General features: G+C 40.8%; 1 protein-coding gene across 2 annotated transcripts; it reads left to right on the plus strand.

Moving 5' to 3' along the window:
• Positions 1-8,565: 8,565 nt before the first annotated feature.
• On the plus strand, positions 8,566-119,084 carry Nup93 (nucleoporin 93). 2 transcript variants are annotated; one of them, XM_042689958.1, is made up of 22 exons: positions 8,566-8,663; positions 26,600-26,792; positions 35,297-35,414; positions 76,282-76,344; positions 82,079-82,207; positions 96,917-96,991; positions 98,943-99,032; positions 100,374-100,513; positions 104,818-104,950; positions 106,215-106,372; positions 107,901-108,066; positions 108,444-108,537; positions 109,300-109,491; positions 110,099-110,225; positions 110,325-110,397; positions 110,567-110,611; positions 112,020-112,136; positions 112,880-112,998; positions 113,918-114,035; positions 114,673-114,756; positions 115,981-116,109; positions 118,807-119,084. In XM_042689958.1, the coding sequence occupies exons 2-22, from the start codon at positions 26,614-26,616 to the stop codon at positions 118,915-118,917; spliced, it is 2,460 nt and encodes an 819-aa protein (XP_042545892.1). In that variant the 5' UTR covers positions 8,566-8,663; positions 26,600-26,613; the 3' UTR covers positions 118,918-119,084. The 2 variants fall into 2 exon arrangements, with proteins under 2 accessions (XP_042545892.1, XP_042545893.1); XM_042689959.1 differs by lacking the exons at positions 8,566-8,663; positions 26,600-26,792; positions 35,297-35,414 and adding an exon at positions 61,058-61,126.
• The last annotated feature ends 8,502 nt before the right edge of the window (positions 119,085-127,586 follow it).

Consider the following 127,586-nt stretch of genomic DNA (forward strand, 5'->3'; position numbering starts at 1 on the left):
TGCCTAGGCCCTGAGTTCAAGCTCCAGGACTGGCAAACAAACAAACAACAAAAAAAAGGAAATTAAAAACAGGATTACACCTTACTTCACCCAACAAATCAAAGCCCAGTCTGGCCTTCTAGGAACTCTGTCTTATAGTAATAGATTCCTTACTTGCTCAAAAACAAGCTAAATAGTTAAAAATTGCCCTGGATATGTCACTGGATGCTGGTGGAGGTTTGTGAAGTTTCCTTTTAAAAGTAGGTACTCTTTATTTAGGGTTTTTGACTTTGATCTTAGAATAAGAATTTCTGGATGAGTCATGATGGTAAAAAAAAAAAAACTTGGTGGAGCTTTATTAAGTATGTAAGCAAGCAGGCAAGCAGACAAACAGACAAAAAGCAGACAAACAGACAAGCAGAAAAACAGGGGCACACACACTCTAAGAAAGTGTAAGTGCTCTCAAAGGGAGGGAAGGTAACATCTATAGTAGGATCCTCTCATGGGCAACACAGTAGGACCTATGGACACTCTTGATGGCCACTGACTACATTATCTAAATAGTAGTTCCATTCAAAATTAGGATGGTCAGCTATGGGATGTGACCTGCATAGAGTGTAACTTGACAAATTGCATCTCTGGTGTAAATAAGAGACAAGATCTGTTAATCCTATACCAGCCACCCTTCATTATGATTCCTACTAATCTTATGAGTCCTTGGAATGACGATAAAGGTTTACAAGTTGTTAAATACATAAAGAGTATCATCTTTATAATGACAATAAAAAAATAAAGGAAATACATAAACAGCTAAGCCAGAGAGCTTCACTCATTATCTTAGGCATAGTATCCTTCCTTATGCTTATAGCTCCTTTTGCTACCTCTGCTGCACCCTTAAATAATAACATTCATACCAACCATGCCATTAATCTAGTGGCTTATATTTCTCAAACCTTCAAGATGCAGGTTTATTTTAATGATACCTGGCTAAATAATAGGTTAAAATTTTGGAACAAACTGTACACCAATTAGGAAATGAATTGGCCACTCTAAGGTATAAGCAGGACTTCCTCTGTCATGAAGGTCTAAAATCTGTCTATTGATCAGCCTCCCTTGTAATAGAATAATTGAGCCAAAATACAAGCTCATTTGTAAGGAATATGGTCAGGTTTAGAGACAACCCTGGATCTACAGAGATTTAGACAGGATGTCACTCAATTACGAAAAATACTGGGGAAGAAATCCTCTTTAAAGGTCTTTAACCTTCTCCATTTCTCTTTTTTTTTTTGCCGGTCGTGGGGCTTGAACTCTGGGCCTGGGCGCTGTCCCTCAGTTCTTCAGCTCAAGGCGAGTGCTCTACTGCTTGAGCCACAGCACCACTTCCAGTTTTCTAGTGGTTTATTGGAGATAAGAGTCTCTCTCATGGACTTTCCTGCCCGGGCTGGCTTTGAACCGAGATCCTCAGATTTCAGCCTCCTGAGTAGCTAGGATTACAGGCATGAGCCACCAGCGCCCGGCACTTCTCCATTTCTTAAGCACTCTACTTGGTATTTAACTTGGATTAAGAATTCAACCACATCATCTTCCCCTGGAACAACAGCAGCTTTAAATAAAGAAATAGGGCGAGATGTTGGGAGCCAGAGACATGAGTTCCTTGAGCAAGTTTGGAACCATGCCACCTCTGCCCAATGAGCTAAGGCGGCAACAGCTGATTGGTTAGAAGGCACAGTTTTCTTAGCCTTTGAGCTGAAACAATGAGCTTGCTTTAGCTGCAAGAATATGTTTTTCTGTAAATTGCTAAACTGCCAGCATTTGCTGCGAGCTACCTGTCAAGTTCAACATGCTCTCTTCCTTGCCTTTTCTCTGTGCAAGTGTCTGTATAAATAATTGCGCTGAACCAAGGCAGGGGCTGCTTCAGCTCTTGAAATCTCTGGGTGCTATCAGCTTTCTCTAGTGTGTGTGTGTGTGTGTGTGTGTGTGTGTGTGTGTGTGTGTGTGTGTGTACCCAACCCATTTTTTTTTTTTTTTGTCAATTGTGGGGCTTGAACTCAGAGATGAAGCACTATCTCTGATCTCTTTTGCTCAAGGCTAGCACTCTACCACTTTGGGCCACAGCTCCACTTCAGGTTTTCTGGTGGTTAATAGGAGATAAGAGTCTCACAGATTTTCCTGCCTGGGCTGGCTTTGAATTGGGATCCTCAGATTGCAGCCTCCTAAATAGCTAGGAGTACAGGCATGAGCTACCAGCATCCAGCTCTTCCCAACCCAATGTTAAGTCTAATGAGAAGTAATTTCTAGCATAAAATACACAAATCCCAACTGAACAACTCAATAAATATTTGTATATATTGTGGCATTCTTTACCAAACAGTATTTCTGCAATCTCCCAAAAGTTCTCTGTGCCTTTTCCTGGTCAACACTTCCAAATAGCAATTATTCTTGTTGGATGCTGGTGGCTCATACATATAAACCTAGCTTCTCAGGAGGAAGCCAGCCAGAGCAGGAAAGTCCATAAAACTCTTATCTCCAATTAACCACCAAAAAGTCAGCAGTAGAGGTGTGGCTCAAGTGGTAGTGTCAGCCTTGAGTATAAAGCTAAGGGGGAGTGCTCAGGCTCAATTTAAGCCCTAGTACCTTAAAAAAAAAAGTATTGCCCCTTTCACCATAAATTAGCTTTTTCTGTTCTTAAACTTCATATCAGTAGAATCTAATAGTACTTATTCGTGTATGTATGGCTTCCAGTTCACATAGTGTTGTTTTTTTTTTTTTGGGGGGGGGGGTCTGGTCATGGGGCCTGAACTCTGGGCCTGGGCGCTGTCCCTCAGCTCTTCAGCTCAAGGATAGCTCTACCACTTGAGCCGCAGCACCACTTCTGGCTTTTTCTGTTTATGTGGTGCTGAGGAATCGAACCCAGGGCCTCAGGCATGCAAGGTAAGCGCTCTACCACTGAGCCACCTTCCCAGCCCCACATAGTGGTTTTTGAAGTCCATTTATATTGATGCTGTAGGTAGCAGTCTGTTGCCTTTTGACTGCTGAGTAGTATAGTCCATTGCATGGCAGTGCTGTAGGGTACTTATCAATTTATCCACTGTTGATAGACACCTGGGTTGTGTCAAGTTTGCAGTTAATATGAATAAAGCCACTGTATACCTTATATACGTGCTTTTGTGTAAAGCTGTTCTCATATCTTTTGGGCAGCTACTCGTAGAAGGCTGAGGCAAGAGGACCGTGAATTCAAGGATAGCCTGCCTTGCATAGACAGTCTCAACACTCTCCACACACACATGCACGCACATGCACACACTCAGAAATTATTATTTTAAAGTGGTTGTATAATTTTCTATTTCTTCCAGAATAGCATGAGAACTCTAATTCATCTCTTCATCTACGCTATATCATCTTTAGACTGTGGCGCCCTCTATTGGTAGGAGACATTACTGTTACCATTAGGGATAAAATGGTGTGTTGGGATTAATGTAAATCATGGAGTCTTGTTTGACTCATAATTCTATGTGGAGCTCAACTGCAACCTTGGGTAAACTACCTTATCTTAGTCTCATTTCTACAATCTGTAAAAAAAAAAGTCAGTAGTACCTCTCAAAGAAAGAATATTTGAAGCTGGGTGTTGGTGGCTTACACCTCTAATCCTAGCTACTTGGGAAGCTGAGATCTGAGGAACATGGTTCAAAGTCAGCTTGGCTTGAGACTCTTGTCTCTAATAAACTACTCAGAAAATGCCAGAAGTGGTGCTGTGGCTCAAAGTGATAGAGTGCTAGCCTTGAACAAAAAAAGCTCAGTGACAGGCCTTCAGGTCAAGGTACAAGAACAGCAAAATAATAATAATAAATAAATAATTGAGAGCCCTTATTGTGGACAGTTGGTGTTCATTTGATGACTGCTGTGGTCTTGCTTATATATATATTTTTTGGGGGGGGTCTGAAATTTAATACATTCCAGTTGGCAGGAATATATATACTATATATATAACATATATATATATATTCAAAAACATTTATTTATTTATTTATTCTGGTACTAGTACCAAGGCTTGAACTTAGGGTCTGGGAGCTATATCTGGGCTTTTTGTTCAAGGCTAGTTTTCTACCATTCGAGCCACAGCTCCACTTCCAGCTTTTTGGTGGTTAATTGGAGATAAGTATCTCACAAACTTTCCTGCCTGGGCTGACTTCAAACCATGATCCTCATATCTCAATCTTCTGAGTAGCAAGGATTACAGGTGTGAGCCACAGTGCTTGGATGAAAATATCTTAGGTATCTCATACCTCTCAGGAGGGCTGGTAGAGCCTGAAGATGATCTTTTTTGCAGGATAGAAGCTATTTTCTTTGATGAGAAGCATCTTCTCTGTTCTCAAATAAGATCCACACCAGTGACAGCAGAGCAGAGAAATGAAAAGACCCCAGTCCTTGGAAAGCTGCTGTATGAACTAACTTCATGTAGTTTATCTTCCTGATGGACTTTAGTTGAGGTGAACAACTAACTTTCCTTATTATTTAGATTGATTGATTACTTGCAGCTCAATCATCCTGACGTATATTTTAGTGTTCCAGAAATCCTCCACAGGACACACAGTCTCTTGATAGACCCCATTAATCAACAGGGACTGGTCACCCAGCAAAAGTCTATTTGTTGTCCTTGATGAGGTCAAGCCACTTTTTGTGCAGCTGAAATTAAACCAATCCAAAGGGCAAAAGAAGAAGTTTCCTTTTTGAGCTTTTACTGACTTGTAAAAACTATTACTGATCACTCAGTTATAGATGACAAAGCTTTATGTAATTTGCTACCACCCACTAAGAAATCATCTCTGGAAACAGCAGCTCAGGATAGGTGGCAATTGGTGGTGCTGATTCTGCGCTCTCCCTCTCTCTCTTCCCTCTCTCCCCTGTGTGTGTGTGTGTGTGTGTGTGTGTGTGTGTGTGTGTGTGTGTGTGTGTGTGTGTGTGTGTGCCATTTCTGGGGCACAAGGCCCCTACACTCAGGGTCTGGATGTTGTTCCTGAGTTGTTTTGCTCCAGGCTAGCTCTCTACCTCTTGAGTCACACCTCCATTACTGGCTTTTTGTGTGTGTAATTAATTGGAGATAAGTGTCTCATGAACTTTCCTTCCTGAGCTAGCTTTGTACCATGAGCCTCGGATCTCAGCCTCCTAAGTAGTCAGGATTATAGGCATGAACTCCCAGCACCCAGCTTCTGTTCATTGTTTAAGAAATATTTCTTTCCAGGCACACACACACACACACACACACACACACACACACCACACACATACACACACACACACACACACACACACACACACACACACACTCCTAGTTCCAGCAGGAATGTCCATGAAACTCTTATCTCCAATTTGCCAGCAAAAAGCCAAAAGTGGCTGGGCACTGATGGCTCAAACCTCTAATCCTAGGTATTTAGGAGGCTAAGATCTGAAGACTGCAGTTCAAAGCCATCCTGAGCAGAACAGCCTGAGAGACTCTTATCTCCAATTAACCACCAGAATCTGGAAGTGGAGCTGTGGCTCAAAGTGGTAGGTTGCTAGCTTTGAGCAAAAAGAGCTCAGGAATAGTGCCCAGGCTCTGAGTTCAAGCTCTATGACCACCATCAACAACAACAAAAAAGCACACCATGGAGCTGTGGTTCAAGTATTAGAATACTTGTCTTGAGCAAAAAAAAAACTAAGGGACAGCGCCCAGGTTCTGAATTCAAGCCTCAATATTGGCACACACACATACACACACACACACACACACACACACACACACACACACACACACACACACACACAATAAATAAAAGAAAAAAAAGGAAAGATTTCTTGCTTTCCTCCCATTTGTCATATACATGCAGGCTGTTGTGAGGAACATCAAGATAGTAAAACGAAGTTCCAGACTGCCAACAGCTGGAAGAAGGGAAGTGGTCTGGATTCCGGTCACAAACATATTTCATATTCTACAGTGAAAGCAATATATATTACTCTTTATCGTAGTGTAATGAATAATATATGTGTTGCAAAGTGAACAGTTCTTAAATGTGCGGCTCAATGAATTTTTAAAAAGTAAATACACCCATGCACTTAGCAGCCAGATTAAGAAACAGAACATTATCAGATCTCAGAAACTTCCTTCATTCTCCTTCCCACTTCAAAGTAAGCCCTATTCTGCCATCTTTGACCACACATTAGCAACCCACTTTGCTTGATTTGCACTCTATGTGAATGGATGCATCTTTTGTGTCTGGCTCATTCATGTTGTTTGTGGCTGTGTAGTTTATTCTTTTTGTTTCTGCAGCACTTTGTTATGTGACCACAACATAATTTATTTATCCCTTCTTCTGTTAATGGGCTTTTGATGGTTTCCACTTTCCGGCATGTATCAAGGAGTGAAATTGCTGAACTTATATATACATTTTATTTATTTATTCTGTCCTGGGGCTTGAACTCAGGATCTGAGTGCTGTCCCTGAGTCTCTCTCTTTGTGCTCAAGGCTAGTGCTCTACCACTTAAGGCCAGCACCACTGCTGGCCTTTTCTTAGTAGTTTATTGGAGATATGAGTCTCACAGACTTTCCTGCACAATTGGCTTCAAATGGTGATCCTTGGATCTTAGTCTCCTGAGAAGCTAGGATTATAGGTTCAGTTTTAAAAGACAAAGATCCTGATTTTTTTTTTATTTTTTTTTTATTTTTTTTTTATTTTTTTATTGTAAAGCTACTATACAGAGGGTTACAGTTACATGAGTGAGGTTATGAGTACACTTCCTCTTGAACATTGTTACCCCCTCCATTGTTTTCCCCCTACCATCCCCTCCCTCCCTCCCTTCCCCGAGGTTCTTTTTTTTTTTTTTTTGATTGTGATTAAATGATTACATAATTTCAAAGTCACAAGTTCATTCTAACTTCCCTGGAGCAAATTGTCTACCACAGTCTGTAATATATAACAGTGTTCACATGTTATATACCATATTTGTGATCAGCAGCATGAGGATATTTAGTAGTGGTTCAACCAGATGAGCGGGAGTTCTTTGTTTCTTAAGTCCTGTTAGTTTTGTCGTAAAAGATCCTGATTTTTAAAATTGGACAATGTTCATGAGCATTTATTTTAAAAAATCCTGTCTTTTCACAAAGGGAAAGCAAGGCTACCATATAAAACATTATTCAGATGAAAGACACCGTATTATCTTTGTGGCTATTATATTTTCTAACCACTGCAGGACCTAGATACATAGCTTGATCTAGATACAGCAGGATCTACATATTAGCTTGAGGACGTGCATCGTTAATTAGCATTGATCTTTATTTAGTGAGAGCCTACAGTAAAATGGTATGATGTGTTAAAAACAAAGCTTAAGCCAGGTGTTGGTGACTCAAGACTGTAATCCTAGCTCTCAGGAGGCTGAGATCTAAGGATAGTAATTCAAAGTCAGCCGAGGCAGGAAAGTCCATGAGACTCTTTTTTTTTTTTTTTTTTTGCCAGTCCTGGGCTTGAACTCTGGGCCTGGGCGCTGTCCCTCAGCTCTTCAGCTCAAGGCTAGTACTCTACCACTTGAGCCACAGCGCCACTTCTGGCTTTTTCTGCTTATGTGGTGCTGAGGAATTGAACCCATGAAACTCTTATCTTCTATTAACCACTAGAAAACCGCTATAGCTCCAAGTGGTAGAGCACCAGCTTTGAGTAAAAGTTCTGGGGCAGTGCCCAGACCCTGAGCTCAAGCCTGACAGTCCCTACCCCCCCCCCCCCCCAAAAAAATGCTTAGGGCTGGGGATGTAGCTCAATAATGCACAGAGCCCTGGTTCAAGCTCCAGTGCCCCCCTCCCCGCCTCCAAACTAGGTGCTGTTAATTGAATGTTGTGTCCCTCTAAAACTTCAAGTTGAAATTTTAACCCCAAGGAGATTGCACTATTAGGTGGAGCCTTTGTTAGGTGTTTAGGTAGTAATGTTTAGTAAGTTTCATGAATGGATTAGTGACTGTATATAAGAAACACTGCATTGCTACCTTGCCCCATCTGACAGGTGGCTTTTTCCCCCCCCTGGTCCTGGGTCCTGAACTCTGGGCCTGGGCACTGTCCCTCAGTTCTTCAGCTCAAGGCCAGTGCTCTACCCCTTGAGCCACAGCACCACTTCCGGCTTTTTCTGTTTATGCGGTGCTGAGGAATCGAACCCAGGGCCTCATGCATGTAAGGCAAGCCACTGAGCCACCTTCCCAGCCCTGACAGGTGGCTTTACAGCAAGAGACACATATTTATAAATCAGATGGAGTTCAGGCAGGCATCTTGCTTGTCCTAGACGCCACCGTGTCTCCAAACGCCTAGGATAGGACCTGACACTAGAATGGCGCCCAGTCAAGGGCCAAGAGCTCTCTCTGGCGCCCAGACTGATGGAATCGTTTTCTCTGGGCACCGCGGACTCTAACCACGTGGGAGGGATGAGGGCGCGGGCAGTGACGGCTCAGCTTCAGGCCCGCCCCCGCCCCACAGCCCCGCCCCACAGCCCCGCCCTTGTTCTTGTCTTCTCTCTCGGGTGTCCATAAAGTTTATCTGGCGGCGCGCCGCGCGGAGGCTTCTGGGAGCGGCCACCTCGGCCAATCAGGAAGCGCAGGCGAGCGGCGCGAGAAGCGGCGGCGGCGGTGATCTCCAGCCAGGACCTGGGCGGCGGGGACGACTGTAGTACCAGGTAAGAGTGTGTGCAGCGGTGGAGCGGTCGTTCCGACCGCAGGTCTTCCTTGAACCCGGGAGCCCGGCTCTGGGCGGAGCCCCGTCCCCATGCTCGGAGCCGTGCCGCCCTCACTTCGGTTCTCCTCACGGCCGCCGGGCGCGCCTGACGCCGGTGACACTGCGCCTTGCGGAACCGCCTCCACCGCAGTGTCTAGCCGCGCCCGCCCGGGCGCGCCGCGCGCCAGCCCGCTCGCGGAATGCGGGACCTGGGGTTCCCCACTTTCCTGCCGGAGCCCCAGGCCGCGCGGCGCCGCGTGCGCTCTCCCAGCGCCCCGGCTCCGCGAGCCCACCCGGCCCCCGTGCTCCCGGGAAGGGTCTCCGACCTGCCTCGCCGCGCCCGCCCGGCTCGCACGCCCCTCGCTGCCCCACGCCGTGTGGGCGAGCCGTTAGCGAGGGCAGTCTTCGTGGTGACGGGAGGCGATGACCCCGATAGCCTCGGTCAACCCTCGTGTGTCTTCAGCACTGGCATCTAAGAGGATGTTAATGATTGGAACGCGGGGTGGCTCTCTGGGCTGCAAAGGCGACGCCCAACTAGACTGGGTACCGTTGTTTTTTTTTTTTTTTAAATAACAGGGCGGATCCTACGGGTCCTATGTCGGTTTTTGGGTGACCCGCTGCTGAGGATTTGCCAGGCTGCTGGCGGAAGGAGGACTTTAAATTTTTGTTTTGTGGGGCCAAGACTTTTTTGTCTTTTGAGTACAAGCAAAGGTCATTTTCTGTATTTTTTCTGGGGGAGCACTGTTACCTCCCCCCCAAGACTATACCAATGACAAGAACATCTATTTTATATTTATATTTAGGTGCTGAAGCTTTTTCTTGTGGCTGTTATTAGGTATACACTAGTGTTTTGGGTATTTTCGTTATTTTTACCAATGGTAAAATACCATGTTTTAAATGCCTCTTTACTAAACAACGTCATGTTTGCATCTCCAGTTTGAGCCTCCCTGACTTTTATTCAGCTGCCTGCTAAACAACTACATCTCAAACTGAGCATAGAGCTAGTAACTTACTCCCCATTTCCTTCCTCAAGCCTCTCTTTATGCCATTCTTTTCTCCTCTCAGTAATACAAGAGTGGCCAGTAACCTGCGAGTCATCTTTGCCTGCCTTTTTTCAGCCCTCCCTCCCTCATGCCCCCAATCCAATGCTTGTGGCCATTACCTCTCACATGAATTACCGAAACAGCTTCCATCTGATCTCCCTACTTCTGCCCTGGCCCTACCCTATTTATTTATTTTTAACATAGTAGGTTAAAGGGATGATCAGTTAATGTCACCTTAAGAAATCCTCCAGAGCCAGAAATGGTGGCAAGCCCAGTATTTAGGAGTTGAGACAGGCCAGCCTCAACTACATAGTGAGACCTTGTCTTGAGAAGAAAACTAAAACCAAAAAACTCCCCAGTCTTCCTAAAGCCCTCCAGTGGGCCCTCATTTTATTAACAGTAATGGACAAAACTCCTTATAGTGAGCTATAGGGCTTTACATGGTCTGACCAGCTGTTATTTTCACTCAGTTTTTGCTGCCCTTCCCCATCCACTGTCAGACATGTTTTGGTCTCAGTTTAGTATCAGGCAGAAACCAGGAGTCACTTGGCTCCTCTTTTACGTGCTGAACTTTTCAAGCCTTTTTCCAAAGTCACAGTCTCATGTCTTTCTCCCAATCACCTCATTAGTGATCACCTCATTGGTCTTCCAGCAAATTCTTACCGTGACCAGAGATCTTTGTGAAATACTCCTCTGCCTTAAGTCTAGCAGGGTCACTTTCCATTCTTCATAGGAGGGAGTACTCATGCTTTGACACACCTGTACAGGTACCCTTCACAGAACAGACACTGTCACATCCCACCGTCACACCAAAAGTGGGCCAGGCTCATATATCTGTTTTAAGAATTAAGTTTAGGGGCTGGGAAGGTGGCTCAGTGGTAGAGCGCTTGCCTTGCATGCCTGAGGCTCTGGGTTCGATTCCTCAGCACCACATAAGCAAAAAGAAAAAAGCTGGAAGTGGTGCTGTGGCTCAAGTGGTAGAGCACTAGCCTTGAGCTGAAGAGCTGAGGGACAGTGCGCAGGCCCAGAGTTCAGGCCCCACGACTGGACCCCCCCCCCCCCAAAAAAAAAAAAAGAATTAAGTTTAGGGCAAGGAATGTGGCTTAGTGGAAGAGTGCTTGCCTAGCATGCATGAGGCCTTGGGTTCAATTCCTTAGTACCATATAAACACAAAAAATAAAATTATAAAATTAAATTTAGTGTAGACATGAATTTGTAATATAGAAACGAAGAGGATAAAAGATGTTAAAGACAATGCCTGGGTTTTAGGCTTGAGCAACTGTATGTTTGAGGTGCCATTTTCTGAGATGAAGACAGAAAAGGCAGGTTTGGATTCCAGGGAGCTACCATAAGGATGGTATTAGATTGTACCAGTAAAGCTGATGGCAGGCACTTGCACATAGCAAGAGCACAGGAGTGGGTTATCCCCATTGTCACCAATCTGAATGTTTCCTACTGCCAGGTGGTGAATAAATGAATGGAGTTGAAAGAAGCTAGAGGATGGGCAATTTTTATAGAAGGGATATTGAGGAAAACCATTTGATAAGTGTATTACTCCCTTTTTTACTACTGTACCCAAGGTTTACTGGTTTCTAAAGAAGAGGGAATAGGTTAATTTAGTTCAATTTTGGAGGCTGAAAGTCCAGGCTTAAGCAGCCACATTGATAGGACCTCTGGTGAGGAATCATGGCAGATGACATCATCCCTGGAGCTATGGCAAGTCAGGAAGCCAGAAAATAGACTGGGGCTTCCCATTCTTTCTCCCTCTCTCCCTTTTCTCTTCTTCTCTCCCTCTCTTCCCCCCTCCCCTCTCTCTCCTCTCTTTCTTCTCTTTCCCCTCACTCCCCCTCCTCTTCCTCTCCCTTTTCTCTGTCCCTACTCAACTCTCTGTCTCTAGTCTCACCACTCTCCTCCCTCTCTCTCTTCCCCTTCTTTCCCCCCTTTCTTCCTCTCTCCTCCTTCCCTCCCTCCCTGTCTCTCCCTCTCCCCCCGCCTTCTTTTCTCTGACTCTCATCTCTGTCTGTCTCTTGTTTTGGGTTTGAACCCAGGGCTTCACACTTGTTTGCCCTTGCTTGGTGCTCTGCTACTTAAACCATGCATCTAGCTTGACTTTTTGCTGGTTATTTTTGGAGCTGGAGTTGGGTGGACTTTTTTGCCTGGTCTGGCTTCAAACTGCTATTCTCAAGATCTCAGCCTATTGAATAGCCAGGATTACAGGTGTGAGCCATTGGTGCCCAGCTAGCTTTACCTCTAAAAGGCCCCCCTGCTTCTTAACATTGCCACATTGGGGACCATGATTTCAACACATGAAACTTTGGGGGACACATTTAAGCCATATCCAAACCATAGCAGTAGTAAACTTGAATTGGTAATAATAGGTACTATTTATTTATTGGTTACTATGTGGCAGGTGAAGGAGGTACAGTTATTTTTCCTTTTCACAGATGAGACCCAGAAGGAGTAATTACCCTGTCCAAAGTTACCCATTTAAAGTGTGGAGGAGCTGGTTGGAACTCAGGCAGGCAGTGCAGTGGAAGGTTTGTTTGGTCTTTCTGTTTGGGAAAAACTTTGAGCAAGGGCACAAAGCAGGGCAAGTATAAGGATGTCAGGACAGAGTAAGCCAGGTGGTTGGTTTTATTTTGGGATATAGAAAGTTAAAAGCAGTATCTCATCTTGACAGTGAGTGAGATTCGGTTTTGGTTTTAAGCAAGCACATCATAAGAAAAATAATAGGAGAATAATTGAAATGAAACAGAAAGTAGGTTGATTTGGGGTAGAAGAGACTAGGGAGCAGATTAGGCTGTAGCATCACACAACAGTTGGGCTTAAAGAATGGAGATGTGGTATTATGTGGTAGTGGGACAGATGGAAGATCAGTTATAAGGACTGAAAGACTTAAATATCCCCTGTATCTAATTCCTTTCAGATGGTAGGGGTGTGGATGGTCAGAAATATGTTCTCTTCGTTGAATTTGGTTTCAGCTTTTGTTAGGCATACCAATAGTTTTGGTAACAAGGAATCTTCCTACCTCCTTATTTCTTCCTCCCTCCAAATGTGTATTTGGTTTCTGAGTCTTCGGAGAGAGATCCTTGTGAGTCAGTTATCTGAGGTCACATATAGGTGGTGAAGGAGAAAGATAAGCTAGAACCTGAGAGAGAAGCCACGGTGGTGGTAATGGAGGAGTGGGAAGTAGCTACTGGTGGTGGTGGTGGTAGAAGACGTCACTTTAGGACACAGTGGGCGTGATGTTGATGTGCTTGAGAGGAAATGCACAGATGGGGCCTGGAAACTTCAGATTGAAATTTGAGTGCTAGGAGGTCGGGTTGGATTTAGGTAGGGTTGGATTTAAGTCGTTACCATTGAGAATTCAGGGACAATGATGAGGCAAATGTTCTGAGTAGGGAATTTAGAGCAGTTTTAAAATAGCAAGCTATTAAAGGTTATATAAGATCACATAGATCACATGAGATCACTCATGGAAAAGAATTCAGACTGATGGTATAAAATGAAAAGCAAAGGTCTCATTGCTTTATGGAAATAATGGTAAATTGTTTCATGATAAAAGATGTAAAACTTGTTAACCTGAAGTGTGTAGATTCAGTGGATTTTTAACCTATTTATTTACTCCTGTGACCATTATGTAAGTTGAAACATAGATGATTTTGAGTGCCCTGCCATTTTTGTCAGTTTAGGCTACTACAATAAAATGCTATGGATTGCGTGGCTTAAACAATAGAAATTTATTATCTTCATAGTTTGGAGGCTGGAGATCTGAGCAAAGTTAGGTTCTGATGAGGAATGTCTACTGAGTTTCTGCCATTTTGTGCTCACATGGCCTATTGGTCATATGCACGAGGAGGATTGGGTGGAGGAATGCAAGTCCTCTGGAGTCTCTTTTTACAAGGACACTAACTGGCCTGAGGATCTCACCCTTATCACTTCATCCAGACCTCTTCCCCAAGTCCCAAAGGCTTCATCTCTGAGTTATCATCTTACTAGGTTAGAGCATTAAAGAATTTTGAGAGAATCCAGTTCAGTCATAGTACCCAGATAGTTATGTTGTGCTCCCTCCCAAACAATACTTCCCTTGTATTCCAAAGGGATTACCAACATTCTTACTGCTAGTGCTAGAGATTAATTCCCCCCCCCCCCCCACCTTTTTTTTTTGGTGCCAGTCTTGGGGTGTGAACTCAGAGCCTGGGTGTTGTCCCTGAGCTTTTTTTGCTCAGGGCACTCCATTACTTGAGCCACAGCTTTACTTCTTCTTTTTTTTTTTTTTGGTTTCATATGTATGTTTTTCATATCTGGTTTCTTTAATTCACTATTACACTTACAAAGTTCACCTATGTTGTTCCATAGAACTGTGGTTTGATCTTTTCCATTCCTGTGTGGTATGTATATACCACAATTAAAAAAAAAAAACCTCAAACAGAATAATTTTGTATATACAGTGGTTTTAAATTATTTTGAAGAGGAAGGCCTAGACTTTTATTACACCCTAATAAAACACTAGTGCTTTTCTTTTTTTTTTTTAAATTTTATTTTATTTTATTTGAGAACATACTGTACAGAGGGGTTACAATTACATGGGCAGGAAAATGCATACATTTCTTACCAAGCATTGCAGCCTCCTCCTTTGTTTACCCTTCACCTCCCTTCCCACCCTCCCCCCTCCCCCCCACCCAATCATACCCCCCCTACCCCCCCCCACCGACATTGTAAAGCTGGTTTTGACATGACATTTTGTACTTCTCATTGTTGCAACAAGTCCACCTGAATCCTTAAACTACTTGTTTGTCCCCGTCTCCTCCACATGTTATACTGACATCAAATATAGTGAAAGCGGGGGTTACACTGTGGGGGAGGGACATACAAAGCAACAAAGAAATAATATTATAAATGCGTTAGAAGCACATGCATGAAAAGAAACAAAAACATTAAAATACATATTTGAGGGTTCGTTTTCCTAACATCACATTCTCTGACTTTTTCCGCTTGACTCATACCTATACTAGATATTGCAAATAAGGGAAACCATGGGACCTATGTTTCTTTGGGCCTGGCTTACTTCACTTAATATAATTTTTTCCAAGCCTTTCCATTTCCTAACAAATGGGGCAATGTCATTCTTTCTGATGGAGGCATAGAATTCCATTGTGTATATATACCACATCTTCTTGATCCATTCATCTACTGAGGGGCATCTGGGTTGGTTCCATATCTTAGCTATGGTAAATAATGCTGCAATAAACATAGTTGTGCTGGTAGCTTTAGTGTGGCCTTGTTTGTAAACATTTGGGTAAATGCCCAAAAGTGGGATTGCTGGGTCATAGGGGAGCTCTATGTGAAGTCTTTTGAGGAACCTCCATACTGCTTTCCAAAGTGGTTGAACAAGTTTACATTCCCATCAACAATGAAGTAAGGTTCCTTTCTGTCCACATCCCCTCCAGCATCTGTTGTTGTTAGAGTTCTTGATTTTTGCCGTTCTAACTGGAGTGAGGTGATATCTCAATGTTGTTTTGATTTGCATTTCTTTTATGGCTAGGGATGTTGAACATTTCTTCATGTGTCTACTAGTGCTTTTCTTACGTTAAACAAAGCCAGGCATCTGTGGCCCATACCTGTAATCCTAGCTCAGGATCTCAGGAGGCTGAGATCTGAGGATCATGGTTCGAAAACAGCCCAGGCAGGAAACTCCATGAAACTCTTATTTCCATTTAACTGCCAGAAAACCAGAAGTAGCCCTGTGGCTCAAAGTGGTAGAGCACTAGCCTTGAGTGAAAGAGGTCAGTGACAGTGCCTAGACCCTCAGTTCAAGCCCTATGATTGACAAAAAAAACCACCCAAATATATTTTCAGCAGGGGCCAGGTATCACTAATCTTGTTGTGGTTCTCAGGACAAGGAGCTTTCCTTGGTTTAAAGCAGGGTTTCTTTCTGGGAGTACTAGTATTTTGGGTCAAATGATTCTTTGTTGATACTATACTTTGGATTATAGGATGTTTAGCAGAATGCTTGGCCTCTGTCTTCTATGTGCTAATAGTGTCACCTTCCTCCAAGTTGTAACATCCAAAAATGTCCACAGATGTTTCTATATGACCCCTAGGGGGCAAAGTCACCCTCAGTTGAGAACAAGTAGTTTAGAGAGAAGAGCCTGAGCTAAAGACCTCCTGTATTCTACATCTGTAATCTACCTTTTCTTGGTCATCTTCCTCTGTTAGTGCCAGTGGTTAAAAAAAAAAAGCCAATGTCATTCTCAAGGTTCTCATGCAATTTGTCATCTTTGAAATGTGGTTGCTACTTCTGAGGAAGCATTCAGTCTGTTTCAAGTCTTGAGTAAAAGAATGGGGCATAGGGCTGGGAATGTGGCATAGTGGTAGAGTGCTTGCCTAGCATGCATGAAACTCTGGGTTTGATTCCTTAGTACCACACAAATAAGAAAAGCTGGAAGTAGTACTGTGGCTAAGGGACAGTGCCCAGGCCCTGAGATCAAGCCCTAGGACAGACTAGAGAGAGAGAGAGAGCGCGAGGGGGGGGGAGGGAGGAAGGGGGCATAGCTCAAGAGACCATGAGTTCAATCCCTAGTACCGTGGGAAAAAAAGAGAAAAAGAAGAAAGAATAAAATTAGTCTGTATTTGTTGATATTTCCTAGTAGACAGACCATGAGAAATCACTGAGACAACTCACATCTCACCAGCAGTGAAACATATCTAAAGAGGGTCCAGTCCCATGGGGAGAGAGTTTGAGGCAGGTAGACTTCATAGCCCTTATTTTATAGATGGCCCTTCTTTCAGCATGGGTAGCCAAGAAAGTTCTTTATGAAGTTAATTTATGTTTTTATGTGTTATTAGACTACTTTTTGCTCACTGGAGATGAATTAATATAAGTGATACTTTATATATCAGGAAAGCTGACACCCAGCATACACTCTTGAGTCATCCAGGGCAGTACTGCTACTAAATCTGCTACTAAAAAGGTCTTCAGATCTTTCTTTTGTGTCTAGATTATTTTAGTTCATTGGTTTTCCCAGAAGTCTATCTTTTGAATAATGATCAGGTCTAACTCTCTTACTGAATCTCATAAAAATTACCTAGTGACCAAATTCTTATGTCTTTTTCTTCTTTCCTTCAGAGGTATCTGAAACAATAGCATCTGTGAGGCTGTAACTTTTTTTTTTGTTATGTGGTACAGAGTAGCAGGATAATGTTACCTGGCCATATCCAAAGAAGAGGGGAGAAGGCAACAATATAGGTTGAATATGCCTAATTCAAAATACAAAGTTCTCTAAAATCCAAAACTTTGTAAATGCCCACATGGAGCCATAATGGAACCTAGCCAATGCCATGAAACTGTTTTTCACAAACAGATTTAAAAAAAAAAAACCTACATAGAAATACCTTCAGGGTTTGTGTATAAACTCATCTAAAACAGATGAGTTTCATAGGTAAAGTATTGAAACTAATTGTGTTTTTGATTTGGGTTCCTTGCACAAGATATTTCATTAGATATATGTAAATATTCTAAAATCTGAAAAACTGGTCTCAAGAATTTTGCATAATACATATTCAACCTATCTTAATTTTTTTTCATTTTTTTGGTGGTGGTCTTGGACTTGAATTCAGGGCCTATGTGCCATCCCTAAGCTTTTTTTGCTCAATTCTAATGCTCCTACCTCTTGAGCCACAGCTCCACTTCCAGCTTTTTTGATTGTTAATTGTAGATAAGAGTCTCATGGATTTTCCTGCTTGGGATGGTTTCAAACCACAATCTCAGCCTCGTGGGTAGCTAGGATTACATTAAGGTGAGAGCCACTGGAATCTAGCTGTCATTAATCTTTGATCCTATGTTGCACTTTTATGTCCTAATTCTTTAATAACCTGATTAATGGGAAGGTTTGAAGGCAAGATTTCGGCTTGATATTAAAAGCTGAATTTCTTCTGAATCACATCTTTATAGTGGAAATTTGGATTTTATATTAGAAACCATGTTTGGTAGTGGTAATATACATTAAAATCATAATCATCTTTCAGAAGTTCTTACTCAGTGATTTGATTAAATAATTACAATTTAGTGTTGAATATTTACTTGAAGATATTTTTGAAGCAGAGATGTTTATAATTAAATTATAAAATGTTGCCATGTTGGTAACATGGCAACATTTTATATCAACATAATTCAGTAATTTATGAAATACTTTGTATATCAATAAATAATCTTTTGAAATAAATAGGTTTAGATGTTATGTCAATGATAAAAGAATCTACTGTTTGCTAGTGAGTGAACAATCTGTAGTCAAGCCATGTGTTTGTATTCAAAGTTCAGTCACTGCTGCTTCCCCTGCTTCCGCTTCTGCTCCTGCTTCCTTTTCCTTCTCCTTTTCTTCTTTTGTGTCCATACTGGGGCTTCAACTCAGGGCCTCATGCTCTTGCTCAGCTTTTCTCCTCACTGGCTGGCACTTTACCACTTAAGTCATGCTTCTACTTCTAGGTTTTTGCTAGTTAATAGCTATGAGTCTTACAGTTTTGTCTGCTCAGGCTGACTTCACACCTGGATCCTCAGATCTCAGCCTCCTCAGTAGCTAGAGATAGGTGTGAGCTATTAGTCTTAGCTCCAAAGTCTAGTTTTCTATTTACTTTGTTTTAATTTTGTTGTTGTTGTTGGTCATGGGGCTTGAACTCTAGGTCTGGGTGCTTTCCCTCAGCTCTTCTGCTCAAGGCGAGTGCTCTACCACTTGAGCCACAGTGCCACTTCCGGTTTTCTGGTGTGTTATTGGAGATAAGAGTCTCACGGACTTTCCTGTCCAGGCTGGCTTTGAACCGAGATCCTCAGATCTCAGCCTCCTGAGTAGCTAGGATTACAGGTGTGAGCCACTGGCGCCCGGCTTGTTTTGAAATTTTTAAAAAAGATATTTTACTGTTATTAAATTAGAAAGTAAACCAAAAAAGGAGGAACATTGTTAGTCATTGGTTTTGAAAAAAAGCAGTAACAGTTATAATTTCCAGTGTATATGTATGAAATCTCTCCTATTGACAACACCAAATACATACATACATACACACATATATATCTCTGAGTTAACTACTTTTGTTAGGTTCCATGACCTTTGTAGTTGCAAGAGACAGTATTTGGGTATGTGGTAATACAGGAACTCTTCAGTGAGTGATAGTATAGTTTGCCATGACCTTTGTAGTTGCAAGAGACAGTATTTGGGTATGTGGTAATACAGGAACTCTTCAGTGAGTGATAGTATAATTTGATTTCACAGATGCTTCTCAGTTTACAACAAGGCCATGTCCCAATAAACCCATCATAAGTTGAAAATATCCTGTCAGAAACTCCCTACGTACATCAACTGAGCAAGTGGTGCAGCTTAGCAACAAGGCATACTGCACACTGTAGGGTTCCTGTGACCCCAGCACTCACTGGGAGTTTTTTCTTTTCTTTCTTTATTTCTTTTTTTTTTTTTTTGGTTGGTCATGGGGCTTGAACTCACAGCCTGGGTGCTGTCCCTCAGCTCTTCAGCTCAAGGCTAGTGCTCTGCCACTTGAGCCACAGCACCACTTCTGGTTTTCTGGTAGTTTATTGAGATTAGAGTCTCACAGACTTTCCTGCCCAGGCTGGCTTTGAATCACAGTCCTCATATCTCAGCCTCCTGAGTAGCTAGGATTATAGGCATGAGCCACCAGCTCCTGGCTTACTGGGAGTTTTGGATCACTGTCCTGTCAGCATCTCCAAAGTATATCATATCTTGGGAGCACAGGAAAGATCAAAATTCAAAATGTGATTTCTACTGAAAGTTTAACGATCTTGCACCATTGTAAAGTTGAAAAATTATCAAACCATTGTCAATGGGGAAACTATCCTATTGTAAATCTGCAGGGGAAAGTAGCTGATATCATCTCCCCATACAAGTCACTGGGTTGAGACAGATTGCTTTAACACTGAAGAATAGACAGAAAGATGACTGTGCCTTTATTTTTTTTGTCTTTGCCTTTTGTATTTTTTTGATAACTGGCTGTTTGGATTGTAGATGTAAGGAAAGAGGAACTTTCATATGGTTTTAATATGTTATGTTGTACTTTAAGAGGGCAAGTGAGTTTCCTACAGCATTTGGTACATTAGGTCAGACCGTTTATTCAGGTCAGAGTTCATTGGATGCAAAGTAGATTTTTTTCCTCCTTTATACATTTCAAATAAGCAGTTTAAAAGAAGGAAGGAGAATTGCAGTAGCCCTAAGGCTTCTAGCACACCAAGCAAATGCTGTTAGGATAATTTTGTCAGGTATAGCTTGTAAGCTCAGACACCCTATTCTAGGGGTTGGAAAGCTATGGCTCACTGATATGTAAACTAGGAAAGGTTTTGTATCTTTAAGTCATTGAAAAAAAAATCCAAAGGAGAATAAAACTTCATGATGTGAAAACTTAGGAAATTCAAATTTTAATGTCCATTATTAAAATTTTATAGGAGCATAGATATTGCTTATTGTTTACATATTATCATCTGTGGCTGTTTTCAAGCTGCATGGTAGAGTTGAATAGTTGTGACAGAGACTGACCCACAAAACCTAAAATAGTCACTATTCTAACCCTTTACAGAAAATGTTTACCTGCCCTGGGAGACCAGAAACTTGGCAAGAGTTTGGCAGATAGATCTGAGATGGATGGCTCAGAGACCTTTCGAATTTCCCATCGCTTCCTGTCATCCTTGAGGCTCTGAGGCTTTGATCTTCTGAACTGTATCTTGGGAGTCACATGGGCTTGAGTCAGGAGAATTAGTGGCAGCTGTTTCTGGGACAGCCCAGTCGCCTTAAAGAATACCGGAAAAGAGATGTGTAGACACTTTATGTATGAAAACTATAAGAGAATAAGATTCAGATCACCTGTGGAAAAAACTGAGTGAGAATGGTTTAGAAATGCTCAGCAAATTGAATATTTAAGTATCTACTCTTTCTGGCTTGATTATTTAACAGTTATGTTGAGAATGTGGAAAAGTTCATGTTTTTTATAACCAGGACCTACATGTTAATAACAAGTGATCTGAAATTATTTGACACATCTTTGTTTTGCCTTTATAATGAGTTTGTTTCACCTTCTATGCAGTTTGGGGATTATATTCTCCTATTTAAGAATGTTGACATGCCATTGAACAAGTGAATGCAGACCAGAATGAGGAAACAGCATTCTGCCCAGTCCTTGGGTTAGCTTTAGGTACAAGCTGTCTTCTCTAAGAATTTTTAAAATTAATTTTTTAAATTAAATTTCCTTAGCATTCTGTCAATGTGGTGAAGAGCTCTAAAACACCAGGCTGGCATGTCCTACTATGTATAGCCTCTGAAAAACAGTAGATCATTAACTTTTGTTTTGGGAAGGATAGTTTTATTGAAGGATGATGCACAATAGAAAAACACACAGATCTTAAGTCTAGATTGATGTATTTTCTCAAGGTAAACATATTGTTGACTAGCATTCATTAAAAAAAACCCTGAACATTGATAGCCCCCTAGAAGCTTCCATTATGCTCCTCTGCTCCCCATCAAGTGTAACTAGTCCTGCTTCTAACAACAGTAATACATGTACCCTTCATTTTAAGACTCAGTTTTTCTGGAGGTTGTGGAGTCTCTGTGGGACTCAGCAAGGACTTCTGCCAAGTGGCGCATGGAGAACAAATTGATGTTCAGGGTTCTAGTACTTTGTGATGCTCTTTGAACCAAGCACTTTTCAATGTTGCCAAAGGTGTCTCAAAATCATCCCTAATACTAAGAAACCACAAGCTCTTAGTCTGCCCTTGCTAAATAGATTTTTTTTCTTTTTTCAATGGAGGGACACGTTATTCTTAAATTTATGAAATCAACCATTAATCAAAAACTTCTAATAAAATAGGATGACTACTTCAAAGTATAGGTGGTAGAGGGTATGGCTTACATAGCCTCAGCCCTGAGTTCAAGCCCCAGTACTACAGAGCTGAGGGGAGATTTATTTTGCCAGTACTGGGACACTATCCCAAGGGGATAGTGCTCTACTTCTTTAGCCACAGCTCCACTTCTGGCTTTTTTGGTGACTTGGAGATCAGAGTCTCACAGACTTTCCTGCCCAGGCTGGCTCTAAACCACAATCCTCAAATCTCAACCTCCTGAGTAGTTAGCATTACAGGTGTGAGTTACTAGCACTTGGCAAGGTCGTTTTTTGTTTGTTTGTTTTGTTTTAAATTATTTTGTGCTGGTAGAATTGTAATGTAGGACAAACCTAGTTTTTTTTCCCAAACATGGTACCTTTCTCCTCTCTCAGGCAGACATGGATTAAGCTTTGCTTTGTATTCCTATCTTAAAATTACACAGCAATTTTTTTTCTATATGTATCTGTATTTTTTTGGCTTGGGATTTTGTTTACATGAAAGCTTGGCTATTTCTTGTAAAATAACACTGGTTTTTATTTGTCTTTCTAGAGAGAAAGCACTAGTCTGGGCCATGTGTGATCTGAATTTATGCCATTTAACCACTGTCACTGCCTTATGCTTTGCAGCCTCAGAAATGTTAAAAATCAGTGGGTAATCTAAAAGGAATGTTTATGCTCAGGTCTCTGCTTGCTAGTGGGGCTGAATGGCAGGGGAAGGCAGGAAGCCTTCGAGGACAGACTCCTAACAAATGCAAGTGTAGAACCTCTCCATTCAACACATGAGCATCTACAATGTGTTGGGCATTGTTTCAGGAACTTAGGGTTATATCATTGACCAAAACACTTTTCCTCTTGGGCAGTTTACATCATAGCAGAGGTGACAGACAATAAGGGAGATGGAGAATTATAACGGTGGAGTGGTTTTCTGTGTTCCACTAAATAGTTCAGGTTGGCTTTGAACTCTCAGTCCTACTGCCTCAGACTTCTGCATAATGGATTATAAGTATGTATCATTTGTGGCCTGCTGTACTTTTTTTTGTCGGTCACAGGGCTTGAACTTTGGGCCTGCGCGCTATCCCTCAGCTCTTCAGCTCAAGGCTAGCACCCTACCACTTGAGACACAGTGCCACTTCCAGTTTTCTGGTGATTTATTGGAAATAAGAGTCTCACAGACTTTACTGCCTGAGCTGGCTTTGAACCACCATCCTCAGATCTCAGCCTCCTGAGGATTACAAGCGTGAGCCACCGGTGCCTGGCCTGCTGTACTTTTAAATGGCATGTTCTAGGTTTGTTTGAAAGGCAAGGTGACAGTTGAGCTGAAAATGAGATACAGAACCAGCCATGAATGTATCAGGGGAGGAACATTCAGTGGAAGAAAATGTTTTTTTTTGTTTTTGTTTTTTTTGGGTCCGGTCGTGGCCTGAACTCTGGGCCTGGGCGCTGTCCCTCAGCTCTTCAGCTCAAGGCTAGTGCTCTACCACTTGAGCCACAGCGCCACTTCTGGCTTTTTTCTTTTTGCTTATGTGGTGCTGAGGAATCGAACCCAGGGCCTCAGGCATGCAAGGCAAGCGCTCTACCACTGAGCCATCTTCCCAGCCCGAGGAAAATGTTTTAGGGGAGGAATGGGTCTGATCATTGGGGATGTTAGGAAGCCCCAGGGTGATGGAATCCCAGGGAAGAAATAGGAATGGGCTGGAGATGAGTCTGAGTAATAAGGAAGCTGGGGCCTCCATCTGTGCTTTACTGTGCAAGAGGTTTAAGCAGAGGGATAGATCTGATCAACTTTAAAAGCATCCCTGGTTGTTGTCATGGAGATAGACTGTAGGAAGGAAGGACTGAAATACACCTAAGTTGTTTTGCAATCCCCATTCTCCCACAGGTAAAGATGGCTACTTATAGCCTGCTAATACTACATGGAAAAGAAGTTACAGTTTTGGAAACTCTTTAAGAGTTACAGTGTATGTCGAAATCAGCTATGAAGTTCATAAGAAATACCAACGTTTTTCATATTTACTTCAGCTGAGCTATTTTTGTTTCAACCTTGTGCCCTTGCCTTTAAAGTTAATGTCCTTTAATGCTCATTTTTAAAAGCCCTTATCTTCCTGCTGTGGGTTTATGATGGTAATGGTGCCCTATTAACATTAACCTGTGCTTCATAGCTGAGATATAATTGTATGTTATATTAGCACTGTAGTACACGAGCACCATAGTGCTAGATCAATAGGATTTCACACCTGCAGCAAAAACCATATGTTTTAAACAAAGAAGAAAGGAATAAAGAATAAGAGCTACTGTTTAAAGAAAATTCTTTCTCTGGAGCTGGGTACCAGTTGCTTACACCTATAACCTAGCTACTTTGAAGGCTCAGAGCAAGAGGATTGAAGTTTGAGGTCAGCTTGGGTAGAAAAGTTTGAGAGACCCCTTTTCAACCCACAATTAGGTATTGTGGCACATGCTTGTCACCCCAAACCAAAATGGGAGGCTAGGATTGGGAAGATTGCAGTGTCAGGCCAGCCTAGCCACAGCATCTACAGAAGTCTGTATCAATAGAAGAGAAGCTGAACATGGGGTGTACCTATGAGCCTAGAGATGACCAGACACCTATAATAGGTGGATTGTGGTTCAAGTTCATGCTAGGGTGGGAAGTGAGAGAGTCTCCTAAAAAATAACCACTGAAAAATGGCTGCAGGCATGGCTCAGTAGTATCACAATAGTTTTAGCAAGTAAGAGGCCCTGAGTTCAAACCCTGAGTACCCTCCAAAAAATTCTTTGTGGGAATGTGGCTTAGTGGTAGAGTGCTTGCCTAGTATGCATGAAGCCCTGGGTTTGATTCCTCAGTACCACATACACAGAAAAAACGGAAGTGGTGCTGTGGCTCAAGTGGTAGAGTAATAAATAGCCTTGAGCAAAAGAAGGTCAGGGACAGACAGGCCCTGAGTTCAAGCCCCAGGATTGCCCTTCCCCCTCCCCCCCCCCCCCCCCCAAAAAAAAAAAAAAGCTTTGTACCTTGCTGGGTGCTGGTGGCTCCATTTGTAATCCTAGCAATTCAAGAGTCTCTGATTTGAGGATTACAGTTTGAAGCCAGCCCTGGCATGTGAGACCTTTATCCTCAGTTAAGTACTAAAAAGCACAAAGTGGAGCTATGTCTTAAGTGGTAGAGCACTAGCCTTAAGGGGAAAAATAAGCTCAGAGACAGCATCCAAGCCCTGAGTACAAGCCCCAAATTCAGCAAAAAGAAATAAATAATAAACAAATATATTCCTAATATTTTTGCAATGTAAATTATGATGGTGACACTTTATTTTCTATTGGTATTAATGGTGAATAAAAATATTTTCTTGATCATGAATCTTTTTTTTTTATTGTGATTAAGTGATTCCATAAATTTCACAATTTTCACAGTATTGTGAGATAATGATACTTAAAGTCACAAACACATTTTAACCTTCATGGGGCAAATTGTCTTTATTGTGGTCTATAAAGTTTGTGAATTCTATGAGCTTTGATAATACAGGTATTTCTTCCACATTGTGTGATACGTACATTTCTTTCCTTTTGCTTAGTGTCAGCTGGTCCCTCTTTCCCTCTCAGTCCTCCCTCCTGTGGCTACCATTGAGTTGCTTAGTTCATTTTGATCAATGTCCAATGATCAATGCAGTTGATGAGTTCCACTGTTTTGATTATAAATCTTATACAAACTGGGCACTGGTGGTTCACACCTATAATCCTAGCTACTCAGGAGGCTGAGATCTGAGAATCACGGTTCAATGCCAGCCTGGGCAAGAAAGCCTATGAGATTCTTATCTTTAATAAATCTATAGAAAACCAGAACTGGTGCTGTGGTTCAAAGTGGTGAAGTGTTATCCTTGGGCAAAAGAGCTCAGGGATAGCGCCCAGGCCCTCAGTTCAAGCCGACCGAAAATAAAAAAATCTTCTACAAGGGTGGTACAGTATGTGTGTGTGGTGTGTGTGTGTGTGTGTGTGTGTGTGTGTGTGTGTGTGTGTGTGTGTGTGTGTGTGTGTGTGTGTGTGTGTGTGTATACACACACATATATATATATAATGTGTAACATTTGTTAAATATCAGGGCTCTTCATAGAGCTTTTCTCAGTCAATTTTTGGAGTTGTTAATGTTTTGGTCTAAAAGCTGACTGGTATTTATACTAGTATAATCATTAGTAGTAATGACACCTATAAAGTAGTAGGAACAGGAACAATTAAATCTAATGTCTTGAATGTCAGACAAAACAATCAGACATGGTATCTCTGTTTGGTACATTTGTAAACTGAAGTATGAATTGAGACTTGGGCATGAATAAAAAAAGAATGTCTTTTTAGTGAAGATGAAATTGTACTGGATTCATATAGGGATGAGGTTACCAGACATGTATATTTTTTTGTCTCCATTCAGCCAAATCATAGCAGAGAGAATGCTGGGCTTCCATTAATTAGAGTTGATTGTGTCTACTCAGAAGCCTCATGAAGTTATAGTGCAGAAGATAGGAAGATAAGGCCTTTTAATGAAATAAGGCTTTATAAATTGTGGCAGTCTTGAGGTCCTGGTTGTTTTTCTGTGACAGGTGGAGAAAGAGAAGGTGCAGGATAATTGTTCTTTAAGGCTCCCAAAGATTGCCACAGTGGCTTTCATTTTCTTATCTGCTTTGGGCTGTGGAAGGAGGCAGGAGTTCTGGTCTGTGGTTTAATATCTTTGCATTGTTCTGGTGGCAGAAATCAATCTTGGGGCTATCACTTACAGAGATGATCTATTTCTTTACAGTCTGATTCATTTTCTCTGTCAGGCCTGTTCTTGGGTTATGTTCAGGAACAAATCCTGTTTGTTGATGAGCTGTCTCTTTGTCTGTTTACAAAAAGTCCTCATGTTTCCTTAAGCTTGTAACAGATTCAGGCACTGTTTGAAGCCATCTTTCCCGTGATTTAGGCCTCTTCTTCTTTTTTTCTTATCTAGGACCTGCATTTCCAATGGATACTGAGGGGTTTGGTGAGCTTCTTCAGCAAGCTGAACAGCTTGCTGCCGAGACTGAGGGCATCTCCGAGCTTCCCCATGTGGAACGGAACTTACAGGAGATCCAGCAGGCAGGCGAGCGCCTGCGTTCCCGTACTCTCACACGCACGTCCCAGGAGACAGCAGATGTCAAGGCGTGAGTTCTGGTGGGGAGCAGCATTGGTACTGGGTGGTTCAGGGACAAGATCTGTTTCTTTCCTGCTGTGAATTTGGATGCATTCTTGAATGATAAGTAACAAACTAGATTGTCATGATCTCAGAGAGGTTTTATAAACAGGTCAGTAGATTTGCTTTGTCTCCCTGCCTCTGATATTTCAGTCTGTTTGTCTGACCAAGCCGAGAGCTCATATCACAGGCAAAAATAATCAAGGTGGGACGGGCTAGACTAGCTGTGTTATGCAGAAAACAGTCACAGAAGTTCTTTCTTGGGTTGGTAGTCCACTGGATCATAAATGGTTCCTGTAAGTATGTTGGATATACCCCTGGCTTAAGTGCTATCTTCAAAACTAGAGAGCACTCAGCAATGAGCAACGTTTTTAAGGGTGCTTAGGAAAAAATGATAAGTAGTCATTGATGAGAGGCCATCTGAGTAAGGAATGATTCTGTCTACTTAGTGTTAGTCTCTAAAGGCTGCCTCTGAAAGGCCTTGAAATATAGTGGCTCCTAGCTGATTGTAGAGCTGGAAGTTGGGCAAACCCCAAGAGAGGGCGTGTAGCTCAGAAAATGCTGACTAACAGCCAGCCCTACTGCAGCCACAAAGCATCGAATAGTCTGTTGGTTCCACAAGGGTGTGGCTCATATCTGGGGATACAACCATGAATTAGACATGGTCTTCACTTTTGAAGCACTTGTAATTTGAGGGATGATCCAAAAAAGAATCTACATTGATTTCTGTAAGGAATGTGATTTATTATTAGTCAGAAACTTGATTAGACAAGATTTCTGTTAATCCACACAGCCAACTTTAGGATTGTTGGTGAGTGTAAGTTAAGATTCAAAACCACTGAGACAGGCTATAGAACACATGTCTCTGTAACCCTGATGGGAGGGCCATGGAATAATGAAGGGCAAGATGCTATTTTTGGTACCTTTAGTAGATCTGGAAAGTCAGAGATTTTGGAAATAATCATCTTTTCACTTTAATCATCTTTTCACGTAGTCTTCATTCCTTGAACTTGACAAAGAGTTAAGTACTAATGGAGCATCATCTATTTTAGGTACTTAAATGTCACAAGAATAAATATGAGGGCTATATTCTTTTTCTAATTAATCTTTTCTTTTTTGCTGGTCTTGGGGCTCAAACTCTGGGCCTGGGCGCTGTCCCTGATCTCCCTTTTGCTTAAGGCTAGTGCTCTGCCATTTGACCAACAGTGCCACTTAAGACTTTTTTTTCTGGGGTTAATTGGAGATAACAGTCTCATCGACTTTCTTGCCCTGGCTAGCTTCAAACCATGATCTTCAGATCTCAGGATGGCTATGATTATAGCTATTGACATCTGGCTCAGCTTTATTTTTTTAAATACTAGTTTTGATTGGTAAGTCAGATGAACTCAGGCAGGTTTTTTTTTTTTTTAAATACCAAGGTTTGCAGCAAAATTCAGTCAAATGGCTCCCCTTTACTGTTCCCTAAGATCCCAGCCAATCTTTAAGACATTTCTGCTTACTGTTGACTTGCCCTCCCTGTATACTTCTTACTGCTGCCTCTGGCTGCCTACAGTTACCCAGTCTTGAGCATGGAGCCTCTGTTGCCTATGTGCAAGGATGCTGCTGGGAAGAACAGCCCTCGGATACCAGCTGAGTTGCTATAGTTATAACTTAATTGCATCAGCTTTACAGCCTATTAAAGCAAAAAGGGAAAATGTTTTCTTGGTAACAATTATTAGGCATGCCCTTTCTTGTAAATTTCCATTCTTCTTCATCTGTTTCTACCTTAAATTCATTATGTTAAGGAGAAGGAAGTTGAAACATTAAAGAATGAGGATAGGGTGGGGTAGGTGCTTAAAAAGAAACCAAAGAGTAGATGATTGTATTTTTCCATTTTCTTGATAGGCAGGAGACACAAAATGTGATGTGAATATTTTAGTACATGTAAGATGAAGGCTAAGGAGTGATTGAGCAGAAATTTTATTTTACATGAAGTAAGTTTTAAAAGAAAATTTCAACTTTGCATTACTTGCATTATAGATTTAAGACTGAGTTGTTTTGTATTAAATTCTTTTGCTTATTAAGTATATTGTATTTGTTTTTTGTAGAGAATAGGTTTTTTTTTGTTTGTTTGTTTTTTTGTCATTCATGGGGTATGAGCTCAGGGCTTGGGCACTGTCCCTTAACTCTTTGCTTAAGGCTAGAGCTCTACCACTTTGAACCATAACACAACTTCCAGTTTTCTGGTGGTTAATTGGAGATAAGAGTCTTCAGGACTTTTCTGCCTAGGCTGGGTTGGAACTGTGATTTTCAGATTACAGCCTCCTTAATAACTAGAATTACAAGTCTGAGCCACCACCACCTGGCCAACAAGAACAGATTTTTTTTTTTCTTTTTTTCTTTTTTTGGTGCCAGAACTAAGACTTGAACTTAAGGCCTTGTGCTCTCACTGTTTTTTTTTTTTTTTTTTCTCAAGGGTGGTGCTCTACCACTTGAGCTACATCTCCAGTTCTGCCTTTTTTTGGTTATTTCAGATAAGAGTCTTGAGGATTTGTCTGTCTAGGCATGCTCCAAACACTGATTCTCAGAAGCTAGATTGTAAGCCTGAGTCACTAGTATCTGGCCCAGAATTAATTTATTTTTGTGGTAGGTTATTCAGGTTAACTTCAAACTGCCGAAGAAAAGTTTTGAGAACAATAATTTTCTGTTACCGTATTTGAGAAAAATGGGAAACAACTCAAATTTCAATCAGTCAGCACTGCTTAGTAAATGTGTTCTGTCTAGCCTGTGGTGCTGTTATTATCTAAGGGCTGGGAGGGACTGAATTGAGGAAAATGGGAAGTGACTACTGATGGGTAGGGGTTTTATTTTTTAGGGTGATACAAATGTTCTAAAATTAATTGTGTTAGTGGTTGCATCACTTTCATTATATTAAAAAGCCACTTTATATATACTTTAAGTGAATGAATTATATATATAGCATGTGACTTGTGTTTCAATAAGGCTGTTTTTACAAAGCAAGTGATAACATATATGTGTGTGTATATGCATATATACACACACACATACAGTCATACATATATATACATACGTGTTTGTTGATTTTTAAAAAAAGGAGGGCCGAGCTGAGCTCTAGTGGCTCAAGCGTCTAATCCTAGCTACATAAGAAGCTAAGGTCTGAGAACTGAGGTTCAGAGCCAGCTGGGACAGATAAATCCTTGAGATTCCTATATCCAAATATCCAGCGAAAAGCTGGAACTATTGCTCAAGTGGTGGAGCATCAAATGCCAAGTGAGGGCACATGACCTTGAGTTCAAGCCCCAGCACTGGCACTTTAAAAAAAAAGGACTGGAGTGATTGATTGGGATATATTATATACATGTGTGGAAATATGAGAATGAAATCTTTATACAACTAATATATACAAATAAACTAAAGAAGAATTAAATTGGAAAAAAGAAAAAGGAGGTCTGAAGGCATGACTCAGTGGTAGGGTACCTGCCTAGCAAGGCCAAGGCCCAGAGTTTAAATTCTAGATCCATCCACCCCACCCTTCCCCCCAAAATGGGAATATTTAAAAAATACTAGGGATTTGTTTGATTTAAGTATGATAAGGCATGCATGCAGGGAAATGAGTATCATAAAAGAAGTTTTCAATCACAGATTCCTAGAACTAGGAGGCATGGCTTACCATCCAGGGCCACACAATGAGTACTAGGATTGATCAGAACTGTGCTGATTGTAATGGAAAAAAAAAAAAAAAAAAACTCAGTCCTGAATGCCATATTCCTAAATGTTGCAATGCTGTAACCTAAAATCCTGGAAGCTGTAATTCCTGTGAAAAAAGAGGCAGCTTCAGAAGAGGGGTAGAAAGCTGAGCTCTGGGGAAGAGATTGGCCGTGCAGTAGCAAAGATTGAAAACTCCTATTTAAAACTACATTGATTTGTCTGCATTGGCATTCTTTCCAGCTCATGAAATTCTAAGAGCTTTTAATGAATTAAAGCTACATTTGTCTGAAGAAGCTAGCAGTTACTAACCGGTTCAAAAATAATTGTGTGTAAAGTAAGGTAAGAGGACATTTAGGCACCAGTGTTACTGTTTAATCACCTGAATTATTTCTACTAAACATGTGGCCTGTGTACGGAATGGATTTGTTTTCTTGTACTCAAACAACATACAAATATGGATAATGGAAAGACATAATAGGGAATTTTGGTGTATTTTAGATCATATCATGTCTGCAGTACTATGCAGAAAATGAATATGAATAAATTCTTCAAGGGAAACTGTGCTCTAAATGACAACAGCTATCCACCATGATATAAGACTTCAAAGTGCAGTGAATGGTCCTGAAAGTCAGCCAGCAATTGTTCATAATTCCTGTAATCTTTGAAAAAAAATTATAAGTGAAAATTTCCTTTTAGTTTATTTTGGTGTTTTTGTTCTTTTGGTAACCTCCCTTCATTTAAAATTTTAAATTAAAAATGTTTCTTACATCTGCTGTGGTATGAATTTGTCTTTAAATCTTTTTCAATAATTGAGATAGTATTTTTTCCTTAGAGTTCTCGTTTGTTGAATACATTTATTTTTTGCAAATTTGATGCCAGGCAAGTGCATTATCACAGTGCTGACTGTAAACATTGTGCTTATATGTGAAAATGCTAAGAATTCCTCAGCAAATGAAGGCATATCTAGTTTGTGCATTTGCAAACAATAAGGATAAAGCAAAATTTCTGGAGTTCTCAACTCTTTGGGCAGAAGCATATGTGGTGATGATCTGTTATTTATAATCAGTCTTATCCAAGACAAGTTATTAGACACTGTACTGAAAGTCTCATCAAAATTAAATTGAATTGGACTTGGAGGCACATGCTTATAATCCCAATACTCAGGAGACAGAGGCTTTGGAATAATATTGACAGTTACTCAAAAGATTGAATGGAGAGTTATCATTTGACCTAACAACTCTACTCTTAGACATAGATCCAAGCGAAATGAAAAGATACATACACAAAAACTTGTACATAGCAGTATGATGAATGACTGTATATGTTGTGCAGTGGGATACTATTTGGCAGTAAACAGGAACAGAGTACTAATACATGCCCCAAATAGATGAACATTGAAATCATTATACTAAGTGAAAGATGCTAGTCCCAAAAGGCTATATCGTATTATCCATTTATGTGCAGTGCCTAGAATAGGTAAACCTGTAGAAAACGCAAGTAGATTAATGGTTGCCAGGGTCTCAGGAGGGAAGTTTTGGAGGAAACAAGCACTACTCATGGATAGAACTTTCTTTTTGGAGTAATGAGAATATTCTAAAATTGGCTGTATAATTCTGTTAATACACTACAATTGTACACTTTCCTTGGTGAATTGTATGTGGATTAATATGACAGTAAAGCTGTTAGGAAAAAAGGAGGAAGACATTATACTAGTACCTATAAAGCCTCACCCAAGTGTGGTAAGAACCATTGTGCGGAAAGTCATATAGATGATTCTAATGTACAACTGGTGTGGAGAAGTGCTGTATTAATAAGACAAGTTAATGATTGGTAGAAGAGGGCAGCAGGATCATTTGGCATTGTAGCCAAACAATAGTAGTCTCAGCTGTGTCATTAGCAGTGACATCATAGTTGACTTAATGGAGGCAGAAATCTGTAGGAGGAACCTTCTGGGCGAGCCTGAGTTATTGCTATATTCTTTCTTTCTTTCTTTATTAATTATTATTATTTTTTTTGTTGGTCCTGGGGCCTGAATTCTGGGCCTGGGCGCTGTCCCTCAGCTCTTCAGCTCAAGGCTAGTGCTGTACCACTTGAGCCACAGTGCTGCTTCTGACTTTTTCTGCTTATGTGGTGCTGAGGAATTGAACCCAGGGCCTCATGAATGTAAGGCAAACACTCTACCACTGAGCCACCTTCTCAGCCCCATTCCTATATTATTTACAGGTATAGCTGATAATAGGAAATCCTTTCTCTTCTCCTAGAAGGCTATTATTTCAGGAAGGAAGTCTTGGGTCATACTCAAAAGGTGTTCCATGTGCCGCCAAATGTTCTAGACTCTTCTGTTACTCATAGTAAACACACACTTTGTTAGTGAGTTTTTAAAAATATTAAATCATAATTCAAAAACAATCTAGGGCTAGGCGCTGGTGGCTAATGCCTGTAATCCTAGCTACTCAAGGAGGCTGACATCCGAGGATCACGGTTCAAAGCCAGCCCAGGCAGGCAAGTCCATGAGACTCTTATTTCCAATTCACTACCAGAAAACAGGAGTGGTGCTGTGGCTCAAGTGGTAGAGCGCTCACCTTGAGCTGAAGTGCTCAGGAACAGTGCCCAGGCCTAGAGTTCAAGCCCCACAACTGACAAAAAAATAAAAACAGAAAAACATAAAACACAACAGTTCAGGGCTAGGATGTAGCTCAAGTGGTAGAGATCCTGCCTGGTTGTGAGTCAAACCTCACTACTACACATACACACAAATTAACTAGCCAGATATAGGTGGTAACATGTCTGTAACCCCAGCACTTAGTAAGAAGCTGAGGCAGAAGCATCTCAAATTAGAGGTCAGCCTGTACTACACAAAAAGACTGTCTTAAAAAGAATTTTTTTTTGTGTGCTAGTCCTGGAACTTGAACTCAAGGTACACCTGGTTCAAAAGAAATTTTTTTATTTTTTTTATTTTTTATTTTTTTATTTTTATTTTTTGCCAGTCATGGTGCCTGAACTCTGGGCTGGGCACTGTCCTTCAGCTCTTCAGCTCAAGGCTAGCACTCTACCACTTGAGCCCCAGCACCACTTCCAGCTTTTTCTGTTTATGTGGTGCTGAGGAATCGAACCCAGGGCCTCGTGCATGCAAGGCAAGCACTCTACCACTGAGCCACCTTCCCAGCCCCAAGAAATTTTTTTAAATTGAACTTCCTCAGGTTTGTTTTTCTCTCTCTCCCTTTTTCTCTCTTCCCCTCTCTCCTTTCCCTTCTCTTCTCCCCCCTGCCCCCTTTTGAATGCTGCTAATATTTGGACTCAAAGCCTGGGTATTGTTGTTACTTCGCCTTTTCACTGAAGGCTAGAACATTACCCCTTGAGCCACCTTCCCCCCCTCCCCCCCGTTAATGGGATATAAGAGTCTCACAGACTTTCCTGCCAGGCTGGCTTGGAATCATATCCTCAGATATGATATATAGATTTAGATATAGGTGTAGGTATAATCTGCCTGTTGAGTAGCTAGGATTGCATGCATGGGCTACTGGAGCCTTGCCAAAATATTTAATGGCTTTTGAAGAGAATTTATGGAGAACCATCCTTTGATTTTAGTTTAACTGCCCTTGAGCAAATTGTTAATTACCCTGAACCTTTAGTTTCTAATGAATGAAGTTTGGACTTGTTTACTCCGGAAGCTTCTGAAGTTTTGTGCTTTTCTGTATATGCCTTTTCTAAAAACTATAAATACTGGATGGCAGTTAAGAATTTGTATTCTATTTAATTAAGTTTTTTATCATGAAAATACTGTACACAGGGGTTACAGTTACATGAGCAAGGTAATGAGTACATTTCTTATCCATCATTGTTGCCTCCTCCTTTGTTTTTCCCCTACCATCCCTTCCCTCCCACCTCCTCAGCTACAATCCCCCTCCAACCCCCATCTAAATTATAAAGATAATTTTTTGACATAAAAAAAGAATTTGTATTCTAGGACTAAGTGACTTGGCTCTGCTACTATCTGTATCTGTGACTTTGGATCAATTGGTTGACCTTTTTTCACCCTGCTTCTCTCATCTATAAAATAGGAAGAGTGAAGGCCAGAGGAATGGCTCAAGTGGTATAACTGTGGTTACTTGGCAAGCTTGGGATGGGCCTTACGCTCAAATCTCAGTACTGCTAAAAAAGAAACTGGAGATGAATAATTACAATTAGCTCATGGTTTCTTTATTATAAAGTACTTGAAGCTGCTTAGCCTATGGTTCTGTAATTATTTTATTCTAGACAAGGCCCTCCATTTCAGGGATGATTAGAACTTGGAACTCTTTTACTACCAAATGCAGTGTGATACAACTACTAATGGGAAATCCTTTCTCAATGTGGTGTCTGTTACTCCAGTTGTTAGATGGAAAGTATGAAACAGCAATATAAAAGTATCTGAACAGTAGATAGGAAGGTTTTTTTTTTTGGTTGTGGGGCCTGGGTGCTGTCCCTCAGCTCTTTAGCTCAAGGCTAGTGCTCTACCACTTGAGCCACAGTGCCACTTCTGCCTTTGCCTGTTTATGTGGTGCTGAGGAATCAAACCCAGGGCCTCATGCATGCAAGGCAAGCACTATACCACTGAGCCACCTTCCCAGCCCTAGATAGGAAGTTTTGCAGTGAATTTTCACTACCACCATGTTATACCCTCTCTTGGGACCACTCCAAGATAGAAAACTTTGAAATGAAACTACTAGATGGACTGTATCCCACCTTTCCCCTCACTTTTGTCTTCCTATCCTATGTTCCCTACAGGTCAGTTCTTCTTGGGTCTCGAGGACTTGACATATCCCATATCTCCCAGAGATTGGAAAGTCTAAGTGCAGCTACTACCTTTGAGCCTCTTGAGCCTGTGAAGGACACAGACATTCAGGTAAGGACTGCCTGGTGCAGGTAGAGCTCTAAGCACATAACAAAGGCTGAAGGTTGTGGGCTTTGTACACCAAGTAATGCTGGGATTCTAGTTTTCTTTGTTACTTTTCTTCAGCTCTAGATATTAGAAGAACAGGAGATCTCAGTTTGGAAGTATGGGTGGGGAGGATCATTGGGGTAGTTTCAGAGTGCTTTGTGTGGCTGCGCCTTGTAGATAATTTTAGGTACAAGAACAGATTCCTGGGGCTGGGAAGGTGGCTCAGTGGTAGAGTGCTTGCCTTGCATGCCTGAGGCCCTGGGTTCAATTCCTCAGCACCACATAAGCAAAAAGAAAAAAAGCTGGAAGTGGTGCTGTGGCTCAAGTGGTAGAGTGCTAGCCCTGAGCTGAAGAGCTGAAGGACAGCGCCCAGGCCCAGAGTTCAGGCCCCACGACTGGACCCCCCCCCCCAAAAAAAAAAAAAAAAAAAAAGAACAGATTCCTCTTACTTATTGGGTCCAATCCAAGGTACAGATATTAATTGTAAGTTTCTTTTGTTGTCTTTACTAGAGCTCAACTGATTTTACTATTTTTCTCATTTCTTTTTTACATCTTGCTTGTATTGATTGGCAAAGAGTTGGAAGAAACTTGAGTACAATTTGCTGAAATCTACTCAGTGATTTCCAGGAAGCAGAAAGCATTTGGTTGCATTAGTGGCACCAGGAAATGGGCTTACAGAACACTCTAGTCTCACTTAACCAAATATTCTACTAGTATATGATAGCTGTTTTAATCTCGCCAGAAGCTGGAAAAACTCTCCGTCCATTTAATTTTGTTTGTCCTAATGGCACTGGGTACTGGGCTTTGGATTCTCTGCTTTTGCCCAGCCAACCTCTTGACTCCCTTTAGCCTCCCAGGTAATGGATATAGAATGCCACTATTCCTACCTTGTTTTCTGAGGTAAGATTTTGAACCCGGATCCTCTATTTCTTTCTGCCTTTCAAATAGCAGGAATTATAGCCATATGCTACCATACTTGATTTCCATTTAGTTTTGAGGAATTAGAGCATTGTATTTATATTAGAATGTTAGGAATATAAGGGATTATTTTTTTTTTTCCTCATTGATGTACTCTTTGGAGGAGAGGAATCTTGCCGTGTTTCCCAGTCTGCCTCAAACTCCTGAGCTCAAAGCAATCTGCCTGCCTTAGACTCCTGAGTAGCTAGAACTACACATGCTTACCACCACACCCAATTTGAAGTGTAATTTGAATTAATACTCTTTCCCATGACTCTTCTCATTAACCATTATGGACAATCTAATGCCTTTGTTTCTATTATACTCATTCTGATTTGGAAACCTATACTTTTTTTTTTTGGGTGGTTTTGGGGTTTGAACTCAGAGCCTCATGCTTGCCAGATTGGCACTTTATCACTTGAGCCATCCCTTTAACCTGGAAACCTATACTTTGAATTTAGAGTTAAGATTATAGATATTATTTTCTAGTGGATTTTCCCAAAGCGTGGAAATTAGTAGTATCTATTTTCCTTGCTCAGTTTTTTCCTTGCCCAGTTTTTATATGTTAGGTCATATTTGCCTGTCAATTTACAGATGCCTTCTCATTTCCATAATCTTTAAATAGCATGCATACTAAATGTTTAAAAGAAAAGATTTAGTCAGTCTCCCCCTCCAGTGCCATTGTTTGATGCTGTGTTAACAAATACAACAGTGACAAGCTAGAATTTAATGGGACAGAGCCTCAAAGAATTAGAAAAATCAGCATGTATTTTAGGGGATACTGTCACTGGCTGAGTGGTTGGTTGGTTTTTTGAGATAGAATTACACTTGTATAGCCCAGGATGGTATAGCCCAGGATGGCCTCAAAATTAAGATCATTCTGACTCATGGGGGTGGGGCACAGGCTGCAGCACATACTACCACCACTTGTGGCTTATTTGAGTGTGTTTAATGTTGAAAATGCCCAAGAAGTTGTTTATTTGAAAAACTCACTGGTGTTTTAGATTTTCCTTGGCATTCTTGGTATACCTGTTTGGAATACTCAGCAACATTGATGTACTTCATGCATTTCTGCTGATACAGTATCTTCGAATTTGTTAACCTTGAGATATTCACAGGTTTATGTATGTATTAAGTCATAATGGTCATCTCTTTGTTTTGTTTAAAGCAAGAACACCTTCCTTAGACTCATTAGATGACTTTCTTTTTCTTTATTATTAATATAAGATTTTTTTAAATTGTGAAAATACTGAACAAAGGGATTACAATTACATGAACAAGGTAATGAGTACATTTCTTATCAAGCATTCTTGCCTCCTCCTTTGTTTCCGCTTACCATCCGTGCCCTCCCTTTCCCCCTCCCCCCCATTAGATGGCTTTCTAGCAATGTACATTCAGTCACATCAAAGAGAATTTCTTAATTTGGAATAAATATGGTTCTGAGTTTTGGTCCTGTGTAGAAAAAATTTTAAACTTCAAGACTAAAGATGCCATTTCAAAATTTCACCTCTTACTTGGACTTTGCCTAAGTATCTTTCAAAATGCAAAATGATTTATCCAAGAGAAGTTGGTTAACTACAATTATTAACTAGACCTGAAAATGTGGTCTAGACTTGCTAGAGTTTTTGTTTGTTTATATTTTGTCTTACTGAGACAAGGTCTCTTAATTGCTTAGGCTGGCCTTGGATAAAGATCCTCCTGCTTCTGTCATTCCAAGTGCTAATTTTGACTCAAAAGATAAAATACTTAAAATTATAGCTGTAGTATAAAAGTTCAAGCTTTTGACTTGAATAAAGCTAACTAAAATTTATTAATAGAACCAGGCACCGGTGGCTCACACCTGTAATCCTAGCTACTCAGGAGGCTGAGATTTGAGGATCATGGTTCAAAGCCAGCCCAGGCAGAAAAGTCCGTGAGACTCTTATCTCCAGTTAGCCACTAGAAAGCTGGAAGTGGCGCTGTGGCTCAAGTGGTAGAATGCTTGCCTTGAGCTGAAGAGGATAGCACCCTAGCCCAAAGTTCAAGCCCCACAACTGACCAAAAAAAAAATTTTTAATAGAGGCTTTAAAATATTGTAGTACACTTGATCAGTATTTAAACTGTGTAAGTATCCAGTAATAGTATCGTGTCTAGCTTGAAGTATAGTAGCCACATGTAAGAGAATCAGGTTGGCTTGAATCATCCTTAGCACTGAATAGTCTTCCTTTTAATTCTTTTCAAAATAGTTTTGGTTTTTCAAGAAGAGTAAAATTGGACATACCATCTAAATGTCCTTTTTTATTTTAGAGGCTTAATGAATTAACATATCTCTTTTGTGTATGAACTTTTGGTTTTCAATCAGTGTCTTTTTTTTTTTTAGATGAAAATACACTAATCCCACATGCTGAATGTCAGAGTGAAATGTGTCAGTTTATAAGATCATTAAAGTACTGAACATGAAAGAACTACTTATGCTTCCTTTGACAGATGTTGTTCAGGATTTAGTACTGGTCAGCATTTGTGTTACTTATAAGCTTGGAAAGGCATTTTGACATGTATAGATTGTCCTTTTATATTTAGTAAACATTGATTATATTTTTTTGTTTTTCTAATGTACTTTGAAGTTAATATGGGCTTTTGTTGTTACTATTTGTTTGTCCTAATCAATGGTGTTTGCATGCATTAAGAATGCAATTTTTAAAAGTTGCTGTGCCCAGCAGCGGTAACGTTTTCAAAACCCATTTAAATATACATTTGGATGATACTAGTAGAATTTTTGAAAAGTGTATATTGATTTTATATTTTGGAAATGATCATAAAGAAGGCCTATGTGCTTGTGTGATAGAGGACAATTTGTTCAAAGTGACCTTGTGGTACTTGGTGGGAGTCCTCTTACAAAGATTTACCTGCTCACTTTTGCCTTTGGAGAAAAAAAATATTGAGACTTATACATCTTTATAGTGACCTGAATAGACTTTGCATGTCAAGAATGTTATATAATAACAGTGTAAATTTACCCAATACATTTGTGTTTTGTGTCTTTTCACTAGATTATCTGTATATTTCAAGAAGGCTGTGTAGAAATAGCTTAAGTAAGCTATAAAAATGGCAGCTGCAGCTTCCTAACATTAAACTATAATATTTCCAAATGGCACTGTACCAGAGCACTGATATTATTGCTGAACTTACTTCATTACATTCTTTGGGATGCTGCAATAAATTACCACAGATTTGATGGCCTAAGACAACAGAAATTTATTCTCTCACAGTATGAGAGTCTAAAATTTTAAACCAAGCTGTTGGCAGTACCACTCCAACCGTTCTTGGAGAGAAGCCTTCTCCCGGCTTTTGGTAGCTTTTGGTGTTCCTTGGCTCATGTCGGCATAATTCCAGCCTCTTCCTTAGCTTCACAAATTGTTCCTGTGTCAAATCTACCTTTCTTTTCCCTTGTTTAGGCTACCTGAAGTACAGGATGATCTCAAGATCCCTAGCTTAGTTACATTTGCAAGGCCCCATTTTCAAATAAGATCCCCTTTACAAGTACCAGGGATTAGGGCTTGATTATATTTTTTGAGGAAACATACTTTAACCTATTATACTTACAGTGCCAGAAAATTTAAAACTCTGCTATAACTTATCGAAACATCGTCAGAGTGACTCCATTTTAACTGTATGGACTGTGAATGTAGGGATAAGATAGGTTTTGCTAGTTGATCCAGTGACGTCAGGCCCCAACCAAAGATTGGGTCTCTGTAATCCTCAGCATTCCCTTTAGGCCTTTGGGAAATGGAATTGATAACCATATCTGATTCTAGAGTTTAGGAGTAGCTACATTCTTAAAACAGTTCAACAATCTGCAGAATATTTGAGAGATTGTTATAGAGATGCTTTTCAGTTAGAAATAACCTGCTTTTTGCATAGTATTAAATGCATAGTATTAATGCATATTAAACTATATTTTATAGAGTATTAAATGCATAGAATAATTATAGGTAAGATTAAATAACATACTTTCCCAAGGTAGGAAGAGTTGTGTGTATGTGTGTTTTCTTGCTTGAAGCATTTCTTTTTTTCTTTTATACTTTAGGCTTTTGCGCACTACTTTTCTTTAGCCCCTTTGGAATATCCAAACCTTAATTTCGGTTTAGGATGTTAGACTTTGCTTAGCTTTAACTTTTTCGATACTCTTCTCTGATCTCCATTCCCTATAGCCTCCAAATATAATATGCTAGCTGTGTGTGTGTGTGTGTGTGTGTGTGTGTGTGTGTGTTGTTGTTGTTGTTGTTGTTGTTGTTGTTGTTGTTTGGTGGTGGTGGTGGTGGTGGTACTTGGTGCGGCTTGTACTCTATGTCCAAAGCTCTGTTTTACATAAGTAAAGACAAAAAGAATTCTTAAACAAAGGATAAATAGCCATTAGAAAATTAAAGTTAAGGAACCTGATATATCATATGTAAGTTTAATGGTGCAGTGATACTTAAAACCTGTTAAAAGCCTGTTTTGTTTACCATGCTATATCATTAATAAAACATTCATTATCCCCTCCGCCCCCCCACAGTTTTCCTTACATTTCACCTTCCCTTTTTCCCCTTTTCTTCCCCTTCCCTTCCCCTTCCCCTCCTTTTTCCTCTTCTCTCTCCTCCTTTTCCTCATTTTTCTGAGTAGCCAGAGATGATTTGGTGCTATATAGGATTCTTTTATTTTTCTGTTCTTGGAAATGTAGAGCATGTTCACACCACTCTTACTTTACTTATTTTTGTGCTGGTTCTGGGACTTGAACTCAGAGCCTCAGCACTGTCCCTAAGCTTTTTGCTCAAGGCTAGTGCTTTGGGACACAGCCCTATTTCTGGCTTTTTTGGTAGTTAACTGGAGATAAGAATCTCACAAACTTTCTGCCTGGGCTGTCTTTGAACTGCAGTCCTTATATCTCAGCCTCCTGAGTGGCTAGAATTATAGGCATGAGCCACTTGTGCCTAGCCTTTAATTTATCTTTTAAATAGTGAGAAAAAAACTAAAGGACTAAATATAAAAATGAATTAATAGGAGCGATGGGTAACAATGTTATCAGATACTTTATGTTCATATAATGTTTTGTAGAACGGGAACTTCTTTATACAACCACTTAAAGATAATAAAAAAATTAAAAAAAATGAATTAATAGTGTTGTAATCCCTTATGACAAAATAGTTATTTCTAGGCACGTTTTGATTTTCTATCTTGAGAATTATGGTACTACTGCCTAAATGCAGTACATAGACCAATGGAAAGGAAAGTTAGAGGTGCCGCTCACCGATTATGAATTTGTATATAGGGGTAAGATGTTGGCAGGAAACTGTGGCAGTTTGTTGGGAAGAGGGGTAGAGTAGCCTAGAATAATTAGTGTGCTATTAAGAAGCTTCTTTAGGAATATTACAATTAAATATTAATACTGAGGAAAAGTATTCCCTAGTTTGAATCAGTTGAAGGAAGGTGCAGTCTGAATGGACAGTATCTTAATTCTAGGACATTTCCTTTTTTAAAGCACAGTTTCACTGTGTAGTTGAAACTGACCTCAAACTTGGTTCCTGTGTTAAATTTTCTGAGTGCTAGCATGTGCTACCACTCCCACGCCTGGCTTTCTAGGACTACTTTTCTTCTTCTTTTTTTCTTTTTTTGTACTGAGACTGCTGCTTGAACTCAGGGCCTTTCACTCTCACTGATCTTTTTCCACTCACAGCTGGTGTTGTACCACTTGAGCCATGCCTCCAGCCCAGTGTTTCTTGCTGGTTACTTGGAGATTACCAGCCTGAGCTGGCTTTGAATTGAAATCCTCAGAGCTCAGCCTCCTGAATAGCTAGGATTATGGGTGTGAGCCAGTGGTGCCTTTGTATAACAATTCTGAGAAGGGTTCATGCTAGCAAAATAAACCTATCTTCCATCTTCTGCACTTAATGTGCTTGAGCAGGCATCTCTGCAATGAATGGTCATGTAGCCTAAATTGGATGATTAGAAATTTTGAATTGATTGGCTATGGACCCTGAACTGCTCTATCATAGATGTTTTTACATAATATAAAAATATGAGAGTGTTCCATGTAATCTATGATATGAGAGTTTCTAGGTAAGCATTTGCATTTATTAATCTGCTTTTTTATAACCCTCCTTTTTATTATTATAACTATATTATGTGTATTATGTAATATATATGTAATTTTTTTTATTATATCCCTCTAAGAGAGCTAGCTAGGGTAGGTTCATGGTAACCTTTTAAGTTTGTACAGGACTTGAATGGGTATTTGCCTCTTAACCTTTTGCAGCTTGTAACAGCTGTCTATCCTGGATTTAACACAGCCTATAGTTAATGCCATTGAGCTCACTTACAAATGAATCTGCTAATCACTGGACCCAAGGTCTTTTGGTTAGAGAGTAGTTCTTTGGAACAGTAGGTTCTTTTTACGCTGATTTGGATGTCGCTGAACTGTGTGTGAAAAAGATGTGCCTGTCTGTATCACCTGTTATAGTTCAGGGATAATAATTATATAGGACTTGTTCCTGGGTGAATAAAGTGTTGTCCACACCAACCTGAATAGAAACATTTGCTGTTCTTTTTCATTCCCAACCCAGCATAAGTCTCTGGGCTGATAAAAACCAGGAAAAAATAAAATACTGTCTTCATCCAAGCATCCTAATGTATTGTCTCTTTTGTGTTCTTAATTAGGCTGCTTAATGCTGATTGCTGTGGTAAGAACTGACATAATTTAGTTTTTTTTTTTTTCCTGCCTGTTTGTGATAAGAGAAAAGGTAGGAATTGTGGCTTGGTGGCATGCAATTGTATGAGAGTATTCCGTGAATGGAATTAAAACAGATAACTTTGAAATAAGACTGGGCTTTTGGAAATTGTAACAAACTGCATTTCTGTAAACCAGGGATATAAGATGCCAGTCATTTTATTTATCCACTCACACTTCCCAATGTAAGGCTTTCGGAACAGGCAAGTAAATGGATGCTGAATGCGTTCTGAGCAAGCAGGAAATGACAGGAGCTTTTTTTTTTGGTCTTCTGAGAGGTTTCTTATATCCTGTATTGAGCAAGAGAATATCAATTACCAACTTGAAGCAGAAAAAAGTTGATATGGTTCTGTAAGAGTATTTTGGAGCAAGCTATAACTAAAATATTTATCTAACATTTTAGTAGAGTCTGTCAGTTATTGGCGTTGTGCCTTTGAACTGGAGTTGAGTCATCCCCTCCCTCCCTCCCTCCTTAACCTGCCGATATCTATTGATGTCCCAGCACTCTGGAGATGAGAAACATATATTGTCATCTTCAGTCTGGGCATCTTTAAATTGCTTGGTTTCAGGAACCAGAGATGAGCCTTTTTTTTTTTTTTTAATCTGCTGAACTGTTTGATACTTGAGCAGATGTGATTTAAATGGTGGATAAAACCTTGTCGAATATTGAATGCATTACTGTAGATGGCATTATCAGATGGCAGCCCTTGACCACTTTGATCTGCTTGCCGCAGTACCTTGTGATCTCTTATTTCCGGTTTGAGTGTTCGATCCAGAGCTCTCTAGGACTGCAGTCTGGTGTGGTTCCTTTGTTTGAGGGATAGTTGCAAAGTATAGCTTCTTAGTTATAAAACTTGGGGCCCACGTTTCAAGTGTCTCCCCTACAAATACGCAGTATGCAAAGAATTGGAGCAAGGGACTTAGACAGTTTCACTTGCTTTTGTTTTGTTGTTTGTTTGATGAGGACCTGAAAAAGAGGCTGGGGAAGTAAAGGGGCAGCATCCTTTGGTGACAAGACCTATCTATAAGTTTACCCTGGGCATTTTGCTTTCTTTGGATATGGAGAGGTTGAATGGTACCCACACTATGATGAAGGACCTTGATTCTGACAGCCTCTGGTCTGCCATGATCACAAGATCAGCAGCGGTGCACGTGCCACTTTAATCATCCTGGAGTACGAAAGGGCCCGATCCTGCTTCGCACTGTGGAGTGGCTATGAGGCCAAGTTGCTATCAGCAAAATTCTGCCTGTGCTTTTCAGAAAAACGGCAGCCCTGAAGCCCTGCAGCAGAGGCTGCTTGCTGAGCAGGACTGGGTGTGACACAGCTGCTAAGACCATTGCTCAGAAAGAACTCTTGTCTTCTAACTAACAGCACTGGTTATTTAATTTATAAAGCAGAGGGGAGACTCAGGCTAGTAGAATGTATACAGGTATGTAGATTTGCTGGCTGAATTTTATTTCTCATGCCTAATTTTTTTTTCTTTGCATCAACAAAAGGATGTAGAGGAGAGTTTCCTCCATTCCTCCCTTGTCTTTCTAAAATGCTGTTGCATAGGTAGAAACAGCTATGAAAGGTTATGATATATTGATTTGCTCAATGAGTCAAAATACAGTGATGTGATAGTCTCTGGGTGTATTCTCTCCTTCCCTGTAAGGTTCTGACTCAGTGTATGTCAGTCTGTCCCAGCAGGACAAACTGAGCAGAGCCTGGTGGATCCTTGGTAGTTTATTGACATTGACAGTGATCCTGTGATGAGGTCCTGAACAGCTCCAGGTGTTTTAATACTGGAGAAATATGGTGGTGGTGTTATTTAGTCAAAAGCTCCTTTTTACTGAGTTAGTGCTACTTAAGCTGGTTTGTCTTAGATGGAGAAATACTTTTTTTTTTTGGTTGGTCATGGGGCTTGAACTCTGGGCCTGGGCACTGTCCTGAGCTCTCCAGCTCAAGGCTAGTGCTCTACCACTTGAGCCACAGCACTACTTCCAGTTTTATGGTGGTTAATTGGAGATAAGAGTCTCACGGACTTTCCTGCCTGCGTAGCTTCAAATTGTGATCCTCAGATCTCAGCTTCCTGAGAAGCTAGGATTATATGTGTGAGCTACCCGTGCCCAACTGAGATACACTTTTGTAAAATACAAACATCAACAACAAAACTAGGAAAAGGGAAATAAATGACATGCAAAATATAAATTGAGCTGGGCTTGGTGGCTTACACCTGTAATCCTACCTACTCAGGAGGGTGAGATCTGAGGATTACAATTAAAAGCCAGCCTGGACAGGAAACTTCATGAGACTTTTATTTCCAATAAACCACTCAGAAAATGGGAAGTGGCGCTGTAGCTCAAGTGGTAGAATGCTCACCTTGAGCTGATAGAGCTGAGGGATAGCGACCAAGGCCCAGAGTTCAAATTCCAAGACCGACCAAAAGAAAAAAAATAAACATTTTAAAAATTAGATTATAAAATTACTTTGTCAGACTGCTATGCATTTCTGTTTATCCTCAGTTTTTATACTTACCTGCTGCAGACTAGAAGTAAACCATTGACAGACTGGTATTCCTTTGTCTGTACTTTGTACAGTGTGAGTTTAAGTAGTAATGTTTACCTGCATGCCTCCCTCCTTGCTCTCTTTTTTTTACATTTATTTATTTATTCATTTAGTGCTGATCCTGGGGTTTGAATTCAAGGCCTGGACACCATCCCTGAGTTTTTTGCTAGTTTTTTTGCTCATGAGTCAAAGCTACACTTCTGGCTATTTAATGGTTATTTGGGGAAAAAAGTCTTGTGAACTGCCAGGGCTGGCTTTGAACTATGATCCTCAGATTTCAGTTTCCTGAGTAGCTAGGATTGCAGGCCACTGGTGCTCAGCTCTCCTTGTTCTCATGAGTAGGGAAATGTAATTCAAAGGCAAGTTTAAATTCCTGTGTTATGTTTAACACCAGCTAACATCAAGGAGGCATAGATGAGGTTTATTGATCATTTATTATGTCTAGATGCTATACTAAGCACTTTTTGCTCTTCCTCATTTAACCTTCCCAGTAAGTAATGTGAGGCAGATATTTATGGTAACCTCATTTCACAGATAAGGAACCTGAGGTGTACAGAAGCTAGGCATTAGGTTTCATTTCCATTTTGATGGTTTGAGTTCAGTACTATGCTCTTAGCCCCCAGGTTTTAAATTTTATTTGTAGACTAAGATAAGATGGTTTTATAAAGGAATGAATTTTCAGGATATATTTAAAAGAGGAAAGGAAGTATGAAATAGTAGTATAACTTACTTGATTGTATATTTAGAACAAAATAAAGAGTAAAAAATCCACAATGCCAGAGGTAGGAACATTCTTCTACCATCTTTGGAATAAACGTGGTAGACATTGCTAGTATTTACATAAGCTTCATAGTAAAATAATGTTGATTGAGGGGAAAGCTAGAGCACATTTTCTAAGCCTTGATACAAACTCCTGCTGCACTTGCTGGGAGGTGAGTTTTATTGGAACACCAAAGCTGCTTCATCCGTTTATCCTCCAGGTACTTGCTTTCTTGCCATAGTTTTCTGCTTGCTGAGCTGTCAGTTTAATTTACTGTCCAAAGCTTAGCCTATTATTTCTCAGGTTTGCTGCCCTACAGGTACACAGTACAGGATTTCTGTGAAATCCTAAGCAGTTTTTAGTTTCTAAATGCCACGGCTTTGTTCTTGTGAAAATAGGTTGGGTTCAACTTGCTTGATCATCTTTGTTTTGTTTCTGAAGAAGCTGAGCTAGGGTTAGAAGGATGATGCTAGAAGCAATTTAAAGGGCACATCAAATTTTTACTGTAATACTAACTGTATTGATTGTTGACTTATTTGTAGGTTTAATGCAGACCCATTTCCTTACTTAGTGTCTAACTGGCCATTAAGCTCTGGCAGCATGCCGGAATGTTGAAATCTTGTATCATATAATATGATTTGGCTGTCTAAGGGTATTATGTGTATTTGGTTTTTAAAGGCACAGTCAGAGCTCTCAACTCTGTGTACATTAGAATGTAGGAAAGAATTTATGTAGAGCATGATGATTCACTTCTAGGAGAGAGTATCAAACTGAGGAGTTGGGATTTGCCAGAACATTAACACCTGTCATCATGCAAATTGACTAGCTGGCTCTTATAAATAAATATAAAGCATATAGAACTATGAAGAGAGAGCTAAGCAGAGAACTGAAAAGGGGTGGTGATGAGTGTGGAAGAGTGGTCACTGTTAAGCATTCCATGTAAGTGACCCTTGGCATTCACCAGGTATTACTTTTAGTCGAGATTTGAATCTTAACTGGGGGGCTAGTGTGCAGTCCTGCTTATGGAGGTTGCTGGGTTGGGCTCGAAAGTGGATGAAGAAAAAGTAATCAGGTGCAAAGAACTACCCTCTTCTATCATAACCTGAGGACCCCTTGACTGGGACAGAGGGTCTGGCTTACCTTTTGAGTTGAGGCTGAGTGAGCTGACAAGAAAACAAACTGGGAAATTTGATAGTTTGAATGAGAACTAAAGATTTGGAAAATGGCTCTACAGTGAACTTTCTCTTTCTTTCCCTTTGTTATTTCTTTCTTTTCCTTTGCTGTGCATGTGTTTTTTTTGTTTTGTTTTTGTTTTTTTAACTGGGACTTAAACTCACGGCCTTGAGTTCTCACCTTTTTTGGTCAAGGCTGGTGCTCTACCACTTGAATCATACCTCTACTTCTAGGTTTTTAGTGGTTAACTGGAAATAGGATTTTCTGGGTTTGTTTACCTGGGCTGCCTTCAAACCACAAATCTCAGATCTTAGCTTCTTGAGTAGCTCATAAGCATGAGCCACAAGTGCCAGCTTATAGTGTACTTTCTAGACTGCCATATTGCTTCTCAAAGTTGGAACAGCCACCATTTTGGGAATGTTGAACTGTTTAGACCAGATAGTTAAGGAAGTAGAAAATCTAGGTTGGAGGTGTGGCTCAGCAATAGAGTAGCTGCCTAGTAAGCATGAGTTCCTGAGTTCAAACCCTGGTTTGCCAAAAACAAACAAACAAACAAAAAACAACACAGACCTATAATTCTAGCTATTTGGGAGGCAGTGACGGAAGATTGCAGTTCAAGGACAGTCCAGGCAAAAAGTTTCTGTGACTCCATCTCAACCAATTGCTGGACATGGTGTTATCCCAGCAATGAAGGGAAGCACGCATTGCAGGAGCCTGCTCCAGACCAGCCTGGGCATAAAGTGAGACACCGTCTCAAAAAACATCCAACCCCAAAAGGCTGGGCAGAATAGCTTAGGTTGTAGAGAGCCTATTTAACAAGTACAAGGGCCTGATTTCAAACCCTAGTACTACTAACACAGCAACAACAACAGCAACAAAAAAACCTGCAAACAAGCTTGAAAACAACATGAAAGAGAGAGATGGGAATGATGACGGTATTAGTGTCTCTCATGTTTTTTGGTTTGCTTTTTTTTTTTTTTTTTTAAGGTAAGGCAACAAAGATTTAATAAAGAAAATAAAGGCTGCTCCAGAAGAATAGGCAATGGGGCCTGGAAACTGGTTTTCCTATTTTTTTAAAGTTATTTACATATATATGTATATGTATAGGTACATATTTAGTTGTACCAAAGGATAGGTACATATTTGTTGTACCAAAGGGGCTTCAATTCCAGAAGGCAGGTTATGAGTACCGTGCATTGTCTTTCATCTTTTGAGAATGAAATTGTGAATTAGTTTACCTTTCCACTTTGTATGCACCATTTGTTAACTATTGATGTTAGTATTTTATTGAAGCTGCAGATACTTGACAGAGCCCTTCAGGTGGCTATGTTTTTCATTGAGGGCTAGTAAGGGAATTGAATTACAGGCCTCATGTCTGTTTTCTGTATTAATTTTCTACAGATTAGTTTTCATTTCTTTCTGCATTCCACTCATGTCCAAGCATATTTGATGACTAGAAATGAGTTTTTAGCTGGTGGTTTCAAAGTGTGCCTAGACTAGCAGCACCCCAGTATTACCTGGAAACTTGTTAGAAATACATTCTCAGGCCTCGGGGCTAGACTTACATTTTCCCTGGGGTGAGGCCGACCATGTGTTTTACCAAGTGCTCCAGTTTGAGACCTATTGGATTCCACAATCACAGACGTCTTTCTGGATACTCTGGTGATTGGACTCAGTGACTAACACTGAGTTTTGTTTTTGTTTTTTCTTTAAATTGTAATATCAGACTATGAAGCAGTTTGTCTTTGAAGTATTTAAATCCATAAAGAATTTATTACCACCTTTGTTTTGATCTCGTCTTTATCAAGGTCACAGTGATGCTTAAAATGCACATAAACAAAACTTACAATTTGTCAGTTATTATTTTTTCACTGTGGAGGTATTGAATCTGATATTGAAGCCATAGTTCAAATACACCACCTAAAAAGCAGTCAGACCCAAAGCAGAATGAAAAAGAAGGCGACACAGGAAAGGGATGTGGAGGATTAATAATCCCATCTTTGTTAATCATTATTATCTTCTCTGATTGCCGGGAGTGGATGTGCTATTATTGCTTCTGCAAGTGTAATAATTCATGGATGGACTATGTCAAAGAGGCCTTAAATTTGGTTTCTCGGAATATTAAATACAACATCTACCATCAGTAGGAGCCAGGAGAGATTAAAGATGGCCTTGTTTTTATTCAGTAACTTGATTTCCTTTGCCTTTCTTCCCAGCTCCTCTCATTTTGTTTACCTTTACATTTACTTCCCCCTATCTCTCCTCCCCACTATTAAATGAATGTTGGGATTTTAGGTTTGTTGTTAATGGCATCAGATTTTACTTTTCCTTAGCTGCTATTAACAACAGATGCCATGAGAAAGCAGAGAGACAGAATAATGTATATCTTTGGAAATGTCTAAATCAGTCTGCATAGTTGAAAATGTATTAAAATGTATGGCCTGTATTTTAGAAATCATTTGAAATAGTTTTGGTTTGAAGAATACTCTTCTTTTTCAGGCAGTTTGAGGTTACATGTGTTTTTGTTTCATGTGGGTCTGGAGGCATTTTCCCATTTTATAGATGAGGAAAGTGAGGCATGAACACAAATGACTTATGTTCAGATACTTGAATCCATTTATTCTAATGCCAACTTCAATGTACATTCTATGAAACTTAATTTTCTCTTGCTTTTAGAGTCCATATATAAGGATCTTTATGGTGCACCTCAGAAGTGTATCATATATTCACTTAGTACACTTTAAATTCACTGTTTTACTAATATATAGGTAGCTTTACAGGAGCACATTGCTGGGTTAAATTCTAAATGATAATTTGCCAAGTAGCACTGTAGTGATTGTGAAGTGAATCAATGCCAAGTATATAGTTGTGTAAACACTTCTGCTCTCAAGTTGTGTAAACTTGAGAGCAGCTTTCTGTAACTTACCTGCCAGTCACTTTAATTGAGCACTTTACCTGTGCTTGTTTTATGAAATACCCTAAGCGGATATAATGTGGACCCCATCCTCATTACATCTTCAGTGTTTAGGGTCACTGTGGGGATTTGGGGATTTGTTAGACCTCTGTATTGCATTGCCAAAGGTTGTAAGATGGCAAAGTAGTAGAATGGAAATACTTGGTCTTCTCAGTAGTTTGGTAGAGGATTGGATTTGTTGTTGTTTTTACTGTTATTGTTGTTTGTTTTTGGTGTCAGTACTGAAGTTGAGTTCTCATTTGGCTTTCTTGCTCTCTGCTGATGCTCTACTACTTGAGACATAACTCCAGTCTGTCATTTTGCTGGTTTAATTAGAGATGGACTCTGCCTGGCTTCACACTTTTATCCCCTGGTTCTCAGCCTCCTGAGTAGCAAGGACTGTAGTCATGAGTCACTGGCAATAGCTGGAACCATTGTTTTTGTTTGTTTGTTTTTTGTCGGTAGTGGGGCTTGAACTCTGGGCCTGGGGGCTCAAAGTGAATGCTCTACCACTTGAGCTATAGCACAGCTTCTGGTTTTTTGGTGGTTAATTGGAGATAAGAGTCTCACAGACTTTCCTGTCCCCGCTGGCCTTGAAACACAATCCTCAGATCTCAGCCTCCTGAGTAGCTAGGATTATAGGCGTGAGCCACCAGCACCCAGCTGGAACTATTGTTTTTTTTTTTTTTATTGTAAAGATACTATACAGAGGGTTACAGTTACATGAGTGAGGTAATGAGTACACTTCCTCTTGAACATTGTTACCCCCTCCATTGTTTTCCCCCTACCATCCCCTCCCTCCCTCCCTTCCCCGAGGTTCTTTTTTTTTTTTATTGTGATTAAGTGATTACATAATTTCCGGAATTTCACAGTATTGTGGAATAATGATGCTCATTTAAAGTCACAAGTTCATTCTAACTTTCCTGGAGCAAATTGTCTATCACAGTCTGTAACATATAATGGTGTTCACATGTTATATATCATATATGTGATCAGCAGCATGGGGATATTTAGTAGTGGTTCAACCAGATGAGTGGGAGTTCTTTGTTTCTTAAGTCCTGTTAGTTTTGTCGTATCACCTAACATTTTGGATTTAGCATCCACTTATCAGGGAGACCATGTACCGTTTGTCTCTTCGTTCTTGGCTTACCTCGCTCAACATGATTCCTTCTAGCTCCATCCATTTCCCTGCAAATGCCATTATTTTGTCATTTCTAATGGCTGCATAATATTCCATTGTGTATAGATACCACAATTTTTGGATCCATTCATCTGTGGTGGGGCATCTGGGTTGTTTCCATATCCTAGCTATTGTGAACAGTGCTGCAATAAACATGGAGGTGCACGTGTCCTTGTATATTGGTTCCTGTTGTTCAGGGTAGATGCCTAGAAGTGGTATGACTGGGTCGTAAGGGAGGTCAATCTTTAGCTTTCTAAGGACCCTCCAGACTGCTTTCCAAAGTGGTTGTATAAGTGTACATTCCCACCAGCAGTGTAATAGGGTTCCTCTTTCTCCACATCCCCTCCAGCATTTGTCATTGGCTGATTTGTGGATGTGGGACATTCTGACTGGGGTAAGGTGGTATCTCAGGGTTGTCTTTATTTGCATTTCCTTCACCACCAGGGATGATGAACATTTCCTCATGTGTTTCTTTGCCATTTTTATTTCTTCATTTGAGAAGTCCCTCTTTAGTTCCCTTGCCCATTTAGTAATTGGTTTGTTAGGTTTGGGAGGGATTAGTTTCTTGAGTTCCCTGTATATACAGGATGTTAACCCCTTGTCTGATATATTGCTGGTAAATATTTTTTCCCAATTAGTTGGTTGTCTTTCTAGCTTAGTTGCGATAGATTTAGCTGTGCAGAAGCTTTTTATTTTAAGGTAGTCCCATTTGTCGAGTCTCTCTCCAACTTGTTGTGACCCTGGGACTCTGTTCAGGAAGTTCCTTCCTGTGCCTATTAGTTCAAGTGTCTCTCCTACTCTGTCCTGCAGTAGTTTCAGAGATTCAGGTTTAATGTGGAACTATTGTTTTTAAAGACCATTTTCATTGAGGTGCTACAGAAAGGCTGGTAGAGAGAGCAGAACAGGGAAAGCAGATTTTAAAATCAGCTTTAAATTAAATTAAATTACATTTTTTCAGAATTGTGATTGCTGGGACCTTGTTTGAGAGATGAGAAGGGCACAACAGAGGGCTGAAAATCTGACAGTATTTTGTATGGCGTTCTGAGCTTCCCTGCTGTAGTTACATGTCCTGTCTTTGGTGGGTGAGGAAAGGCCAGGGCTTTCTTCCCTTTCATCCCCTGGGTCATCACTTTTGTATTTCCATTTCATTTGTTGCTATTTCTCATATAAATTTGTTGGTGGGGGTGTTGTGGTGGTTATAGGGCCTGAACTCTGGGCCTGGGCGCTGACCCTCAGCTCTTCAGCTCAAGGCTAGCGCTCTACCATTTGAGCTGCAGCACCACTTCCGCTTTTTCTGCTTATGTGGTGCTGAAGAGTTGAACCCAGGGCCTCATGCATGCAAGGCAAGCACTCTACCACTGAGCTACCTTCCCAGCCTCTCATAATTTTAATCTTAGTTTTTTGTTTTTGTTTTTGTCAGTCATGGGGCTGAACTCTGCACTATCCCTCAGCTCTTTAGCTCAAACCTAGTGCCCTACCACAACGCCATTTTCGGCTTTTTCTGCTTATGTGGTGCTGAGGAATCGAACCTAGGGCCTCATGCATGCGAGGCAAGCACTCTGCCACTGTCCCAGCCCCTCTTACTTTTTTGTTAAAATTTGAATATAATCTGATTATGGATTGGTGCCAGATTTTACTTATCACTTTAAAGAATACCATATTTTGTTTGGTAATACGAATTAATGAGAAAATAAAACCCCGTCTTATCTAAAAGTCACCTTCCTAGAAAAATTTCAGAAACCTATATTTTATGTATATTAGTGAATGTGAAATTCTGGTGCCAAATGAAATAAATAGTTTTTTCTTTCCTTGTTTAAATCATTTGGGTAATTTTAGTAATCTTGTTCTTTTATCGAGGAGTCCTTTATTTTTAACCATCACTTTAAATACTTTAGTATTTTCAACTAAGGAAGAAGTACTAAATCTGTACAGCAAAAAGTATACATGAGACAGCAGGGGAAGGAATGACATTGTCCAAAAGAAATGTACTCTTAGCTGGGCCCTGGTGGCTCACGCCTGTAATCCTAGCTGTTCAGGAGGATGAGATCTGAGGATTATGGTTCAAAGCCAGCCTGGACAGGAGAGTCGTTGAGGCTCTTAACTACCAAAAACCGGAAATGGTGCTGTGGTAGAGCAAAAGAGCTCAGGCACCGTGCCAGACCCCAAGTTCAAGCCCCTGCTCGACCAAAAAAGAGAAATGTACTCTTTACCTGCCATATATAACTGTAGCCTCTCTGTAAATCACCCTTATAATAACTATTTTATTAAGTTTACATGAAAATTAAGATTTTAATGTCTCCCTTTAAAATATGAGTAGTAATATAATGGACCCTGCTTTACCAAGCAAATCCAATCTCTGAATGTCTGAATTTATAAAAGAAATCTTGAGATAATGTTTAACTTTAGTATTCTTTCGCATAACAGCTTTCCTACTGAATTTAAAATAGATTTTGTTGAAAAGAATTCTATTTACAATCAACCTGGCAAGAAATACATCTGTTGTTTAAAATACATTGGTAACAAAAATTAGCAAGCTAGAAGTGGTTCTTTAGAAACCACCATCTCATGTAATCACAAAATTTTCTGAAATCTGGGGCTCAAGGATGCACCTGGGCAGTTTGTCTTGCAATAGTGCCGCAGAGTGCTATGCAGAGCTCTGTAAGGAAGCAAGTCACCCAGGTCCTGGGCTGATGCCAGAACCTGGGTTGGGTCCTTGAGTGACCTTGGCAAACCTGAGTTTCTGTATCTTATTTTCTTAATCTGTGCCACAAGAGCAATGGATTTTCCCAGAAATTTTATAGCTTGATACTTGATGAGTCTTCACATACTTTATTATTCCATTTATTTTTTATTACCATAGAACTTCTTCACATATTCTGCTAGCTCTTGCCAAAAGTATCATTTGTTCCCTTTCCCTGAATATTGAAGTCTGTTAGATACTGTGTGTATGTGGGGCGGGGGGGAGGGGGGGGGGAGGGAGAGAGGGAGGGAGAGAGAGAGAGGAAGAAAGGAAGGAAGCAAGCAAGCAAGCAAGTAAGAAGGAGGGCAGGATAGAGGACTGGCTGACAGATGGGAAAACTCTCATTCTGAGTTTCTTAAACTTGGGAAGCTCCTTAAAATATAGCGAATTGCAAAAAGAACACTGATACACATGTATTTTTAAAGTTTCGTTCTTTTTTGAAATTAGGATTCATTAATAGTAGTCGAGGGTTCATGTGAAAATTCCAGATGCATACATTGTATTTTAAGTCTTATAACCTCCCTCCTTCCTTTTAAAAACAGTATTTAGTAGGTTTCTTATACATACATGCACATATACATACATACACACATACATATAGTACTCCCTCACTTAGTACCCCCTTTACATTCAAGGTACCATTATTTTTGATGAACCTCCATAATGATTTCCATAGTGGTTGCACTAGTTTACATTCCTACCCACAGTGTACTAAGGTTCCCTTTTCTTCTGCATCCTAAAGGAATATTTGTGGAGCGCACTGCCTCCTCTCCTTTGAGGTTCATTAGTACCTGCTCTTTTTTCTTTTGGGTCCGGTCGTGGGGCCTGAACTCAGGGTCTGGGCGCTGTCCCTCAGCTCTTCAGCTCAAGGCTAGCGCTCTACCACTTGAGCCACAGCACCACTTCCGCCTTTTTTTTTTTTTTTTTTGCTTATGTGGTGCTGAGGAATCGAACCCAGGGTCTCAGGCATGCAAGGCAAGCGCTCTACCACTGAGCCACCTTCCCAGCCCTAGTACCTGTTCTTATTAGGGAACTACTGAAACCTTCTGGAATTCCTTCCATACAGGTACAGGCCACTTTGTAAACCCTGCTCTCACCTTTTCTGGTTGATAGTTAAACAAAGGCAGAAAGAACTGTGCTCAGGAGCAGCAGGAATTCTTCAGTTTCTCTAAGCAAGGAGTCTTTCTTTCTTTTTGCTTCTTGACCCCTTGGCAAACCACTTTGAAAATGAGCAAGCAAGAAATGAATCTTAATGTGTTTGACTGCAAAATAGAGACATAAAGAAATTGCCTTTTTATTTAATTTTTTTAAAAAGTCAAGTAGTGTTCCTCACTTAAAACCGTGTTTAGGAAGAAATATCCATGATAAATTAGCAGATTATTTTTTCATTCTCAGCTGGTTTGTAAGGACAGATGAGCTATAGTATATGCACACCATTGACATTGGGCCAGGACCAGGACCGTCTCATTTCCTCTGAACCTCTTTAGCTCTATAAATGCATATGAGAAGGAAGCTGACTCTGGGAATTGAATATTGTCATAATGATGCTTAGTCATATAAAAGAGTTTGATGTTTCTGTATGTTGGCTTAGAATCACTTCAGCATCTGTCTTGCCACCTAAAGCTGTATTTCTCTTAGAAAGCTTAGAAATTTGGAATAAGGAACAATGAGGGCTGGGAAGGTGGCTCAGTGGTAGAGCGCTTGCCTTGCATGCATGAGGCCGTGGGTTCGATTCCTCAGCACCACATAAGCAAAAAGAAAAAAGCCAGAGCACTAGCCTTGAGCTGAAGAGCTGAGGGACAGCGCCCAGGCCCATGACCGGACCCCCCCCCCCCAAAAAAAAAAAGAAGAAACAATGAGCAAGAGTTTAGCTCCCCTTTAAGTAATTACCTGCATCTAAGTGGACCTATTGAACACTAATATAAACCAGTGGATGGACTGGAGATCCTGGGCTCAGACACTCAGAACCACAAAAGAGGGGGGAAATCAGTGAGATGGCTTTGTTGAATGATAATTAGAATGTAAATTCTGGATACTGCCTTTTAGAAGCTTCATGGCTTCCATGTAGACAGCCAAGAATAACATTCCAGCAATGGGTTCAAACTGTCCAATTGATTAAGTTAAATTCTGTATGTCATGGGGCTTCAGAGGATATGAAGTGATCAATTCTTGGGAAGTTGGGGAAGATCACCTGGGACCTGAAAGGGCCTTGAAAGATGAAATGACTTTGGCTTGCCTAAGGTAAAAGAAGAAGTTATGAGAGTGATAATTTGACCATATCTAGGAATGTGAGAAGAAAAATTATGTGATAAGTGAATCTGGTTAGATGTTGGTGACTCAGTAATCCTACTTACTCAGGTGGCTGAGATCTAGAGGATCACAGTTCAAAGTCAGCCCAGGCAGAAGAGACCATGAGACTCAATCTCTAACCAGTAGAGTCAGGATAGAGGTGGGACTCAAGTGGTAAAGCACTAGTTGAGCAAGCAGATGAAGCAAGTATAAATTTCAAGCCCTGGTATAGGCAAAAAAAAAAAAAAGAGAGAGAGAGAGAAAGAAAGGAAAGGAAAAGAAGGGGAAGGGGAAAAGGAAAGGGAAAGGGGAAGGAGAAGGGAAAGGATCTGTGGTTTGTGGAACAGATGTGGATGGAGTGGCTGCAAAGCAGTGGAGTGTAGGCAGCAAGTGCTCTTGTAGTGTGTGTGGGATGAGTAAATGTTGAGAAGAAGGGGGAGGAAGGTTCAGTGATGCTTATGGAAGTTGGCCTGGCCATGGAGACATATTTGCTGACCTATTCTTCAGAGGCAGTTCTAGTAATCCACCCACAGGGCAAATGGCAAGCTAAGGCCAAAAAGTTGATCAAGGAAATGGAACTGAGAAAATGAGAATCATTTGGAATAAAACACATAGTACATCTGGTATCTGGTGGGTAAAGCATGTTTCAGAATAACACAAGATTTGGAGCAGGGAGAAGATTGATGCTTCCCAGCCAGGCTGAAATTGGGAAGATTTAAGTTGATAGAGAATTGAGATTTCATTTAAACTTTTGATGTTTTAGCCAAACATCACTATGGAAATGCTCGTGAAACATGTAGAGACAGGGTAAGAAGCAAGCAGTGTTCAGAAAACAGCTCTGACAGAGTTTTCCAGCACCACTGCCCAGAAGTGAATTTTGACAGTATAATGAACATATGGAAGGGAAATTGCATAGCAGGGGCAAAGTTCTAAGGTCAGCCAGGAGAGAGGAGCTAGAAAGAGGTTATTGACTGGATAGAAAGGGATGTAGGATCCAGCTATGCATTAGAAAGCTGAGGGGATGGATTGAGCATTGGGGAGTATTCACCCAACCTCACGATCTCCTTCTTTACTATTAAAAGAGTTTACCCAACTGGGCCTGATGGTATACCCTTATAAACAAAAATAGCACTTGGAAGCTAAGGCAAGTGGATCTTAAATTCAAGATCAATCTGAGCTATACAGTGAGGCCCTATCTCTGAAAAACAACCAAAAATTTTAACCAAACAAGAACAAAAAAATCCTACATTTGCACCAGTAATTTTGCTGCATCTTTGCAGAGCCTAGAAGAACAGGGCCCACCATAGATCTGTAAAAGGTTGACTTCTGGGTAAAGTCATACATATAGTCAATATAGCTTTGCAGTTATTTAATTGAGTGCAGTTTTATCTGTCAATTATTATAATTCCACCTAAGCTTTAGCCTTCTAGGGCTTCCTTTTTCTATTTTATAATCTCGTCATTTCTGTTCTCCCTTGTGTTAATGAATGCTGGGCACGTGAGTGTTCTGTCCTTCTGTTTGCTTTAGTTTTTGGTATTTAAGGTTGTGTAAGGTCAAAACACAAATGTAAACAATGGACCACCTAATAGACATTTAAGAATCGATCAATTTATGTAGTATTTGTGACAAAACTAGTGGCAATGCACCTCTTTTGTGAGGGGGCATCTTTCCAGTATTTTCATGACTTCTCCAGCAGGTCTGAAGGCAAGTTAGTTACCACTCTCAGTCCCCCTCTGTTCTGAGTCTTTTATAGCCAGAATGTTCTAGCTTCTTGCCTGGGTATTTTGGAATACTCATAGAATGAGAACAGAAAGAGTCTGAGCAGATTTAGGATTTATTTTGACATAAAGAAATGCCCTGCTAATTTGTTTATTGACAATACTGAAGGAGGAAGGTCTTAACAGACTTGGTGAGGTGAGCTTTTTGGTTGTATTGTTTGTTTTTTGAAATAAAAAGGGTTTTTTCCCTCCTCTACAGTGAACCTCAGATGTCTCCCTCAGGAACAGATTTTACATCAGTGAAGTGGTTTGACTTCAGCTGGGTCCTTGGGTTCTTTTTTTTCCTTGCCCTTCATATCCCCAGGCTGACTCCTATAGCTGCATATCTGCTATGCTCCAATATAGTATTTATTTGATGAGAAACAAAAGAGTTTGCCTCTTGTACTAGTTCACAGAGAGGTCCCCCAGGATTGTCTTTTGTTCAGTAATTGGAGCATAAGCTGAGCCTGGTTGATTTCAAAGCTTCCCCCAACAAAACCGTTTTCTTCCTTCCTTGTGCAGTTTCTAAGCTGTTAGTAGTACCTTGTACCGGGTCTGGAACAAAAAGAGCTTGAATTGTTGAATGTTAGCAGCAACTACTGTGACATCTGCTATGGCACTGAATAGCACTGTTGGTACAGTTAATTTTAAGTTAGGGTAAGAAGCAAAACTAGAAAGCTTTACAGTGCTTGTTAACACATGTACCTCCAAATTATGCATTTGGTGCTATCACAATGAATAAAACAAAGGAAATCAGAGTTGATTTTTATGTTAGTAACATAAGTTCTTTCATTGTCATTCACTGTTGAACACCAGTGTGTTTTGTGTTTTTTTTTTTTTTATTTACTCATTTTTTTAGTTTGGTTGGACTTTTTGCTTGTTTTATAAGGAAGAAATACCAGCAACATCTCAGCTCTAGGTTATTTTATTGACCAAAGTTCTGATGTAAGAAATGTAATTTAATTAAATTAATTGATTTTCTTTTTAAACCATCAAAATCTAACTTGGTTGTTTCTTTAAAGACAAAAATAATAATGAAAGATGAAGCAAAGTAGTCAAATTCTAGATGTTAGATAGCCAGATTAATATTTGTATAAAAATATATTATGAAAATTGGCAAGAGTAATGATTCTCAGGTTCTGCAGTATAGGCGTTGGTTTTGCAACCAGACAGATTACAGTCCTGGGCTTTTTGATTTTTTTTACTGTTTGAAGAAGGAATAGTCTTTTTCTAGATTTTTCTTTGCAATATGTACCATAATGATGGCTCACTACCTGACTGGCTTGACTTTAATCATCTAGTGTTGAACTCTTAGTATGGCTTCGTCTTGCCTTTTTCAAGCTTTCTTATAATTGCACAGTTTGCCACATGGAATTTCCTTTTGTGACAGTGAAAAACACTTTAGTATTTTAATGTAATCTTTAGCTTTCAGGTTATATATTAAAACATGGAGAAAAAGATCCTTTTCTTTCCTAGGGTACTCGTAAAAACCATTCCGGCAAAACAGGAATATTTATCACTTATACATCATATATATTTTTCCCCATAAATGTTGTACAAAGAAGTGACAGTTGAGCTGAGCATATGTTAATAAAAGGTCTGCATTTTCCCGTGTCACTGACAGTTTCATTGGCTGTATATTCTTGAAATGCAAATAACCTCTGTTCTGCTCAAAGCTATAATTAATCTAAATAGTTATTTAAATAGTATCAAAATCTTTTAACTACTAAGAGACCAAACATTTAAGATGGTGAATTTACTGTTCTGTTTGAAGGACAGTACAGCTACAGTGGACAAGGGCACAGTGATCTGAGATGCTTCTGCATGTTGGATCTACACATTCTGTAGACTAAAATGGCAGGTCTGCTGCTGTGTAAAATCTTTTAACTACCATTTATTTTAGCATCGTGGCATGTGCACATTCCTGCTGCTCAGTTAAGGGACCAGCTTCACAACTGGTGTTACAATCTGTGGCCACAGCACTGCATCACAATGCAGCAAATGCATTTTCCACATTAACCAAACATGACAGCTGAAGCGATTATTAACTATGCAAGATGTCGGAAGTCATCAAAAATTCACAGCAGAGTAATTGCAGTGGCTTGGGTTGGGGGAAAAAGTATTATAGCATTCCTTGCCTACATGTTGTCTCTCCCCCTGTTAAATCTTAACTTGGTACAGTCCGTTAACAATAAAATTCCCTTCTGTAACCTATAAACTGTTACTCCTATCAGTTTGTGCTTTCAAACTGATAGCTGACTTCTCTGAATTTGTGTGGAGCACCTTCGATGATGATGCTCTGCTCCCGGGCTGCTCTGCTTCCTTCTTAAGGGACTCTGCCGTCTCATTGTCTGATTGGACTCTTTAGTGTTCAGTCATATCAGCACTTGCAGAGGAGTCTTTTCCTTTTTCTTCTCTTTCCCTTCTCTCTCCCTCTCCCCACTCCATCCATCAATTCTGGCAGTATGGGGTAGGAAAAACTTGAGCACCAGTTCCCACATAAGACGACGATATGGAAGAGCTGCAGTGACTGACAGCATCCACCGGTCTGCAACTCCTTAAATTTGAGTGCTGCAGGTAGGATTGTCTGTTTTGCAAAGAAATTAAGATGAGTGCATCTTAAATAGAGTTGACAGTATGTTGTACCTCTGAAACACCAGGTCTTTATTTATTGTAAATTTGAAATAAATTCAGAAGCAGTTAACTCATTTGATAATACAAGTACTTGAGTCTTCTGAGAATTGTTCAGATTTGTGTCTTTCCATCTAATGTTTTTCTTAAAAACAAGAATCTATTGGGTGGGGCATAGTGGTATTTAAATAGTTGGGTTTTTTTGTAATTTCATCTTTAAGTAACAAGTACTTTCTTTAGGATTTTTTTTTTTTTAGAGACATGTGAAGAGCAGAATTCTTGTATGATATGAAATTTAAAATAGATTTTTTCCTTTGCTAAAATCCTTCTTTGGGATTATAGGTGTATATATGTGTGTGTGAGTGTGTGTATAGGAGTATACCTTACCAAGGAATTCAGTTATTTAATTTAGTAGTTACAGAAAAATTTCTATTTAAAGATATTTGCACTTATCTCATAGAAAACATTTTAGCATAAGGCTTTAAATGAAATTAAATAGTAACATCTAAGATGTGGGTTCTTTAATATTACCAGTTTTGGGCAATTTAAGTTAATTACCTTTTATTTCTTAAATTTAGCTGCAACAGAGTAGGAGCCCTTTTTAAATAATATTTTTTAGATTTTTTTGATTTGTATAATTAAAATGAAAACTTCCTAAGTCGTAATAATGAGATATGTTGCCTATAAATAATACTTTTAATACATTGATTAATGTGAGAGAATTCACCATTTAAAAAACCAGCTTGTTTGTTTCCTCCCCTTAAATATAACAAAAAAAGAATATTGTACAGTTTTTTTTTTTAATCCCAAAGAATGTATTGTATCATAAGGTCTGGACCTCATTTTGAAGCTCAGACTTGGAAATTGCTCACTTAGTGGAGGAATTTAGTTCCCTTCAGAGGTGTAGGACTTTTCTTTACTCTTAACAATAGGAAGGTTTGAGGAGCTGTCAAGTGAGGAATGGAGAACTGCTCAGGGAAGGGAGAGGAACTGGAGAATTTGGCTCTTAGCACTGGAAGTCTGGATTTACTCATGACTAAGATTCCTTTAAAACTCTGACCTAGTGCTGCACTGCAAAGAATTGATTTCTGAGATGAGACAATGAGCTGTGGTTTGCATTTTGTAAAGATGGAGGAAACCTCTAACACTGACCCTGGATAGGATATGACTCAATTATCCCTGCCTTGGTACAGTTGCAAATTATTTTCCTTTGTCTGAAGTGGGTGGATGCCAGTGCATTCATCAGAGCTCCTTAATTTAATGTATGGAAAATGTCTCATCCACCATTTTTAACAATTAGCTGTATCATGGGCGAGGTGAATGGATTCTGAAGGCAGCTGCAGGGCCATTTCATTTACATTAGGTTCAATGGCACAGGAGCTTTGTTACTGTACAAGTAAGAATGATTTTGCACCCTGTAGAAAAGAGTTCTTTGGAAGGGTGGAGAGCATTCCCAGAAAGAAGATGGAATCCTTTTGTCTACTGTAAGTATTTTTCATATAGCGGTGAGAGGTTGAAAATTTGTCTTTGGTTGAATGGGCAAAATAGACTTTTAAAAGACTGCTACAAATATGAAAGGAGACTCTTGGATATATTTTTTAAGTGTGTGTTAAAAACCAGGTATGATATATTCTTGAAATACATGTTTTAGAGTTATTTTTAGAAATGATTTTAATTAGTTATTCATTGATAAGTTAGTAAGAGGTATGAAATTATTATTAGTCATGGATGGAAATGGCACCTGGGAGAAAAAAGAAATCTAAATTTAGTATATTTCAGAGTTTAGGCTTCTTTTTACTGTCTTTCAAAAAAAAGTATTTCCTATTCCTGAAAAGAATTGTTGGATTTTAGGGCATTTTGTTGTTGTTGTTAAGAAAATGTTTCCATGTTAATGATCTACAATAGATGATTAAAGTACATTAAAAATGTTTTGACAAAATAAGATTTTGTTCCCAGATTGAGGCTTTCATTCTTACTCATGGAGCTAATTTTTAGTGTCTTCTGCTTAATTAATAGTTGTGACTTCAAAGCTACTCATATAAAAGCTCTTGTTTGTAATTGTAAGCTTAACAAGTCTTGATTCTTAAATTTAATTGGGTTTGACCTAGCTTATTTCTTTGTTCCTTTATGCTCTTGCTAAGAGGAAACAAGTGGATTTTAACACTGATTTGTGTGTTTATCTTTTAAAGGCTGAAGAATTTTTGTTTTTTAAACCCTGAAGAATTTATAATAACTTTATTTGGCAATACACTGCCATGACGAATTTGCTCAAAATGTTTTAGTAGCTGTTTCAGGAGTTGAATCCTCACGGAACTGGTTTCTGGGAATCCTTTTAAATCAAGATCAGATTTGTAAAGCCAGCTGTTCTAGGTCTTATCCTAGCTGCTGTTCATCCTGGTCACTGAACACTGTTTTCTCTAATGAAAAGATCATTGAAACAGGGCAGAGAACAGTTTTCTTTATATCAGCCTTTTCACTGACAGGAAGAGTTTGTTTTCCTAAGCCCTTGTTTGAGTCCTACAATGATTCTGTAAGTCTGTGGTACTAAACTAGCCTGCATCATAAGAGCATATCAGTGTAGTACAGATGTATGGTAGAATACAAAGAGAATCTTGTACTTGAATTTTACTGGACTTACCCTTGAAATAAAAGAGTTTTAGGGCAGCATACTCAAACTCCATTTTAACTGCAGCATTGCTTACATAAAACATTGGGTTGGATGGCATGAGAGGTGTTAAAAAGCCTACCTTTAAAAATTTTAAAGTAATACTTGCTTAAAGATTCTGGTCATTTTTTTGTGTGTTGCTGGCTTTATAAAGAAGCAGTATGTTGAGTATTGCTTTTAGGTGTTCTGCAGGAGTACCAGAGACCCAAGTGCTTCCTATTTTCTTTGCGTCTAACTCAAGTTTGGCTGCTAGATGAGGTTCTCCTTCTTGGTACTTGTAGAAGATTCCTGATTTTCTTCAGTCTGGGAGCTCTTCAGTTTTCACATGATGTTAGCCTACCTGGTAATAAAGTGTCAAAGGATAATTTTGTGTGTGTGTGATTAAAAACAGTACATTTGTATGGTACTATTCGGGCAGTACCATAATGTAGAATAGCAAGCATGTCAGGCAGCCCTAAGATGGCAGTGAAGAAGGAGGAAAATGGCGTCACCAGGAGCACTGATGAGAGGTGGTCTGCATGCACGGGTTCTTTTCTTCACCAGTGTGAACATATTGTTTTACTAATTTACAGTTACTTTTTATTGTCAGAAGATGGAAGTTTTGAGATTTTCCTGAAGACTCAATCAAGATGGCTTCAAATGTCACTTGTAAGGAATGGTATTAACACTTTGGAATTTCCTTGTTTTGTACTTTTCCTCTTTCTTACTATAGGAATTTGCTCCTTCCAGTATATGGATTCTTAGAAAATGCTGAGCACTGTGTTTCCCTTTTGTGGCAAGAGGAAACTAGCATCCCTGCGAAAATGTGTTGTCTCTTATTTTCGTTCTAGTTACTTTATATAAGAAATATATATGTTGCTGCCTTCAAAAATTAAATCTACAGTATTTCTTTTGTGGTTGATAGTGTGATTATTTTGAGGAAGACTGTAGTGAGAGTAGTAGTGACTGCTGATTTCTTCTCTATTCCCCATCTCTTATGGAGTTGGAATTTTTGGAACTTATGTGGTATGATCAGATCTCCTTATAGTTGAAGCAAGGTGTACTGCAGTTAAATAACTTCCTCAAGGTCATACCCTAGGTTTTACCCTAGGTCCAGAGCACATGACTTTCTACTTGTGCTCTTGTGCTGCTGTCTGAATCCCACTCTGCTTCTTCCTCAACGTGGGCTGGCTGGTGACTGACTGGTGGAGCTGATGCATTGAGCTTTCAACTGTCTGCCTTTGCTTTATCAGCCTAACTCAAGGAAATGTTCCTTTGCAGCTGTGCGAGAAGCGACTTACTCAGAGCCGTGCCTAGTGTCTTCTTGGGCTTATGTTGAAAGTGATGTGCATTTATAAATTTGGCATTTATAAAACAAATATGTAATAATTATATCTCTCCTGCAAGTCAAGCTTTTTGTGTTGATGGTTGGACATGAGGGTGAGAGAGAGGCTGTTTCCTAGGCTGGGGAAAATCTTTACATCCTTTTTCCTAGGCTGGGCAAAATCTTTTATATCCTTCTACGGGCTAGGCTGGAGCCAGGCTTTCTGAAGTACCTCCCAGCAGATCACTGCCTTAACCCCAAGTGTGAGGAGCCCTACCCAGCAGGGCTGCCCCTTCTACAGAAGTGGTGCAAGGGTAATGGGATTTAGCTTTGAAAAATGGTTTTATTTGACAGATGATTTTTTTTTTTTTTGAAAAATGATCTTGTGTCCTCTGTTTCGTTGCTTACATTTGGCACTCGAGCTAAACACTGGTTCTTGTTTTCTGTACCTATAGTAGCAATGGTGACTGGTGCATTCTGCAGTATTACTAGGTACTGACAGGATAAAGTCAAAACGTTTTTAAACTTAATTAATGTTTTAGAAAGCATGAAATCACTAATAATATTAATAAAGGAGTGCCTTGACAGAATTTCATTGAAGACAATGTAAAGTTATAAAAGGAAATATGTCCTGTTTGTTTTAACAGTCTCAAAACAAATAGATTTTTTTAAAAAAAGAATTTGAATAAGAAGAGCAAAACCAGAGCTCCCTTTGCTGTGACAGCCAGGATGACTGGTTTCCAATCCCATCAGTATAAGCATTGCTGCATAGCAGGTGGAGCTGCGATTTTCAACTGCAGTGTAAATGAGTGACACCGCAGACCAGCGGGGAATTAATATGAGATGTGACTCCTAAACACCATCCTAATAGCGCTCCTTGTGCTCAATCATGAGCGCCTGGCCAAAGCTGCTGGCTTGGCTGGGAGACATACCCTCTGGCTGCCCCCTTTCCTTCTCACAGTCCCCAAAGCTCCTTCTTACCAGGGAGGAAAAGACACTGGGTCTGACACCGCCTAGGATTTCTGTGTTGTCTTGTGTTAATACAGGAATGCTTCAGTGGGTTTTTTTGGAGGGGGTTTGGTCATGGGGCCTGAACTCTGAGCCTGGGCACTGCCCCTCAGCTCTTCAGCTCAAGGCTGGCGCTCTACCACTTGAGCCACAATGCCACTTCTGGCTTTTTCTGCTTATGTGGTGCTGAGGAATCGAACCCAGGGCCTCATGCATGTAAGGCAAGCGCTCTACCACTGAGCCACCTTCCCAGCCTTCAGTATATTCTTTTAGAGTGTGTTTGGAAGGCCATGGGAAAGCCATGATGAAGGCCATCACTGTTGTATTCCCTGTTTTCTATGGCTGTACAGGTTTAGTACTCAAAGCTCTTTGGGTACTACAAGGTGGTCATGTTGAAATGTATTATCCCTTGTAATAAATCCTCCTTATCTTTTCCTTTCCTGGAGTGACTGGGATTCAGACTTTTTGGGTGCGGAGAGAATTCTGCTGGTTTGCTCTTTGAAGCCAGGCATACTTTGGCACACCATTAGTATTCTATCTGAAAAGCTAGCTTGAAAAAGTTCTCTCTTCAGAATCCTTCCCTTTCTTGTGTCTCTGGCAATTAGCCCTAGCAAGTGTGCTAGGCTTTTGGGAGTGATTAGACAAAGGAGAGAAAATGCTCAGAATTATCCCGGCTTTCTCTCCTGGGGCTACCTCAGCAGAACAGTTGGCTAGCCACCTTCCTCTCTTGCCATGAGTTACTTCTGCTCCCTACTTTTCCCCAATGAGGGGAGAGACAGCCAGCCAGCAGATGTCCTGCCAGCACAGCTTGTTATTTCCTGCTGCATCACGGTCCCTCTCTCAAGAGGCAAAGTGTGGCTTATTGTTCTCCCCTACCCCCACCCTGCTACTGGGGCTTAAACTCAGGCTTGCTTATTAGTCTGGTGCTCCACCACTTGAGCCATGCCTGGATTGTGTGTGGTCCTGTTCAGTTACTTCTTAAAGTAACGTTTTTTTACCCAATGTGGAAATCAGAGTTGATGATTATAGGGTGAGGTTTTATTTTTTCTTTTGGAGGGATAGGGATAGGTAGGAGAGAGAGGGGGATCTGCAAAAGCTACAGGGAGACATATTACTGGCTATCTGCAAGGCCTTGACTGTTTCAGAAAGCAAAGGTGAAGATAGAATTATATCACAGCTGTCATGTTCATGCTCATGCCCCTGAAAAGACCAGGCATGTCAGCATTCTCAGGTCAAAATATTGTCAGGAGTACTGTGTGTTCTTGAGTTTGTAATCCTCTTATGTACAATCAGTTTTCTGTCTGAGAATTTTAGACCATCCTGAAAACCAGTTTGAGTCATGGGGATAAGTAATTTGTTTTACCTTGATGGACCCAAATCCACCATGTAGCTGTATGACTCCTCCGCCCCCTTTCTTTTTTCTTTTCTTTTCTTTTTCTTCTTTTTTAGCTCAGTCGTAGAAACCATGTGCACAATGGACCCCAGCATTCTGACAGTGACAGATGGTTTGGTGCCTGCACAGTGCCATTATTTCACCAGGGTCTGCCACCTGTGGCTCCAGAACTGTCAGCAGCCCTGATAGATCTGCTGAGACTACAAATGGTGGAATGCCACAGTCACTCTTGCAGCGTCTGCTGCCACCTGCTGAATGAGGGCAGTTTGGCTTTTGTATAAATGTAAAAATAATATTGTTAAACATATTTCAGTTGGTAATATCAGCTCTGCCTGCTTAGCATTACTTTTTGAAGTGCATACTTTTGAAGATACATATGCAATCTGAGCAGCTGACTTAAAATATTAAAACTTTCACCGAAAAGAGGCATTGGGGGTGGAGTCATGGCTTAGTTGGTAGAGTGCTAGCTAAAGAACAAAAGCATAAGGTACCAAGTTTGAGTCCTCCATTGGACCAAAAAAAAAAACAAAACAAAACAAAAAAAGAAGCACTGGGATCCACTCTAAATTACCTGAATTGGGAAATAGAGCTTAGATTTTCTTAGTCTGTAATCCTTGCAAAAGGAGATTCTACCTCTTAGGGGCCTTGTACACTGACAGTTCATCTGTTTTTACTCTGCTGCAACAATTGTCTGTTAAAATAGCCAATCATGCTATAAAACCTTATGAAAGTTTCCCAGGCCTTTGAGATACCCAAATTAAAAAAAATTCTCTTTATTTTTTGGAGCTTAATCAATAATAAACGTGTCTGCACTTGAATAATTACTTGAGGCATTTTCCATGTAGGCACCACAAAAGGGAGCTAATGAAAAGCATATGCACACCATCTGATGAGCCGAGGGGGCCCTCTGAGTTGCTAGCTTATCTGCAAAGAATATCTTTACTAGCTGGCTGCTGGTGGCTCACTCCTATAATCCTAGCTACTCAGGAGTTTGAGGTCTGAGGATGGTGGTACAAAGCCAACCCCGGGCAGGAAAGTCCATGAGACTCTTATCTCCAATTAACCACCAGAAAACTGGACGTGGCACTGTGGCTCAAGTGGTAGAGCACTCGCCTTGAGCTGAAGAGTTCAGGGACAGCACCCAAGTCCAGAGTTCAAGCCCCATGACAGTCAAGAAAAAAGAAAAAGAATATTTTTACTTCATCCTTCCTCATTTTGCTCCTAAGTAAGAGTTTACCTGTGGAAAAATTTTTACCAAGGACGTAGCTTAAAAATTGGGGAAATGGTTGTGGAGAGGTTGAGGGAACAGATGTTTTTCTTAGAATGGGTTGAGGCTGAAGGAATGTAATGGCGGAATCATACCTCCTGGCTTTACATAATGCAGACTTCTCCACTGCAATAGCCTAAGTTCTGATGGGCACTTAACAATGCTTATTGCTATTCTTGTTTTATCTTGCAGCAGGTCATTAACTGATTCTTTTGTTTGTTTGTTTGTTTTTTTGGGTCAGGTCATGGAGCCTGAACTCTGGGCCTGGACACTGCCCCTCAGCTCTTCAGCTCAAGGCTAGTGCTCTACCACTTGAGCCATAGTGCCACTTCTGGCTTTTTTTCTTTTTGCTTATGTGGTGCTGAGGAATCGAACCCAGGGCCTCATGCTTGCAAGGCAAGCGCTCTACCACTGAGCCACCTTCCCAGCACCATTAATTGATTCTTTTATCTTTTCAGTTTTTTAAAACTTTGCCTACTTTCCTTTTTACTTTGCTTATTTTGCTGTTATAGCTATTGTGTCTTGGCAGTGTTTCAACCGCAACAATCATTTCTAATGCCCTGATCACTTTTTGTTAGTATTATTTTGGATTGGAATGTTGGTTACAGATTTCCTATGAATTTGTGTGTGTCATACATACTCAATGAGAGCAGATACAAAGATTTTGTAGCATCTACCATGTATTTTTGTGTTGTAGCCAATACCTTTTGGTAAATGTCCAACCTGATACCGTATATTACTCTATATTTGACAGGGTAGATTGCCACTTGTTTTGTTGAAGGGAAGAGATAGGGAATAGTCATTTGTGTTTTGAGGTCCATGTAAATTAAGACTTTATGGAACCAGATTAGAATTTAAGTATATTATTTATATATATTGTATATTGGATAAATCAATCAGTGTAAGTATTTTTTTCCCCTTCTATTTTTCTTTGCTGGCTAAAGTAAATACTGATCCCTCCTGCCCCCTCCCCCCTGCTCACCAAGAAACCCTTCTTTATAATAAGTACATATGGGAGTGTGTGTGTGTGTGTGTGAGTGATCAATTTGACTAAAATATGGTATAGGCTTGTGACTGATACCTTGATCAGACTCCTCTAACAATAAGCATACAGTTCAACAAAAAGAAATTAGGAAGTTGAACCATTTCTTGTCTGGGCTATAAACATTAGTGGATGGGGACAAATAGAAAAGGCAAGGAAGGGCAAAGACAATATATACATATGTGAAAATGAGACAAGAAAATTCATTGAGACTGTATTAGGAAAGGGCAGGGAGGTAGAGAAAAAATGGTAGAGGAGTATTATGTCAAAGATGAGCTTTTTAATCTAAAAACATATTACCCTCAATTTTGTGGACTTTTCATGATGCTTGTGAGGTTCTCTCTCTCTCTCTCTCTCTCTCTCTCTCTCTCTCTCTCTCTCTGTCTGTCTTCATTATATTGCATTGGAAATGAAATTATATGCCACAAAAGCAAAGTAAGAACATACAAGAAGAAAAATCCTTCTTTCTTAGTTTTTACTTTTGGAAAGAAGATAAGCTAAGAAAATTTGGCCTTTTGTCAAAAATCAAACACTCTTTTGCCTACTACCTTTTCCAATGGTACAGGAATTAACTGACACTTTATTCTGAATCCAGAGTCTGCATGGAGATTAAAATAAAGCAGTTTAGGACATGTAGGAAAATAGAATAATGAAGCCAAATAAAAATTTTAATAGGGAAGAAGAAAGATAAAAAAGAGTAATAGAGGAGATAAATTTGATCAAAGTACATTGTATACATACATGGAATTTCACTAATTGTAATATATTATACAATTAATATAAGCTAATGAAAAATTTAACAATAAAATAAGGCAGGTTAGGCTAGGGAAATAGCTCAAGGGGAAAACCCTCATCTAGCACGTGCAAAGCTCTGAATTTTATCTCCAAATTTCCCTGGGCCTGAGCCAGATTGGCTGCTAGGTCCTTGAAATGTGACTGCATGTTTAGAAGACTTGGGTTACTTTAAGGTTACATTCAGAGTTATTCTTGGCTCATGTGCATTGCAACATGGCCCACTTTCTCTATCAAAGATGTAATGATGCGAAAACATCAGATATGTGGAATTGATTGTCCATCAGGTGCAACAGTAACAATATTTTGAGATGCTATGGAGTTGACTTCTATAGTAGTGATTTTAATCATTTTGGACTTTGACCTATAGTAAGATATCTAGATATAAAATGCTTCATATATATACCAATAAAATACATATGATTGAAAAATACCCTTTTTGGGTGCTACTGGGGATTGAACCCAGAACCTTGTGCAAATATATATATCATTGAAACGAAGAGTTTCATGAGATAATACTTAGCCATACCACAAATCTATGTTGCATAGACTTATGTAATTAGAAATGCCCAGGCAGAAAAGTCCATGAGACCTATCTTGAATTAACCACAAAATAGGAAAGGGAAAAATTACACACACACACACACACACACACACACACACACACACACGAGCCATGCATAATGGCTCAGGCCTACACACACACACACACACACACACACACACACACACACACAACTTGAGCCATGCATAATGGCTCAGGCCTACACACACACACACACACACACACACACACACACACACACACACACACACACACACACACACACACACACACACACACACACACACACACACACACACGAGCCATGCATAATGGCTCAGGCCTGGGATCCTAGCTACACTGGAGATGGAGATCAGGGGGTCAAGGTCAATCAAGGCCAGTCCAGGCAAAAGGATGGAGTGACACTGATCAAAATGTGTTGTACTCATAATTTGACATGTTGAATATTGTACAATATTTAAAGATAATTTTTTAAGGGCTGGAAGGTGGCTCCGTGGTAGAGTGCGTGCCTTGCATGCATGAGGCCCTGGGTTCGATTCTCCAGCACCACATAAGCAGAAAAAGCCGGAAGTGGTGCTGTGGCTCAAGTGGTAGAGCGCTAGCCTTGAGCTGAAGAGCTGAGGGACAGTGCCCAGGCCCAGAGTTCAGGCCCCACAACTGACCCCCCCCCCCAAAAAAAAAAAAAAAAAGATAATTTTTTTAAAGAAAAGTTCTGGAGATTTCAGTTAATGGCAGAGTGTGTGGTGGAAGAGAATAGGGTGGTCTGCACTTCAGAATTGTTAATGGAATAGCAACAGTGTTTTTGAATTGCAGTGTCTGGCCCTTAATTGCTTCCTGAATGGGAGCTATTATATGGCATAGAAAACAAGAAACCAAAACACATGCTTGGGGAGCCAGCAAACTGAGGTTTTTCCAGAACTTGGGCAGTAAGAAGAAAACTGATGGGGAAGTCAGGAGTAGTCGTCTACCTAGCAGTCTTGCATGTAAGATGCTTCCCATAGAGCAGTCTTTATTGAATGGCCAAACACCATAAGAGTTTGGTGGGGACCTATGAGCAACTGAAAAGTGCCTATATGGCAACATGAGAGGATGTGAATAATAAGGAGGGTTTCATCATTGTTGTTAGCATGTATTGGCTATAGAGTGGGATTTCTTTGTCATTTCCACACATGTATACAATCAATTCTAAACATGTATACCATTTCTCTCCTAATAATGGGGAGTTGTAAGGGTCACATACTGGCACCTCTGAGTGCATCTCATGAGTGCCAGTTTGTGAAGTAAGCTGTTGAGCCTTCTTTGTGCCCAAAGGGATTCTTAGTGGCAGGGAATCACTTCTTGCCCCAGCCTACCTCCCCAGAGAGCCACTTTCTGGTAGGCTATGGGAAAAAACCATCTCTGGAATGAGGGCATGAAAAATACTTCATAGGAAGAGGAGTTAGATGGAAAAGAAATGCATAGACAAAGAGAGCTCAAGGAAGAGATCCATAGGAAACCTAGGCTGAGGCAGGTCATGTTTCTGTTCAACTCTTTAGCTCCATGATACTTTTCCATCTGGTATATCCTTTAATAGAAAGAAACTAGTGTAACCACTAGATGGCACCCAGATCCCAGAACTACTCTGGTGTGTGTGTGTGTGTGTGTGTGTGTGTGTGTGTGTGTGTGTGTGTGTGTGTGTGTGTGTGTGTGTGTGTGTGTGTGTGTGTGTGTGTGTGTGTGTGTGTGTGTACGTACACATGTTGAACTCAGGGCTCTGGTGTGTGTGTGTGTGTGTGTGTGTGTGTGTGTGTGTGTGTGTGTGTGTGTGTGTACACATGTTGAACTCAGGGCCTGGTTGTGTGTGTGTGTACACATGTTGAACTTAGGGCCTGGGTGTTGTTCCTGGTGTGTGTGTGTGTGTACACATGTTGAACTCAGGGCCTGGGTGTTGTTCCTGAAGAACTACTTTGGATGTGTGTGTGTGTGTGTGTATACACATGTTGAACTCAGGGCCTGGGTGTTGTTCGTGAGCTTTTTTGCTTAAGGCTACTGCTTTACCACTTGAGCCACATATCCACTTCCAGCTTTCTAGTGGTTAACCAGATGTAAGAGTCTTAAAGACTTCTCTGCCTGGGCTGGCTTTGAACTGGGATCCTCAGATCTCATCTTTCTGAGTCACTAGGATTACAAATTTTCCAAAGGGTAGGCTAAAACACTAATGTGTCATAAAAGAAAAAATAAATAGAACGATGATCTGTAACTGTTTTAGAAGGAAATAATGGATGAAATGAAAAATTGAGATCCTGCATACAGTTTGTCCTCCATATCCACCTGTTTTGCACCTTGGAGTCTACCAAATACTTGAAAAAATATTCAAGAAAAAAGTTGTGTCTGAGCCAGGTTTGGTGGTTCACATTAGTGAGTCAGCATTTGGGAAGTTGAGGCTGAAACTAATCTGGCTTACCTAATGAGATCTTGTTTTTTCCTTTTGTTTTTGTATTTTTAAGGAAATAAGGAAAAAGAAAAAGTATATACTGAATTCACAGAGATTTCCATTTCTTCTCATGATTCTCTAAGTCATATGGTATAAGCACTATTCAGAAGTATTTATAGTATATTAGGTATAAGTAGGCCAGAGAGATTTAAAGTATATATAGGTTACATGTAAATGATGTGCTGTGCCATTTTATTTAAGGGACTTTAGCATCTGTGAGTTTTGATGTACTAGGAGAAGGTTCTGGAACCAATCTTCATAGATACTGAGAATGACTGTGGTTTTTGGATCCATTTTGAGCTATATAAAAAGGACTAGTTTTTACAACCCATAATGGTTAATGACCTTTGTTCATATGTGAATGAGCTCTTAACTTTGATTATCATGATAAATATTTCATTTACCTTGAGATTTTTGTTTGTTTTTTGCCAGTCCTGGGACTTGAACTCTAGGCCTGGGCACTGACTCTGATCTTCTTTTGCTTAAGGTTAGCACTCTGCTACTTGAGCCACTATGCCACTTCTGGCTTTTTCTAAGTAGTTTATTGGAGATAAGAGTCTCAGACTTTCCTGCCGGGCTGGCTTTGAATGTGATCTCAGATCTCAGCCTCCTAGTAGCTAGGATTATAGGCGTGAGTCATTGACACCCAACTTGAGATTTCTTTATTGAGATTAAGTGATTACATAAATTTCACAGTATTGTGGGATAGTGATACTTAGCTAAAGTCACAAGCACATTTTAACCTTTAGAACTTGAGATTTTTTAAAATGTAGCTTTTTAGTAAGTATTTCAAAGGTAAAGATAATCTTTCCCAAAGCTATATCTTTATTTCCTTTCTTTTAACCACTGGCTTGAATTTACATCTTTTAGAAATTTGAAGGCTTCTCATATGTTATTTTGCTTTAAACAGTTGTGTCTGATTATTGCTTTTTACTTGCATTTTGTATGTATGCAACAGAGATGTGGCTTGTAGGTACAGAATGTACTATGCTGGCCTTTTGACTCTGGAAAAGCAGAAAGAAAGCACAGAGCAGGTGGAGAGAGGCAGAATATTGGCTAAGTTAGTAAGCTTGGAAAAATTGTACTGCCTTGTTGAATAGTGCCCTTTCCTCTACTTCTACCAACCAATGTCATGATTGTTTAGTCGATTTCTCCTAGTAGCAGCTGCAAGTGCAGCAGAGCACAATCTATGCCTTTGATGTCAACCATAATAAACTTTGTTTATAAACTGTTACACTAAAACTTTGGATTTTAGCCATTTTGAAGACCCTTTAATAAAGAGAAATTATGAGAGGTTTGTTGACTTGACAAATCATATTAATAGGCATGAACAAGGTCCACCAAAGTCTTTAGCAACCCACAAACAGGCATGTGACTACTAGAAGTCCTCTTCTGAATGGACCACTGGTTTCCTCACTTTATATATTCTGGTTTATTGGGGCTGTTGCATTATTGGAAAAGTGACTGAAGTCCCTACCTTCATCCTACCCAGTTACCAATATAGATACTTGGCACCGTCTTTGTGTTGTATCCTAAGAGCTGCCTCAGATGGCTCTAGAGGGGCCTTCATGAGAACTTTCCTGGATGCTGGCCACTGCCTCTGTTCATCCGAGTGCACTGCCTAGTTTGAGGTATGATAGCAGGGAAACATGGGATAATAATACATAAGGATTCTGGGGAATCTATGAAGATTAGTAATACTTTGTTTAAATTACATTCCGGGTCCCCTCCTTTCATTTTAAAGAAACAGAAGCTTCATATATAGGACTGTTCAAACAATGCTTAAAACATTACAGTGGTGGAAATACAAGTAATCAAAAACTAGTCATAGGTATGTTTCACATATAAGAAAATTGTAAAATGTTTTAATTTAGTTTATTGCTTTTCTACTTTGTATTATAGTTCCTTGAAGTTTCAGAAAAGAACAGAAAAAACGTGATTGTGAAACAAGTCAGGTCATTTTAGACATGTATATCAATAGGGTATGCTTAATATATACATACTTTGTTTTACTACAGATAGCATAACTTGAATTCTCTTCTATTATAACTAAGACTTTGATCTCCATTCATGTGTTGATGGACACCTAAGCTGATTCTACAATGAACAGTGCTGTTACAAACATGGGTGTGCAGATATCTTACATTCCTCCCAATATATGCACTATATGAATTAGTGACTATACTAATTTATATTCACACTAATAGTGTATAAGGGTTCCCCTTTCCCTGAATTCTTGCTAGTAAATGTTGTTTTCTTAATGGCTGCTGATGTGACTGGGATAAAATGGACTCTTGGTGTAATTTTGACAATCACCCATTCCCCCCCCCCCCCCCCCCCCCCCCCGTCTCTTTCTTTCTTTCTTTTCTCTTTTTTTCTTTTCATTTTTTTTGGTGCCAGGCCTGATGCTTGAACTTAGGGCCTTGACTCTGGCTTTGAACTTTGATCCTCAGATCTCTGATTCCTGAATATCTAGGATTACAGGCTTGAGCCACCAGGTGCCTGGCTCTTATGGTTATCTTTTATCCTGCAGTATCTGGTTAAATGTTAATTTTAACTTAAGTTATATCTTTTTTTTTCTCTCCTTTCATAGGGCTTCCTGAAGAATGAGAAGGACAATGCCCTGCTGTCTGCCATTGAAGAGTCTCGGAAGAGGGTAAGAAAACAACTCAAAATGTAGATGGATAAAGTCAGAGATAGGGTAACAATGTACACCAGGGAGATGCAGGTCTTAGAAGATCCGTTTCCTATATCTCACAACCTGTACCACCTTTTATAGTAGTTTCTCAAGTGCATTAAGAGTTTGATGTTCAGTAGGATGGTAAGTAAGTTGAAACAGCCATTGTATGTGCAGCCCAGCAATGTATTACAGTCATTCCTGTAAGGTGCTATAAGACTATATACATCACTAATGCACAAGTTACTCTCATTTGTTCCTTATAGGGAGCAAAAGATCAAAAACCATTCTAAGAGCAGCATGTTCCCAGTTGCTTGGGAGGTGGTGAAAAGAAGGATCAAGGTTCAAGGCAATGTAGGGGAGCAATTAGCAATATTCATCTTAATCAACAATCTGGGTGTGGTGGTTCATACCTGTCATTCCAGCTCTGCAGAGGCATAAATAAGAAGATCATGGTCCAGGCCAGACTGGGCAAAAATGCATGACCCTATATTAAAAATAGCTAAAGCACACTGGAGTCATAGCCCAAATGATGGAATGTTTGCCTACCAAGCACAAAGCCATTAATTCAGACTCTAGTACCACTGAAGGAGAAGAGGGACAAAACCTTTCTGAAACATCCTCTTAGAAAGTAAAATCCTTAGGCCACTGAGAGGGAGGGACGAGAAAAGTTAACTATTCAGTTGGAGCTGGCTCTATGGCAGCTATTCCAGAAAACTGTGTACCAGTCAGCTAGTGGTAGCTCTTTGCAGAGGTAATAGGAGTAAACAAGAGCTCTGTTGTGCTGTTTATTTAGCCCTGATAGCAAGTGAAATGTATTTATGTAGTGTTTGTGTAGTTTAAAAAATCATAAAGTGAACGTTTTGCTTCTTGGTGATTTTTGTTTATTAAAATTTTCTGAGGGGGTAAAAGTACTCACTAGAATTGCCAAGGGACTTGCCAGCTATAGTTCACCTGACTGCACTAAATGACTGATATGGTTAATTATCAGAATGAAGTTTGCTAAAATTTCATTATATTGTTGGCAATAGTACTTAGCCCTGGAAATAGAGAAGTTCACTTGCTTTTGATCTGAAAATACTTAGAAGGAAATTTTTTGTGTTCACACTCTTGAGTTGCTTACCAAAATTGATTCTCCTGACATAAAGGACCGATTAAATTAAATTAGGATTGTTAAATGCCTCCAAGCCTTATTAAACCATTTACCCTGCAGAATGTCTTTCTGGAATTGGCAGTCTCTGAACATTGTGCCATACTGAGACTAAATGTGCAACCAGCCAAAACATTTAGGTGACATACCACAGCGGAAAATGTGTGCATTTGTGTTTGTGAGGGAGACATTCCAGTGTTCGGAGCCGGCCTCAGGGGAAACTCTGACTTGTCTGGACACCAGGAGAATACTGCTGAGCAGTAATCTTTTTCAATCAAAAATGATTTGAAAATCAGCAGCTTCCTGGCCTTCTGGTGGTAATTTCATGTTTGAATAACTTGCCAATGTCCTGCTGTAATGCCAAGAAAACAAGCGATAGAACCACAAATGTGTCCTAGCTTTTCCCATTTGGTGAATCCCAGCAAAAACAGAACAACATTATTAGAACATATGCAGTGTTTCTAAAAGCCTGTAACAGCTCAGTAATAATCGGGTGTAAAGTCAAAGCATATTGCCCTCTTCCCTGTATGAAAATGGGATTTGAGAGTTCCCCACCTGTTCTTAATTCAGTTGCCCAGTTTCCCCCTGTCTTCCTTTCTAAACTGTGTTTAAGGGGAAATATTTTCCACACAGTAACTTGGACAATTCAGATTTTACTTACAATTGCTTTTCTACTGCTCTGTCATTTTCCATGGTTTCTAGGTCTCTATATATTCTTTCATTTTATCCTTTTTCTATTTCCTTGGGTCTCTTTTTGTCCCGTTTAGTCTTTGTCTTCTTTGCCTCAGACCCTCACTGCTCTCCTCTTCTAGTTCCTAGTTGAGCAGCTCTGTTGATTCTACCTCCTCTTCACTGTTAGCATAATGGAGGCTCTTTGAGCCTAATCTAGTGATTGAAAGGCAATATAAACTGCAGGTGTATGGGTGATCATCTCTGATTAACCCACAAATTGGATGTTCCATGATCTCTAATATAATTAAGATAACCTGGGGCATGGCATGCGTGAAGAGAATGTTAATGTTGGTTATTTTTGTTTGAAGCACCTCACCATACTATTGAGTCACAATATTGTTTACTCATGTTGTGGGGCAGTTCTAAATGAGTAGCCTGTAGTACTCAAATATCTACAGATTTGAGCCCATTTTTCAAAGCTGCTTAGTACTTAGAAGTAAGAGTTCCTGGCACACGAGTGGGCAGCCTTATAAACAGGGGATAGTTAATTCCCACTATTGTCATTGACTGTACCTTGTGCTGAAGGTTTCCCACTGTCCTCATCCACCAGTGGTGGTGTATTGTTTTCTTCAGTCACCTTCACTGCCCTGCTATTCTCTATTAGCCACAGCACTTTAAGAAAAACTCTTATATCCTAGAATTGTAACCCCTTTTACAACTCCTTAATAAAAACAATTTTAAAAAGAAAAACTCGCATGAACTTTGTACTGTCCTGGATTGGTGCCACAGTTTTGTGCCTTTGGTGGCAAGCTCAGAAGGCTGTATTGTATACTTGTCTACTCTCACCTTACTTGTACCTGCCTTGGTCCCTGTGCCACTGACCCTTCTTTTCCCCAGGCTGGAAGGAGGTTCAAGGCTGAGGAGGCAATGGGTTTGACCACTAAATTGATAAAGTTGTAGAAGAGATCATGGCTCACTTGTTCAATCTATCTGGATAACTTGTAAGAAATTATTATCCTCCCCCACTCCACTCCATCCTTCTAATCCCTTTTATTTTCTCTGATCCAAACACAGCTTTCATTGTGTAGTTTATGCCTGTAATCCTAGCTAATCTGGAAGCTGAGATCTGACAAAAAAACAAAAACCAAAAAAACCCAGGGCTTTTGTGTTTTAAATTTCAAAGGCAGAGCTTTTCTTGGGGTAAACCCAGGCTGACAGGAATGAGCTCTTGTGCTTGATCCTTAGTAAAAATAAAACCAAGTAGAAGACTTCGTAAAGTTGGTATTGGTTATATCTCCTGTGTCTTCAGAAATCATATTTAAAAGGGGTGAAAATCACCAACTTCTTTCTAAGCTCTATGTGTCCCTTTTTCACATTTTAATATTGGTCCTAAGTCATCTAATTTGTAGTAAGGCTGTTTGATTTTTCTAACAGTGCCCAAAGCACATATATATTGATGCTGTGGGTATCAGTTATCAGCATTGCCAAAAATTAAACAGGCATTACTAATACTCCCTCAGTGCTGCCTAATTAGATGCCAATCTCATTTGTAAATAAAATAGCTTTTTGAAAAGTGAGTTTAAGCTGGTGGGAAACCTGGTCTGCTAGTTAAAGAATAACTGGGAATAGTCATGCTTCAGAATAGTTCTATAAATTGTTTTAATTTACTTTCTCAGTTTTTTTTTCTAATTTGTTTTGAGAAGAGGCTTCTTACTCCTTCTCCCCCACCCCTCTTATTCCTTTTATTTGTCTTTCTTTTTCTTTTTTTTTTTTTTTGCCAGCCCTGGCCCTTGAACTCTGGGCTTGGGCACTGTCCCTGAGCTTCTTTTGCTCACGGTTAGAGCTATATCACTTGAGCACTTTCTGGCCTTTTCTGTTTATGTGGTACTGAGGAATCGAACCAGGACTTCATACATGCTAGGGAAAGCACTCTACCACCAAGCCACATTCCCAGCCCCTCTTTGTCTATTTTGCTTTTAATTCTGAGTGCCTTTGTTGTGGCAACTACATGCAGTGATGCCCATGGGTGGTAGTGAGGTTTCCAGACTTTTTAGGCCTGTTAAACAGACTGGTAGGAAACTTAATCCCAGAAGCCTGTTTTTCTTTTACTTGTTTCCTTCCTGCTGTGAAAGCATTACTGTGTCTTTAGAAAATAAAGTCACTGTCAGAATCTTTTGTATTTGTCTTATCTTAGATGCTTGTTAAATCTAAGATGTTTGATCTTCTAATCCATCATAATGTTATGTATTACAAAGGAAAAAAGAATTCTGTAGCATGAATCAGTATTAACATGTCTAATTTCAGAATTCTTAAAATGGCGCTTAATAAACACATGGAGAGGTACACAGCATCACTAATCATTAGGGAAATGAAAATCAAAATGTAATGAGCTATTACCTCTCACTTATGAGGCTGGCTCCTTTCAAAACCCAGAAAATAGTTAAGTGTTGATGAAGATATACAGAAATTAAAGCCATTGTATTGGTAAAAAATGTAAACTGCTGCAGCCTTTGTGGAAACAGGATGCAAGTTTCTCAAAAATTACAGATAGAAACGACCAGATGATCCTAACAGTTCTACATCTGAATATATACTCAGAAGAATTGGAAACAGGGACTTGTAGTGGTATTTGGACACTCCTGTTTATTGGTAGCAATATTTACAAGTTCAGCAATATATTCTGCAACATGGCTGAACCTTGAGGACATTATGCTAAATTCAATAAGCCAGTTACAGTGAGACCTGTGCTACATGATTCTACTTGTAGGAGATGACTAGAGTAGTCATTTCAGAGAGAAGTGTAAAAGGGTAGATATCAAGGGCTAGGGAGAGAGAGAAATGGGGAAGAGGTAGTGTTTGGTCTAAGAGTTCTGGGGATGGATGCTGGTAATGATGGCATACATTGTACTTAACATTGCTGAATTGTCTACGGAAAAATGATAAATCTTACATATATTTCCCCACAATTTAAATGTTTTATAGTGTCTTAGAATCAGTGAAATAAGTTATGTCATAAGGAGTTGTCATTAAGTTCTTTAAGGGATTTTCTTTTTCAAATTCAGAGCCTTGCACTTGCCAGGCAAGTGCTCTTCCACTGAGTTAAATCCCCAACCCCTTTAGAGGATTTTTTTTTTTTGCATTTTTATTTTTGATTAGCATGATATTAGGAGATCTCGTTGTCTTAATTCCATAAATACATACAAGCAAGTCTACTCCCTCTATTATATTCCCATATAAAGGATAATTTTTGTATGTTTGTGCCAATCCTGGAGCTTGAACTCAGCACCTGCCTGGGTGGTGTCCCTGAGCTTTTTCACTCAAGACTGGTGCTCTACTACTTGAGCCACAGCTCTACTTCTGGCTTTTTGGTGGTTAATTAGAGATAAGACTCTCAACAGACTTTCCTTCCTGGGCTGGCTTTAAGCCACAATCCTTAGATCTCAGCCACCTAATTAGCTAGGGTTATAGGCATGAGCCACTGGCACCCAACATTAAAGGCCAATTAATTTTTTTTATGAAATAGTTGTACAAAGGTGTTACAATTCTATAAGTCAGGTTATGAGTACAATGCTTCTTGGTTATTGTCATCCCTGCTTATCATTCTCCCCCATTTCCTCCTACCATCCCTATCCTCAAGCTAATGTAGTTCATTTTTATATAACATGCATTAAATATAATGACTGCATTTGTTCACCCTTCTTCCTTCCATTCACGTTCTCCTTCCCCCAAAAACATGTTCCCACTTCCTGGTAAATGATAATTTTCAAAGTAGATTGTTTTGCTCTACTTAGGAAGATCTGGTAAGTGGGAAGGGTGTTGGCTTCTTTATAGGGCTTTAAAGGAAACCATGGTCTTTATTTCTTGTCACTGCTCTCTTCTCCTGTCTGGCAGACCTTTGGCATGGCTGAGGAGTACCATCGAGAATCAATGCTGGTGGAGTGGGAGCAGGTGAAACAGCGAATTCTGCACACACTGCTGGCATCAGGAGAAGATGCCCTTGACTTTACTCAAGAAAGTGAGGTAGGTTGAATCAGGAAGATCAAACCATTATTAATAAAAAGATGATATAGCCAAAGAATTATGTCTGCTTGATGAGTGTTATTCTGGTACAGTTGATCACTTTCTTCCCATAAAGCCTTTCTTTGCTTGTCTTTTGGGATGTCATATTTCCCCCAACATGTTTTTTTTGTGTGTGGTTTTTTTTGTTTGTTTCTTTTATTTTTGGGTACCTATACCGGGGTTGAATTCAGGGCCTGTGCACTGACTGTATCTTAGCCTTTTTGTTTGTTTGTTTGTTTGCTCAAGGCTAGCACTCTACCATTTTAGCCCATTTCTACTTTTGGCTTTTTGCTGTTATTTGGAGTTAAGAGTTGCATGGATTTTCCTGCCCAGGATGGCTTTGAATCATGATCCTTAGATCTTGCCTTCTTAGTAGCTGGCATTATAGGCATGAGCCACTCATGTCCTGCTCTTCCTCCAACATGTTTACTGCTTCTGTTCAATATCCTGTGCAGTATCCTTGCTTTTCTTGGACTCTGGCTTACAAATGCTTAAGTATCCTAAAACTTAGGCTATGCCATTTTTTTCTCTCCTAATTACTGTTCTGTTGATTTTATATGGGCTAAATGGCTTTAAACAGTATATGCTGAAGACTCAGATTTACATGTACAGCCCTGAACCCCACATTTTATTGGATTTCTGTAAGCAACTCAGGTTAAAATATGTCCAGAATTGAGTACTGATACCATTACACCATCCTCTTCTCACACAGATCCTCATCTTTATAAATGGCAATTCCAGTTTTTCTACCTGCTCAGATCAAAACCTGATTCATTTTTTTAGTCCTCTCCTTGCCCACCTTATACTCAGTCTTTCTCATATAGCATCCTACTTCTATATATACCTAGAATCTAGCTGCATCTCACCATTTACACTGTTAACATCCTGGTCCAAACCACCGTTACCTCTTACCGAATTACTGAACACGCTTCTAACTGGTGCTTTTAGTTATCTATCACTTTGTAATGCTTCAGACTTTAGTGATTGACAAGCAGCTTTTAGCTCTTGTGCCTGCCGTGCACAAACCATCCTGTTATGTGTCTGAAGAACAGCCCTGGACTTTAAATCCTGCTTCAACAATGATTAGTTTGGAGGTCTTATCCAAGTTACTTATCCTACAGATCTTCAGAGTCTTCAGTGGGAAAATGAGATTGGGGGTGGGGGAGGAGACAGGCTTGTTGGTTGTGGAGCTTGAACTCAGGGCCTGAATGCTGTCCCTGAGCTCTTTTTTGCTCAAGACTAGTGCTCTACCACTTTGAACCACTGTTTCACTTCTGGTTTTTAGGTGATTACTTGGAGATAAGAGTCTCACAGCTCGGGCTAGGAAGGTGGCTTAGTGGTAGAGTGCTTGCCTTGCATGTATGAGTCCCTGGGTTTGATTCCTCAGTACCACATAAGCAGAAAAAGGCAGACGTAGTGCTGTGGCTCAAGTGGTAGAACACTAGCCTTGAGCTGAAGAGCTGAGGGATAGTGTCCAGGCCCAGAGTTCAGGTCCTGCAGCTGATCCAAAAAAGTAAAATAAAAAAGTCTCACAGCCTTTCCTTCCTGGGCTGGCTTTGAACTGTGATCCTCATATCTCAGCCTCATGAGTAACTAGGATTGATTATAGGCAAGAGCCACCAGCACCCAGCAAAATGAGATTTTTTTTTTTGGTTGTCGGTCAATCTGGGGCTTGAACTCTAGGCCTGGGTGCTGTCCCTCAGCTCTTCAGTTTAAGGCTAGTGCTCTACCACTTGAGCAACAGTACCACTTCTGGTTTTCTGGTGATGTATTGGAGATAAGAGTCTCATGGACTTTTCCTGTCCGGGCTGGCTTTGAACCTCAATCCTCAGATCTTAGCCTCCTGAGTAGCTAGGATTACAGTGAGCCACTGGCCCCTAGCCGAAATTAGATTTTTAAAAAAATATTTTTTATTTATTGTTACAAACATGTTGTACATAGGTGTTATGTTTCGTAAGTCTGGTAAGAATACATTTCTCTTTGGATAATCACCCCTTCTTTGCTCTCTCTCCCAGTTTTTCCCTTCTGTTCCCACAAAAATGAGATTATTGAGGCTGGTATTAGGTAATAATATATAAAGAACCCATGTGGCATTCCTTACTATTGTCTTTTAAAATTATTTATTTATTTATTTGCTTCTGATCTTTAAGTAACTATATGAAGGTGTTTCAATTCAACATGTCAATTTATGTGTACAGTGCTACTGTTATCTTCTTAAAAAGTAGTTTGAGAGCCAGGCACCATAGGCTCGCACTTGTATTTCTAGCTCCTCAGGAGGTTGAGATCTGAAGAGTGAGGTTCAAAGCCAGCCAGAGCAAGAAAGTCTGAAGATTTTTATCTCCAGTTAACCAGCAAAAAAGCTGGAAGTAGAGCTGTGGCTCAAGTTGTAGGGTGCTAGTCTTGAGTGAAAAAGCTCAAGGGACAGCAGTCTAGGCCCAGTACATAAACACATAAGAAAAAATAGTTTGAGGGGCTGGGAAGGTGGCTCAGTGGTAGAATGCTTGTCTAGCATGCATGAGGCTCTGGGTTTGATTCCTCAGTACCACATAAGCAGAAATTCTGGAAGTGGCACTGTGGCTCAAGTGGTAGAGTGCTAGCCTTGAGCTAAAGAGCTGAGGCACAGCACTCAGGCCAAGAGTTCAGGTCCCACTACCGCTAAAAAAAAGAAAAAAAAAAGAAAAGTAGTTTGAGATGCTTATTGATGGATATAGAAATTAATATTATATTTATGATAGTGTTAACATTTTTAGGTAATATTTTCATGTCTTTTTACTGTTTCTCCTCTCCCCCCAAGCTTGTTTCATAGGTATTTAGCATTCTTTTGCATATGGAAATAGAAAATGGAAGCTCAGAGTGATGTACATTAATAATGGTGAGACACAGGGCTGTTGGATGCTAAACCATTGCTCTATGAAAATCTGGGTCGAGGATGGGTAGATTAGGAGTTTGCAGTGCTTGTAAGGTCACGTCCCACATCTTGCATCTACACATCTGCTCCTAATTTAAAGACAAGTTTTTCTATTCAATTAATTCTCAAATAGGTGTCAAAGTCTTGTGTCTTGGGAAATTGCTCCTTAAGGGCTCTGATCCATATTTTATTAAACTCAAAGGCATGACTGGCCTAATGTTGCTCAGTTCTTTGTGAATCTGGGCAAATAACTAGAACAGATCATGGTTTTATAAACTTAAGTTTTTAAAATGGTGTTAATAGGTTATGTTTTATATAGGGATTTGGAAGCAATTATAAATTGCAAATGAGATGTTCTTTCTTGATTGCTCTTCTTTCAAAAATAGACTGATTTATTTAGTAGATGTCCTTCTTTGACCTCCAGTCCTCTTGGAAAGGAGCTATCTATCTATGCTGTACTGTTTTTTGTTGTGATACCTAGTAGAGTGATTGCTATAGCAGAGGGCAAGTGACACAAACAGATCTCTAAGGTTAGCCAAAGAACTGTCTCTTTCTGGAAACCTGTAGGTTTTGTTGCTTTTGTTGTTGCTTTGGACTTTTTTTCTTTGTTCTCCCTTCCCCTTCTCCCCTCCCTCTCCCTTTCCCCTCCCTCTCCCTTTCCCCTTCCCTTCCCTTCCCTTCCCTTCCCCCTCTCCCTTTCCCCTCCCTCTGCCTCTCTCCTTCCCTTTCCCTTTCCCTTTCCCTTTCCCTTTCCCTTCCCTTCCCCTTCCCCTCCCCTTCCCTTCCCCTTCCCTTCCCTTCCCCTTCCCCTTCCCCTCCCCCTCCCCTTCTCCCTCCCTCCCTCTCGCCCACCCTCTCTCCTTCCCTCCTCTCTCTCTCTCTTTCTTTCTTTCATTCTTTCTTTTTTGTCATGGAACTTGAACTCTGGGCCTGGATGCTATCCCTCAGCTCTTCAGCTCAAGACTAGTGCTTTACCACTTGAACTACAGCACTACTTCTGGTTTTCAGAGTGGTTTATTGGAGATAAGAGTCTCATGGACTTTTCCTGTCCTGGCTGGCTTTGAACCTCGATCCTCAGATCTCAGCCTCCTGAGTAGCTAGGATTACAGGTGTGAGTCACCAGCGCCCGGCTGGACTTTTCTTCTACTTAAGTATAACATCTATACAGAGAAGTGCACAAATGATACATCTGTTACTCAATAAATTATCACAAATGGAACCCAAGATGAAGAAACATAATCAGCTCTATTCCAGCAAGCACTGTTGTGCTACTTTCTGTTTGATAACCCCCACTGGCAACAAAGGAACCATTATTGTGATTTCTGACATCTCTGATTTATTTTGCCTGTTTTTGAATTTTATATAAACCGAGTTATATAATATGTGCTTCTTTTGTGTGATATCCTATATATTGTTAAACGTAGTTCTTAGCCATTTATTTTAGTGGTTCAGTTGTATAACAGTGATTTATTTATCCATTGTAGCATCAATGAATATTAGGTATTTTCTAGCCAGCCTTTATAAATAGTGTTGCCTTGAACCTTCTTGCATGTTTTGGGCTTTTTTGGATACACCTCATAGGGAAACTGTCAGAGTATGTATGTGTTCAGTTTTGGGGCTGGAATTGTAGCTCAGTGGTAGAACGCCTCTACCTAGCAATTGAATTGGGTCCTGGGTTTACTCCATAGCACTGCAAGAAAGGAATAAAAATGTGTTCAGCTTTAACAGATATTGCCACAGGATTTTCCAAAATGAGTTTATCAGTGTATCATCACTGTTTGTTCTGTATTGCCATATGTGGTATATCTTCTGTTTCTGAATTTAACTGTTCAGGTGACTGCATGGAATCCTGTGTTTTCACATGTAATTTCCTTCAAAATGATGGCAGGGTACTATTAACTCTACTTAGTTCTGTAATTATCTCTGTATTAGTACACCAACCATACAGTATGAAGGGCAGAAGGCTCCAAAATTGAACAGGTCTTGAGTTTCTGAGCCTGAGTTTCCTCTTTATGGAGACTTTTTTATGGAGATCTGGTATAGAAAATGCTCAACATAGCCTGGCACCAGTGGTTCATGCCTGAAATCCTAGCTACTCAGGAGGCTGAGATCTGAGGATCATGGTTCAAAGCCAGCGCAGCGCGTGCAGGAAAGTCTGTGAGACTCCTATCTCCAATAAACCACTCAGAAAACCAGAAGTGGCACTATGGCTCAAGAGATAGAGTTTAGCCTTCCGCTGAAGAGCTGAAGGACAGCGCCCAGGCTCAGAGTTCAAGCCCCACTACCAACAAAGAAAAAGAAAATGCTGAACATAATGGAAAGCTTTAGCACAGTGCTTGGCATGGAGTACATGCCCTACACATCTGGGCAATATTTGTACAGTTGTTAGTATTTAATATGCTATGTTATGTAGTGTTATTTTAATCATCTTAATAATGGATTTTTAAAGTGATTCTCTTGACATTGCTAGGCATTTTTTTCTTTTTTTTTGTCGGTCATGGGGCTTAAAACCTTAGCCTGAGCTCTTCAGCTCAAGGTTAGCGCTCTTACCACTTGAGCCACAGTGCCACTTCCGGTTTTCTGGTGGCTAATTGGAGATAAGAGTCTCTCGGACTTTTCTGTCCAGGCTGGTTTTGAACCGTGCATCTCATATCTCAGCCTCCTGAGTAACTAGGATTACAGGCTTGAGCCACTGGCACCCGGCTTGCATGCAGAGTCTTTAGGTATAAACATAAAAAATAAATATGACAATATCTGCCATATTTCTTGGATATCTTATTATCAGGAATAAGGTTGTTGGAATTCACAGAGTCATTAGGAAGGTGACTTCATATCATTTTGAAATGTCTTTACCTTTAAGGAAAATATCTAGATTTGGATAATTCAATATAAACTCAAGGCTTAAAAAAACTTTTTCTAAGTAAATTTGAACTGGAATATGGTAGTTTCTGCAACATTTCTCCCTCAAGCTTTCCAGTAAAAGAAGAGCAAAGAAACATTGGTAGCATTTGTTTCTGGCAAGTTTTAATAAAGGAAATGATGCTTCAGTAGCATTGGATAGTTAATTTCCCCAGGTCATCATTGAATAAAGAGATACAACCTTAGGAACTGAAAGATAAGTTGTGATCTGAACAAAAATGACGTACTTTGAAGCAAGAAAGAGACTTATGGGTATGAGCCCTGATATCCCAGTTCTTGCATCTGGCCAGTGTGAGGAAGAACTCCAGTATCTTTGACTTGTATGACAGTATGGAAGGTTTGAGCAGTGTGCAAATAAATTCTTGATGTATCTTAGCTAATATCTTTAAAGTAAAAGAAAAAAAATAAAAGAAAAAAATTTTAAAAAATAGATCATATTCAGCTCACTTCATTACTTTTTTTTTTTTTGGTCCGGTCGTGGGGCCTGAACTCTGGGCCTGGGCACTGTCCCTCAGCTCTTCAGCTCAGGGCTAGCGCTCTACCACTTGAGCCACAGCGCCACTTCCGGCTTTTTTTCTTTTTGCTTATGTGGTGCTGAGGAATTGAACCCAGGGCCTCAGGCATGCAAGGCAAGCGCTCTACCACTGAGCCACCTTCCCAACCACCTTCCCACTTCATTATTCTTGTTACCCCTTCCCACTTTTTAAACTTTCTTACAAATTCTTAGTTTCATTATGTCCTTTTAATTTTTTTCATTATGTCCTTTGCATATGTGTATGAAGTATACTTCAATCATATTATATCCTCTATCTTCTCTTTCCTCCCTCCCATTGGCTCGCCCCTGACTATAGTCCATCTTTTATATTTTTTAGATCTAGATTCTGCATATGGGAGAAAATATGCAATATTTGTTTTTTCTGAATCTGGCTTATTAATAGTGAATAGTTCCATCTATTTTCTTTTCATCCATTTTCTGCACATAACTTGATTTCATTCTTTATAGTGGAATAATATTTTGTCTATATACACACACAATTTCTTTATCAATTCCAGATGAATTGATAAAGCGCCTAGGATGTTAGACACCTAGACTGATTCATAACTTGAAATGGCAGCCCTCAAGAAAACAATGTCAAATGCTGGTCAGGCTGCAGGGAAAGAGGAATCCTTATACACTGTTGGTGGAAATCTCCATAGTGAATTCCATAGCAGTTGCACTAATTTACATTTCCACCAAGTATGTGTGAGGGTTCCCCTTTCCCTGCATCATTGCCAGCATTTGCTGCTTATTTTCTTGATGATAGCCATTCTGATGGGAATGAAATGGAATCTGTTTTTGTTTGTATTTTCTTTGTGCTTATCCAACTTTTAAAACAGTATTTAAAGGTAAATTTAGCCTCATTATATTCTAGTGAATGTGTTGGTTAGTTAATGGACAATATCGTAATGTATTGTCTAGAAAATGACTTAGCAAACAACATACTTCCTGAAAAAGTTGAACTGCCTAACAATTATGAATAACAATGGTGACATTCTATGCTGTGATGTATGAACTGTTCGGTGTAGTTGAGAAATTTTTTATTTTGATAAGAGACTCAATACCATATTTCATCAGACGAGTTTTCTAGTGTGTGTGTGTGTGTGTGTGTGGTATTAGGGTTTGAATCATGACTATGCTTGCTAGGCATTTCTGATACCTAACATCTCAAGATACTTATTAAATTCAATGGTATGTCATAGTTTGGCAGCATTTTTTTCCCTAGTGGCACATAAAGTGACATTGTATCTTATAATAGATGATGCATTAGATTTGATGAAATTCAGTAAAATATAGAGTGACAGTTTGAATCTGAAAACTCCAGGCTAGATGATTCTAAGTTATGTACTATGGCTCCCTGGCAGTTCCTAGGGAATTAGCCTGGTTCACACAATGGGGTTTAAATTGGATTTCAGATGTAGAAAGAAAGCACTCTGCTTTTTTCTTTCTATCTTTTTTTTTCTTTTTTGCCCCGGGGGGGGGGGGGCGGGGGCTGGGGGAAGCTTGGAGGTGGTTCTTATCCTAGGGCTTGAGCTTAGGGCCTGGGTGCCTGTCCCTTGACTTTTCTTTGCTCAAGGCTAGTGCTCTACCACTTGAGTCACAGCTGTGCTTCCAGCTTTTTGGAGCTTATTGTAGGTAAGAGTTTCACAGTTTCCTGCTCAGGCTGACTTCAAACTGTGATTGGTCTTCAGATATCACCTCCTGAGTAGCCCAGATTACTGGTGTCACCCACCAGCACTAGCTGCTAACACTTTTAAAAACAAGAGGGGCTGGGAAGGTGGCTCAGTGGTAGAGCGCTTGTCTTGCATTCTTGAGGCCCTGGGTTCAATTCCTCAGCACCACATAAGCAGAAAAAGCCAGAAGTAGTGCTGTGGCTCAAGGGGTAGAGGGCTAGCCTTCAGCTGAAAAGCTGAGGGACAGCACCCAAGCCGAGTTCAGGCCCACAACCGACAAAAAAGAAAGAAAGAAAGAAAAAACAAGAAAATCCCAGCTTTAAAGGTCCTTCCATTTTATTTTCACAATGTATTACACATGAGCACTTTTTATTCTGTGTACTATTCTGATATTGCAGGTATGTAGACCCACTTAGGAAAACTGCTACTCACTCAGATATGACCTCTGTCAGTAGTATACATCTTTACAGTTTCCTGAGGTACTTACACATATTTACATATTTACACCATGTCAATATATTATCAGCCATAGATGGCATCATTGTATGAACTAGCTTCAAAAGTTTGACATTGTTTTTGTTTTATGTTCTACCCACTTTGGCACTTTTCCTATGTTACTACATAATAAAAAGTCTATGTTATTTTGATAGTGGCTATGTTAATATTCTACCATAGGAATGGCCCAAGTATTCTATGCATTTTATCCATGAAGAATAAGTCAGATAGTAATTAGTTAGGTTGCATTTAGAGGAACTTGGCCTTCTTATTTCCTGTGAATGGGTTTTTATTGTTCTTTTGGTGTTTTTACTGTGCTTTTATAGCCACATAATTGCAAATCAATACCTTTTGTTCCATCTTGCTTACATAAAGCCAAACCATTCCACTTGGAAATTAAACTCTCTTCTTTCTGTATTGTCATCACCTTTTCTCTTCACTCTAGACTGGTTTTGTTGAAAGTTCCCGTTATACCCCTTCTCCATTAACTAGAAAGGGACAACTTTTTGGGGGGAGGAGAAGGAAGGTGTCGGTCATTGGGTTTGAACTCAAGGCCTAGGCACTGTCCCTGAGCTCTTTTGCTCAAGGTTAGTTAGCACTCTGCCATTTTGAGCCATAGCACCACATCTGGGAAAAGGTTTTTATGTACCTCTACTTAGGCCTTGTTCAATAGTAGGTGCTAAGTAAAAGTTTGATGTTCCTCCTGCCATACTCCTACCTCCCAGAGTGGCTGATTTGGAAAGGCTTTCCTCTATTTGAGAAGCCTATTCTCAGTCCATTCTCTGGGAGGCTGCTGTTTCTCCTCACACTCCAGACTCCTGGTAAGCCCCTCATTTTCTCTCTGGCCCTGACTTTCTGGTCTGTTATTTCCAGCTCCTGTTGGCCACTCCTGTCATCCTATCCTAGTTGTCCCTACTGTGGTTTGGTCACCTCCTCCTCCCCTCCCCCCTGTGCAGGGAAACCAAGAGGTGTTTGGAATGCTACTCCACACAGCATACTGGCACCCACTTTTCCTCAGATGCCCTGGCTGTGGCATTCCTCTGCTGAGGAATGTTTGTGTACACATCCTGTTGATGGGTAACTGGCTCATGTGTACTGAAATAGCAGCTTGGAGGGCAAGTGAAGGAGACCTACTTTTCAAAACAAGAGCGTTAGGCAAAATTAATTTAAATGGAAATTTGACGCCGGCAAGCCAAATACGTTTTAAGTGATTAATTTTAAAAATTAGATTTTTTTAGTACTGGAAAACATTCGTGCAGACTATTCAGGATAGCTGAACAATGGTGTCCTCAAGTACCTTACTGCTGTCCTTTTCCTTCCTCCTGACCCCTGCTTAGGTTGCTGGCTTGACAGGTATGATACTTCCTTCTTTAAACGGATGGAATCTTTAGCTTTTGGTAACTCTAATTAGAAAGGTGGCTGTCTTATAGAACAATCCTCAACAGTGTTATTATTTAGAGAATAGATCACAGTAGAAAATGTGCTGGCCTGTGTTATAAAAAATTAGATGAGACTTTCTAGACAGCACAAATTAAAACATCTTGTTTCTTCAGCATCCGTATATATGTGTGTATGTATATATATGTGTTTGTATGTATAATTGTGTGTGTGTCTATTGTTGTTCAACATCATAATCGTTTTATTTCTTTGTAAAGTAACAGCAGCAAACAGGTACTGGCCACGAGTTGGGCACTCTTAAGTCTTCCCTGCTTATTTCTTACAGTAGTGCTGTGAGGAAGTGCAGTTGACTTCTCTCTCACTAGGTTCCACATCTGTGAAGTTAACCAATCACTTACCAAAAATGAGGAGAGAAAAATTATGTCTGCAGCAAACATGTGTGGACCTTTTTCTTGCCATCATTCTCTAAACAATACAGCTATTTACATGACATTTACATTGTATGAGGTATTATAAGTCACCTAGAGATGATTTAAAGTATGTGCCTAAGTTTTGTGCAAATTTTATTTAAAGCACTTGAGCATCTGCAGAAGTTAGTATCTGCAGGGGATCCTGGAACACTGCCCCATTGATGCAGAGAACAATGTACTATTTTTCTCTCCATTTAATCTTTATCCCAAACCTGTAGAGTCAATGTCATTTTTATTCCCATTTCATAGCTAAGAAGCTGTGCTTAAAAGCACCAATGTGCTTAAGTTAACAGCTAGCAAGAAGTGGAGCCAGTGGCCCATGCCTGTAATCCTAGCTACTCAGGAGGGGGTAGGGGTTGTTGAGCTGGGATTTCTAACCACCACTCTCCCCTGTGGTGATGTCTTCCCAAGTAGGAAGTAGGTAAGCAGGTTAGAATGTGACAAAGATCACAGGAGTCAGACCTGCTGTAGTGAACTTAGTATATGGCTTCGTCTTTCTACGGATGTTCATATGTAAAATGTATATAAAATATCTACTTCATAGAGTTGTGGAGTTAATACATGGGAATTCAGACAGTGCTGGATACATTGCAAATGCTCAATAAGTGTCATTATTTTTTTTTGTCTCTGGATGCCTCCACTTACACAAGACTCACAAGATGGCTGCTGTATTCAAGGGTAAAGAGAGAGGAAGAAGGCTGAAAGCTCATGCTAGGCTCTTTTTCCCTCTTCCACCCCCCCCCCCCCCTTTATATAAAAAAAACAGTTCTGAGCCAGGTGCTGATGGCTTACGCCTGTAATCCTAGCTACTCAGGAGGCTGAGATCTGAGGATCACAGTTCAAAGCCAGCCCAGGCATGAAAGTCCGTGAAACTCTTCTCTCCAATAAACCACTCAGAAAACCAGAAGTGGCGCTGTAGCTCAACTGGTAGAGCACTAGCCTTGAGCTGAAGAGCTGAGAGACAGCACTCAGGCCCAGAGTTCAAGCTCCATGACCGACCCAAAAAAAAAAAAAAAAAGTTCTGAGAAGCAGAATCTGTCTCCAAAGAAGCTAGCATACTTGTCTCCATTCCTGACTGTAATGGAGGTGGGAAAAGTTACACCAGTGACATATACGAGCCACCTCCTGGGCCTACTATGAAGGTTTATAGAATCTGTAGTCTAACTGGTATCACTTCAGGTATCTTGAGATTTGCTGCAGTGAGAATACTTTTATCAGAGACACCAGCATATGCTACCCATGGTCCTCTTCCCCCGGAGCTAGTTGTTGAAAACATACTAGCACACCCAGAAGTAAGGAATGCTTGGACCATTTGTACATAACAGGCAGACATAGTCTAACAGGCTCTTGTTGACTACCCTGTATCCATGTCCCTGTACTGATAATTTTGTATGGCTTAAGAATGATGTTATGAGAAACTTAGATAAAAACTTCCCTACCTCTGCTCAGGTCTATTTAACTTCATGTGCTGGCCTGAAAGGTGACAAGGAATAGAAGTAAGAAACAAGGAATGAGAATAGACATTGATTGGGTCAACCAGCTAGCAGCAGCTATTGGAATCAGTAAACTGCGTGCGTGTGTGCGTGTGTGCGTGCGTGCGTGCGTGTGTGTGTGTGTACCAGCTTATTTTTTTACTCAAAGCTAGTATTCTACCACTTGAGCCACAGTTCCACTTCCAGATTTTTGGTGGTTAGTTGGAGATAAGAGTCTCATGGACTTTCATGCCCTGGCTGGCATTGAAGCACAATCCTCAGATCTCAGCTTTCTGAGTAGCTAGAATAATAGATGTGAGTCACCAACACCCAGCTTGCTTATCTTCTTTTAATGCCAGTGGTCACTGAGGATAAGAGCTGAGGGGAACCTCTTGGGACCCTTTCATTTGACTGATGGGAATCTAAGGCTCCAGGAGGATGTATTTTTCTCTGCCAGGGATGGCATCCTCTGGCCTGCTGCAGGCCATATAAGGCCCACAAAAATCATTGGTATATGACAGGACAGACCCATATGTTTCTTGTATGCTTCTTATCCTTTGCCTGTATCCTGCCTGTATTGATAATTTTGTATGGGCTAGGAATGAGGTGGTAAATCTTCATATGGCCCTTGGCAGAAAAGGTTTCCCACCTCAGCTAGAACCAGTGAGAGAAGTCACCTTCCTGGAATCCCAGTGTCCTTCATACAGTGTTAATTCTCTAGAACCAGTTTAAACACTCCTTTCTGCTGCCTGCCCCTAGTCTCTAGTATACTACACTCATATTCACTCTGATCTTCCTTTTATAACTTTCATGTTTCTGTATGTAACTCTTCCCAGAAGATAGCAAACTCTTTAGGGGAGGTGGGGAGCGAGCTCTGTCGGCTGATTTCTTACCCCTGCATGGATGGGTATACACACCTTGTGCATCTGAGTTAATGGCTTTTACACTGACTTTACCATCTTCAGACCCAGAAAATGAATCAATAACTGTTACTTTAATGTGGACTTAAGTTAGGAATGTCAGCTTAGCAGAGACTAAAGCCTGTAATCCTATCTTTTGGGGAAGAAATGGGGCATCATTGTTTGAAGCCAATCTGGGGTGGTGCGGGTTGGGGAGAGGAGGGCTTGAGACTCCAACCTACGGCTGCATGCAGTGGTGCATGCCTGTCATCCCAGCTATGTGGTTGAATAAACACATGTTGAACTAGGATTGTGGCCCATGCCAGCCTAGACATAAAACAGACAAGACAGTCTCTTATTTGATAGAATACCTATGTTATCAGGTGTAAGTCCCAGAGTTCAAAACCCCAGTACCACATCATGGATGGATGGATGGATGGATGGATGGATGGATGGATGGATGGATGGATACATACATCTGAACCCAGTATTATGATGTTAATGGTTCAGTTTCCTTAGCTGTCTGTGCTATAGTTGATGGAAACAGGAGTTCCACTGATAAAAGCAGTAGCCTCACTGGTATAAAGACATGGGAGGAAGCCCTGATAGGCAGAGAATGAAGCTGAATGCTGGAAGGATGTGCCTTTCCAGAAATTGTCGTTAGGTCATTAGAAATGCTTATCAAGCCTCCTTTTTGTGGTTGATACAATTCTTGTCATCTCTATTTAAAAGTACATAGATATTTTCTATAAAAATAAGTGGAGATGGAGGTTATAAAATGAGGGAAAGCAATAAGCAAAGAAAAGAGGTATAAAACAGAAGCTGAGGATGGTTGTAGTGAATTCTAGTGAATGTGGGGTTGGTGATAGTAGGAGGTGCTTCACAGGGTGAATTTGGAGAGAGGGTCTCTGCACTTTCTGCTGCTCTCTGTGGAGAATTTTTCTCCCAGGTAGTCACAGGAGCAGTGTCTTAATCTGTTTTCAGGCCTTTATTCAAAGCTATAAGGAGGCTTCCCTGAACCACTCTAATTAGACGGAGCACACCTGTGTGCCTCATCCCCTTTCCTACTTCATTTTTCTTGACATGCTTGTTACAGTTGACCAAAGTATATTGTTTGATTATTTATCTTTCTTGGTGACTCTCTTCATAAGCATACACGCTCCTTGAGTACAGGGATTTCTGTTGTCCTGTGCCCCCTCAACATCTAGAACAGAGCTTCTGTATGTATTTGTCATAGACTCAGTCCTAGATAGCAGTCATAGAAAACTCAGTTATAGACAACAGTCCTATTGGATTGAGCAATAAGAATTTGTTCTGGAGGCTGGGAAGTATATCATCAAGGTGAGGGTTCTCTTTCTGTCTGACAGCCACCTTCTCACTGAATCACTAACATGATATATAGAGGGCTGATAATGATTCTTCTTTCTTCTCCCTGCCTCCCTCCCTGTCTTCCTTTCTTTTCTTTTCTTTCTCTCTCTCTTTCTCTTCTTTTCCCCTCTCCCTTTTTTCCTTTCTTCTCCTTTTTTTTAAATAGGAAAACTATACAAGAGATTCTTCTTTTATTTTTTAATTAATCCAGTCTTGTACCTGGTCTCTTGTTGTATTCATGGTAAGAAAAATGTATTTTATTGATGCTGTGAAATAAATATTTGAGGAAATTTTGACTAGGAAATTGAGTCCTCGTGTTTCTGTTGAAGACAGATACATTTCTGTGATCTTTTTTTTTTTAATTTTTATTTTTTCCATTCATGGTCCTTGAACTCAGGGCCTGCATACTGTCCCTGAGCTTCTTTTGCTCAAGGCTAGCACTCTACCAGCGCATTCTGTGATCTTTTTAAAAAATTTCTTCACATGCTGAGTACTGTTCTTGACCAATTCTATACTGCCTTTATCCACAGCCAAGTTATGTCAGTGATGTGGGGCCCCCTGGTCGAAGCTCTCTGGATAGCATTGAAATGGCCTATGCCCGGCAGGTAAGTGCTGTGCTCAAGTAAGATTAATACAGCAAGATCCTGTGGGCTTTGGAGGAGTCAAAGAGAACAACAGTTTTATGTGAAAGTCAAACCTGAAAGCAAGTTGTGATTTTTTTGTTTTTGTTTTTTGAAGGACTGGTTAATATTTTACCATATATGGCACTGGAGACTTCTATTAAATAGAATAATAGAGTGACTCACATTTGATGTGGGGAAATTGCAATTTGCCCTCTCCACTGGCCAGGGTATCCCATTTTACACTGTTAACAATAGCTGCATTTAAAATAAAGCTGAATAACTTCATTGAATAGCAAATCAAGTTCTGTATTAACTGAATAACCTGGTCAGCTGATGGTAGAGTTAAAAATCCTTCTTTCACCACTTGTTGAAAGAAATGTTCTAAATGCTTTTTGGCCTTGGCAAGCAAAGTATCCTGAGCACTACTTGGTATTGTTGTCTTGAAGAAGCTCCTGGTACATTGGGGATCATGCTTCGCTTGTTGAATATGACCATATGATAGATGAATTACAGGCATCAGCCTCCGGGGCCCACCTTCTGTTTGCATTTAATTTTTCTCTTTTTCTTAAATCTCCTGTACATCAATACCTTTAAGTTCAACATTTATTATATGGCCAACTCCATCCATTGCCATGGCCACCATCAGGAGGCCAGCCCAATGGAATTGTAAATGTCTGAGGAGAGAAATGATGTCATGTTTACATCTTCAAAGACTAAAGCTTCATAGTACTTAACAGCATTTAGGACTCTGTTTATCTGTCTGTCCCTTCCAGAGGAGAATGAATCCTTAAGTACCTGTATTGAACACAGCATATTACAAAGGGAGACACCTAAGAACCACACACTATTGAGTGTATAAACATTGCCTTAGAGGTTAAAAACACTTCATTTAGCCTCTGTAACAGCCCTGGAAACTAAATGAAATTATTTCTATTAAGTAGAGGAACTTCAGGTCCAGTGGGGTCATGATTTGGCTAACCTCGGTGCTCTGGGCAATACTTCCTTAGTATAGCAAGGACTTCAGATACAGGGTGAAGACTTCCATAGGAGTAGAACTTACTAATTTTTACCATTATCACTTTAGTACTTTAAAAGCAAAATCCAAAGTAATAATGACCTTTCCTCTTAAATCCCTCCCTTCCCTCCTTTTGTATCTTCTTCCTTTTTATGCAGTGTTTTTACCTAAGGAGCAGAGATTCTTTCCCAGAGAAATGAATATTGTAAGTGAATAGCAAATATCTGTGGAGGGTGCCTGTGACCTGGTCCCTTTCTCAGTCCATGAGCCTTGGATCTGGAGTCATTTGCTCATTTGACCCAGGCTTTGGCATAATTTTTAGGAAGCAGTATAGTGTCGTGCCCCCCTCTCCCCCCCCCGCCCCCCCCCCCCCCCCCCCAGTCATGGGGCTTGAACTCTGGGCCTGGGCGCTGTTCCTCAGCTCTTCAGCTCAAGGCTAGCACTCCACCAATTGAGCCACAGTGCCACTTCCAGTTTTCTGAGTTGTTTATTGGAGATAAGAGTCTCATGGGCTTTTCCTTGTCTTTGAACCTTGATCCTCAGATCTCAGCCTCCTGTGTAGCTAGGATTACAGGTGTAAGCCACCAGCATCCAGCCAGTATAGTGTCTTATATTGCCAGTTTCTTCATTGCTCCTTGCCCCTTAAAGATACATAGAGGAGTGTCAGAGCACTCCTGTCCCAGGGCCACCTTGCACCTATTCTTTGGGTGTTTGGAAGGCTGGGGTACCAGTTAGCTTGGGTATGTTGCCCACAGAGCAGGAGAGCCAGCCCTGTGGACAGCCCAGCCACAGAAAGAAGGAAGAGAAAGTTGGCAGAAGCTTCTACTGACTCTTTGTTGGCATCAGAACTACTTCAGGATGTCTTAAGAAGAATAAAAATAGAAATTGTGCCATTTATTTTGCTTTCCATCATTTCAGATTTATATCTATAATGAGAAGATTGTGAATGGGCACCTGCAGCCTAACCTCGTGGACCTCTGTGCTTCTGTGGCAGAGCTGGATGATAAGGTAGCGCCAGAGCTATTGAGTGAAGTTGGGTGTTCAGAGGGGATTAGCAGTTCACTGACTTGGCTGAAATGTTCTGAGGAAACACTCTCTTCTATATGATACAATATTAACTATTTCTCCGTTTTCTTTTCCTAAGGCTCAGGGTGGGTTTTGCTTGTTTGTTTTTATTATTTCTTTAAAATTGATCTTCAAATTGGCCAACCAGGGTCAATTAAGTTGTAAGAGTTCTAGAGCTGTTTGCTTTCCAGGCCTGTTGGGCTCTGACTACTTGGTCAGGAGTTTCCCTCCGCAGATAGACTAACTTCAGGGGTTCTTTAAGGAGGGCTGAAATGCAGGATGTAGTTTATGCTAGCCCCTTGAACTTGACTCATGTGAGATCTTTATCCCTACCCTCAAGAACCAAGGTTTAGGTGTCTAGGGAAAGGTAGGGAGGGAAGGATTAGGGGAATAAGCATCTATACCCAGATTTTTTTTGGTCATTTTTCTCAAAAATGCATCTGGCTTTTCTTAAAAAGTAAAATATAAGGAAATAAAAAATAAAGATCTTCCTTTCTAAAGAAGAAAAGGAATTCAGCAGTACCTTACCACCTAGAGCAAGTCACATTGCTGTAATTCTGTAGCTTTCGTGTTTGAGGGAAACCTTGAGAACAGACTTTTCTCTTGTTTTCAAAAAAAGTGTAAACTGTGTTTCTACAATAGCTGCTTGAGAAAGGCTCAGGAAACCCTTTTGAGGAGAAATTGATAGCTAAGAGGACTCTGGGGAGAGCAAGGGGCTGCTGTGTGGGGTATACAAAAGAAAGAATGCTGTGCCTTCCAGGAACGGGCTTTTGAAGGGAGTAAGTAGGTGGTTGTGACACAACATGGGTTAGAGCGGTGGCCCTGGAGAGTCTCTGGAAAGACAAAAACCTATATTATTTAGGTTAAACTCATACTTTAAGCCTTGGGAGACTTAAATACCCTTCTAAGGACTGAAAATCGGCACTTGTGTTTAAACTCCCATTGCTCTGGACAATCTTAAATGTGTTGGCTTTTTCTTAAGGGCTGACCCACTGAGATTCAGTGTTCCTGTTGCTTTATGTGTCAGTAACTATGTAGGTGGTTATGTCAGATTGGAATGGTAACTGGTCTGAAAACCAGCTCAGGGGAACGTGGGGCATGATCATCAGTGGACAGAACACTGATGGCTGGCAGGGCTCTTCGGCACTGAACTTGGGCTCTCATACAGAAAACATTTACCTCACCCCTCTCTTCATCTTGCCACTGTTGAGGTCAGAGTATTCTAAGCCAAATAATTTTACTAGCTCTGAAGCTTTTGTCACATGCAGTCTCATTTATGTACAGAGCATCTCTGACATGTGGACCATGGTCAAACAAATGACAGATGTATTATTGGCACCGGCAACTGATGCCCTGAAGAGCCGCAGCAGTGTGGAGGTGCGCATGGAGTTTGTTAGGCAGGCCTTGGGATACCTTGAGCAGAGGTAAGGCAGCCATTACACAGCATAGCTGGCTATCTAAATCCCCTGAGGTCAACTGTTTCTCTGGCTTCAGTAGTCCTAGGGCAGAGTGTGCTGTAGCTGGTGTAATTTAAACAGATTGACTAAGCCTGAGAGGTAATTCTGTGCTTAGAAACATTTCTCCATCAGGTCTGTTTGTGTAGTGTTTTTAGATCTCATATGGATAGAAGAATTTAGATGCAGACATTTGCACAAAAGAATACACATTTAAATATAAAGAACTTTATGCATTTTATGCAATTCAGAAATAGAAATACCTTGCCTTTAAATGATTTTCAGAAATAGCTATTCCTTTTATTAATAGATTGACTATATAATGAATGTTATATTCAAAGTTAATAATCAGTGAGTATAAATAAAATTTCATACATCATCAAAAAAAAAGGGAAAGATTCATCCTTGTAGTCACATATGATACTATTTCCTTCCTTTGTAAATAGTGATGTTGCTTCATTGGGTGTAGGTGCTACATTTTGTTTGTGTATTCATCCACTAACAGCATCTTTACATTTTTAAAGGCTGTGAAGTTAACCTATAATAGACAATAGCCCTTCAAATCTTCAAATAAAAAAGATCTCTTGTGGAAGGTCACAGGAGAGCACAACATTGTTAGACTTCTCTTTTTCTTTCTCTTCTGTTTCTTTATATGGAGCTATTGTGAAGGCCTTAGGCTATAATCCCGTTTGCTGATGTGATTCAGCCATTACTCTTTAACTCTTGTTTTCTGCAGCATTTAAAGTTTTACTTCTAGCAATCTTACCATCTTAAAACATTAGAGAGGCCCCCTTAACTTCACTTTCCTCTGACTCTACCGAGTTAACCCCTATGAGGCTGGGCCTTACCCTGCTGCTAATGCCTATGTTTTGTGCCTTGGCTTTTTAGCCACCTCCTCACTAATGGGAGTTGGTTGCTGAGGGGTTTGTGGCTGTGTCCTTGTGCCCTAACTATTGTCCCTTTCATTAGCAGGGCCAGGGCCATTCATCCCTCCCTGTGGACACTCCTAGCTCTGAATGGGCCAGCAGGGGTTGTCAAGAGTGTGCAATAGACTCTCTTTATTTCTGAGACAGAGTGCTGGGCCTTTCCCTGCTGGCTTTGGAAAAGAAAGCCCAGTTGAATGTACTGACTAAATTGCAGCTCTTTGCCACTGAAACACTGCACCTGCCAGCAGCCTTGTAGTGTGGTGGTTCTTTGTCAACAAAATAATACTTCATTAGGAAGTCATACGATTTCCATGTATGTAACTGAGGTAATTCAGACTTTGTATAACAGAGAATAGGTTTTTATGCCAAATACTGTATTGATTATACAATAGCCACATGAAATGAACACCATCCAACATATACTCACTAGCTTTCATTCCCTTGTTAAGAAAAATCTTAAACTCAGATTGCCTTTTTTTTTAAAGTTCTTCTGCCCAGTTATAAAAGATATGTAAAATAATTTCTCAAACTTTGACTGCTTCTTTGTGATAAAGCTTTGGGTATATTGATCTTCAGCCATAGAGAATATTTTGTATATAGCAATATTTATTCCTTATAAATCAGCAAAATATGAACCATATTTTTTAAAATCCTAGGAATTCTTTTAAATGAATGTATGTACATAATTAACTGCTCATTATTGTTTTTCCCATTACACCTAATTCTTAACATTGCTGTTCAACTTCACCAATCATACTAGGCATCATTTCTTTGTTTAACATCTCTGATAAGCCATCTTATTCTATTATTTACTATTTTATTTTTCATTTAATTCAAAACGTTTTTTTTTTGTTCTACAATGTCCCTTGACAGAATTTTTTTGGAGCTATTTTGGAGTGTCCTGAACATTATATCTTTTATCCTTCTAGAGTATCTATCTCTAGGACATCTTTTTTTAAGGACTTATTTATTTATTTAACCCTTTGACAAATATGGTATCTTAGAATAACTATATTTGATTTTAAAGTAATTTTGCTGATACTGTTTGGCTAACAGTATATGTACAATATTTCAAATGATTTTTTTATGTACCAGATGGCAAAGTAGGCCCAGTCCCAAATAATTTTTCAGACATAAAGCCAGAAATGTTGAGAAACTACAGGGTCGTTCTGTCTCTTCTCTGCCACATTCCACAGTAAAGCAGGCTATGTATTTTGAAGCCCACAAGGAATTCAGACTTCTTCAGCTTGGGCCCTTGTCAGCTCATGAATTGTCTTCATTCAAGTTGGAAGAGATCATATTGGACATGCATTTGTTTGAGCTCTTTATTCTCTTAATCTTTTAAATAGTTCCAGTGATGAGGAGCTCATTACACTTCTTAAATTAATTTGTGGACCCAGGTGCTGGTGGCCCATGCCTGTAATTCTAGCTACTCAGGAGGCTGAGATCTGAGGATCATGATTTGAAGCCTGCCTGGTCAGGAAAGTCCATGAGAGTCTACCTCCAACAACCTACTAAAAAAGCAATAAGTAGAGCTATGGCTGAAGTGATAGAACACTAGCTCAGGGAAAGTGCTCAGGCCCTGAGTTCAAGCTCCAAGATTCACTCTCATATACACACATATACACATACACACACACACACACACACACACACACACACACACACACACACACACGGACAATGCTCAAGCCTCAGGAATGACTGACACATGCATGTAAGCGCATGTGTACACACAAACACGCACACACACACACACTCACCATCTAGTCTGGAATCATAAGGCAATTGTGTAGCCTGTAGGATATTGTACCAGACAGCTGGCCTGGATTTGTTTTGTTTTGTTTTGTTTCTTTGGTACTGGGGATTGAGCACAAGTTCTTGTCTGTACTAGACAAGTGCTCTGTCACTGAGCTATATATATCCTCAGCCTTGGCATAGGCTTTTTTTTAAGTCTCCCATGAAAACGAAAAAAGGTGGTAGAACTATCTACCCTACACTAAAGAAAATATATGCCTATTATAGCTGTCATGTATTTCCTGAATTGGATCCTGAATTTAAAAAGAAAATAAACTTAAGTGACATTGTGGCTCAAGTGGTAGAATGCTAGCCTGAGCTGAAGAGCTCAAGGACAGCACCCAGGTCCTGAGTTCAAGCCTCACAACCATCCCCCTCCCCCCCAAAAAAATCATATTCTGGGGCGGGAAGGTGGCTTAGTGGTAGAGTGCTAGCCTTAAATGCATGAGGCCCTGGGTTCGATTCCTCAGCACCACATAAGCAAAAAGAAAAAAGCCAGAAGTGGCACTGTGGCTCAAGTCATAGAGCATTCACCTTGAGCTGAAGAGCTGAGGGACAGCGCCCAGGCCCAGAGTTCAGCCCCTATGATCAACAAAAGAAAAAAGAAAAAAAAGAAAATAAACTTCAAGGGGAGGGATAGTGAGAAAAAAACAAAGGAGTGTGTAATAGTGCTTGACAAGAAATGTACTCATTACCTTATATAACTGTATATCATCTTTACAACAAAATAAAAAATTTTTTAAAGGAAATAAACTTATAAAGGGCGTCATTAATAAACTTGAATATATGTTATATCTTAGATAACAATAACTATGTTGGGCTGGAAAGGTGGCTCAATAGTAGATTGCTTGGCTTACATGAATGAAGCCCTAGATTCAATTCCTCAGCACCAGATAAGCAGAAAAAGCCAGAAGTGGTGCTGTGCCTCAAGTGGTAGAGCACTCACCTTGATCTGAAGAGCTCAGGGACAGTGCCCAGGCCTAGAGTTCAAGCCCCATGACGGACAAAAACAAAAAACAATAGAATGTTAATGTTAATTTTTTGGTATTATAATGGCATTAAGGTTAAGAAGGTAAAATATCCTAGTTCTTAGGAGCTACATGTTGAAAGTGTTCACAGGTGAGATAGCCCCAGATTTCTATCACATATTTTCAAATAGCTTGTTAAAAAAATTTTTTTTTGCCTGTGTATATATGGATAATGAGGGGAAACATACACAAATGTTAACATCATCATCCTGGGTTCCTTAACCCAGAAATTCATTGGACTGTTCTTTTGATTTTTATAGGTTGAAAAAAATTAAATAATCCCTTAGAGTATGAAATGCTATGAACTGGAATCATTATTCTGTATTATCTGTAGGTCACTTGCTTTCCTCCAGGGTAATCTTTCCAGTATCTGAAGAGATAAGAATTCTTTACAATGATAAATACTGTCTTTTCTTTATTAAACATATACTGTTTCTTCTTCTGTGTTAGGCCCTATTGGCAGAACTCACAGCCTAATGGCATGAATGTGTGTAATATGTGTTTCCTCTTAATACTTTCCTAGTTATAAGAATTACACCCTCGTGACTGTCTTTGGAAATTTGCATCAGGCACAGCTGGGTGGTGTGCCTGGAACTTACCAGTTGGTTCGAAGTTTCCTGAACATAAAACTTCCTGCTCCCTTACCTGGACTTCAGGTATTCACAGACTTCCCCATATAATCAGTCACAACACTAGAGCAGTTGCTCTTAGGCCTTCTTAGTTTCTGTTTAGAGACGGTCAGAGCAGTAAAGAGCAGGAGGCTCTTCAAAAGTCAATTGTGAGGAATCTAGAGTAAAGGGGAGGAGAGGGGAGGCTTCGGGTCATGGGTGTGGGAGGTAGTCAGGGATGATGTCTCAAAGTTCTGACTAAAACTGCTAGAAGAGCAGAGGGTAATAGGATTTCTAAGATGTGGTCTCCTCTTTCAAACTCTCAGTCTAGCAATGGAATATCTTAAGAGTTGAGTATCACGTAGTATACAAAATACTAAACTGAAGCTTTATAGTAAGGGTAGAGGGATACAAAGGAGGCTGACATCATAAAAGGTCATACTTAAAGAATAGGGATGATCCAACTTGAGGCCTTGGGAAGGCTATCCCAGAAGGATAGGACAACATGAACAAATGGGTGGAGACAACAAAATATCTGTAGCATCGGGCATGTAGTAAAGGCCCAGTGAGTCTGGACAAGTTAGTGAAGGTCTTGAAAACAGGCTAACCACTTTGCATGTGGCCAGCTCAAAGGCTGTAAGAGGTCAGTGACATCTTGTGATTTTGGTTTTCAGGAAGAGTATGCTAGGGATAAAATGAAAGGGCCAAGAAAAGAGGTTTGGGGTCTACTTCTTTGGAGGAGTTGGTGAAATACAGAGAGATTAGGCACAGGTCTACTATACAGACATGTAACAAGACCAGACTTAGGACAGATCAATTACAATAGTGAGACAGAGCTGCCTTAGCCCCTGATGCCTCTGCTGTCTGGCACCATGGTGAACTAGGAATGAACAATTAGCTGTTCATTAGTAGTTAATTATATAACCATCCTCTCTTGATTGGTCAGTGACATCTCTTACCTTTGTTGTGGGTGTGGGAGGCCTAAAAGTTATCTAAGAAGGATGTTTTCCAGTTATTACTAGTTACTGGGTTCCATGAAGAAAACATGAGGCTGGCTTTAGATCAAATGACTACATGCTTCAGATGAAAAACTCCAGATCCACACTGTCACTTTCCAGTATTGAACTTCCTCATGATTCAGTTTCTTTGTAAAATAGGGAGGAGGAGGCTGTCTGTTAATGATTCTTAACATCATGGTATTGCTATGGAAACTTAAGTGACTTGGTACAAGGACAGGGACTTAGCTGGTACATTAGAAATTGTTGGTTAGCTTTTATTGGTTTATTTTGAGTATCTGTCATTCCTGTTTTAGGATGGAGAGGTAGAAGGCCATCCTGTTTGGGCATTAATTTATTACTGCATGCGCTGTGGGGACCTGCTTGCTGCATCTCAGGTGGTCAATCGAGCCCAGCACCAGCTAGGAGAGTTTAAAACCTGGTTCCAGGAGTACATGAACAGCAAGGATAGAAGGTACAGTGAATGGCGAGGCGCATCCAGAAGAAGCCACGTGGAATTGAGGGGGTGGTCTCCAGTGTTCTTTTCCCTGTACATGCTCAAATTAAGTTTCTGTTTGGGGCAAACGCTTAGAAAGTGAGCAGAACGCCTTAGCAATAATGACTGAAAACATTAAGAAAGAGTCCCATTTTGATACAGATATCTAGAATTACACTTACCTGTGGTTGGGAATTCTGTTCCAGTGAGTGATGGACTATGCTTGGGTGTATAATGGACTGCATGGTTTACTATACTGGGCATGCCAGGATTCTTTATAAAATGGAACCTCTTGTTTTTACATTCACCTTACTTGCTTAAACAAAAGTGCTTCTCCATTTAGTGTAATATAGAAATATGCTGTCACAGGCTTCATAACTTGAAGATTAGAATCATAAAGTTAGCAATCTTGGAAGTAAACACTGAATTTACTAAGCTCTTTTTTTTTTTTTTTTTTTTTGTGCCGGTTGTGGGCCTTGAGCTCTGGTCCTAGGTACTCCCTGAGCTCTTCAGCTCAAGAGGAGCACTCTGCCACTTGAGCCACAGCGCCACTTCCTGTTTTCTGATAGTTAATTGGAGAAAGAGTCTCACAGACATTCCTGCTCGGACTGGCTTTGAACTGCGATCCTCGGGTCTCAGCCTCCTGAGTAGCTAGGATTACAGGCATGAGCCACCAGCACCTGGCCTAAGCTCTTTTTTCAAAAATGCTCTTGCATTAAAGAACTGCTAAATAGTTTTGCTCTGAATTTTGTTCTCTCATTGGCTGTAAGTTCAGATTCAAATCCAGTTTTACATACATATGTATATAGAGAGTATATATACATATATAAAAGAATAATGATGCTTCCTCCTGTTGCATATGTGAAAAATGAGTGTTACTTTGCTTGGCAACATTTATAATGAATGTCAAGAGATTTCTTAAACCACAAGCTCTTGTTTTGCTCATGTTATCATTTACAGAACCCTAGGGAGTGTGACTAGTGGTAGAGTACTTGCCTAGTACAAGACTATGAGTTTAATCTCTAAAACCACAAAAGGAAAGGAAGAATGGAGGATTGGTTGATGTCACTACACCAACCACACACTCACAAACCTTGTTGAGGGTGGGAGGAAGAAAGAAAAGGATTAATATCTTAGCCCCTCTACCCAGAAAACCCTATAGGTTCTTTTTGGGGAGTAACCCCATATGAATAAGGGATGTGAAGGCCAAAGTATTAAGATAGTTAAAGGAAGAATTTACTTTGGTCCCTCACTGTATGAAGGCTTCTGAGGTGGGATGGAATGCTAGTCCCCAGCATTGATCTCCTTCAGAGATCTCAGGACTAGAGAGAGCTAAACAGCAAAGAGCCACAGATGCAACTGCAAGTGAGGTCAAAGTGACATTATGTGGGTGGATGGTGTCTGCTGCTGGGGTGCAGTAAGCTTCCTCACTGCCTAGTGAGTGCTCTTACTTGCCTTTGGGGAATCTTTACTGTGTGTCATCTGACTGTTTTCTTAATGTGTTCAGGTTGTCTCCAGCAACTGAAAACAAACTCCGGCTTCACTACCGCAGAGCCCTCAGGAACAACACAGATCCCTATAAGCGGGCCGTATACTGTATCATTGGCAGATGTGACATCACTGACAACCAGAGTGAAGTGGCAGACAAAACTGAGGATTACTTGTGGCTGAAGGTAGACACGTTTTCCCTCGCTGGGCAGGGCTTTACCCTTTCTGTGTGCTCAGGTTCTCCATTCCTGCTTAATGAACCATACCAGTCAGGTGATCAGGGCCAAGCCAATGGATTTCTTATGTGCTGGCCCCATTCCAGTTAATAACCAACCATATTTGTGTTTGTTTATCTGCTTATTTTTTGTTTATTTTTTTAGTGACTCAGGACATTACACATGCTAATCTTTCTACTGAACATCATCCCCCTAGCCCCAGTAACCATCGTTTTCCACACAGGCACCAGCTCACAGCACTGAGTGTAGCTGTTAGGCAGCTGCAACCACTCACATGGTTTAGGATGGCATTTGTACCCATGTATGTGTTTCTTTTGGGGATTTAGTTGAACCAAGTATGTTTTGATGACGACGGCACCAGCTCCCCACAAGACAGACTCACCCTCTCACAGTTCCAAAAACAACTGTTAGAAGACTATGGTAAGATTCTGGGCAGTCATCTTTTCCCTTGTCCATTTAAGGCAACCATGTGGTTTTCCCTCTGGGAAAGTCCTTTCTTCCTAATAAACTCTTCCTTTTTCCTATTTTACATGGAGTAGAGGGCATGTGGCCTACAGATATATAAATGATTTACATGGTGATCAACAGTAAACTATTTTCTATAAGTCTTTTGCTCTGGTAAACATTTGCCCAGGGTGACATATAAACTGGACTTCCCTACTTCCTAGTAGATCCTGTCCATAATGACATCTGAGTGCAAAGGAGAAAAAAACTGTCTTTTCTCCCCTCTCCCCTTGCATTGTTTAATAATTTTTAGAAGAAAAGGATAAACTCCCATTAGTGTTCAGTAGTTGTTGAGGTCAAATTTCTGTGAATATGAGTGAAGGTAAAACATCTTTGAAACCTTCTTTTGTCTCCATATTGAGTGACTTACCAGGGTGTCAGAGATAAATCATCACTTTGTAATCTGTTCTAAAGTGCTTAACTCTGTTTTTCCTATCTGATGCAGTCAGTTTGGATTTATAACCCAGCTCCTGCTCTCAGTCCTCTTATGAAGTCTAGAGAAAGTGGAGGAACAGGTCACATTTCACATAGCACCAGAGTCCCCTCTATTAATTCAGGCTCATGCTGGTGCTTTCTTCCCACCCAGCAAGTCCAATAGGCACAGGGCTGCTGCTTGGGAGATGGTGCTACCATGGACAAGCTTCCTTCTGAATGGGTTTTGTGGATCTTCTCCCCCAGGTGAATCCCACTTTACAGTGAACCAGCAGCCCTTTCTCTACTTCCAAGTGCTGTTCCTGACTGCTCAGTTTGAGGCAGCCATTGCTTTTCTTTTCCGCATGGAGCGGCTGCGCTGCCATGCTGTCCATGTGGCCCTGGTGCTGTTTGAGTTGAAGTTACTTTTAAAATCCTCAGGACAGAGTGCCCAGCTCCGTGAGTATTTGTGCCTCCATTCACAGTAGTGTGACCATAGCATATCTCTCCCAGTGACAACAGTGCCCACAGAATCTTAACCACGAAAGATTTGGGCAGATGGTGTCAGTCATTTTAAAGCATTGTAGACACTTGGATGCTTAGGATCCAATCCTTGCTTTTTTTTTTCTTCCATTACTATTTTCTGAAGAGCTAAATAAAGAAGGTTCTGCTTCATGGCCAAAGCAGTCCCAAGAATCATGAACCTGGGTCCATTAAGTCTTGGCTAATCCCAATGACTTTGGAAACCCCAACCAACCATCTTAGGTGCTACCAGCATGGGAGGGAGAGCCACCTAAATGTAGATGAATGACAATAATCACTAGTCATAATTTGTTACTAGTGTGATCTTTTCATTTGAAGACCATCATATTGGAAATTTATTATAAGAGAAAATTGAGGACAGGTTGGTAAGGTTGTGTGACCAGAGCTTGCATGAGAACAATGCATGGGCTGTTGGAGTGGATAGATGCTGGTGGACTAGCATTTGGATTCAGCTTCTGCAAGTCCTTGGTTGCTCAGAGCAGGGGAGTCATGTTGCTTTGACCCACTCTGTTTCCACACACAGTTAGCCATGAGCCTGGTGACCCTCCCTGCATGCGGCGGCTGAACTTCGTGCGGTTACTCATGCTCTACACCCGGAAATTTGAGTCCACTGACCCAAGGGAGGCACTCCAGTACTTTTACTTCCTCAGGTAAAATTTGTCTTTGACCCTTTACCCATCAAGTCTGAGAGTGACTATTATAGACCTTTTAGTTGATATCAGAAATTGAGTTTCTCTTGTCCTTTACAGAGATGAGAAAGATAGTCAAGGAGAAAACATGTTTTTGCGTTGTGTGAGCGAGCTTGTGATAGAGTCTCGAGAGGTAGGTCTCTGTCCGTCTCCTCTGCTTGTAGTTTTTAGTACATGTCCACTAATTCAGCTTTCATACTTCCTTCGGTGTGGTTATGGTGAATATGGCAGGGGGCTGGAGATGGGAGGTCCTGTGATTTATATTTCTTCAGTAAATTCAGTAAACTTTTTTTCCTCCTCAGTTTGATATGATTCTTGGGAAACTAGAAAATGACGGAAGTAGAAAGGTAAGTTAAATATATTTTGAAAAAATGTTAAGAGGCCAGGTGATAAGGGCAAAACACTTGTAATCCTAGCTACTTGAGAGGCTAAGATTGGAAGGATCACAATTCAAAGCCAGCCCAGACAAATACATAAAACCCACTTCTAAACCAGTGAATTGCCACAGTGGCCCATGCCTCTTCAACCCAGCTATAATGGGAAGCCTAAAATAGATAGATTGCAGCCCAGGTACATTCCTAAGCAGGAAGTGAGACCCTATCAAAAAATAACCAGGCTCACACCTGTAGTACTAGTGACTCAAGAGGCTAAGATCTGAAGATGCTGGTTCAAAGCCAGCTAGGGCAGGAAAGTCCATGAGTCTTTTCTCCAGTTAACCACCAAAAAAATAGAAATGGAGCTGTGGCTCAAAGTGGTAGAGTGCTAGCCTTGAGCACAAAAGCTCAGGGACAGCTCCCAAGCCCTGAGTTCAAGCCCCAAGACCTACAAAAATAAATAAAAATAACCAGTGCAAAAAACTGCTAGAGGCTATGGCTCAATAGTAGAGTGCCTGCCTAGCAAGAGGCCCTGAGTTCAATGTTAATTCACTAAAATTTGATAGATAAAGTTAGTTTGGGATTTATAACTCAGGATTTGAAGTACTGATACAAATATGAACAAAGTTACTTGGTTTCAAAAATGGAATGAGGTAAGAGTAAGCATTGTAGCCCTTACTATAATCCTAGCACTTGGGGATCAAGTCCCATACTACTTCCCAAAGTGGCAGGGACAGGTCACCCCAACTTGATCCAGTCCTGAGAGTTCAGCTAATGGAGGATCCAAGTATCCAGAGACAGTGCATAATTCTTCACCCTCCCGCCATTCCCGAGGCCTTTCTCAGGAACCATTTGCCTATTAACCATTTGCTTATTATTGAGTAGTAATACCAGGGTTTTTTGTTTTTTGATTTTTGTTTTTTTAATGTCTTGGCACCCTTTGCCATGTATTTATTAAACACTGGATTTCTTTTACCATCTGATTTAGAAAGTAAGTCTAAAACCTTTTATAACCTTTTTGCTAAGCCTTCTGATTTTTCCTTCTAGTTTCTACTGCTCAGCAAATTTAAAATCACTTGATAATTTCAGCTGTGCTCTAGTCATTTGGAAAAGCAGAAAGCAGAAATGTTTTATGGCTGATTCCTCTTTGCTTCTGTTAAGTCTGTCCCTTTGTGTATTGTTTTCCTGATCTTTCCACATAGTTTTAATAGGACCTTAGATCTTCGAGAAAGCCTGAATCCAGCAGATGAAATGCATGTATTGCTCAGGGAAAGTGTTTTCAGTTAATTTTTTTTTTTTTTGGATTCCAGATGCTTCTGTGTGTTTAAAATAATAGTTCTGTGCACCCATCTCTCCCCCCTCCCATAATTTGTCTTGTCAGCCTGGAGTCATAGATAAGTTTACTAGTGACACAAAGCCTATTATCAACAAAGTTGCTTCCGTGGCAGAAAATAAAGGACTGTTCGAAGATGCTGCAAAGCTTTATGACCTTGCCAAGGTAATGTGTACCATTTGCTTCTTCTGCACAAACATTTTGACATTGCCATTGTTGAAATACTTCCCTGATGAGATCTTTTTTTTTTCTAGAGCTTAGACATTTAATGGTCCAGTCAGGGCAAAATCCCCATTTTACAGAATTATTTCTGGCCATATGGTGTATCAGGCCAAACAAGAGCAGCATTTTTAAAAGGATGTCCTGCGGGCATTCAGCTATTGGCTCACTTGGCAGCAGAATAAACACATTTTGACAGTGAAGCTGATGGTGCAAAACCATTGTGCTTACCTTGCCCTCTGGCATCCTGTGCACCGCCCCCCCCCCCCCCCCACACACACACACACAAACACTGGTACATAGTGTGATCAGAGAAGGACCCCTGCAGCTGGGGCCTAATTAGAGTTTGGTGTAAATATTTCTACCTAAGAACATGTGACATGTGATGCTGCTGGTGATTTAGGTAACTGAAACAATTACATTCCTCCTTTCACCAGCAAAGAGTAGATGAAAACAAGGTAATAATTCATGTTTTCTTCAATTGAAAAATCTTTTGATTGAGAATAATTTGATACAGAAAAATGTACAGTTAGTAAGTGTACAATGGATGCATTCTATAGGTATGTATCTGTGTAACCACTCACATTGAGATACAGAATACTTCCACCACCCCAGAAAAGTGTCCTTTTTAGAGTTTTCATTTGTTTCTTTTGTTGATTATTTTTTTTAATTAAAAAAAATTTGAACAGAATGCTGACAAAGTTTTGGAGCTGATGAACAAACTGCTGAGCCCTGTCGTCCCCCAGATCAGTGCCCCACAGTCCAACAAGGAGAGGCTGAAGAACATGGCACTCTCCATCGCAGAGCGGTAAGACCTGGAGTTTGGATCTGTGGAGGCCTGAGGGTGCCAGTACACTGGTGCCAAGACACTGGACCCACTCCATTACATGCTTGCTTTTATTTGGTTAGCAGGCTGCTTTAAAGTAGTTCTACTGGGGCTGGGAAGGTGGCTCAGTGGTAGAGCGCTTGCCTTGCATGCATGAGGCCCTGGGTTTGATTCCCCAGCACCACATAAGCAAAAAGAAAAAAAGCCGGAAGTGGCGCTGTGGCTCAAGTGGTAGAGTGCTAGCCTTGAGCTGAAGAGCTGAGGGACAGCGCCCAGGCCCAGAGTTCAGGCCCCACGACCGGACCCAAAACAAAAAAACAAAACAAAAAATAAAGTAGTTCTACTAACTCACCTGCCTTGGACATTTAGAAATTCAGCTAATGATGGAGGGATGGGGGTATTCTCCAAGGCAGGATTTCTGCTTAGAGGCCAGTGTTCCAGAATCCACCCTCCTCACCGGTGTTTAACTTCCAGCCTGAGAGAAAGGATGTTAGTGTTTTACACTTTAAGTAGATATCCTTAATAAAATGACCCAGAGAAAACTGGGTTCAGGATGTAGGTCTAGGATACACAAAGATTCTTCAGCAAGTGAAGTATCTCAATTTAGTAAACAATTCCTGTCGTTGACTAGTGAGCATTTTTGCCATGAGGACTTCTCCATCCTTTTCCTGGATATTTGGCTGACAAGATAGTGGCTCAAGCTGAAGAACCATGGTTCATGAAAAGTACATGTAGATGAAGTTATACCAAGTCTACCACCATTTTAGAATAACATCTTTCTACACTGTAGTTCTCTTTGCTGAGACTTCAAAAGGTTTTGATGCATTATGAATCCTGCAGATTATACAGAAATTCATCCTACAGTCTTGCTTCCCTCCCACTCCCTGTTTTTATCTTTCAGATATAGGGCTCAAGGAATCAGTGCAAATAAATTTGTGGACTCAACATTCTATCTTCTCTTGGACTTGATCACCTTTTTTGATGAATATCATAGTGGCCATATTGACAGAGCCTTTGATGTAAGTTTCAGAAGGGATGTTTGAAGTGTAAGTTAATGTATGCCCTTGAAAATTCAAATCACACGGAGCTCATTTAAAACAAAAGAAATGTCACCAATATGCCTTTTAAATGAACACAAGTGTGTTTCTCGGAACTTAAAGGAGATTTCTGTATTGCTTTTCCTCCTCCCTATCCCTCAATTTCTTTTTTCTATTACTTGCTCTTTAATCTGGGAACAGAAAGGATTCTCAGAGTAATTTGAGATCTCTGAATTGAAAAATGGGAACAGAAAACTAGAGTAAGAATCAGGTTAGTTAGAATCAAAGTCTTGGTGTATACAGAGAAGATTAGTGTTCCTCTGTTAAAGAGTCATTTTTTTCTGGACATGCTTATACATAGCTATAATCCCAACACTTAGGCAAGTAAGGCAGGAAGATTGAGAATTTGAGGCCAGCCTGGGCAGCATAGTCCCTGTCTCAAAAAAAATGCCAAAACAGGTTGTGAGTGTAGCTCAGTGCTTATGCACTTGCCTAGCAAGCACTGGGCCTGTTGCCCAATCCCCAGCATTGATGAAAAAAGTCATTGAAGGAGATTAAATGACTGATGCTGTTGTCATAGGCACTGCTGTTTGTTTTTTGGTTTTCTTTCCCCCAACAGATAATTGATCGCTTAAAGCTGGTGCCCCTAAATCAGGAAAGTGTAGAAGAAAGAGTTGCTGCCTTCAGGAACTTCAGTGATGAAGTAAGTCCTTTACTTCCCAAGTTATAGAATTCTGTTTTTCCCCACTTCCACAATTGAAAGCTTTTTGTTTAAACATAGCTAGTAATCCATTCAAACTCAGTGTTCCAGGATTTTCTCGTAACCTGATTTTTCTGGGAGGTAATACATTTTCATGGGAGGGAATTCTCCAGGGTTGACTCTGTGAGGTCTGGTTTAGCTCTCTTACTGGTCACTTGTACCATAGTGTGTGTGAATGCTTAACTCTGACCTTCTTTTAAAATTTCCATGGTGTGCAAAAGCATGCATGATTCATGGCTGTCCTTCCTCTCGCTGAAGAAGGTACAGTGACCAGGGACTAAGTAATCCCACTTGTGCCCCAGGATCATTGTCTCTTCAGGGCTCTGAGCACCTTGCCACCAGAGCCACCTAGCCCAGAGACGCTCAGCTGGACAGCACACTGGAATCATCAGGAGAGATTTAAAAATCTCTTTATGGCTGGACCTTACCCCTCCAAGGTTCTGTGTTCTTTGATGAGCACAGTGGCCTAGACCTCCCTTGTCATTCCTATATGCATCCCAAGTGAGATTTTCTTCAGGAAAACATACCCTAGAAAATGCCTTTTATGAAAACGTGTTCTGCTTTAGAGAAAGAAAGAAAGCCAGCTTTTGCACACGAACATGTGGCTACCTTGAGACATAGTTCAGGAGTCTTGCCCCATGCCATCCTTCTCTTCACACCTGCTGTGCATTCTATCTCAGCCATTTGCACCTTTGTATTTCTTGTCTTTCCCTAGATACAGCATTCATTGCATCATGAGCTGAAGTAATGTACCACAATTATCCCCTGTAGACTGCCCCAAGGACTCTGGTAGGGCTATGCAGAGACATCGGAGACAGCTCTATGAGTATGAAACAGTAGGGACTAGTGGGAAGAACCAGTGCATGCACCCTTATCTATGGATAGTCATCACTGCTAGCCCACCCAGCATGCTTTTGGCTTGCTACTCCTTTCCAGAGCACAAAGAAGAGAAAAGTGACTACCTGACATGAGCAGCAATATCTGGAGGCTTCAGTCACACTGGCCCTGACATGATATGGCCACCAGTTCCTTTTTCATGACAGCAGCTCTCCATTGGCAGATGTGTGTGGCAGATATAATGTGACAGGCAGAGGCCATCCTTCCTCCACTTACTGCTGGCCCGAGGCTGGGTCATTCCCTTAACTCCATGTGTTTCTCTCTGTATAGATCAGACATAACCTCTCAGAAGTGCTTCTCGCCACCATGAACATCTTGTTCACACAGTTTAAGAGGCTCAAAGGGACGAGTCCATCCTCTGCATCCAGGCCCCAGCGAGTCATCGAGGACCGTGACTCTGTAAGATCCCAGCGTTCATGAGAAACATTACAAAAACTACCTTTTCAGACCATGGCCCTGTTCAGAGACTACAGGACCCTATATTGCTCTATCGTTTACTTCCTGGTACCTGAACAAACCTTGAGTCAGGGAGCTTCTGAGACGTTCTAACTCTAATATTGTATTGTTGCATTTCTCAAACTAAAAAACAAAAACAAACAAAAAATAACCTTAAGATGTAAGTAACAAATCAAACAGAATGCTAATTGATAGTTTGCCCCATACAAAAAAATTTTTTGTTCATTTTAAGATATAGTTATTTTGTGGATATTAGTTTATTGGTTACTACCTTCATCAAAACCATACTTTAAAAAATCAACATATTTAATGTAAGCCTTTGTTTCTCCTCTTTGAGCATTACCTTAGAACGGCAGCTAGAACCACATTGCATTGTCAGCCCCATTTAACAGCCTGGGATACTGAGACACGCATAGCTGGGTAGCTGCAGGGCCCATACCCAAAGGCAAATCTGTCTGGCATGTTAGCCTGTACCTTTTTTGCTCCCTGTGGGCTTCATCAGAGTCCAGGGTGTAGGACCCTCAGACTCATAAAGGAGATGTCTGATTTGACAAGAATACCTTTGTGTATTTGTTTGACCCATGTCAGCCATGGGACAGAACAGTTAGTGGTTTATTTTTAAATTGCCTTTCCCTTAATTTTTGCACTTTGTTTTTCCTTGTTATTCTTTTGTTTTTGTCCCCCTGTGATGGCGCTTAGGATTTTGGGCATGCTAGGCAAACACTCTGCCTCTGACCTACATCCCCAGCCCTTGGTTTTTTTGAGGCAGTCTCAGTATATAGCCCAGGCTGACTTTGAGCTCTTGATCATCTTTCCCCAGCCCTCCAAGTGCTGGGGTGTCACTGTGCCCTGCTCCATTTAATTCGTGATAAGACTCACAGGACAGTGTGTAACAACGAGACCTGATTCAGGCAGTCCTGCCTCCGAGACTATCTTGGGCTATCTCCACTATGCCCCCACAGGCACCATTTGTGACAAGACTTAGTGAATGGTGGCAGAAATGCTCACTTTGAGAATATGGGTGATAATACTCAGGAGTGATGCAGCTGATCCCTGCTGGTCTGTGTCCAGATGTGCCAGTGGGCTCACTGTACTTAGCAGGAATCTGTTATTATGAAAGGAACAATGCAGTGATGTATATAAGCTTGCATGTTGAGATGAAGACATGTCCCAGTACTTCGTGTGTGGCTTATGGCTTGGCGGATGGCTGACCCTAGACAAGAGCAGGTGGTCTGGCAGGCTGTTGTCCTCAGCTGGAGGGGGCTGGCTCTATAGTACCTTCTGTGGGGGATTCAGTTTCTCTCTTTTTTTAATTTAATTTTTAAATTGTTATTATAAAGGTTATGTACAAAGAGGTTATAGTTACGTAAGTCACCAGGTAAATAGTACATTTCTTTTTGTGTCAATCTTTTTAGACACTTAGTTTTCCTATGTCAGAACTGGGTAGCTAAGTGGTAGAGCATGTGCCTACATGCTCGAGACCCTAGATTTGATCCCTAGTATTGCAGAATTACTAAATAGAAATAAGTTTTTACATATCATGAACAAAGCCATTCGCCTGTCTTCTTTCTGTTCATCATTCTTTGGTTTGGGTTTTGGTTTTTCTATAAGATAAGCATATGTAAGATTGAGGAGAAGCTTATATATTAAAGCTACTTGCCCAAGAAGCATTTTCCTGGTTTAAAGTGTACTGCCTAGCAGTGGAGCTTTTGCCTTAACATTCCTAAAATTCATTTAAAGTAACCAAATCAGGTAGCAATAGCCCATGTGCTTTTATTCACCTTTAAAGGAAATACAATGAATATTCTCATCACAAAGTAAGATTTCTTTCTGTAAGACATAAGAACATATACTTGCCAGTGTTGCCAGTTTATTTCACATCTAGTAAGTGACCCTTGAATTTTCTCAAAGTTTTGTTACTGGTCCAGAAAGGTGGACTTCTCTGTCTGTACCTGAAACTTTTCTCCTAAGTTTCTTTATTCTACTCCCAATAGTAAAGAATGTCTTTTGTTGTTGTTGGAAACGCCTAGCTTTAAATATTAAATATTTTATTTTATATTATATTTTAAATATTAAATATAAATATTTTTCCCTCCAGGAATAACCCAGAGATTTAATAAATATTGTTGCCTGGAAAGAGAGGGTCCCAAATGTTAGGGAGGAAGAAAGGGAAAGGGGGGAAAATGTAGAGTGGGATAGGAAAAGGATGTGAAACTGCACACAGTCATAGTCCTTGCCCCTGGCATTGCAGGTACTTCACAGGCCCCAGAAACTCAGATCCCCATGGAAGCAAGTGGACAGAAGCCTGACAGACGGACAGACAGACAGCCCTGAAGCTCAGAGCTGTGTCAGAAGCTAGGCAGGGGTTAGGTGAGCCAGCTTGGCTGGCAGACTCACTGGCTTTTTGCTTAGTAGAAGGGCTTTGATGCCCCAAGGAACCAGGGCTCTGGTGAGCAAGCGTTGCTAACTAACCCTGCCTGGTGCTGCAGGGATATGGCAGTGAAGGGCAAGAATGCCACCTGGCCACCAGGATCTGTCCCTGGCGCCATGGGGTGGAGAGTGAAAGAGCATGACTACAGTTCTCAGTGCATTGCCTGACTTGAAAGTTAACTGTTTTTCTTCCCTTGCTCCCTCTCTCAGCAACTCCGAAGTCAAGCCAGAGCCCTGATTACTTTTGCTGGAATGATACCCTACCGGACGTCTGGGGACACCAATGCAAGGCTGGTGCAGATGGAGGTCCTCATGAATTAAGTGCCATGCTTTGGGGCTTTGGGGACTGCACACTGTCAGTACATTAGGCACAGGGACCCACTGGGGTGGGGGTTTGGCTTTTGTTTCTGTTGTGTTGTGTTTTGTTTTGTTTTTGTATTATGTATTTTTGTCAATATTAATAAATTTCTTTGATTTGTATTTCTTTTCAATATTCTTTTATTTTCTTTTTGTTTTTCTTTAAAGTTTCATTAATTTTTATTTGTGTATTACAGGACAAAACCATCAGTAGTTGTTGATCCAGAGAATGAGAGGCCATATAGGTGTCTGTAATATGGTTAAACTGACCTTCCCTGATTAAAACATTACCCATAATGAGCAAGGAAACAAAGCCTTTGGGAATTACTTTTATTTAGATGCAATAGTCCATAATAAGAGTCACAGTTTATTTTCACATTTCTATTTGAGTATGAAGACCAACCTCAGCCTTAAGTGGTTTAGAATTTGTGAATGAAATATCACATGCATAGTCTCTTGCTCTTCTGGAATACTTGGAAGTTTAGGGGCTCCAAGACCATCCCTCAAGTCATCTGATATTAATAATTTGCAGTTCTCTTGTTATCCCACTGGAAGCCAAAGACTAGGTCTTAGAAACACACACAGAAAAAGTTAGGTGCCTCCAGCCACGCTTGAGGATAGGCAAGGCTCAATATTGAGAGCTAACTGATCACTTACGCACACCCTCTTATAAAGGACTTTTAGCCTCTTTGCTCCTTTTTGTGGCCTTCCATATGCTTTAACTGACTTTGTTCCACACTCATGAATTTGGTCCCTCACTGAAGCAGTAGTTGTCATCACCTTTGGCTCTTTCTCTCACATTAGTCCCCAAAGCCCTGGACTACACTGGAGAGGAAATAAGGCAGAGTATTCCTTAATGGGCCAACTGGGCCCTGGCAAGGTTTGTTCTGCTGGTTTATGGGCCACTCCTGAGGTACACTTTCCCCCAAAGGGTCTCCAAAGATTATTTTGCTCCTAGGGAGAAATCTGTCATCCATAGGTTTCTGTCCTCCAGTTGTCAAATCCTTGTAGGAAGGAGCACATTGTAAGATAATCGGGCCATCTGCTCATCTGTTTGATTCATGTGCCATCAAGTTGTAGCCTGAGGGTTGTAGCCTGCTCTCCCATGGTCCCATCTTGTTGTCCTAGACACAACCTTCAGTTAGGCTTGACCACAGTGTCTGGAAAGACGAGTCTTGTAGGGGAGTTGATGAGGCAGGATGTATGTCACTTATATGGAGTCACGTGTTTCAGTGTTTTCACAAGAATGTTCTAAACCTTGTATAGGGTACGATTGCTTGTCTTTTTCTTAACATTGCCCTTACTTGCAGAGAGAAACATATGGGTGCCTAAGTGAGGAATAGTCCGTGTTACCTAAATATATGTTTACTCCCCGGCTCACCTCTTCATCAGCCCATAAGAGTTAATTCAAATTTGCCTTTCCTTGTGTTGAGCACTTCTGCTGGCTCCAAGTAGAACTGCATGCAGGAGATAAGTACCTTTGACTCATATATGAGACCTAAAAACCAGAAGAGAGAGAAAAGCAACTAGACCTTGAACTGCCCAGCTAGAGCTCTGAGTGAGAGTTAACTGGTCAGCAATAGACAGATGAGGAACTTGCTCAGAGGAGATATTTGGGGGAAGGATAACATAACTAGGTCCATGGCAGAAGGGCCAGGCATCCTGAAGCAAATCCCAATGCCTGTACTTCAAGGCTGATTCTGTGGTCCAGTGGACCTGATGGGTCTGTGCAGAGTTGAGGAGAAAAGTTGAGTTTGCAAGGCCATGTCAGCTTTCCATATACCTGTGCTCCCATACCTATGCCCAGAAGTGATGACCCTGTGACAGATTGTTAGCCTCAAAAGTAACCTTTGGCTCCCCTTTCAGAGAACTAAATCCTTTCCTTAAAAACATTCATTCTCTGTGATTTTACTGTTTGCCCTGAGAAACGAGGAGAAAATGGCTCTGGGAGTCTTTTGTCATCACAGGATAGGACTCAACTTTCTAACAAAATCAAGGGCACTTGAGATGGACAGGGTTGGTGCCCGTCTCCTGGTAGCGCATAATTAATGAGACTTTCAAAGGAAAATGCTGATGTGATCTGCATGCTGTTCACAGGCCTGGAGATTTGATTCTACTCATTCTGTTCCTTTGATCTTTAAAAAAGAAAAAAGTTCAAAGGAAAAACTGAAGGGAATTGGTGAATTGGTGAGCTCTTCTAGATCAAGTCCTTTGGTGGTGTCACTCCTGAACTGGAGGCTCATCAAAAGGGAAGAAATACCTTTTGCTCTGGGCCTAGAAGGTAGTCTCCACTCCTGCCCGCCAAGAACTTACAATCTAATTAGAGATTTCATGGAATCTTGGCAACATCTGTGGCTATTTTCTTTATTTTGGTTTGAACTTAGGGCTGGTTCTCTATTGCTAAACTACAACTTCAGCTTTTCTTTTTTTAGACATTATTATTACTATTTTAGTATTATTTATTTGCCAGTCTTGGGGTTTGAACTCCAGAGTATGGGCACTGTCCCTCAGCTTTTATGCTCATGGCTAATGTTTTACACATTGAGCCAAAGCTCCACTCCGTGTGTGTGTGTGTGTGTGTGTGTCTGTTTAGAGTAGTTTAAACAAAGAGTTACCAACTCTTCTCCAGTGTCCACCATTTGTTCATTTAAGAACTAAACAAAGCAAAGCTGGGGTCTGTTCTCTTTTTGGACTTTTACTCATACTTGATAAAACTAGCAGCAGTTAGGCACAAAGTGCTGCCTTCCTGCTGCTCTAGACTGGAACACCATTGAGGTTTCTCCATTGGGTCGCAGAACTTTAGTCCCAGTCATTAAGTATTTCAAATCACTTCTACCTGCCACTGAGGAAGTGCCTAGGACGGGCCGACTGCTGTGTTAAGTACTAGAGTACTGAAAACTGACTGTGGACTCACCGAGCCTCAGCCCTAGAAGTGGACTTAATGGCATGTCCGGCACCTGGAGAGGACATGTGACCTATAAAATTCCTGGTGGGAACATGCATTTTTCATCAGTTAGTATTTATAGAGTCTTGGATATTCACCACTCCTAATTGTTCCAGACTGATTTCAGGCGTTGCCCTGCCTCCAGCCTGTCTTCTGACACCTTGGTGTATTTTAGTAATCCTCAGGCTGGGGACAAGAGGGAAGGAAATCTTCCCGCCAGCTCATTCTAGGAATGGGCAGGGGAAGAAAGCTTCAAGCCACTAGCTAGAATGATTTCAAATGCTCTGTGCTTCTCCTTGTTGTACATATTACCGCTGTGACCAGCTAAGCAGCCAGGTTAGTGTGTCAGCAAGTTCAGTTTAGCAGACAACTTCAAATACCACAGGGGCCAGAAAGCTGGACATGTCCCAGGTAAACGAAGCTCTTCCCAGGCTCCCAGCTGGCAGTAGGTGTTGCATGGTGTCTTCATTCTGGACAGAGTTGGCAAATATAGAACAGCTGCATCAGTTAACTAACTGGATTTCAGATAAACGAAGTATATCCAGGTTTATCTGGCCACCTTCTCTTGCTGCTGCTGCTCACTGCCTACAGGTTAGGGATTAGGGAGGGGGGAACGGGCTGCTAGGAGCTGTCCAGCTAAATTGGATTCTCCTGATTTGTTGCACTGTTTGCACTTCTGGGGCAGTGGAAATGACAGTGAGGTATGAAGTCACTGGAGAGGGCAGTAACTGGAATTGAGGTTTCAAGAGGCAGCCATTTCAGACTGAATGGGATAATTGTGGGTCCCGGTTAACCTCGGCTACTGTCATTACCGGGCACTTTTCCTTCAGGGATTTCAAATGCCACATGTGCTATAAAGAGGGGAAAGAGCAGTCCTTCCTCACTTGATCAGTAATTTGTTAGCATGTGACAAGGAGAGCTTTATTCCACCAAGTGATGACTTTCTTCTTGCTTTCCTGACATTGTCACTCAGTGTCTGTAAACAGGGAAGAGAGAACAGGCAGGGTGAAAGGTGTGTGTGTGTGTGTGTGTGTGTGTGTGTGTGTGTGTAGAACAGGCAGGGTGAAAGACGTGTGTGTGTGTGTGTGTAGAACAGGCAGGGTGAAAGTGTGTGTGTGTGTGTGTGTGTAGAACAGGCAGGGTGAAAGTGTGTGTGTGTGTGTGTGTGTGTGTGTGTCACTCAGTGTAGAACAGGCAGGGTGAAAGACGTGTGTGTGTGTGTGTGTGTGTGTGTGTTGTACCTGTTCCTTTCCATAATGTCAGTGTCCACCCTGCTTACAGTGGTTCTCATTAACACCCCTGTTTGTAGCAGGTGTATTTCTAGAATGTTCTTACAAAATGCCCTGTGCCCCCTTTGTACGGCCTTGTTTTTAGGAAGTGTCCTTAGCTATAGACAGCCAGGATCTCTCAGAAGACAGCATTCTTGCAGCCTCTGTGGTGGTGGGGCCAGGAGTCTGGGCCTGCAGAGCCCCAGAGGACTTTGTAAGTATAGCTTGAAGTCTCCCCTCACTTCGCCAGGTACCCTCAAAATTCAGCCTACTGATGGGCCTGGGGGATGTTCAGATTCTGACTGGAGGTGTGCTGGCACCTTAAATTAGATTGCATGTGGCTGGCATGCATTCTGGGGCTGGGAACAATGAAAATCTGTGACCTTTTATTTTGGAAAATGCTTTTCATCTGTGGAAAGCATTTTAAATGGGGCCTGGGAAGGTTGACAGCCAGGTAAGGCCCTGGAGAAGGATAGGAAGGAGGGAGGGTTATGTCTTAATTGAATGGTGGGAGAGACACCATAAGGACAGTTGTCTTCTGTTCTTTTGGACAATATCTGCCTGTAATTTTGACGAGGAAGGGCATTCTTCAGGATCTGGAATTTGGGATTCTGCCTATGGATATGCCAGTAGCTGTGGAGGTGGGAGTAGTTACATTCATCTGTGCTCCAGCCCCAGTCCATACTCCACACACCACCTGATGAGCCCTGAAGTGATGGAGTGTCTGCTCTCCCTGAAGGGGCTGCACACAAATTTGAACCACTGAAGAGGGCCCATTTTTTTTTTTGCATGGGACACCCAGCTTAAGTGGGCCTCTGAGAGGCTATTTCCTGGCCCTATACAAGTGCCCTCATGCCCCTAGAGGGGCATGCCCCTCTAGTTTGGTGGTGTCTCCGCTCTGCATTGCCTCCTGAAGCTGACTTGGCAGGGCTGTAACTACTGGGGGTAGTGGTGAGTGGGGCTAAAGCTGCCCTGCTCATCCAAGTTCCTTAGAGCAATGGGGTGAGGAATATTTCTTGTCACACAGTGGGTATCCAAAGGCCACCTAAGCCGGGTGCTAGTGGCTCAAGCCTGTAATCCTAGCTACTCAGGAGGCAGAAATCTGAGGCCAGCCTGGGCAGGAAAGTCCATGAGACTCTTTATCTCCAATTAAGTACCAGAAAACCAGAAGTGATGCTGTGGCTCAAGTGGTAGAGCTGAAGAGCTGAGGGACAGCGCCCAGGCCCAGAGTTCAAGCCCCACAATCGGCCAAAAAAGCCACCTATGGCTGGATGAGTAGTACCTGCCTTTTATCTCAACTACTGGGGAAGAGCCACTGGTCACCCCCAATATGAGTATCTGGAAGCAAATGGCAGTCCAAGGGGACTGCTGATGGTGGGCCCTCCAGAGCCTGGGGAAGCTTCCTTCTAGCAGGGTTGGGCAGGGATCCACATTTTCCTGGAAATTCCTTTTCTTCCGTTGCCTCTAACGTCTCCTTCCCCCACATGTCTGCCAGAGGCACACCCCTACCACTTCCAGCTTTCCTGGCCATCAGTCTGCAAGTCGTCTGGCTGGGAGTTTAGGATCATTTAAAACAAACCAGGATGCTTTGTACCCTCAAAGACAGGTGTGCGGCCCTCTAGTGGTGGCCGCAGTGACTAACACTAGAAAGTACCTGGTGGGAACATTTCCAGATGTCTGGAAAGGAAGAGCTCAGGAAGGCAGGTGAGGAGTGAGCGGGGAGCAGCCAGAAACTGCTGAAGACATGCTCACCCTGGCTGGAGCCACAGCAGGAGGAGACCACTGTGCTTGGAGTTGGTTAAAATCCCCTGCTCACTGTTGGCGATCCTATGCCAGAGGGAACACACTGAGTCACCAGAGACCAGCTCCCACTCCCTCAGTGACCCCAGGAGGATGAGGTGAGCCACATGCTTGCTTGGTCTGCCCCATACTAGGCCAACCTCAGCAGGTAGACGTGAACTTGGGGCCCTCTGCTCCCAGTCTCCTTTAAGTGGGTTTGAGATGATAGGGAGGGTCCTGCTCTCATGTGCTTTCAGGAGTTGTCAATCACCCTAGATTAAGGATGTCTTACTTCCCTCCCCCCTATTTTTTTTTTCCGGTTGTGGGTCTTGAACTCTGAGCCTGGGGGCTGTCCCTGCGTTCTTCAGATCAAGGCTAATGCTCTACCACTTGAACCACAGCTCCATGTCCTGTTTTCTGGTAGTTCATTGGGGATAAGAGTCTCACAGACATTCCTGCCCAGGCTGGCTTTGAATCAAGATCCTCAGATCTCAGCCTCCTGAGTAGCCAAGATTACAGGTGTGAGCCACCAGCGCCTGGCTCTTTTTTGGGGGGAGGAAGGAGTGGAGAGCGCATAGAATCAGGATTTGGACAGATGTTGATGTGTCCAGTTCTACTTGTGGTTCCTATTTATTCAGAGGTTGCTAAGGAGAATGTATGCATGCAATTCAACAAATGTTTGAGGCCCTCCTCTATGTAATGCATATAGGGCATTATAGAACCATGTCCTAGCAAACTGGGGGCCCAGTGGTACACTGGACAGAGACCACTGTACCCAGAAAGCTTACGTTTTACTGGGGTGAGCAACAGTATGGCTGACTCATACCCCTCCCCATTCAGCACCCCACAGGGTCTACAAGCTAGCCCTAGGTGATTTCTAAGGCTTGCAGTGTAGCTGTTTGTCATACCCGCAGGTGAACACACACAGAGATACTATAATATATAGTGATAATAGCAGAAAGCCTTAAAAGTTGCCAAAAGAAATGGACATATAAAGAGGAAGATGGATGGCAGGACTGCTAGAGACTTGGGGATACAGAAATAACTGCATGGGTCCAGGATGCAAACCTACAGAGGTGGGGGAATGTGCTTGCACAGAGTGCAGAGTCTTAGTCCCCTCTTGGTCTGCTTGGTCTCAGCTAGTCTGCTTCTTATGCCCAGTAGTGTAGGGCAGCTGTTAATCTTCCTACAGCCTTGAAGCAGAAAAAACAGTAGGATTTAGGTGTGTTAAGGGCCTGTGGGAGGCTGAAAGTCTTCTCTGAAGGAGCAGAAGCCTGGCTGTAGGGCACCCATCTGTTCAAGAGGTGAGTATGTTGGGGCTAGGGCTGGGTAGGGGGTAGGGGAAGCTGTGAGATGGAGAGATGAGTGTGTTATTTGGGGGCACACCCTTGTCCATGTAACTAGCCATTCCCTGGCCACCTGTTGCCCTGGGTTAAGGGATTCAATGCAAAGGGCCAGCTTGCGTCTGAAGTATCTAACCAGGAGATAGTTTTATTTTTTTTCAATGACCTTTTATAGCATGAAAGATTTTTTTCCCTTTTTGGATCAGTCTTGGGGCTTGAACTCAGAGCTTAGGCAATGTCCCTGAGCTTTTACAAAAGCTCAGGGCTAGCACTTGACCACTTTGAGCCACAGCTCCATGTCTAGTTTTCTAGTTGTTAATTGGAGAAAAGTCTCATGGCCTTTCTTACTCAGGCTGGCTTCAAACCTAGATCCTCAGATCTCAGCCTCCTGAGTAGCTAGGATTACAAGCATGAACTACCAGTGCCTGGCTAATTTTTTTTTAACTCTAAATCAGCATTCCCTTCACCAGAAGAACCAGCTTCTAGGCTATACAGAACCAACATGCCTGCTTTCCGTAGGCCTCTAGCTCCAGCTCTGCTGTTTGCAACTCTGGCAACATCTTAGCACCACCTTGGGGGCTTCTAACACAACTAAGCTGTAGACTTAGTTGACCTGGGGAAGGGCTAGGCATTGGTTCATAGTTTTTTAAGGTCCATGGGTGATTTTATGTCCTGCCAGGCTCACGAACCCTTGTTTTTAACTGGAAGTGCATGTCCTCCTCTTTGAATGTGGAGAGCCTCTCCCACACCCCAACACAGCTGTTCTCAAAATGGCTGAAGTACACCTTGTAGGAAGGTGAATTTTCCCTCTGGTTAGGAAATATGAACTGTCTTGGCACCCTTTGAGCCAACTTGCTCACTGTGTCCCCACTGAGCCAAAACATCCAGCCATGTGCATTTTTTTTTTTTTTTTTAATGTTAGGTGAGTGTATGTAGAGTGTCAATGGAAAACACAAGAGGATGAATGTCCTACAGCTTAGGTTGAGTCTTCAGGCTTGACCAAGGGTTCCTTTTCCTGGTGTCTGCAATGGCTGGTCTTGATTTATAAAGTGTGAGCTTGCTTCCTGGGTAAGAACCAAACTTTTGCTCCCAAGCAGGCCCTTTTATACCCAGCCAGGGCTGTCGGGGGTCCCCTACCAGAGCTGAGGCCTTCTCCCTGGGTAGCACACAACAAGCTGGACAAAATGGACTTGCACCTGTCCCCCAAGGGCTGGCCACCATGGATGGAGGCCCAAGGGACTCTGCATGGGAAATTAAGGCTGGTCAAGCTTTTTAACTGTTGGATAAAGGGGCAACGAG

Source organism: Dipodomys spectabilis, unplaced genomic scaffold, assembly GCF_019054845.1.
Source record: "Dipodomys spectabilis isolate Male_0828 unplaced genomic scaffold, ASM1905484v1 ptg000130l, whole genome shotgun sequence".
NCBI classification, from domain to species: domain Eukaryota; kingdom Metazoa; phylum Chordata; class Mammalia; order Rodentia; family Heteromyidae; genus Dipodomys; species Dipodomys spectabilis.

What these genes read in the sequence shown, in the direction of transcription:
- Nup93 (XM_042689958.1), top strand. Translation starts at nt 26,614, where the DNA reads ATGGATACTGAGGGGTTTGGTGAGCTTCTTCAGCAAGCTGAACAGCTT. An exon ending in TTGTGATAGAGTCTCGAGAG is followed by an intron (nt 110,398 to 110,566) that starts GTAGGTCTCTGT and finishes TTTCCTCCTCAG; the next exon opens with TTTGATATGATTCTTGGGAA. An exon ending in TCATCGAGGACCGTGACTCT is followed by an intron (nt 116,110 to 118,806) that starts GTAAGATCCCAG and finishes TCCCTCTCTCAG; the next exon opens with CAACTCCGAAGTCAAGCCAG.